This window comes from Babylonia areolata, chromosome 2 (assembly GCF_041734735.1).
Source record: "Babylonia areolata isolate BAREFJ2019XMU chromosome 2, ASM4173473v1, whole genome shotgun sequence".
NCBI classification, from domain to species: domain Eukaryota; kingdom Metazoa; phylum Mollusca; class Gastropoda; order Neogastropoda; family Buccinidae; genus Babylonia; species Babylonia areolata.
The window spans coordinates 40,639,603-40,783,781 of NC_134877.1; the positions used below are offsets into that span (position 1 = coordinate 40,639,603).

At 38.7% G+C, this 144,179-nt stretch overlaps 5 protein-coding genes across 5 annotated transcripts; all 5 read left to right on the top strand.

The window, feature by feature from the left end:
• The first annotated feature begins 6,141 nt into the window (after nucleotides 1-6,141).
• LOC143301313 (uncharacterized) lies at nucleotides 6,142-22,437 on the top strand. Its single transcript, XM_076615523.1, has 6 exons — nucleotides 6,142-6,270; nucleotides 10,296-10,882; nucleotides 11,948-12,769; nucleotides 14,388-14,857; nucleotides 16,739-16,965; nucleotides 18,077-22,437. Exons 2-6 carry the CDS (start codon nucleotides 10,345-10,347, stop codon nucleotides 18,231-18,233), a joined length of 2,214 nt encoding a protein of 737 aa, XP_076471638.1. The 5' UTR covers nucleotides 6,142-6,270; nucleotides 10,296-10,344; the 3' UTR covers nucleotides 18,234-22,437.
• A 16,217-nt stretch (nucleotides 22,438-38,654) lies between these two features.
• On the top strand, nucleotides 38,655-85,137 carry LOC143277429 (uncharacterized). The gene is made up of 16 exons (XM_076582242.1): nucleotides 38,655-38,694; nucleotides 49,930-50,501; nucleotides 52,170-52,568; nucleotides 53,692-53,747; nucleotides 58,869-59,087; nucleotides 62,522-62,773; nucleotides 65,220-65,277; nucleotides 66,168-66,263; nucleotides 66,715-66,864; nucleotides 71,504-71,680; nucleotides 74,204-74,292; nucleotides 77,287-77,404; nucleotides 79,679-79,719; nucleotides 83,084-84,062; nucleotides 84,597-84,992; nucleotides 85,133-85,137. Exons 2-16 carry the CDS (start codon nucleotides 50,012-50,014, stop codon nucleotides 85,135-85,137), a joined length of 3,525 nt encoding a protein of 1,174 aa, XP_076438357.1. The 5' UTR covers nucleotides 38,655-38,694; nucleotides 49,930-50,011.
• LOC143301322 (putative E3 ubiquitin-protein ligase DTX3) lies at nucleotides 85,013-99,049 on the top strand. Its single transcript, XM_076615536.1, has 4 exons — nucleotides 85,013-85,418; nucleotides 87,028-87,503; nucleotides 89,637-89,869; nucleotides 90,898-99,049. Exons 1-4 carry the CDS (start codon nucleotides 85,175-85,177, stop codon nucleotides 91,046-91,048), a joined length of 1,104 nt encoding a protein of 367 aa, XP_076471651.1. The 5' UTR covers nucleotides 85,013-85,174; the 3' UTR covers nucleotides 91,049-99,049.
• A 4,582-nt stretch (nucleotides 99,050-103,631) lies between these two features.
• Nucleotides 103,632-120,622, top strand: LOC143301328 (uncharacterized). The gene is made up of 6 exons (XM_076615546.1): nucleotides 103,632-103,745; nucleotides 107,776-108,362; nucleotides 109,239-110,045; nucleotides 111,654-112,123; nucleotides 115,281-115,513; nucleotides 116,539-120,622. Exons 2-6 carry the CDS (start codon nucleotides 107,825-107,827, stop codon nucleotides 116,687-116,689), a joined length of 2,199 nt encoding a protein of 732 aa, XP_076471661.1. The 5' UTR covers nucleotides 103,632-103,745; nucleotides 107,776-107,824; the 3' UTR covers nucleotides 116,690-120,622.
• An 8,441-nt stretch (nucleotides 120,623-129,063) lies between these two features.
• LOC143277437 (uncharacterized) lies at nucleotides 129,064-143,557 on the top strand. Its single transcript, XM_076582253.1, has 8 exons — nucleotides 129,064-129,296; nucleotides 133,321-133,907; nucleotides 134,976-135,797; nucleotides 137,414-137,883; nucleotides 140,203-140,429; nucleotides 141,543-141,597; nucleotides 142,695-142,821; nucleotides 143,547-143,557. Exons 2-8 carry the CDS (start codon nucleotides 133,370-133,372, stop codon nucleotides 143,555-143,557), a joined length of 2,250 nt encoding a protein of 749 aa, XP_076438368.1. The 5' UTR covers nucleotides 129,064-129,296; nucleotides 133,321-133,369.
• Nucleotides 143,558-144,179: the final 622 nt, after the last annotated feature.

The window sequence follows — 144,179 nt, forward strand, 5'->3', positions numbered from 1 at the left end:
TTCATATTTGATATTCATTCCAACAGAAGTTGTTTTCCATTAAATGACTGCTGCATAACTTAGAAAATTAGCTGTATATTGTACTCATTAATAAATGAAATCAGTATAAGTCCGGTAACTTCCATCCTCCTTCCACAAGTCTGCAATGTAGCAAGCATTTTCAGGTATCCATCCATTTTGCCCGAGTAAAAACTCTAAAGTAAATTTATCATTAAAACCAGTGGCACTGCCAACAATTCCACTGCATGATTTGGTTTAATGTTGTTAAAGAACAATTCATTTGCTTGAAATGAGTCTTTCCAAAAGAGTTTGTCTTCATATGCACTTAGCATGGAGTCTTTTCGAAAAGACTTCAGTTTTGTATATCTGGATGTGTTAATGAATGACACTTTTTTTTTTTTTTTTTTTTTATTGCTGTTAATGTTTATATCTGGAAAATGTTTGATTCCAAAAATAAACATTCCCCCATGAAGACAACTTTGTGCATGAAGTTATTGAAACTGCACTTTATGGGCACTAAGATCATGGAAAATGTGGCAGGAAGTTGTCAGAAATTTTGATCGTGCACACATTTCATTTGACATATATTTTATTTTGTACATCACTTGTAAACAGTAAATTGTATATTGGCTTCATCAACAGAGTTTAATTCCTGTGGAGAACATTACAGCAGACTGATCCTTGAATATTTATGAATATGATTGATTTTTACTATTGATTTGGGGTAATTCTGGCACATTGATTGAATCGCTTCAGTATTTGCTCTTTAGTTCACAATTTAAAATTAATCATTAGCTTATTTGGCTGAAAAAATAGTTATTTGTAGTTTCTTTCTGTTTTAAATAATTGTGTGTTCTGCAATAAATGAACAAAAAATCAAAAGCTTGAATTTTGTGTTGCACATGCTTGCATTAATGCAGACTGGTGTGTTAGTAGTGCATGCATTCTTGTGGGTGCGAGTTCAATTTGAAAGAGCTGTTTCGGGCGTGCCCTTGGTTACTTTTTTTTTTTTTTTTTTTTTTTTTTAGCTCACTTATATATGGATGATTGTATATTAATGTACAATTTCAAGCAAGTGAGCATGCAAATTAGGGATAAAAAAAAAGTAGTCCTGAGCAATCTGAATAATTGTTGTGTATCATGCGTAACAAATGTCAGATTTATTCTTTATCCCCTCCCACCTTTTTTGTGTTTGTTTTGCTACACTGGGATTAGTTTCTGACAGGCATCAGCTTCACTCTGCTCTTTCCAAATGAAGATTGTCATCCAATAACTGAATGTAGCTTTCACTATTAACCTTGGCTCTATCAGTGTCAATAAAATGAATGTTTGTTTTTTCTTTCCAGGATACTCCAGCAGAAACCATTATCTCTTTTGAAAATCTAGAAGTCTCATGATAGAGGCGAGATGGCTAAATTTCTAGTTTCCGTTTCCCATAAACGCGATCGTTTTGGCGATTTTTAGCTTTCTCTAACGTAAAGTTTTTCTCGTCTGTGAAAATGATCCTTTTCACATCAGTGGCCGAATAACGGTCATTCAAGTTACGGCAGCGAGTTTTTCTTTTCCCTCTAACATTTTGGTCCCTCCTTGATACCCGTATCCTCTTGGAGGGCTTCAGCTCCATTTCTTTCGCCATTCTTAGCACAGAAGACTTGCTCACTTGTAAATCGCTTGCAATTTCTCTAAGAGATTGTGGATCCCTGGGTTCCCCTTCTGGGTTGAATCAGTTCCTCAACACGGTCCTTGTTCTCCTCCGAACATGCAGTCTTGGGTCTCCCACTTCCAGTTATACGTGCTACTGACCCAGCAGTGCGTATTTTAGAGATAAGTCTATATACAGTGACATGACTCCACCCCTTGCCTGGAAATTCTTTTACAATCCTTCTTCCACCTCAGCCTTTTTCCTTGAAATAGTTTTCAATTATAGCCTTACCACTTTTATTCAAGGGCATGGTTGAACCTTCCAAACTGAAACTTTGGACAGAACTGATTTTGGATACAGACGACATTAAAAAAAAAAAAAAAAAAAGAAAAAAAAGATCAATAGACTTGACACCTAAACAGGCTATTTTTAGACTGACACTGATTGACAGATGCCAACACCTGGCACCTGGCATGAACATGATGAAGGTCACATTACACAGCTCTGTTATTGGATTTTTTTACCTGCTGTTTTGAATTTGACAATACTCTCATAAATTGTGTCCGAACTTTTAGATATTTTGCAGACTTGTCAATGATACCCTAAGGTTACTGTGTGAAAATTGTCAATAAATTCGGTTCTCTATCACTGAGAAAATACTTGTCAAAAAGCAGTTCACTTTTTGGGGGACGCCCGATATGTATCCTTTTATGCATACTACATGAACAGTTTGTGTATGCCTAAGGTGTTTGTATACATGCGCAGTTGTGTGTGTGTGTGTGTGCGTGCGTGTGTGCGTGCGTGCGTGCATGCATGCTTTTTACTGGGTTTGCGTGCGTGTGTGTGTTCATACATGGACGCATATTTGTGCGTGTCATGTGTGTGTGTGTGTGTGTGTGTGTGCGCGCGCGCGCGCTACCTGCTGGTAGATGTGATAGAGCATTGTCTTTATTTCTTAGTGCCAGATTTTCATTGTAATGTTGTTACACATCCGGTGGACATGCTTGAAGAAAAGGCAAAGACAACATTTCCAGCACAGAGTATTAAAGAAACAAGTGAAAGATTTTGTGCACTTTCGTGCTTCTGAATTTCAAATGTTTGCAGTAACTTGAATGAGGAGGGGGGGAGACAGAGAAAATTAAAGAAAACACAAAGAAGAATAACACTAATAGGGGTATCTTTTATGCTGTATTGTTAGACTGTTGTTTTCTTTCAAACTTTATACTTCATCACTGATGGATACGGACTATGCAGTAGTTCAGCTGGGTGTCTGTACTTTAGAACTGGTACGATAAGCTATGCTGATTAATAATTAATCATTTGTATTTGTATTTGTATTTCTTTTTATCACAACAGATTTCTCTGTGTGAACTTCGGGCTGCTCTCCGGGGAGAGCGCGTCACTACACTACAGTGCCACCCACTTTTTTGTATTTTTACCTGCCTCCAGTTTTATTTGTTTTTCCTATCGAAGTGGATTTTTCTACAGAATTTTGCCAGGAACAAAAGGGTTGTTGCCGTGGGTTCTTTTACGTGTGCTAAGTGCATGCTGCACATGGGACCTCGGTTTATTGTCTCATCCGAATGACTAGCGTCCAGACCACCACTCAAGGTCTAGTGGAGGGGGAAAAAATATTGGCGGCTGAGCCGTGATTCGAACCAGCGCACTCAGATTCTCTCACTTCCTAGGCGGACGCGTTACCTCTAGGCCATCACTCCACATGAAGTATAAACAAGAATACGATTATATAAAGTGATGCATGTATATTGATTTTGACTTCATGTGGGGAAAAAACCCTGAAAATTATCTAAAAGGATAATCATTTTTAGCATCAATGGAGCATGTTATCCCTGACCGTTTTGAATAAAGCATTAAAAAAAAAAAAATCATATCAAATGCTGTTGTTTACCAAGATTTATTATTAACATTTGCTGCCTTGTAAGTCTACAATCTTTCCTGAACCTGAAAATTTTTTTAATGTTTTATGCAGATGCATTATTCTTTTTGTAGTTTCACTCATTTCAGTAACGCTACTATCAGAACTACAGAATCGGACATGCAGAAAATAAGCCTTTTCCCCAGAATTCATGACACTGGCATTCAGCCAATAACATTAACAACCAACTGAAAAAACATCGGAGGTATTATGTGTACTATATGGATCATATATGAAGAGTTTTGACTATGAGAATGTATTTGTTGCAATTCTACAAGGGTTCCAAGATGTCATTTTGTGAGGTTCGATAAAATCGCCTTTTTTTAAAAATTAAAAAACAATGAGATATTGCTCCAAAACAATGAGATATGAGGCTTCTGCTATGAATTAAAAAAATTGGCTGAATCTACCTACTAAGAGACAAGGCCACAGTGTTGACAATGACAATGAGTTTATTCCCATTTACTCTTTTGAGTTATAGAGAAACAAGGAAACATGACAATAACGGGATGACGGCCACAGAGGAAGAGCGAAGATATTCTTAAACAAAAGAAACAAAAGGGGAGATAATACAAATGGTGAAAAAATAAAATGAAATAAAATAAAAGGCCAAATGTTATCATCAGTCTGATACAATGCAATAAGAATATGGACGTGTTCTGTATTACCTAGGTAAATACCGATTGCGGAGATTTTGAAGTGCAGGGCATTCCATGACAAAATGGTATTCGTCTCCCACTCGATTTGTAATAATAATAATAATGGATACTTATATATATATAGCACACTATCCAGAAATCTGCTCTAGGTGCTTTACAAAAACACATTTGTTAACATAAAACATTACATCTGTGTTACATACACACACCAAAATGTGACTACACATACACACACACACACACACACACACACACACTGCATACATACATTTTAACATACATGTGTATCTAGCAGCTACCCTAACACATACGCACACATAGGCAGGCACAAACTTACATAAACACACGCACACATAATACACATTCATATACATGCATGTAGTTATGTACACATACATATGTATACACACATTGTCAAGCACAGCTAACGCAAAGGAAGTGGACCTGCCACAATTGAACTTATTGCTGAGGAAAAAGGTGAGTTCTGAGATGAGATTTAAAAGATGTGAGGGAATCAGAATGACGAAGGTTATCAGGGAGCTTGTTCCACGTCTTTGGCGATTGAAAAGAAAACAATCTGTGTCCATAGGTCTTACTTCTGATGTGAGGTATCCTGAGAAGTCGAGTATCAGAGGAAGAACGGAGTTGGCGAGACGGGGTATAGATATGGAGGAGTTCAGAAAGATATTTGAGGCCAGATCCATTGACTGCAGAAAAGGTCAGAGTGGATAGCTTATTGTCTATTCGATCAGAAACAGGCAACCAGTGGAGAGACTGAAGGAGAGGAGAAACATGGTCAAATTTAGAAGCTCTGCATATGAGTCTGGCAGCGTTATTCTGAATTCGTTGGAGTCTAACAGATATTTGGGAGGGCCGGCCAAGAGAGAGTTGCAGTAATCCAATCTTGAGTGAACCAGAGAACATACAAGTGTCTTGGTTGCATCGGTTGAGAGACAGTGGCGGATAGAGCTGATTCTATGCAGTTCCAAACAGGCAACTTTACAGATATTCGAAATGTGCTGTTGGAAGGAAAGAGACTGGTCTAGGATTACACCAAGACTGTGAACAGAAGGAGAAAGTGAAACAGGTGTGCTATTGATGAGAACAGAGTCAAGAAAGGAAGGATGTTGATGAAACTTCTTTGGACAGGTTATCATAAATCCAGTCTTATCATCATTTAGTTGCAGTTTGTTGAGAGTCATCCAGTCCTTTAGGCCAGCAATGCACTCCTGTGTTTGAGTCACCAGTGCATCAAATTCAGCTATGGAAGCTGACACAATCTTGCTTCTTGTGGTATGTTCATGTGTCCACCTTTCTTAGTTTGTGATTACTTGTTCTGAGTTTCAACATTGGGATGCAAAAGCACAATGGCAAAAGATAATCATCAAAATGCTATCTGGCTCCAAAATAAACTGTAGTTATTGGATTTTTTTTTGTAGAGTTACTACAAGTTTCTACCCCCCCCCCCCCCCCCCCCCCCACGTTTTATTATTTTTTTAAAATTTTTATTTATTTATAACTATCTCTAAGCCTTTTGGGTCAGATTTGTTTGTCAGTTTCAATTTCAGTTCCAATGCAAGAGAGACAACTTGTGTTAATCCACCGGAATTACCTCCCTTCTTCTATCAGCATTCCCTTCTCAAACTTTATCGTTTTACCAGAACCACCCTTTATGGATAACACATAAAAAATAAATAACACCTTTTTGAGATCCTCCTATAGCGAGTAAAAGCATTGAATAGAGACCAATGTAACAAATGATTTTTTGGGTCTGTGTATTGAAAAAGATGAAAGTTTTTTTTATATATCTTGTATTATATATCTGTATAAAGTTAGTTTAAACAAGTTTCCTGTTCATGGAAAAAAAACCGGAAGTTTAGACTTCGAATCTCCCTGGTCCTGATCACGGCACATTTTTTAGGTCATTAAACTCCAGTCTATCGAATCTGCGAGGCCAAAGCCACGAACAGCTTGACCTTTTTTCCATTTCATCTTTTTCACTGTTCAGACTGAGGCTGTCATCTCTGACTGAGGTGAGTAGAATTATTCATTTTTGTTCTGTGTGCCTGCTTTCAAGGGACATGTAAATGTACTGTGTGGTTAACCGGTGTTTCATGCCACAGAGTCTAGTTTTGAACTGATCTTTGTCATCCAATGTACTGTGTTGTCAACATCTGTACATGTCTTTCGTGCCATACAGTCGGATTCTTTGTTGCCCCTGTGTGGTGAACTTGTGGCAATGATCATGATGTTCTTTGTGAAGGTTGAGAACATGTGTTTCCCTACCACATGGTTTTAGATGGGCCTTTGTTTTTCTTGTAGTTCTGTTTTACATGGTTTGGGACCAAAGACCCACATTTTGAGTTTGATTCATGTTTTCTTTTCATCAGTGGTATTTTTTACTAATGATGTAATAGTAGTAGTAGTAGTGGTGGTGGTGGTGTAGGGACTGGTATTTGACTGCCTAGGCCTCTTGGCCATTTTTTTATGTCCCCTTCAATATCGGTATCCTTTTATTTGTGCGATACATATGTTTTCTTTTACATGTTCTGTAAATCACTCATCAAAGTCAGTAAATTTTTCTTTTAAATTGATGTTCATGTCAAGGAGATTTTTGAACACATTAGTATTTTGTGCAAGTTTATTTTCGATTGGTAGTGCATTCCATATTTGTGTAATTCTATTAGCTAATGAATTTTTCCTTAGGTTAGTATTACAGGGCTCTTTACAAATTTTCATCGTTGAATTTCTTGTACTCTCATAATCTGACATTCTAAAAATATTAATTATTATTCACATTGACTTCATTATAATAGCAATTTAACATTTTGTATGTTTCTGTTAAATCCCCTCTTAGCCTTCTTCCCATTAATGAATGCATATTAAGTATATAACATTATAAGTCTCTGTTGATAGCTCATAGATTTGCATTCTTTTAATATTTTAGTTGCTCTTCTTTGTACCCTTTCTATGGCTATAGATTGTCTCTTGAGGTATGGGTGCCACACAATATTGCCATATTCCACTTGTGATCAAACTAATGTTTTATACAGTTTAAGAAATATATCTATCTAAATAGGTAAATGTTTTCTTAATTATTCCTATCATCTGGTTGGCTTTATTTATTATATTCTGTATATGCATGTCAAAAGATAGTTTATTATCAAAAATTATGCCAAGGTCTTTCTCACTTTGACATTTTTCAATGTCCTGTGTGGTGTCTTCTATTATATGGTAATGTAGTTATCTTGTACTATCTGTTGATAGGCATTCTGCATATATAACATTTGAAACTTTAAAATGGGAAAGGGAAATCCATCTGGTTTGGAAGAGTTAAACTTAAAGAAGCTGTGATTTCTGTATTTGAAATCTCACCTGCTTTGTGTATTCCGGAGCAATGACAATGGCGTGTCATTGGGTGTAGCCATACACTTTAAATAAATTGGTTTGTGAACTGGAGAAATTCCATAAGTAGTAGTAGTAATAGTATAGGGACTGGCAGTCATCTGTCTCGACCTCTCTGCCTTTTTATGTCCCCATCAAATCTTCATCTTCACTTCTTCCATTTTTTTTAAATTCATTTATTTTCCTCTTTTGTTTGTTGTTGTTGGGTGGTGTACACAAGTACACTTCTGCAAAAAACTTTGTTTTATTTATCATAGTCATTTTTTTTTTTCTTTTAAGATGGTGTTGGGGTCAAGGAGATTTTTTAATGTGTTAGTATTTTGTGCAAGTTTAACTTCGGTTGGTAGTGCATTCCATGTTTGTGCAATTCGGTTAGCCAATGAATTTTTTCTAATATTGGTGTTGCAGTGTTTTAAACAAATTTTCTTTACTGCGTTCCTTGTGGTTGTACTATCATAGTCCGACATTCTAAAGATATGTCTTGCATTTACATCATTTATGTTATTTAATATCTTATAAGTTTCAGTCAAATCTCCTCTTACTCTTCTATATTTTAGTGAATGTAGATTTAAATATGTAAGTCTTTGTTGGTAACTCATACTCTTGCATTCTTTTAATAATTTTGTTGCTCTTCTTTGGACCCTTTCTAATGCTATAGATTGTCTCTTGAGGTATGGGTACCACACAATATTACCATACTCTACATGCAACCTAACTAAATAATGCTTTGTATAAATTGAGAAATATATCTTTGTCTAAGCAATTGAAGGCTCTCTTAATTACACCAGTCATTTGATTGGGTTTATTTATAATATTATCAATATGTGTATCAAAGGAAAGTTTATTGTCAAACGTTATTCCAAGGTCTTTCTCACTATGGCATTTCTCAATATTCTGCGTTGTTTTCTATTTTCATATGGTAATTGTTATTTAGATTCTTTTCCCTATGTGCATTACTTTACACTTTGAAACGTTAAAATAAAGGTTTCATTGGTTAGACCGTTCTTGTAGTGTATATAAATTAGTTTGTAATGTGAGATTTTTGCGTGCATCACCATAAATATTAGTGTCATCTGGGAAAATTTTACACATATTTTGTATACAATCAGGAAGGTCGTTTATATATATTGTAAAAAGTACTGGTCCAAGAATACTGCCCTGTGGAATACCACTGATTACGTTTGCGCAAGTTGACTTTTCTTCTCCTATCATAACTAATTGTGTTCTACCTGTAAAGCAGCTTCTTGTCCAGTTCAGTAAGTTACCAATAATACCATGCGACTACGAGGCTAATTTTAATAACAGTCTTTCGTGTGGGACAGAATCAAATGCTTTTTTGAAGTCTAAATAAATTATGTCAATAGATTTACCGCTGTCTGTCATTTTAGTCAGATCTTCAATTACTTCTAATAGTTGCGTTATGCATGATCTATTCTGTCTTAAGCTATGCACAAAGGTTAATTATTTTCATATGTGAAATCATTGCATCTCTAATAAATTAATAAAAGATTCTAAAATCTTACACACTATACATGTCAGGCTCACTAGTCTATAATTACCTGGTTCTTGTTTTGACCCTTTCTTGTAAATAGCTGTTACCTCAGCCATCTTCCAGTCGTTTGGTATGGAAGCACTTTCAAGTGACTTATTATATATGATGCTCAGTGGAATAGCCAACTCTTTGCTCAACTCTTTTAAGAGCCATGAAGGTATTTGGTCTGGTCCTTGTGCTTTATATGGGTCTAAAGCTTTTAATTTATTTTCCACTGCCATAAGGGCGACCCTTAGATCACATACAATGATACATGGATATTTCCTGATCTGGAGCTTTCTCCAAGGTTAAGTAAATTTGTAACAGTCTCTTTTGTAAAAAAAAAAAAAAAACCACTTGCAAAGAAATTATTTAAAGTTTCTGCTTTTTCCCTATCTGTTTCTGCTAAACTACCATCTTCTTTTTTCAGTACTCCTATTTTCGTTCTTAGTTTAGTTCTTTCCTGTACATACTTCCAAAACATTCTTGGGCTATATTTACAGTTTTTTTTGCTATGTTTTTTTGTGGGTTTTTTTGGTACTCTTTTTCAGCTTTTTTTTTTTTTTTTTTTTTTTTTTTTAATGAACTTACACTAGTTACAGCACTTATTCTTTTCTTTTACATAACATAAATAGGGGTAACCTGTTTTTGTTAGTAAGAAACGCTTATATAGTTGACAGAAACAGAAAGACTGCACATATCTATTATTATCCGGTTCTGCTGCATGACCTAGATCCAAGTGAGAACGCAGCATACCTGACCACACCATCTAGTATTGATTATATGGTTCTAACTTTTACTGTTTTTTTGTTAGCGGAAATTCACACATTCAGTCTCTTAATTTCAGGCTTTTTGTCTGTAAATTAATTATATAGTTAACCGTAAGAAAGTACTGAGTTATGGAAAATATATAGCTAAAAAACCATTTTTTTTCAATTTCTCCCCTATCTCTTTCTTTCAGTCTGTCTGCACATATTTCGCTCATTCTGTCTGTGCCTTACTGTGTATGTGAGGATGTGTGTGTTATTGTGTGCGTGTGTGTGTGTGTGCACGCGTGTGTACAAGTTTCCATGTAAATTTGCACATGCCTAATCAGGAACACACAATATTTAATGCTTACAGATCTTACAGCTGTGGGTTCCAGAAAAATTTAGAAGAGTAGATCCAAAAGATGGATCAGTCTTTTGTGAAGACAGGAGTGGTCCAAACCACAACCAGACACAGGAGAAGGTTTGATGATGGTGGACGGTCAGGACAGATGGTGAACTATGCTCCATACACACACCAGGCCTGGCATCAGCAAACTAGTCCACTTGAACTGACCACAACTGTTGGCCGGATTAAAGTGTCTGTGTACAGGACTGACATCACCAAGCTGCCTGTAGATGCCATTGTGAATGCTGCCAACGAGCACCTTGCTCATGGAGGTGGTGTGGCCTATGCCATTGCTCGTGCTGCTGGCTTTTCTCTGGAATCGGATGGAAATGAGTACATAAGAAAGTTTGGTCCACTGAAAGTGACCCAGGTTGTGGCCACAACAGGCGGTGCCCTGCCTTGCAGGAAGGTTCTCCATGCTGTGGGACCTCGCTGGACTGACTACAAGGACAAAACACAGTGTTACCAACACCTAAGTGATACAGTTTACAACTGTTTTTCACTGGCCTCGATGAATGGGTTCACTTCTCTTGCTGTCTCCTCCATTAGCTCAGGTGAGCCTCAGTTCGTATGGAAAAAGGGTGAATATAATTTTTTTCAAATCAAAGGGCAGAATGACATCAGAATGTTTTATTTTCCAAAAAGGATGATGTAAAAATGTAGTCTTTTTTTTTTTTTTTTTTCAATTCTGTAACTCACATCCCCTCCAGGGCTCCTGCCCCCCCCCCCCCCCCCCCCCCCCCCCCCCCCTCCCCAAAAAAAAGAAAAAAGAAAAAAAGAAAGAAAAAGAACAAATGACACAAAACAACAACAACAAAAAACAACATAGGGAGAGTGAGAGAGATTGATTGATTGCACAAGGTTTTTAATGGATTTTTTTCTTTGACATTAAGCCCTTTTTCTGAAGAGTTGACATGCACTTCAAATGACCTGCGGGTGCTGGTGCTGTGTTAATTTGCACTGTACATCCAAATACCTTTTTTTTTCTTCTTTTGTTTTTTGTTTTTTGCTCTGCATTGCAGAAAAGTTGACACATAGGCAAGAATTCACTCCCTCGATATATCTGGGTGTGTGATGGTGGTGAAGGGTGTGTGGGTGTGTGACAGTGAAAGGGGTGAGGGTGTATTGTGACCAGTTTTCTGTGTGTGTAGTGAATGAATTGATGGGAACATGATTTGATCAATGTGTGTGTGTGTCTGTGTCAGTTGCATTGCACAGATATTTCTGAGAGTGCTAATGGTATAAAAAGGGCCTGTTCACTAAAGAATAAAGTACTGTTATGAACACTTACTACTTTTTTATGGGTATTTAGGAATGGTGATCTATTATTTATATTCATTTAGGAATATGCTATTGAACCAAGAATTCTTACATTTTTTTTTTCAGTATACACCATAGAAAAAGGTGTAAGATTTATATTTTCACACACACACACACAACCACACACACACACACACACACACACACACATCTATCTATCTGTCTGTCTATATATATATATATATATATATATATATATATATATATACAGAGAGAGAGAGAGAGAGATGTATAAGAAATATGAAATACCAAGTCCTGTAATGAAACGCTGTGATGATTTTCTCAATATCTGATTGCAGCAATATTTGGTGTTCCTCAGCAGACCTGCTCAGAATGTTACCTGGCTGCAGTGCAGAGGTTTGATGTAGAATGGGGACACAGGACCAGCCTCCAGCACATCTACTTTGTTGATGTCAACGACACCATGGTCTTTGTTATACAAAACACTTTCTGGAACTTCTGGAACACTCCAGTCACAGTCCAGCATGGGGGGTCACAGTTTGCATCTGCATTGCGAGACAGTGCTCCCGTCAGTGAGTCAAGAGGGTGGAAACGTCGTTGGCCAGAGCCCACAAGTGTAGGGCCAACAGGGCCACAGCCGACAGGGCCACAGCCCACAAGGCCACAACCCACAAGGCCAGAGCCCACAAGTCCTGATGTCCAGCCTTCCCAACTGAGCTCACATCAAGCTGGAGGTGACCAGATACTGGAAAATCATTGGAGCAGACACCATCCTGGAGACAGTACTGCAGTTGTTGACTGTCACGGCATCCGTGTTCTGTTCCAGTGTAAAGATGACATCAATGTCAGCACAGATGCCATTGTTCTTTGGCAGTTTGAGGGTCACAGTTTTGAAGATACATTGTCAAGGAAATTTATGTCTGTGAACAGTAAATTTTCCAGTGAGTTTGTTCCTAATTATGGAATGAAAGTACATCACAGAGGGGACATTGATATCACAGAGTCAGACAGCAGAATGGTGCTGTTGCCTGTGGTTGGCCTGTACCACAGAGACAGTCAACAGGAAATCCATGCAGCTGCACAGAAAGTCCTCATCGAAGTGAACCAGGCCAGAAGGAGAACTGTTGCCTTCCCAGGATATCCATATAGAAGACATCATAGTAAGACACTTTTAGTAACATTCTTTTTTTTTAGCTTTTTGTTTGTTTGTTTGCTGTCTTGCATCTTTTATTTCACAAACACTGAAGAATATCAACATTATTTGTCTTTTGTTTTTAACGTGAGATTGCATTTAGAAATGCACTTTACAATAGTTGTAACACTTTATACTGATGATAGTTTATTTTCCTTTTTCAGGAAATGTGTTCTTGTCACTTCTGTGTGAGTGTGAATTATTTATTTGACATCATGCTCTGATGGTGTCAAACTGGTTTGGCATGTTGGCCATTTTTTGTGTGACTGATGTAGTATTAAGACACCCCCAGGCCTATTTATAGCTCAGCCAATCAGTGCAATTTATTCCCATGTAGCATAACACTTCCACTGTTTCACATTATGTGGTCAGCAGTGGACCGAACGTCATGTAGATTTATGCTCTGTCTTTCTTGAAGTCTTTTGTTTATGTACTTGGCACTTCATTTTGTTTTGTCTGTGGCTCTTTTTCCCTTTTCCACTCTTGGTTTCTTCTATCCATTGTTTTTCACAATTTATATATTTCTTCTGTTCTTGTCTCAACTTGAGACTCAAGTTGCTTGTTGAAGCCACATTGGTTTTGTGTTTCATCACATGCCATGTCTTGCTCTGCCATTGGCAAACAGCAGACTTGAGGGGTGTAATGTCGGTGTGTTCTTGACCAGCCTTCCACTTGGGGACCCCCTTTATGTTTGTGGGTTTGAGTTATTCTCTGTACCTGTTGGTGATAATAATGATCCCATGGATTATCAAGGATGGCACAGATGTTTCTATTTGGACAATTGTTCCACACTGCAAGACTGGCAAGGGTAAAAGGGTCACTGACAGTTGTCACCTATCCCAGCTTCAGATGCAGGGGTCAGTCAGTACAGACAGTCATCCAACCATTCTAACTCCCAATGTGTCTCGAAACCATTGGAGGCCCAGGTGGGTTTGGTTTCTCCCTGGAACCCAGCAGGGGACATATTTGTTGTGTTGTTGCTCGGACAGCTAAGATCAGATACATCTTGCGTGCTACGAAAAACAGATTTAATAAAAAGTGAAATAAACAAACAGAAACCGGACTGTGATCTGCTGTGGCCCTGACCATTGTTGTTCATCTGGTGCCCTCTATTTTCTCTTACCATCAAGAAAGATAATTCTAATGTTAATAACTTTCACCTAACAATATCATTCATGTCCTCTGTTGCTGTGATCCTGTTCCGTGCCCCAATCACAGGATAGGTGACAGCACCTTCACATTAAATGAAGTGGTGTGGTCCTCCCACTACAACCACACCTCCCCAGAATCCATCTAGATCTGTGTGATTGTGCCCATCACTGAACAGGGGTTACCATGGGCTGTGTATGATCCATCATCTTGGCCCCACATTCTGCTCCCCCTCCTACATCTCTCCATCATGTTAAATTGTTTCAGAATCCTCATTTGCAAGTTTTACTTGCAAAGATAGGGGAACTGTGCCATGAAATATTGTGAAAATGATTGATGTAACGTTCATACACACGTTAGCAGAATGTGAACAAGTTGGAAAGTAATTGCTCTTTTTGTTATATATTAAAATTGATATGAATTCTTATATTTTGCAGATTCAGATCAGGAGCTAGAAGCATTTGCTGTGGCTTTGTACCAGGCAGTGAAAAACGTCAGCACCATGCCAGTTGTAGAAATAACAGAAATTTACATTGTCCACCCTGAAGAAAAGAGCATACAAACATTGAAAGAATGCTTCGAAAGGGCTGTTGACAACACTGACAAAGCCAAACCAGACAGGAGGCAGAATTCAAGGCACAGCACCACACCTGTCTGCTCAGTGTGCCGGAACGAGAAGCAGTGCAAGACCCTGGATACATGTGGACACCATCTCTGTGATGACTGTTCTAAACAATTGAGGGAGCCAAAGTGTCCTGATTGTGGGGCAGCATGGGGTGAAATACATGGTGACCAGCCAAAGGGAACAATGAAAGTCAAGTATGACAAAACACAGCAGCTACCAGGGTTTCCTCCAGGGACATTTGTCATTTTATACAAATTCCCAGGCGGGAAACACAGTGAGCAAGTAAGTTGCACTTTATGATTTCATTGTTTTTAAGTTTTGAGTGTCACATTTTACGACAAAGCTTGGGTGTAGCTTTGGTTATCTGTCCATCAGCTGTGATTTATGTGAGTATAAATTTGACTAGGATATATTGTCATAAAATCTCACACATTTATGTAGCACTGTTACATTTGCATGTAACAACGTTAAGAAATTCTCCTTTGGGTTTGTAATTGGAGAAAAAAGTTGAAACCTATTAAACAAAACACACAATCATTCTATCGTAACAGTGGATCACATTAAAATTTTACACCAATATGAAAAATCATTCACATGATATATGGCAGGGAAGGGGTTGGGGAGAAGATGCAGGAGGGGAGGAAGGATGTCTCACAAACACCAGCAAGTTATTCTTGTTACAACAGTGTGACATGTACTGTAAAACACCAAATCTGATGTGCAAATATACATTTGTTAAAAAAAAGTCTTATTTTAATTTAATACAACTGTATGATGGAAAATGTTTACACTCACACTTACACTCACACTCACTCACATACGCTCAATCCAGCAACACAGGTTTGAAAACAAATAAGCCACAGTCAGACAGTGTTCAGGCTTCATCTTAAACACACACACCCCTTGCCCCCCCCCCCCCCCCCCTCAAAAAAAAAAAAAAAAAAAAAAATCTGTGATTAAATCATCCATCTTGATCAACAGCAAAAGTCACAGAAAACAATGTCTCAGAATCACTGGATGCCAGAACAAATCTGTTTATCAGGTGTTTAACATCCTTTGCACACAAAACAATTGCAGCATCGCCGGCGAACATTTTTCTGAGTATGTGGCTAACTTACTTGTGTGGTAGCTTTGTGGTAACACGGACATGCAAGAAGCCAGAGAATCTGAGGGCATGGGATTAATTCCATGTTCAGCAGTATTTCCTCCCCATCCACTAGACTTTAAGTGGTCATCTGGACACTAGTCATTCAGATGAGACAAATGATAAACCGAGGTCCTGTGTGTAGTTTGCACTTAGTGCATGGAAAAGAACCCATACCAACAAAAGGGTTGTCCCTGGCAAAATTCTGTAGAAAAATCCAGTGTGATAGGAAAACAAATACACTTACAGGTTGAAAAAAAAGAAAGGAAGAAAGTGGCTCTGCACTGTAGTGATGAGCTGTCTTGAATTTCACACAAAAAAATCTGTTGTGACAAAGATTGATGTAATATGATAATATATGATATGATATGATGTAATATAATGTATTATATATTATAATATGATACAATATAGTATGATATAATGTTCTAATTCTATTTTTTTTAAAAAGAAGAAAAAAAAGAGAAGGAACAGGTGGTAGGAATTGCCATTCAAGCATCTTTTTTGTAGGGTTTACCTCCACTGGGTTGGAGGGGGGATATGGGGGTGAGAAGATTTAACAAGGAAAAGGTTTGGAGAGAAGAACAGGCAGGAAGAAGGTTGTGGATTATGTGTGAACCAGCCCAGACTTCATACTTATTATGCATACAAGGAACATAAATTACCAAACAGTAAAATAAAATTGGGGGGGGGGGGTGCGGGGGAATAACACACACACACACACACACACAAAAAAAAAAAAAAAAAAAAAAAGAAAGAAAGAAAAGAAGAAAAGATCAAGTTAACTTGTCCACTTAAATTGCATTTTCTTGTTAACTGTTGATCATTTGCTCAGCATTCACAGATCACTACTACTTCTGGTTTTTTTCCCTGTCAACTTTTTCCTGAATCACATCTCTCAGTTATGCTTGTTTGCCTGCTTTTGCTTGCACAAGCTGATATTGGCAGTGAGTTACAGTATTTGACAAAATGAAGAACTGGAATTGCTGCAAAGTAAACAGACTTGTTCCAAATTTCAGGCTAGGCAGTATGCAGGAGAAAGATACCGTGGAAAAGAACAAACTGCCTATCTTCCTGATGTACCTGAGGGCCGAAAAGTTCTGATGCTCCTGAAGATAGCATTTGATCGACGCCTGCTTTTCCGACTGGTTGAGATCCAGGGATCCTGTCACTCTCATGGAAGACCAAAATATCGTATAACCTTGAATGGCATTGAACACAAGACAGCCAAAAAGCAAGCTGGCAGGTATGTAGCATTTTGATTGGATGGCAGGATGGTTTTGCAGGTTCTTCCACAGTTGTTATGGAGATCATTGTTTTCATATTCCGTAGGCTATTGTTGCTGTTGCCCTATAGTCAGCCAGTTTAATTATGGTTTTGTGCATCAGAAGAGACCTTTAAACCCTTATTTTTTATTTTTGTATCTTATGTCTCTTGGATGGATGTGATATTTGTTTTTATGTTCACAATAGTTTGTGAAATCTCTTGCCTAGGACTGATTGGTTAGTTTACCTGTAGTCTGGTCACACAAGTTGGTCACTTGGTGATTTCACACTCAAGATTAAATGAACATAAAATATATGAATTTATGTTCGTCAGAACAGTTTTAACAGATGAGGGAAATTTAGATTTTGAAATAAGGGGGAAGGGGGAAAAAAAGGAAAACAAACAAAAAAGAAACAACAACAACAACAACAACAACAAAAAAACCATGAGGGAATGGGGGGTGAGAAGATGAAACATACATGTATACAGTGGTTGAAACAAAGAAAGTTGTGTGGTGTTTACAGAAAATTTCCATACAGACTGTGTAACATGTAAATGGTTAGTTTCAGAAGGGACAATTTTAACAGTGAAACAATCTCCAGAAAAGAGAAATAGTTTCAACTGTTTAATGTTCCTTAAATAAATTTTTTGCTTTTTTACCAACACTTAATCAATGAGAAATCAAGCAAAAGCTGAAGCATTACACTTTTAACATTCTTGCTTAAAATGCATACATTCAACAGATTAAGATACCCATGGACAGGACTTAAAAAGGTTAAATGAGTTCCTTTTCCATGATATCACACATTTCTGAGGATAGCAGGAAGCAAGGGTTCCATCAGTGTTAGTTGCTCCACATTTCACAAGGCGATCAGCATGTTAGTTATAAAGAAATCCACAATGTGAATGTATCCAGCAAAAGTCGGACCATTCCTTTCATCTGAATACAATGAATTTACCTTATTTCAGAAATGATATTTCCCTTTATCTGATTCTGACTTGATATGAAGGGTTGCAAAACAGATTTAGAATATACACAAAGCAAAATGTGGAGAAAAAAAAAATAAAGGGTTAATTGTACTGCGTTACAGATACAGCTTCCCAGACGATGGCTACTTGAATCGTGTGCAGCAACAGTTGGCAGCAGTGGGTGTGTTTGCAAGTGACCTCACTGAGCAGCAGATAACAGGGTTTGAATTTAACAGTTTTTTTGGAATGTCAGTCGAGCACTCTGGACAAAACATTTGAGTGCCCAATTGTGGTTTTGGGTGCCAGCATAATAAAATGAAGTGCATCACATTGTCATTGAAATTAGCAGTTTTTGTTTGCTATTTACATGTAGAGTTAGGATTCATTCCTGACTTGTGTCAGTAGAAGGGACCCCAGGGTCTGTGGCTTGTAATCCAACATTGGAGGCTGAAGCGTGTTCTTCATGAATTACTTGATATGCTGATGTCAAAGATTTTAACACTTTACAATCTGATTGTAGTCTTCCCACTGAGGTTATTAATATACATGTTTGCTTTCTTGATTGAAGTTCTTTATTATGAACTGCAGTTGGTGTGTGTGTGGCAGTGTGTCTGTGTCTTATCTGTGTCTTGTTTTGAGTGCTTAGATTTTAGACTTGTACAGTTGTTTTAAAACATACTTTAACAACCCAGAGGTGTCTTTTGTCATTGGCTGTCTTGTGAAAAATCCTGATTTGATTTGACCATTGAGAATGGCATGACTGGTTATCATTGCAGTGTGAATAAGTTACATGTGTGATTTCCATGAAGTACTATTGATGAACCTTTGGTTGTGTTAAAAGAAATGGTCTTTATGGTGTTGCTGTGTCATCAAACTTCATATTGGCTCGCATGGTATTGTTAAAAAATAATGTATCACTGGGTCTAGTATTTCTTGTTTGTCTGTGTGATGCTTTAACTGTGTTGTAATCAGTTGACTAAACCCCAAATGATTGATTGATACTCTATGGTGACTTGAGACATACTTGCTTAAGTAGTTTGATCAGAATCCAAAGGATAATTTGCTTGATATTTATGGTAACTCGAGACATACACATGTGAATGTTAACTTGACAGAAACCCAAATAACTCACATGACACACATCTTGAGACGCAAGCCAGCCACAATGTTTTCAAACATTAATTTTTGTTTTGTGGAATTTCATTTCTTCTGGGTTTGTCAGTTCATGGACAGTGTACTATATAATGTCATGTGTGAAGCAACATCATTGACAGCCGTTTGACCTGCAGACTTCACTGCAGCAGGGGAACTCCCTGAGAACACATCATTACAGATCCATGCTTTGTGTATGTCTTGTTGAACTGACAGTGCACATGCTGAGGAATTATGCTGAGACACCAAGTGTGATGTGTGTGGCTTTTTTGTTGTTGCTGTTGTTGTTGTTTTTAGATACTGTTAGAGGAAATCTTTGTGGACATCTTTGTGGACATTTTGTGTGCGTGTGTGTTAAAAAAAAAAGTTAAAAAATTTTAGAGGATGCATTGCCATTTTATATTTCTTATTGTGTTGATGATATATTTGAATGTTAGTGAAAGACTGTGATGTATGTGCCAGTAAGAAAAAGGATGCATGGTGAGATAATCCTTGTGGCATTGCAAACAGTTGAAATTGTACGTGCTGTGTGTGCACAAATTAGAATTGTGGTGAAAAAGAGTTGTGTAACATGTACAGTGTGTAACATATAAAGAGTGACAATGTAACATTGCAAGTCTCTGATGTAGAATTTGTACTGCAGTGAAGTGGACATTACTTTCACAGTACAAAGATGATTATGAGAGCATATTTCCATATCAAATAAGGAAGAAAAGTAAATGCAAGACAGATGAATGACATCACAGCTAACTGTCCCAAAGGTTTTTGTTTTTTGTCAATGTAATGAAAACATTTTCAGTTTCTGAAACCATTCTGTAAGCAGTCCGTATTTGTATGATCTGTTAATGCATTTACCTTGTATGTTTAAAAATATAAATGAAAAATGATCTATTGGCTTTTTTCATTGAAGGTTTTTTTTCCCCATTTATTTGTACCAATAATGTGTTTGATGTGCCTTAAAGTATGTTTTTCAGATGTGTTCTGAGCATCCATAAGTAGTTCTTCTTCTGTAAATGGTGTGTTTGCTTGCCTTCATATGATGTGGTTGAGTGAAGTCATAATGTGTACTTTTATTGATTCAGTTTTTTTTTTGTTTTCATCTTTGTTGCAATTTTTCACTGTATATTATATCCTCCAGTCGAACATGATTTACTCCATAAAAGATCATCAGTTGACTTTGACGGTGGGGTTCATGTATGCAGTGTATGCATATTTCAGTTAAATGTCCTATTGGTTTTTGTTTTCTGTGAATGTAATGAAAACATTTTCAGTTTCTGAAACCATTCTGTAAGCAGTTCATATTTGTATGATCTGTTAATGCATTGACCATGTACGTTTAAAAATGTGAATGAAAGATGATCTATTGGCTTTTTTTATTGAAGATTTTTTCCATTTATTTGTACCAATAATGTGTTTGATGTGCCTAAAAGTATTCTTTTCAGATGTGTTCAAAGCACTCATAAGTAGTTCTTCTTCAGTGCATAATGTGTTTGCTTCCATATGATGTGGCTGAATAAAATTGTAATGTGTACTTTTGTTGATTAGATTTATTTTGTAATGTGGACAGGGGTATATGTGTTTATATCACTGTGAAGGTTTTGAGTGTTGTGCACTTTGTCAGAATGTACATCAGGAAATACATATATCATATATCTTACAGAGCCGTTTTCTTTAACACGGATCATTCATCACTCTGCTTTTTACAGATTTGAACACACTTTAATTATGGTGGTGTTGCAGGAATAAGAAACATTTTCTGTACCTATTTCCTAAAAAAAAAAGGATTAAAAATCCAGTCTGGAGTAGTAGATGTTTTATGTTTGAGCAACCATTTTTACCTGATACCAGTAAAGATGTTGGTGTTTTAATTGAAAGAAGTCATTAGTTGGTTTAGAAATATTGTGTGTACTCATTAGCAATATATCTGTGAACTATTAGTGCTCAGTATTATGGGTGGGATTGCTGTCAGTTGCTTGCTGTGTTACACATATTTTCTGCATATTGAAGAAGGGTAGTTTGTCATTGAATGGTTTCTTGTTGAATTTTCAGCTTGCAGTTTTACTTTGTAGGAAATACATCTCAGTTGCTATAAGAGTCCCCTCTACACCCTCCCCCCCACCCTCTCTACATCCCTTTCCCCTTCTTCTTCTTCTTCTGCGTTTGTGGGCTGCAACTCCCACGTTCACTTGTATGCACACGAATGGGCTCTTACGTGTATGACCGTTTTTACCCTGCCATGTAGGCAGCCATACTCCGTTTTCGGGGGTGTGCATGCTGGGTATGTTCTTGTTTCCATAACCCACCGAACACTGACATGGATTATAGGATCTTTAACGTGCGTATTTGATCTTCTGCTTGCATATACACATGAAGGGGGTTCAGACACTAGCAGGTCTGCACATATGTTGACCTGGGAGATTGTAAAAATCTCCACCCTTCACCCGCCAGGCGCCGTCACCGTGATTCGAACCCCGGATTGACAGTCCAACGTTTTAACCACTCGGCTATTGTGCCCGTCCCTTTCCCCTTCAAGTCTTTGAATTCTGTTTCTGAAAAGCTGGTCTGTATGAAAATTTTACCCAAGGTTGTTTACATGTGGTTGTGGTACACTGCTTTTATTGTCCATGTTTTTGTTGTTTGTTAATTAACTTATCCTGATGGTTTTGAAAGACTGTTGAAGTTTTGCTTGAAACTCCCTTGAGGAGGACCAATTGCCCAATGTCTCAGCCTTACTCAGTGGTTTTAGTGTGACATGAGAACAGCGGCATCTAACACACTTTGGCGTTTAATGTGTGCATGGTGGCCTGCTAGTCTTTCTACTGACAATGCTACATTGACTTTTGACGTTTAATGTGTGCATGGTGGCCTGGTAGTCTTTCTACTGACAATGTTACATTGACTTTTGACGTTTAATGTGTGCATGGTGGCCTGCTAGTCTTTCTACTGACAATGTTACATTGACTTTTGACGTTTAATGTGTGCATGGTGGCCTGGTAGTCTTTCTACTGATCATGTGACATTGACTTTTGACGTTTAATGTGTGCATGGTGGCCTGGTAGTCTTTCTACTGATCATGTGACATTGACTTTTGACTCTGTGTCTGTGTCTCCCCCTTCGTCTCTTCTTTCCTACTGCCCCTCTCTCTCCTTCTCTCTCTCCCCCCCTGTTTGGCAGGGTATTCAATTTCCTCATTCTTTCTGTTTCTCAGTCTCTGTTTGAGAAACTTTCTGGTACTCTCTGTGCATACTAGTGGTTCAGTATCAAAGTTGCATGTAAAACTCAAATAAATAAATGAATAATTGAATTCATTAATATTATATAAATAGATGGATAAATATAAATAATAATAGTAAATTAACAAATACAAATCACAGAGTTAGGTGGCAAATTGTAACTAGGTGCTCCGATGTGTGTGTGTGTGTGTGTGTGTGCAAGGAAGCAACCAGCCAACCAGATTACAGATAGCCTAACCAGTCAAGAAGTAGCTGAACAGCCCATCAAATCTACCCAAATGACTAATCAATGCTGGCAAAGAAGCAAACTAATCAACCACTCAAGTAAGTGGCTTAATCAAAAAATAAATTTTTTTGTAAAACAGTTCCTTGTTTTTTTTGGGGGGGTTTTGTTGTTGTTTTTTTTATAATAATTATCTTTTACTGAAAAATGGTTTCTTTTTTCTGAATTCAATTACAAGCTCTTTTGTTTTGCCAACATTCACTCCAAGGTAACTTTCATCACACTGGTACACTAATCTGTGAATATCTCTTAGGCAGTCAACATCATTGTCCCCATTGGTAATTAGTCCTGTCAGTTTGGAATCATCTACAAATTAGACTAGTGGGCACAAAGTGGTCAAGCTTCTGCATTCAGCTGTGTACAGGGTGAACAGAAACACTGTGCGCTACTAAGTGCAAAGCAGCTTCCCCAACAACATAGTTGTTTATCATTTAATATTGTGTGGTGCACACCCTGTTCAGGGTGAAGACTGGGTGAAAAAGCATCACACCAGTGCCTGTCTGTTGTCTGAAAAAATAACAATGTTTATTTTGTCTAGTCTTGTCTCCTGTGTGTGTGTGTGTGTGCTGTTATTTGTACGGACCAAGCATTCTCTCATCATCAAGATAATACCCACATACCCCCCCACCCCCCTCTCACACACAAAATCAAAAAAGTCAAAGAAAAAAAGCACACAACTTTATTTGAAATATAAATGAGTCGAGCTAAAATAATTTTCCAAACACACAACTTTATTTGGAATTAAAGGAGTCAAGAAAGCATACATCTTAATTTGGAACTGGAGCCAAGTCAGTGTATAATTATATAGGCCTATATATGTATGTGTGTATGTGTACGAAGCAGTTCTATCAAGGAGTGTTTATACCTGACACTGCCAGTAGCCATCAGCAAGACAGCAAAATCTGACACCAAATACTAGTAACCCGACACAATCAGCTAGATACATAAATGTCTTCATGTTATCACTCCACAAACAAGATAAACTTGCTAAGGTCTATCCAGTACATCCCAAATAAGAAAATTAAACATTCTGGAAAGAGTGTTTTTGTGTCTTTGATCCTATTTGTCAAGATTTTTTCTATTGCTGTCCCATTCAACAAAGCAGCTACTGTCAGCACTTTGGTGACAGTGATATTTCTACAGGGTGACTGGAAACAGTGATAAAAAATTGTTCATAAGTTCAGCTCCTTTGAGTTGACCAGACAGTCAACAAAAGCTGTGTGGCATCCTGGGTAGAGCTGACAGTGTGTGGTGTGAATGTCTTTTCCTATCATGTGGGGTGGTGGCTTCGTGGTAATGCACCCGTTCAGGAAGCACGTAGGAACATATCCCACACTTGCCAATATTTTCTCCTGCTCCACTATCCTTTAGTGGTGGTATGGATGCTAGTTATTCAGATGAGACAATATATTAAGATCCCATGTGCAGCATGCATGCAGCACACATAAAAGAAACCATGGCAACAAAAGGACTGTCCCTTGTAAAATTATGTAGAAAAATCCACTTTGAAATGAAAACAATTACATTTTCAGGCAGAAAAAATATGGTGGCACTACCCTGTAACATGCTGTCCCTCGAGAGAGCAGCTCTAATATCACACACACAAATCTGTGGTGAAAAAAAAGTAATGCAATACAATGCAATGCAATCTCTCATGACTGGAAGGAGGGATTTGCTGTGTTTGTATCTTCAGCCAGCAACTGGTTGAACTCTGTGCAAAAATGAACTCACCCTCAGTGTGAAGATCAAATTCTTTTAGTTTGCTAATGCCACCTTTGTTCTCCTGAATGATGGCAAAAGCGCGACTCCTGACCACACAATGAAAAATCCAGGCCTTTTGAGCACATAATATCAGAGGAACAACCTTCCCACCAGCATCTCATGAAGAGAACACAAGACAAAAATCATTTTTAAAAGAGGAGAAAAAAAGGTATCTTTACTCACCAATTATGATACATGAACAGAAATACTAGACAGCTGAGTGTCTGATCCTAGAGGGTCTTCAGCTGGCAGGACAGACCGTAGACTTTAATAGCTGGGGTTGTTAGAGTCTGGACAGACCAACAATAAAGATGAACAAAGCAAAGGCTAAATCTGCAACACTGTGTCGGTCACACATCTCCATGTGACATTTCAATGGAGAAAGGATGCTAACCACATGTCTATGTCAATATGTTGTTTTCATGTTCATGTCTTTATGATTGGTGAGTTCCTTTTCATGAGTACATTCCCAAATTTAAAAAAAAAAATCATTTTAGTCCTCAGCTGTGCTAAAAATTTCCATTTTTCATGTTTATCGCCCAGTTGAGAGTGGAGACCATAATATGCTGAAAGCACATCAGAAACAAAACCTTCCACAAGCCAAAACTGAAAGCCCAAAACATGCATTCCATGTTCCCAAGCATCTCATGTAAACAATTATATGAGGCTGCACCCACGAAGGTCTTCAACATAGGTGAGACAGAAAGTATTGTTTATTATCACCTTCTGATAAAAAGTATAAAATACTATTAACAAAAAGAAAAAAAAGACCCCCCTCCCCCCCCCCCCTAAACCCCCCCCAAAAAAACCAAACAAACCCTGCAATTAAAAAAAACAAACCCAAAAAACACCATTGCAAATGAGAAGGTGCCAAAAGACAGCATGCTAATGTTATACTGTTGCAACAGTTTGGGTTGCAGTTCTTAAAACATGGAGAAAACATTATTCAGTAAAATAACTATTAGTAGGTCTATATTACGAAATCTAAGTAGATGTAAGCAAAGTAACTGTTACAATTCAGTGTTTATATATATATATATATATGTGTGTGTGTTATAGTGTGTCAGGCGCCTATGGTGGAAGCATGGGATTTTCTCAGACACACTGCTCACTGATGGACCCCTCCTTCCTACCTCCCTACTCTTCTCCTCCCCCCCCCCCCCCCCACATTCCATGGCATCTATCCCCACCAACACCCCTCCCCATATCCTCTCTCCCTCCCCCCCCCCCCTTCCCTTGGCCAAGTGCAGAGGGAGCAAGTTATCAAGAAATACTAAGTAAAGATGGATCTCCTCTGACCATTCTCTTCCTATACACTCCCCTGCCCTTTTCCCTTCCACTTTCATCACCCTCAACCCTGTCCTCCCCCCCACCCCCACCCCCACCCCCCCTCCTTACCCCCCATGTCGATCTCTGGCAGGATGGCATCTGCCTCAATGGTCACCACATGGTGTGGTGTGTTTATCATGAGCTGTTTAGAACAGAATCAGGGCTGGGCGATCTTTCCTCCTCCTTCCCTTCCTCTTTTCATCACCCCCCTCCCCTTCTCCTTGACAATGCTGGGTTCTGTGAGGAAAGTGCTGATGTGCAAGTCTAGCACTGTCAGTCCCAGATTGGTCTGTTAACTTCAGCCAATTGGAAACGTTCTGGGTTGGAAGATAGTTTGCATACAGCGCCAGCTTGTGAAGAGGATAAAATGAATAGGCAAGTGGGATTTCTTTCTTTTCCTTGCTTGGAGCAGGCCAGGAGAGCCAGACGGTCAAGACAATACCAGGGGGCTGTGTGCTGTTAAGTTAGAGAAATAAACACCTCAATTCATCTTTCTAAAAGACCCTGCTGTGGTACGAGGAGAGAGTGGATTGTGCACCTATCCTCTGCTGTTATCCTACTCTACCTCTTCACCTTCTACACCTACCCGTACAACCACTCAACCCCTACCCCCACCACTACTACCCCCCTTTTAACAACTTGGCGTCGCCGACAGGATCAGCAGGTGAGGTGTCTCTTAGCCTTAGCAGCACACAGCCCAACCCAGCCCGAGGATGACCATGCCTACTACCACAGCACAGCAGTCCCCCATGCAGTGGTGTGTGGCACCCACACTGCCAGTGTTCACTGGTGAGCCAGGTGAGACGTCGGCTGAGGACTTTCGTCACTGAGGCGGAGAGGGTCCTGGCCGCATACCCCATGGGAGACGAGATGGCTGCATACTTCATCTACAGCCATCTGCAGGGAACCGCATGCAGGGAGCTGATGCTGCGGGACCTGGAGGACACCAACACCCCAGAGAAGGTGACCGGCATTCTGCTGGGGGTGTTCGGTGACGGACGGCGTGTCACCACACTACTGTCCATACTTTTCAGCAGGGTACAGCAGCCGGAGGAGTCCATCATGGACTACTCTCATGCTCTGCGCAGCATGGAGAGAACCATCCAGATGAAGACGACTGGGGCCCTCACTGCTGACATGCTGAGGGACCACTTCATTAGTGGCCTCTGGAACGCCTTGTTGAAAAGGGAGCTGCGCCAGGCAGTGAGGCGAGAGCCTCAAACCACCTTCATCCAGGCAAGAGATGAAGCCCTGAGGCTGCAGAGAGAGCTGGAAGAGGACCAACAACAGCAGCAGGCCAGGGAACAGATGGCACAACTGGGGGACAAACTGTTGTTGTTAGAGGGAAAAGTCAGGTCCATGCAGGGGCTAGTGTCAGGTCTAGTTGGTCAGAGAGATGAGGTTTTAGTTAAGAACAGGGCTGTGGGCAAAAAGAAAAAGGAGAAAGTCAGGAAAGGAAAAATCCAGTCGTCAGTGGGGAATAGGATTTCCCCAAACCACAACAAGGGTAAGGATTTTCCCAAAGTAAAGAGCAAGGTTTCCCACAATGAAATACACAGACACTTCCACAATGGTCTCAAGGGGCGGGATCACAAACTGGAAGAAAGGATTTCAGATAAACTGATGAAGAGCCATTCAGTAGGTGACTGCAATGGTGATGATCCATGCCGGGATGAATGGGTGCTGCTGCCCATGCCACCTGATCCAGGGATTCCTGGTCAATGTTGGAAGAGGGAGAATGACGTAGACTGCCAAGCTGCAGTCAAGACTCCCAGACCATCACACAAATCAGTGTGCACTGGTTTGTGTGAGACTAGCACCAGGTTTCATCTGAAGCCTGAAATGCACATGACTTGTGGCTCAAAAGATGCTAGAATGTCGGCTCAAATGGATAGGAACTGACATGGGAGACTGACAGGGTCAATACTCCCAAAATGTAGTGCTATGTACAAGACTAATGCGAACCGCCTTTCAGTGAGTAGACTTGCTGCTGTAGCCTGCTAGTGGATCTGGTATTTTGCGTACAGGGTGGTGTTTTAGCTGGAAGTTCAATGCTGCTTTTCATGTTTTATGGTTATTCAGTCGGTTGAAGTTACAATTTCTATACTGGCCTTTCTTGTTTGAAGGTTTTTAGGTATTGCTTTTTTGTTGCTGACAATGTTCTGCATTTATTTGCAATATGTAAGGGTGACATACATCAGATAATGTATGATGACAGGGATTCCTGTAAGATCCTTATGTATTAATGTTTTGCTAATACTCTTTGTTGGAGAATTTGTCTCACCATTTGCATGAAGCAATTGATTGGTATGCGATCTGCAGCAATGAGGACATTGCTTTCAAAAACAAGGGGTGGATGTTATAGTGTGTCAGGCGCCTATGGTGGAAGCATGGGATTTTCTCAGACACACTGCTCACTGATGGACCCCTCCTTCCTACCTCCCTACTCTTCTCCTCCCCCCCCCCCCCCGCCCCCCCCCACATTCCATGGCATCTATCCCCACCAACATCCCTCCCCATATCCTCTCTCCCTCCCCCCCCCCACCCCCCCTTCCCTTGGCCAAGTGCAGAGGGAGCAAGTTATCAAGAAATACTAAGTAAAGATGGATCTCCTCTGACCATTCTCTTCCTATACACTCCCCTGCCCTTTTCCCTTCCACTTTAATCACCCTCAGCCCTGTCCTCCCCCCCACCCCCACCCCCAACCCCCCTCCTTACCCCCCATGTCGATCTCTGGCAGGATGGCATCTGCCTCAATGGTCACCACATGGTGTGGTGTGTTTATCATGAGCTGTTTAGAACAGAATCAGGGCTGGGCGATCTTTCCTCCTCCTTCCCTTCCTCTTTTCATCACCCACCCCCCCCCTCCTCCCCTTCTCCTTGACAATGCTGGGTTCTGTGAGGAAAGTGCTGATGTGCAAGTCTAGCACTGTCGGTCCCAGATTGGTCTGTTAACTTCAGCCAATTGGAAACGTTCTGGGTTGGAAGATAGTTTGCATACAGCGCCAGCTTGTGAAGAGGATAAAATGAATAGGCAAGTGGGATTTCTTTCTTTTCCTTGCTTGGAGCAGGCCAGGAGAGCCAGACGGTCAAGACAATACCAGGGGGCTGTGTTAAGTTAGAGAAATAAACACCTCAATTCATCTTTCTAAAAGACCCTGCTGTGGTACGAGGAGAGAGTGGATTGTGCACCTATCCTCTGCTGTTATCCTACCCTTCTACACCTACCCGTACAACCACTCAACCCCTACCCCCACCACTACTACCCCCCTTTTAACACACACACACACACACACACACACACACACACATATATATATATATATATATCTTTTTTTAAGTAGAAGGTCCAATATAGCCTTTTACTGCCTTCAGGTCAGTGAATTTATATCCACTGGGATATACGGCTAGGTCAAATCCTCTCCTTGAGTAAATAACTAGGGCAAGCAATGAGAAGGTGCCAAAAGACAGCATGCTAATGTTATACTGTTGCAACAGTTTGGGTTGCAGTTCTTAAAACATGGAGAAAACATTCAGTAAAATAACTATTAGTAGGTCTATACTACAAAATCTAAGTAGATGTAAGCAAAGTAACTGTTACAATTCAGTCTATATATATATATATATTTTTTTTTTTTAAGTAGAAGGTCCAATATAGCCTTTTACTGCCTTCAGGTCAGTGAATTTATATCCACTGGGATATACGGCTAGGTCAAATCCTCCTTCCACTCTTCTAACCTTCCCAAACATAAGTCAGATACCCATTCACACCTGGGTGGAGTGAGAAAATCAGAGTAAAGTGCCTTTTCCAAGGGCACAACACCATGTTGAAATGGAGCCTCGTACCTGATCACTGGTGAAAACTTTATCAAAAGTCCAACACCAAACCTAGTCTGACATGGTGCCTCCTGATATTTATGTATCATATTAGTGAAAAGAGAGGCATGGCCTTCAAGACTCACTTGTTAAAAAAAAAAAAAAAAAAAAAAAAAATCCAAGCTTTTTATGTATTGAGTATAATTTTAAAATGTAATGTTTAAGATGAGAAAGATCAGTTTAAAGCAAATTAAGTCCCCTAGCATTAATTACAAAGTAATTTCCCTTTTTTACTATCTGCACCAAAACGTTTGCAAAATAAATAAAACTTCCATGCTGAGCAAAAGAAGTTCCTGTTTGAACAAAAAATGATAATAATGACTGCTCTTGTTGTTGGGTCAGAATATCAGATCAAAGTGCCAAGTTTAGAGAATACAAAAAATATAAATATAACAGTAAATGCAGTTTGCATATAATTAGGCTTCATTATTTATTTTTTTGTGCCCATCCCAGAGGGGCAATATTGTTTTAAATAAGATGACAGAAAGAACTGAATGTTTCCTATTTTTATGCCTAATTTGGTGTCAACTGACAAAGTATTTGCAGAGAAAATGGCAATGTTAAAGTTTACCACACACACACACACACCGCGAACACACACACACACTCTCTCTCTCTCTCTCTCTCTCTCTCTCTCTGTCACTCACTCTCTCACTCTCTTTCTCGCTCGCTTTCTCTCTGGGGAAAAAAAAAGAAATGATCGAAGAAGAAGAAAAACACAGCATGCAGTGCCAGCCCTGTTCATTCTATTCTTCGGAAAATGAAGACACCACTGACTTCTACTGCTAGCACTGTTGTTGTTGCTGTTGCTGCTGCTGCTGCTGCTGCTACTACTACTGATATCAACATATAAAAAGAATGACTACAACAAATGAAAAAAATACTCACCGTGCCAAAATCACGTACCATATTGCGTCGTGCTACCAAGCTAGAATGCCAGACAGCAAACACTGTCTCAGGCCAACACATGAGGAAAAAACAAAACAAAACAAACAAAAAACAACCCAAAACGAAAAAAAACAGAAAAAAAACACGAAAAAACAATTAAAAAAAACCAAAACAATAAAAAACACACACACACGCACGCATGCACTCACGCTATTTTGTAAACAGAGCCATGTGCGCCGTATGCTATTTATAGCTGATACATGCGAAACAATCACGTGATAAATGGGAACACTTGCAGTTGGCGAATGATTGTTGAGTTCGTTTTACACACTTTACAGTGGGTGTCATGGTTCAAACGAAAGTTATTTTATTTTGCATACACTTCATGCCTGCTTTGCAAGAAACACGAAAAGTGCCGTAGCTCCAGGACGCGAAAATAAACCTGTGGTCACATAATTATTTGATGATGATGTTTGTCACAGACGAGAACATTCATGAGCTCTCATCCATTGTTCTAAAAAATAGGTGGAAAGCACATCCCACTGATCTAAAGATATTTAGATCAATGGCCCCCATCGGCCATGCCCCCATCCCCGTGCAGACCCTGTTGTCTGTTTGGCCTTTTCACACCAGTGCCAATTTGTTTGGTTTTGTGTGTGTGTGTGTGTGTGTGTGTGTGTGTGTGTGTGTGTGCAATTAATAATCCGTCCCCATTTCCATTTTATTCGGACTTAAACGGCACGAATTTCATTTGCTGAATCTCAATACAAGATAAAAGGAGGTGTTTGTATTATACTCCATGTTTGGCGATACATATACTTACCATGTCAAACTGATGCAATCTAGGCCTATCGGTTTGCTCTGTTTGGCCAAACTTCGCGCAGCTAACAGTGAAAAGACGACCCGTCTTGCAGGATCCGCTCTTAGCCAATCAAACGCCTCAGATTAATTGCATTTTGGGCGTTAACCTGTCTCCAAAGACAAGCAATGCCCATCGCACACAGAGCGTCGAAGCAGCAAGTTTCACGCGACAAACAGTAAAAACGTGCGGCGCCCCGTGTGCGAGGTATTCAGGCAGCAGGAGTCGCGCTGCCAAGCAGCAAGATCGCCGTTGCCGCGCGTCAAATCCTAAATCACCCTAAGCCCATCTCTTCCACTCTTCTCTAGTAGCAGAAGGCCTGGGTCATAATTGTTTTCCTCTACATTTGGGAGAAAGGCATATTGACGAGGACGGATGCGTCTCACAAAGCACAACGAACCGTCCATTAGGCACAGGGGTGTACCTTTCTGCCCACTCATACCAGCACGGCAGATGCCGCATTCAAGCACATCAGTTCGCCTCATCACCTTGCTTGAACACAGATCCAGCATCAACGTCTCAAACAATTGGCATTTGAAAGCACTTTCTGCACTTGGTCTTCCCTGCCCGATCCTTTCAACCTCTACACACAACCACTGCTGTGGTTATAGATGGGCATTCCTCCTCAAGCACTGTCTTTCCAATGAGACACTTCCAGGGGTTTTAGCCTGGGCAGGCTATCCCATCATGGAGCCCCAGTCTTCAGTCAAGGGCCTGTCAGAGGATGACTTTGTTGTTACTTCGGAAGCAAGCACCATGTCTTTCAGACACACGGTCGCACCACAAGACCCGGTCAACTCTTTCCGGCTTCCTTACATTGCAACAAAACCTGCATGGTGAACACCTTCGTCCCTGAAGCACACAGCAGCTGTTTTCTGATTTACCCATGCTGATTGGTGTCCTCCTAGGAACAATATATGATAATCAGTTGTGTGCGACAGTCACCATCAGAACAGCAGAGGAGGCAACTGCTGTCCAGACTATTTGGGCTGGAATTCGATGATACAATTTATAGTAGAGAGTGTTTTGCCCAAGTTGCATCCCTGGTCCCTCGATCAAGAGGGCCTTAGGACTCATCATTGGGACGGTTCCCAAAGGCTACTTAGGCCCAAGGCTACAGCACTAAGTCCCAGTGCAATTTGACTTCTAGTCTGAGAGACATAGTCATTCATGAAAGACTAAGCTGCAAATAATTTCCCTTTGCAATTAAGAAACCACTGATAATACAGCTCTCACCTTGCAGTTGGCCATACTAAAAAACGTATGTCAGATCAGTGCTTTGATGTCAATAGCCAGTACAACACATCTTGAGCAACTTACCTCCCTGCCCCGCCCCGCTCCATCCCAGACTCAGTGCGCACCACACACAGCCAGAGGCCGGTCATGGTTCCAGTCCCCTTTCTCACTAAAGAACTTTCAGCAAAAATTTTCCCCATGGAAACCCTCTTCCATTTGGGAATTCCACCACAGAATGAGACTCGGTGACCTGTGGGCACATGAAATGCACTTCCACAACCTGATCCAACCCAGCCATCGACTGCAGACAACTTTCTGCAGGTCGCTCCAACATGCCACACTCAGGTACAGAAGCCACCAAGCCTTCTGTATGCCCCTTCATGATGGTACCTACCAGGGCAATTACACAACCCTGTCCCAGAGACACCAGGGACATCAAGTCTTTTGTTGCCAAATGTCTGCCATTCTATGCATAGGCAACATACCAGTGCTGTCATTTTTTGGCAAGGACAAAAAAAAAAAAAAAAAAAAAAGGGGGGGGGGGGGGGGGGGGGGAAGTGCCCATCGCCTGTCAGCTCGCATGGAGGAGCTCTACAGATCTGGCTTTCATGCCTATGGCAAGCCCAACACGGCGACCTACCTCTGTCTCGTGCCACAGTTTCCTTCAAACACAAAATCACTTCCACTATCGACCCACATCCGTTGTGGAATCATCAGATCAAACAACATGCGCACCTCCTTGCATTGACGCTCAACCACGCTCAAATGAGACAACCTTATAAGGGTACGTGTTTCCTTCCCTTCCTTTGATTCGAAGGGCTCTCAGTAAAGTGTGGATTCAACCCACCGACCCGATTTTCCTTGCGCTACATTTATCAGCACAGCTGTGGTCCACAGACCTCCCCCACAATACAGCTGTGGACCTCTGTCTTCTTTGCCCGCACCAATATCCTTAGGCGACACAGTACACTCTACTTTCGTCGAATTCTACTTGAGGGACACCTGTCGCTTTAGGGTTGATGGCTCGTCGACTTCTACCAGAGAGACGCCGCACGCCTGCGGGATGATGGCGCAAGAGGTATGGCTTCTGTGGTAGTTGCACAACAGGCCATCACAGCACGCAGACAGTAGAACAGGCGAGCCCTCCACCTTGTCGCGCTATTCTGCACTAGTTGGGTCACAGTTAAGTGGTGGTGTGTCCATCGAGATCGATGATGACCATCATTGTCATCCAGCTGGGGGATGGGGGGAGGGTGGTGGTGGGGTGGGGGGGAGGATGCTCATGAATCTATCTGTGAATGCGCAGATGGCTGAATAGTCCAATCTGCGTACGAAATGTTCGCTGACAGTTGGGGCAGACAAAGTCAGGCATACCATTGTCAGGGAGCTTGTTTGCCCGTGACTTTCTGGCCTGCCTCTTCTGAACAGCTGCAGCAGTCCTGTTGGCCTCGCACAACGTGGCGCCTTTGTGCACAGCAGCGCGCCATTTGTCACGGTCTACTGCAGATTCCTCCCAGGAGTCAGGGTTGATATCAAACGCTTTCAGAGAGACTTTCAGAGTGTCTCTGAAGCGCTTCTTCTGACCTCCGTGTGATCTCTTCCCTTGTTGCAGCTCGCCATAGAAGAGCCTTTTGGGCAGCCGATGGTCTGGCATGCGCGCCACGTGTTCAGCCCAGCGAAGCTGGGACTGCATCAGGATGGTGAAGATGCTGGGAAGGGTGGCTTCTGCGAGCACCTCTGTGTCTGGGGTCCTGTCTTGCCACTTGATGTTCAGTAGCTTCCTGAGGCATGTTGTGTGGAAGTGGTTCAGCTTCTTGGCATGTCGTTGGTACACTGTCCAAGTTTCGTAGGCATACAGTAGTGTGGGGAGAACTACTGCTCTGTAGACCTTTAGCTTGGTCTCAAGACTAATGCCTCTTCTGTTCCAGACATTTGCATTGAGTCTACCAAAAGTTGTGCTTGCTCTTGCAATCCTGACGTTCACTTCATCGTCGATGGTCGCATTTCGTGACAGTGTGCTGCCAAGGTATGTGAACTGCTCCACCGCACTGAGTCTCTGACCGTTGACTGTGATGTTGGGCTCAACGTAGGGTTTCCCTGGGGCTGGCTGATGGAGAACTTCAGTTTTCCTCGTGCTGATGGTACGGCCGAAGTTCCTGCTGGCAGTGGCAAACTTGTCGACGCTGAGTTGCATGTCAGCTTCAGATCCAGCGTTGAGGGCACAATCATCAGCAAACAAAAAGTCTCTGATGATGTCTGTCATGACCTTCGTTTTTGCTTGAAGCCTCCTGAGGTTAAACAACTTGCCATCTGTTCGGTACTTTAGGCCGATTCCAACATCGCCATCTCTGAAGGCATCAGTAAGCATTGCAGAGAACATGAGGCTGAACAGTGTAGGAGCCAGGACGCAGCCTTGGTTGACACCATTTGTGACAGCAAAAGGAGCAGATGTTTCGCCATTGTCCTGGACTCGAGCCTGCATGCCTTCATGGAATTGGCTGACCAAGGAAATAAATTTCCGAGGGCATCCGTACTTGGCCATGATCTTCCACAGTCCCTCTCTACTCATGGTGTCGAAGGCCTTAGTGAGGTCGGCATAGGTGGAGAACAGATCACTTCTGTGGTAGTTGCACAACAGGCCATCACAGCACACAGACAGTAGAACAGGCGAGCCCTCCACCTTGTTGCGCTATTCTGCACTAGTTGGGTCACGGTTAAGTATGTGTAATTAAAAGGAAATTTTCTATCTAAAATTACTTTTAAATAACATACTTACCGTGACCCAAATTTAAGACCCTCCCGTCCTTCCCGCTTCCTGTTCTCCCTGCTCACTGTGCTGGTGATGGCATATTGCCATCAAAAGAGGGCGCTAGCCAGCGGGACAAAGGGGAGGTTACCTACTTCCGGGAGGTTATCGGCCGTAGTTTCGTTTTCTCCGCATAGGCAGATAGTAGTTTGCACAGGACAGGAATGTCAGACCCCTGCCGGAGTCTGCACTAGTTGGGTCACGGTAAGTATGTTATTTAAATGTAATTTTAGATAGAAAATTTCCTTTTCTCCTTCATGGTCTGAATGCAGTTGTAATTTCTTTTCTTCCTTTTCAAATCATAGTTTGGTAACTGAAAAATGTTGGAATCTGATTGCATCTGCAGTTATATCAGGCACAGTTTATTGATATGAAGCTGTGCCACTGATGTGGAGAAGATAAAGAACTGTCACAACTGCATGTACAGGATTCTCACACATCAACACTAATGTAAATGAAAGATGCAACAACCTGAAATTGTAAGGATGACTGGATTTCCAAATATCTTTTAGAGCAATACACACTTCTACTTTATTTTCACCCACACATTATGTTCAAGCACACACACACACACACACACACACACACACACACACACACACCACACCACACACAAAAATACTACTGAACACTCACACAAACACTACTGAACACACACACACACACACACACACACACACACACCACACCACACACAAAAATACTACAGAACACTCACAGTCACACAAACACTACTGAACACACACACACACACAAACCACACTACCCACTCACACAAACACTACTGCACACACACACACACACACACACACAAACAAACAAAAACACACACACACACACACACACACACACACACACACACACACACACACACAAACCACACTACCCACTCACACAAACACTACTGCACACACACACATGCACACACAAACAAAAAAAACCACACACACACACACACACACACACACACACCACACCACATCACACACAAAAGCACTACTGAACATTCACACAAACACTACTGAACATACACTACTGAACACACACTACTGAACACTCTCACACACACTACTGAAAACACACACACACACACACACACACACACACACACACACACACACACACAGATTCATTCCTTCATGTTCTCCTTCATCCACATGCTCACTGTATACAAATATCATGGGATTAATGCAGACTGCAGCTAAGTGTGACTATTTTCTCATCCAAATCACAAAATTTATATTAACAGTATGATTGGTGTTTGGAAAGCAACTGATTTCAGATAGCATTTTAACTTCCCTACCTATCATACTTATCTGTCTTATTTCAGCTTCAGCTGAAATAAACATTTCCCAGCAGTTTGTTCTTACAGTTTGCCAAATGACTTGTAATTATGTATATCAGTGTTTTAATAACACTGTTTGCTAACTTACACACCATTGTATAATATCAGTGTGTTTTGATGTTTTCAATTGTAACTTGTGTTACTTCCTATTGGAGAACTGTTGGTTCAACACAAATACATGCTTACATAATTGATTTATCCTTCATGGTCTGATTGCAATTGTAATTTCTTATCTTTCTTTTCATATAATTTTGTTTGGAACTGTAAAATGTTGGAATCTGATTGTATCTGCAGTTATAACAGGCACAGTTTATTTTATGAAGCTGTGCAACTGATATGGAGAAGAAAAGAATTGTCACAATTGCATGTACAGGATTCTCACACATCAACACTAATGTAAATGAAAGATGCAACAACCAGGTTTGGTTCCAATGTAAAATTCTTCTTAAATAAATTATTACATTTTCTTATATATAGTATATATACACTTTTTGTATCTGATTGTAAACATCAACACATAGAGGACACACACACACACACACACACACACATATATATATACATATATACTCACACATATTCTCTCTCACTCTCCAGTCAAAAGATCAGTCCACCAACTCTGTGTGTCTCTCTCTGTCTCTCTCTCTCTATATATATATATATATGTGTGTGTGTGTGTGTGTGTGTGTGTGTGTGTGTGTGTGTGTGTTTAAAACTAGATTTGTTTATATGTGATTCTGCACACTATGGCTGTGTCTGGTCACCAAGACAGAAAAATACTGTAGCCTAGTGTCTTTTGCATACCATGTAATGTTTTTGTTATTTCTAGTGTGATAGGAAAAGAATCTTAAAATAAATAAACGAGTTTAAAAAAGAAAGATGAAATAAATGAACAATCAGTCAAGAGTATAAATTGAATTATGATAAATTTATCCAGTTTATCTAATTGCATGAATGAATAGACAAGCAAAATGGCATGCTAAACAACACATATTTTATTTCATTACATTGTTTGAGACAGTTAACAGATGAGAGATCATTTGATTATGTAACAATTAATATAGTGACTGGTGAGTGACTGAATGATTGATCAAATGAAAGTGACGGAATAATAACTAATAAACAGATATACTGGACAGGGTGTGTGATGAATAAATTCAAGGAAACGTGGTGATGTGTTTGAAAAAAACGTCAAAAGAAAATAAAGAAACAAACAGTATAAAACAACAAAAACATGTTATATCTAAATGTTGCCCCATTTCAAATGTAAAAAAACAACAACAAAAAACCAACAAAAAAACAACAAGAAATAACAACAACATCATCAAAACAACAACAAAAAACGAAGTTTTTTGTTTTCTTTCTCGGAAAAAGTGGGGGGGGGGGGTATTTACATGGCAACAGTCAACCATAATTTCCTCTTCAGTATCGACAATAAATTATCGTCAGGGCGACACTGACAGCACGTGACTTTCCACATATGGAGCGTGATGCATGATGCTGGGGAGATTTGTTGCGCGTGTGAGAGCGACACGCCTCGCTGCAAGTTTCAGGCGTCGGCGTGACAATGTAGCGAGGCATCAAGAAATGATGCGCGGCTGTCGCTGACGCCCCGTGGGCGACGGGCCTTACACGACCAATCGACTTGCCGATGACTCTGTCGTGGAAAAGATGACCCCGGAAGACACAAGTGATTCCTCACAACACACGGAAGATATTTTCACAGAACACGTCAGTTGGTTTGTTTCATGCTCTTGAGTAAAAATATATAGAAATGCTAACAAGACAGTATGATAGATGCAGCTCGAGTGGTTGTTTTTCCTATGTTTGATCAAAAAAATATATCGTTTCGGGTGTGTTCTTGAAAGACTGCAATGCGATTGGTCACCAAGCAATATGATGTCATGAACAGAAGTTTCGGTTTCGGTTTCGATCAACACGGCTTCCATGTTTGGTTTGACAAGTTGAGGAGGTGAAATATTTAAGTGTCGAATAGACAGTATTCTTATTCAATTTCATTTTCAAAAAAGATTTGAAACACGTTCAAAGTTAATAATATCGCATTTTAGTAATTAGAATTTAGGATGCTAAAGTGTAGTAGTAGCATTTGACTGCCTATGCCTTCAATATGGGTCTCCTTTTATTTGTGGGATACATATATGTTCTTTTACACGTACTGTAAATCACTCGGCAAAGTCAATAAATTTTTCTTTTAAATTGATGTTCAAAACAATAAACCAATGGATGTAATTTATCTGGACTTACAGAAGGCGTTCGATAAAGTTCCACATAATAGGTTAATTGCTAAATTGCAAGGGTACGGTATTTGTGGTAAATTGTTGGAATGGATAAAAGATTTCTTTGATGAGAGAACACAGTACGTATCAGTAGGGACTGAGTCATCGTGTCCTGTTAAGGTGAGTAGTGGTGTTCCCCAAGGCAGTGTCTTGGGGCCCACACTCTTTGTATATTATATAAATGACATGCCTGACATACTAGACTGTTTTGTGAAAATCTTTGCAGACGATACAAAGGTCTATGAGGAAGTAGATTCTGATGTCGGTAGATTGAAATTACAAGTTAGTATTGATAATTTAGTACACTGGACTGATAGATGGCAAATTAAATTTAATAACAATAAATGTAAAGTTTTACACGTAGGCAGAAATAATCCACATTATAAGTATTATATGAATGGTACGGACTTGCAGGAGACTTCATCGGAGAGAGATCTTGGAGTCATTGTTGACTCTGGTCTCTCTTTTGATGTTCATATTAATGAAACCATTAAAAAAGCCAATAGATTGACCGGAATGCTAGTTGGAAACATACAGTGTAAAAGTAAAGACATAATGGTGCCATTATTTAAGTCATTAGTCAGGCCAGTCTTAGAATATGGGAATGTTGTTTGGAATACGGGTTTAGTGAAACATACAGACAGTATTGAAAATGTTCAACGAAGATTCACGAAAAGAATCATTGGCTTTGCTGATATGGACTATGAAAGTAGGTTGCAAGCACTTAAGTTACCTAGTTTAGAATATAGAAGACTGCGTGGTGATTTAATAGAGATGTATAAAATGACACATGGATTATATGACAGCAGAACCATAAACTCTTTGTTTACATTGAATGAGAACAGTACCACGAGGCCATTCATACAAACTATTAAAAGTTTCAGTTAAAACTTCCAGATTTGCACATTTCTTTACTAACAGAGTAACAAATGTTTGGAACAATTTGTCACAAGATGTTGTTTCCGCAGGAACAGTGAATACATTTAAAAATTATCTTGATATTCATTTGAAAAATTTAAATTACAAAACTCATTTACATATTTATTGATTTTTCAAGCATTGCGCACTCACTGTTGAAAAATGCATCAGACATATGTGGGGACTCTCTTTTTCTTCCCCACATCAAGTGGGCAAAAGGCCTCGTCAGGCCTGCACGCCTTGATATGATATGATATGATATGATATGTCAAGGAGATTTTTTAACACATTAGTATTTTGTGCAAGTTTAGTTTCGATAGGTAGTGCATTCCATATAATGTGCAATTCTATTAGCTAATGAATTTTTCCTTAGGTTAGTATTACACTAGTGCTCTTTACAAATTTTCATCATTGAATTTCTTGTACTCTCATAATCTGACATTCTAAAAATATTATTCACATTGACTTCATTATAGCAATTTAACATTTTGTATGTTTCTGTTAAATCCCCTCTTAGCCTTCTACCCTTTAATGAATACAGATTTAAGTGTATAAGTCTCTGTTCGTAGATTTGCATTCTTTTAATAACTTATGTAGCCGGGTTGGCTACAGTCTTCGTTGGGCCAGCTTAGCAGACGACTTTTGTGATTCGCCGAAGGTTACTAAGGAAGTTCTAAATCGGTCACAAGTTATCTCCCTTTACAGGGAACCGAATGATGATTTTCATCAATTTGTTAAATTATAAACACTTCCTTATAGATGAGAGTATAGTTTTATGTTATGGGACTTCAGAAAGATCATACTTCTCAACTATAATGATATCATTTGGCCAGAAAGCCTATAACTCTTTTAAACTAATATTTATGTGAATGAGTTTTTGCGCGATCTTCGAAATCCACTCAGTTGAAGCATACAAAATACCTTCGTTTTCTATAAATCGATATAGTTGCCGTGGAATTTAGATTGTGCATTAAAATGTAAATGATTAAGCTTCTTCTCGTGTACTGCTTTCCGTGTACACCTAAGTTATAGGCATGCGATGGTACGAAATGTCTGACGGCATTTCGGCGCCATAAAACTATCTCTTCTTCCAGCCATTGGAATTCGTCAGTGCCGATTTGAGCAAAATACGTTTTACAATACCTAGACATTTTTATAGCGTGTCTTGCAGATGTTTGCATTTCTGTTATCAATCTGATTCGTATCATACATGTATAGCAGTGTTGTAATTGGTTTAAACGAAGTATTTCATTGTCGATCACAAGTGCCAAAAGCACCGCCAAGCGGTGCCGACACGGGAGCTGTCCGTTGAGTTTTCTCTTGAATTTTTACATAAAAAAACCTTTACCCTAGAAGCAGATTCTATAGATGATTTTTATATAGTTGGAAATTCAGGATTTTCAGTCACTTAATTGTTGCAATAATATTACATATCGCGACATATTAATTGTTGTAATGTACAAAAATGATACATGAACTCGTTAAAAGCTCGTTCATTCAGTGACTCTTTTTGTTTACAGTTTTTAACTACATTATTTTTGTAGAAAATGGTTTAGCTTAAGAAAATGCTCGTCTCTTGTAGTTTTGTGTGATATATAATATGTCTATGTTAGTTTCCCGAGCCGAAAGTCAGAAGCCGCTAAATTTGGTCAAACAAACACAAGCTTGGCCCCTCAAGGCTCGCGGAGGGCCGGTTTCGTGAGTCGCTTCGCGGCGCTGGCTTTGCGGTTCGGCGGAACAGAATATAAGGAGTGAGCGAGTGCCAGACAAACAGAGAACTCTCCTGGTCTGGAAGAATGAAAGAAGAAAAGAAGAAAAACCGGCGCATCGCCTTCCCGAGTCTACCTTGCCTGGCTGCAGCTCTCTTCTGCAAACACACCTTCTACCTGTCTTCACCTTCTCTAACACCACCTTACCACCCCGTCACACTTAGTTACTCATCTTTGTACCCTTTCTGTAGCTATAGATTGTCTCTTGAAGTATGGGTGCCACACAATATCACCACATTCCACTTGTGATCTAACCAGTGCTTCATACAGTTTAAGAAATATATCTTTATCAAAATAGGTAAATGTTCTCTTAAATATTCCTATCATCTGGTTGGCTTTATTTATTATATACTGTATATGTATGTCAAATGATAGTTTATTATAAAAAAAAAATATGCCAAGGTCTTTCTCACTTTGACATTTTTCAATGTCCTGTGTGGTGTCTTCTATTATCATATGGGTTTTTTTTCTGGATTTTTTCTTCCCATGGGACGGAATGTTAATGTCACCACTTAAGCATCCAAAATTCCTGATTCTAAAGTGCAATTATACCGTAAATCTGCAACTTTTGTGTTCTTTTTGTGAAAGGCAGTACTGGAAGCACAATATTTGTCCCCGCAGACGAAATTTGTATTGCGGAAAATGCCAGCCTCAATTCATTTTGCCAAAATGGCAGACATTGAATTCTATGTTATAAGCTCAGAAAAATCCATTTGCGGTTTAGCTCGCAGATGAGTAGCTGTCTTGTTTTTTGTTTTTTTTAAAGACAGCCATTGCTGCAGAGAGTATCACAAATAAGCCCCAAAATTAAGAATGAATCTGAAACAATATTTTTCAGTCCCACCCTATTAAAAAAGAATAATTATATTTTTTAAATAGCAATATCACGCGTTCCTGCATTTATATGGCACAGTATTTGGATCAGTTCTATTTCAATAGCTGCCTGCAAGACCACCCAGACACTGGACTGTCTGATATTAGTACTGGGCTGTAGGATCAGTAGGAAAGAATCAGTCAAGTTAAAAGGTGAACTTGTTTGTGGCAGTCTCCTTTTTGTTGTCAGAACTTCAAATATGAATTATTGTATTATATGAAGTATATCCCAGAATGGATGGGATTGTGAAGGGGTGGAAAGGATTGCTTCTGTGGCTGGTGCTGTACTCACTTTTTGGGTTGGACAATTTTTCTCAACTCCTGTAAATTTCGGAGTGTGCATTTTTCTTAATGGCAGTCTAGTTCTCCTCTCCATTCGCTTGGTTTTATGTTGTATAGTTGTACTTCAGCAATTTTTTAATCTTCATTATACTTTTTTCATTTAACAAATGATTTATATGTTGTGGACCTGATCAGTACAGTTGTTAATTTCAGGCACCCAGTAATCCAGAAACCATGAACACCTTTTATATTTGTCCTTTCATTAATTTGTATGCTGAATTCAGTGCTAATTATACATGACTTAGAAGGCTTTGCCTCTCTTGTTTTTTCCCCTGTAATTTAATTGTTGGTTTTTGCAAATAATAGATGTGGAGGTCATCCATCTCATGGTACAACTTTCGTGATGTTTGTTATTGCACAGCCTGAGAATTGTTGTTTACATTTTATTATATGTAACAAAGCATTTAAAGCACAACTGAACTGAATGCCACTTGACTATGTTCCAGTTTTGTTGTGTCTTTGTTTTCCGATTGAGTCTGTTGTTTAAAATGAGGCAGGGGCCATTAAAAAAAAAAGTCTTTCCCCTTCCCAGCTTCCCAATCTGCTGCCTAAATGAGCTTTTAGTGAAAATTTGTTGCTGAGATGAATGTTGAGAGGAGAATGTCTCTTACGGTCTCCAGCATCTTTAAAGTGGTGTTATTTATTCATCATTTCATATGAAAAAACAACAAAACAACTATATCCAGAAATGCCAACTGTTATGATTTGCCTGTATTTTGTTATGCTCAATTACAGTTTGTTCCAGCATTACGCCAACATAAAAATTGTTCTGACAAGTTCATTTTCAACTTATAGCATGGTCATTTGCTTTCCTGTGGTAACATTATCCAGACACTGTAGACCTATCGATCATAAGACCAGGATAGTCACTACTAATCTTAGTCTCACATCACTGATGATGCTCAGCTAATCACGTGCATGTTTACATTAAAACAGCATTGAGTGAACCAATCATCTTAATTGTTTACCTGAACAAGAGAGAACATGGCTGAATCAAGTTGCGCCTCGGTCAAACTGTGTCTAAACCCAGTGGATTAAACTAAAATGTATGTTTGCTGATGTAGCTTAGAGTCAAAGTGTTCATACCAAATTCAAAATTTTCCTACTAAATTTCCTGATTGTTCCTACAAACACTACACAGTGATTGGCATCTCTTTATATCTGGCCATTCTGGGTCAAAGTTTGAATTAGAAATTATAAGCTTTACTTTACTCAGCAGTGCATCTGGGCATCATAAACTGATTAAGCCCCATGTTTGATTTTTTACAATCTATCTATCTATCTGTCTGTCTGTATCTATCTATTATATTGATACATTTTCTGCTTGTGTGTGTGTGTGTGTGTGTGTGTGTGTGTGTGTAACAGTGAGGGTAGGTTATACCTGATGGAATTTGATGGCTATTTTTGTTACTTTTTCTTCTTTTCTCTTTTGATTCCAGCCATCATTATGAGCATTCATAATGGAAGATCGCATTTGGAACCAAAATACAGCAGATTTCAGTGGCACACAGCGTTTTGAATTGGGTGCATTCAATAAAACACATGCAGAAGATTTTCAATCACCAAAGGATAACTCTTCATCTGAGAGTGGAAATGAGGGCACAGATTTCCAGAGTCTTTCAGTCAAACCAGACCTGCGTGAAGAGGGTCACCACACTGCAAATATAGATTCCACTGGCAAGTTTCAGTTTGTAACTGTATTAAATATTGTTGAGCATGAATCTGGAGACTATGTTATTGTTGACAGTGAGATCCAGTCAAATGAGACACATGTGAGACAAGTATCTGGTCAAGGAGCAGACATTTTGGAAGCCTGGACATTAGATCTTGAACAAGAAACAGAGAATGATGCAGGTGAAACTAGCACAGGTGATTTTAATGCAGAATGCCCTCAAATAAGCAAGGAAATAATGGGATGTGCCAACTGTCTTATCTGTATCTTGTGTGTATGTATGCGTGGATGGTTGGTGTTGTTATCATGTGCTACCATTCAAATTGCACAGACACTTGGTAATAGTTACACCGGTTTAATCCACCATCTTGATCCAGATATGTCGTCACGCTTCCTGTGACCTTTGACTCTTTATAGTAATTATTTCCCTTGTATTACTATCTAGGTACAGACACGACATCCCTCCCTTACTTTAATTTAAAATCAGTTTAAAATTACCCAACAGATCTCAAACAGAATTAGTAATTGTTTTAGGTATGAAATACTATCTTCCTATGTAAAAATACTCAACTTAATCAATTGGAAACTCTTTACATTGTGATTCACTCTCATAATGTCTGAATTTGTTTTGTGTTTCAAAAACATAAACATTAAAGAAATTAATTACAAACAAATTTATGTTCACCCATATTCATTCAAAACTTTTGACAAACTAAATACAACAATTAAGAAATGAAAGCATTGTCTCTTGAGTTTTCAATCTTAAACTCTTTCTAAATACAACAATTAAAAAATGAAAGCATTGTCTCTTGAGTTTCAATCTTAAACTCTTTCAATGTCTGTTTTTCTTACGCAATCTCACATTCGTTCAAAGTTTGTCCTTCTCTCTCCTTCTTTCTCTCCCTTTTCTTAAAATAAATCAATGTCCAACATTCAGTGGGAGTATTATCACTGTAGTAAATGAAATTAAAATAAAGCACATTGAATGAACTATCTGTTCTACTAATCCAAATACACACGCATTCATTCCCAGTCTCTCTCACTCTCAGCTTGTCACATAATCCTCAAGCTTTCTGGGTCTTGTCTTTGTGTGCTCCGATTTTCGGACTGGGGTTGCAGTACAGGTTTTGGGGGGTGATGGGGTAGGGTGTCTGGAATTGAGTGGGGCCTCTGCTAGGGGTTGGGGATGGGGTGGGTTTTCACTGTCAGCTGTTGGAAGGTCGGTGAACTGGGTTGCCTCCCGTGGACTGCTGGGCTCATCACTACTTGGGCTGTGAAACTTCTTTACATGGGATGAGTTGCGGGAGATTTTCACACCGCTTGGAGACTGGACTGTCACTTTGCTGCCTGATTTCTCGATGACTTCATATGGTTCTGGCAGGAAGGTTGTGTCCAGCTTCCCTTGTTTCTGGTCTTTTTTCAGCAGGACGGTGTCTCCGGGCATGATGTTGCACTCAGTCGCTCCTCGTTTCTGGTCAGCATTCAACTTTGAAAGTCCTTTCCTTTCAGCGTCACGGTCTTGGACTTCTTGGTCAATGTAGTCGCTGGGCAACTGGGGAATCTTTGTTCGGATTTTGCGTCCAAACAGTAATTCTCCTGGGCTCTTTCCAGTTGAAGGATGTGGAGATGCTCTGTATACTTGCAAGTATTTCAGAATTTCATCCTTCCAGTCTTTTCCCTCTGCTTGTGCGATCTTCATTCTCTTCAGAAGCGATTCATTTTGGCGTTCCAACTTCACCGTTTGCTTGCGGCCATCTTGGTGTAACTCTGATGTGTTTGGCTCCAATGTCTTTCATGTAGTCTGCGAAGACTTCAGATTTGAACTGCAGCCCATTGTCAGAGTGTATTGTGAGCGGCATTCCATGTCTGGCGAATATTGTCTTTAACACTGCCACAGTCTTTTCAGCTGTTATAGATTTCATGATGGCAATCTCGTAGTACCGGCTGTAGTAATCAATGACTACAAGTACTGAGTGTCCTGATGGCAGCGGTCCTAGGAAGTCCATGGCTAGGTCTTCCCATGGTGCGTTTGGTAGTTTGGTGCTCTTCACTGGTTCAGGCGGGTTAGCTCGGCTTACCAGTTGGCAGCCATGGCAGGTCTTGCAGTATTTCTCGGCTTGTTTCTCCATGCCGGGCCACCAAACTTTGGTTCTTAGGTTCTGTTTTGTTCCAACTATACCCATATGTCCTTCATGGGCTAGTGTCAGAATGCGAGGTCTCAATGTTTTGGGGATCACAATGCGGGAACCTCTCAGCACTATGTTGCCAACAGTACACAGTTCATGGCTCACAGCGGCATACAGCTTGTCACAATTGTGCCACTGTCCTGTCTCTATGCATTGTCTGACTGTCTCCAGCTCGTCGTCTTCAGCTGATGCTTTTTCAATTTTAGCCGTTGTCACAGCACATGGCGTTGCGTTGTTTGTGACGAATCTGACGTGTTCTTCAGCTTCTTCAGAAACGTTTGAGAATGGTGGAGGGGTCTGGGTAGGCAAGAGTCTGGACAATGGATCAGCAATGTTGGCTTTTCCTGGGATGTACACGACTTGGAATTGGCAGGCTTGGAGTCGAAGTACCCATCTCTCGATCCGAGCACTTGGTTTCGAGTGGGGGCCATAGATGGTCTGGAGAGGTTTGTGGTCTGTGAGAAGATCAAAGTTCAGTCCGTATATGTAGGGATGAAATTTCTCGCATCCCCAGACGATTGCAAGAGCCTCTTTTTCTGTCTGCGAATATCTCTTCTCTACAGCGGTCAGACTTCGACTTGCATAGCTGATGACTCTGGCTCCTTCTTTCTGTCTCTGGACTAGAACTGCACCTAATCCAACTGGCGAAGCATCACAGATGATTTGAGTTGGCGCCTTGGGATCATAGTAGCCTAATGTCTTTGCACTACCTAGGGCTTCTTTCAGTGACTTGAATGCTTCTTTCTGCTCTGGGCCAAAATGAAACTTTTCAGCTTTTCTGGTCAGCCTGCGTAGGGGCTCAGTCAATGTCGCGAAGTTTGGGATAAAACGTGCGCAGTAGTTTGCTAGCCCAAGGAAACTCCTCACTTCACTGATGTTCTGTGGCTCACGGGCGTTGATCACAGCTTCAACCTTATCCTTTGCAGGGTCAAGGCCTTTGGCAGTCAGCTTGTGTCCGAGGAACTCAATCTCGTCTTTTCTGAAATGGCACTTGTCCGGATTCAGTGTTAAACCTGCATCTTGGAGTCTGTGGAGTGTCTGCTGCAGTCGCTCATCATGCTGCTTTCTGTCTGGCGCATGTATGATGATGTCATCTGAGAGATTGGCCACACCAGGGATGCCTTGTAACACCTGTGCTATTTCATGTTGGTATATCTCACTTGCTGCATTGATGCCCATCACCAATCGCTTTTACCTGTAAAGTCCACAGTGTGTAACGAAGGTAGTGATGTCTCGTGAGTCTGGGTGTAGCTCCAGCTGGTGGTAGCCCATCTTCAGATCCAGTTTTGTGAAGACTCTACTTTCAGCCATGTCTTGCAGTAGCTCTTCAACTGTTGGTATTGGATGGCGTTCTCTCTGAACGGCCTCATTGACACGTCGCATGTCCACACACATACGGATGTCATTGTTGGCTTTCGGCACGATCACTACCGGGCTTACCCAGGGAGTAGGCTTCTCCACGGGCTCGATGATGTCACTGTTGAGAAGTTCTTTGATCTTGGCCTCTACCTTGGTTCTGAGTCCAAATGGTGTTCGTCGTACTGGTTGTGCGACTGGCTTTATCTTGGGGTCTACAGTGAGCTCGACTTGGCGTCCTTGCAGCTTTCCAAACCCTGTGAACAGTGGTTTGAACTTAGTCTTGATGTCTTCGTTCTCATCTGCTGACACGTTCTGAACATTCAGTCTGATATGAAGTACATTTAGCTCCATGCTAGTTTTTCTGCTAAGCAGCGGGTCTGCATCTTCTCTGATCACAATGAAGTCGGCTATAGCTTTATTTTCACCAGCACACACTTCTGCTTCAAAACAACATACTGTCTGTAGTGGTGTAGTTGATGTGTAGGGGTACAGCTTTTTGGTGCATTTCTTGATTTTGTGTTCTATGTTCTTTGACTTCAGTTTTGACCACAGTTTTTCACTGATGATGTTGATGTCGCATCCGGAATCAACAATACAGTCAACAGGCACACCTCCTACTTGGATAGTGAGTTTACGGTCTCTGACGGTAGTCTCCCTAGTCATGAATACATGGACCGTCTCTTCATCGCTTTCTGATTCTGAGTTTTCTGCGTCAAGCTGATTCACTCGATTTCTGTTTCCTCTACTTTGCTGTCTACCTTCCTCTTGGTTCTTATTTTTCCGTGGTCTAGCATCTCGATGATCTGTCCTTTCTCTCTTAGATCTAGAATGGCACATTTTTTGGAAGTGATTTGCTCCACCACATTTGCGACATATTTTGCCTCTGGCAGGGCAACTTGGGTTACTGCCATAGTGATCAGTATTACCACATCTATAGCACTCACCTTTGCTTGACTTGTTTTTGTGACTGTTCGTTTTACTGTTAGTGTGTATTCTGGCCACTGCTCCATTTCCACCCGAATGATCTTGTTTCATCTGTCTAGCTTGTTCATCTATGGCTTCATGTGTTGCTGCAATCTTGAGAGTCTTTGCTAAATCTAGTTCATCTCCCTGTTCTAGCAGTTTGCGTCGCAATCTGTCAGATTTCACTGTTTGCACAACTTGATCTTTGATCTGGTCTTCTATATTATCGAACTCACAACCATCTGCGTTCAGTCTCAGTCTACCCACGAATTGAGCAACAGTTTCCGTGTCATTCTGGGTTAGTTTTCTGAACTGGTGTCGCTGAAATGTCTTGTTTGGTTTCACTCTGAAGTGTGTTGTCAGCGCCGTCACTGCTTCATCATATTCTGTTGCTGTTCCTTTGTCTGGAAGATTTGCAAAAATGTCTCTCACCTCCTTGCCTGCCGTATATAGCAAGAGTGCTCTACGTTGTTGCCTCACGTTGTCTGTACTGTCCTCGTTGACAAATAAACCAACACTGTCTGCATAGGCTTCGAACTCTTCTATCCACGAAGTCCACTTGATGCTAAGAGTTTGTGCGTCACCTACCGCTTCAAACGCTTGTGGTCGTCCTAGAAGGTTTATACTCATCGCCATTGTCTTATCTGTATCTTGTGTGTATGTATGCGTGGATGGTTGGTGTTGTTATCATGTGCTACCATTCAAATTGCACAGACACTTGGTAATAGTTACACCGGTTTAATCCACCATCTTGATCCAGATATGTCGTCACGCTTCCTGTGACCTTTGACTCTTTATAGTAATTATTTCCCTTGTATTACTATCTAGGTACAGACACGACACCAACTACAAGAAGGCTGATAACTTTCAAAATCAAGGACAACAAACATCATTGCTGAAGGACCATGAAATGGCATTTGAACGACAGAACAACCTTTCCAGGCAGAGGAGAAATACTGAAGAAATTGATCTGCCAGAGAGTATGATAACTTTCTTCAAATGCCATTTCCACATAATTGAGAATGAGATCCCAGGTGTAGAAATCCCACAAAGAAACAATGGAACAGAATTTCTCCAGGTCACATCTGTACAATCTCAACATGACCTCTTTGGGCTGCTTTCAAGATTTTTCTCTTGTCAGATTCCTGTGGATGCTGCTCATACCTCGTATTTAGACAGTCCTGAAGGCTATGAAGCAATGAAAAGGATTGAGAAGAGAAATGAGTGTGTCATAAAGACACACCCACCTTCCATTCTGTTGACAGCCACATCTTCTTGTGGTCACACAGTGTGTGTACATGAGGGGAGAATTGAAAACAACAACTGTCAAGTACTTGTGCTGCCGCTTTGTGCTGAGCGGAGTGTGTGGTCACCCCAGATACAGCACATTCTCAGGAGAGGTTGGTTTTTTGTGTGTTTTACTGTCCACTCTTTCTTTATACATGAGCAGACACACACACACACACACACACACACACACACACACATACACACACACACACACACAATGTACACACGCACATGTGCATGCATTTGCATAGATGCAAACATGTACACTGATACACATACTTGGGTACATGAACACACATGCTTATGCATAAACATGCACACACATTACATTTTCTTTGAACAAGTTTTTATTTTATAATACAGCTATATATGGCTGTTATTTCTTTTCAATGTAATGTCCTTGAGTAGTTCATAGTAATGGTAACTGCAACAGCAGATGCTTTCTATGTATTGAAAATTTAAGACAATGAAAAGAGAGTTAAAGAAAGGAAAACAAGAGACCCATGATTGTAAAGAAACCAGAAAAGATTTATGTACTTAATACATTAACAGTACAGCATTCATTCTGGAAGCCATATTTGATATTAGGAGGATAAAGCAATGTTTATCTTTTATTGGAAAAAAAAATTCTTTACACTTTACAGTTCCCCAAAAAATATTCTTTACATTTTACAGTTCATAATATGACAGGTTTAACCATGAAATGGTTGCTGATGATAATTTTTTTAATGAAAGGCTTCTTATGCCCTCAGGCATCCAGGACAGCAACACAGATCTGCCACTTTTTGTCAGATTTTGGTACTTAGATTAAAGATACAGAATTACATTTATACATATTGTTTAACGTGTGTTATGTTTTTAACAGCTACATTAAACTGTGAAAAGTGAAGGAAATAGGAATAGGAAATTTTATAAAATTTTATTAAAAGCCAATATTTTGGTAAATGGAATGTTAACTTGTTTGAGATATGACAAGCTCTATATTTGATTTTGTTTTCAAATATAAACCTGAAAAAAAATATGTGCAACATATGTCAAAAGTTCAAGAGCAGTTATTTTGAGGTATTTACACAGTTTGAATTTTTTTCCAGTATTAGTGAATGCTTGCCCAAGTATGAGGTGAACTGACACAGCATTGTCAATATCAGTATGCAAGTGAGATAGGTACATGTACACATTTAAGGAGACTTAAACATTTATGTTGGATATCTTGATATTATGTTTGAATAAATTTTAAACAAGTAGTGTGCATTATTCACAGATACAGACACACACAGACACACACAGACACACACACACACACACACACAGTGATGGAGGCAGGCAGTGTGTGGTTAGATCAAACAGATTACACATGACACCTCTTCTTGGTTGCAGAAAGTTCAAGAAAATATATTTTGTTTTTGCAAATAAACAGAGAAAAAAAAATCATATATGCACATATGCATATGTATGCATATATTGGAATGTGTGGTGATACATGTGGGAATGCAAACTGAGTGGTAAAGTAAAACTATAAGTGTTTAGGATTTTCATATATAAAAGATTCAGCATTCCATGTATTTCCTAGATAGTCATAATGATAATAGTGATATTGATGTGAAGAGAACTGTGATTTGTCCATGATTTTACTGAAGAAAGGAAAGAATCTTGCTTTGAATTAAAAAACAAAAAAACAAAAAAACCGAAACAAAACAACAAATTATTTGGAAAGATGAACTTCCTTTAAAATTATGTACTGACATTTCTTCTTTTTTTTTTCTTCTTTTTTTCAACAGATATATTGACATGGATTGAGGAAGATTACACCAGATGGGTTGGACCATCCCCAAAAGCAGGAGGTCTATTTCTGAGGTGTCCATTAGACAGAACACGTTCTGTGGTGGTAATACATGTACCTCAGACCATCGGCGGTAAGGAAGCAGACTACATCAGAGGAACACTGAAAAATGTTATGAAAAAAGCTGCAGAAAGAAGGGAGAGTGTTGCAATTCCTTATGATTTGTTCATCAAAAGTGGCCTGAGGAAGGAAATCATTTTTCAAAGCATTGTGGATGTTTTCAGTGGAAACACCCCAGCCTCGTTATTGAAGCTGTATCTTGATGCAGGCAACTCCGAGACATCAGTGCTACGGGAGAACATCAGCACATTTTTGGAGTACAGGGAATGGTCATGTGGTAACTATATTTTTGCTGTTTGTATTTCAGATAGTGAATTGATGAAGTGCTTCTGATCTTGAGAATTAGAGAGAAAGATTCAAGCCAGCCAACATAATACCAAAATCACGGGTATCTTGCAAAACCTTCATCACCATGATCATCACCATTAAACACAGTCTGTAAATCACAAAGTTGGTTTTTTGGTGGGTTAATATTTTAAAGCAGATCCGTACTGATAGTGTGTTATTAAAAGAAGAAGAAAATAATATAAACATGTTTTCATTTTGTGTTGAGTGAAGCAGAATGTTTGCTTAGCTGATTCAGTGCCCGGTGTTGACAATGTATTTTGTCAGTTTTTCTTTGCAGAAAGGAAGAAACTATGAGTTGTTTGAAGCAGAAATTTCAGATTTAAGCAAGTCATATCAACTAAGAAGGGGTTTTGTTTTACACTTGAAATCCTGTTTGAGATGAAGTCTGTGTACAGGATAGAGGCTTCTGTTTTGAAGATATCTGCCAGTTTTGATGTTCACCTTTTTCTGTTGAAAAAGGCTTTAAGGTATAAAGGTATTGTTGGAGAGAACATTTAACTGTAAGTCACTATAACAATAGAAGACCCCATGTTGCACCAATATTGATCTAATAAAAACGTTTTATGAAAATGAATTGAACCATTCCTGTTTTTGTTTTTTATATATTTTTTTTTCTATTGATTTTCATGTTAGGTGAGCTTTCAGGGTGTCTTGTTAGGTAATGGATTGGAAAACATTAAGTTTTATCATTTACTTTTCCTGGTAGGTTGGTTTCTTTGTGTATTGGGGTCTGGTGGGGTGGATGCTTTGAGTTTTAGCATAGTGCCATAAAATCATTCAGCTAATGTCAAAACTCCTGCTCATTGTTGACATTTCATTCTAATAAGGATAGTGATCAATCTGTTGGTTGGATGCAATGCATATATTGCTGTGTGTGATATACAAGAAGGCATACTGGACTGCTCAAGCAAACCTTAAAGAAGACAGACAGTACAGATGTTGCTTACCTGGTGCTTTAATGTCGTTTGAATGACAGTGAATGTAAAAGATAATGTTGTCACATGTCTGGAGCACATTGTTCAGTTTCTAATTTGTGTGGGTTTTTTCTTCAGACTTTGCAGGAGGTCGTTCAGTAAGGATGCATGTTGGAGACGTCCTGGATCTTAAGGTAAAGACATGAAATCAGGTGATAATTTTCCCATTAAAAAAACAACATGGTTGGTTAATATAAGTGTTGATTTAGGTCATTGTGGTAACTGTATATGCATGAACACATGCTTTCAGGCACACACACAATCATTATAAACTACTTGTAAGATAAATTATTTTTTTATGGACAAGATATAAAAACTGTATTGAATCAAATATTCTAAATGAAACACAATGGGAGAAAAATATGAATACATGAAATGATACAGAATTAACATTTACTAACAAAACATAGACTTATGAAACCATTTAGAATTAACATTTATTTGATAAAGTTCTTATTGTTGTTCAACCCTTCCTCTCTCTTTCTCTCCCTCCCTGCCCTGAAGAAGTGGATGATTTGAGGTCAACTCTTGGTCAGCCACAGAGCTATACTCGACCTCCTGCTCTGCTTTCTCTCCTTTATTGGCTACATCTAGCTCTTCAACTACCCCTGCCCTCCCTCATCTCTGCAAATCATTATTCTAACTTTCAGTCATGCCAAACACGCCATCTGACAAGATTTTGCCACACCTAGCACTCAGTTTATTATTGTCAGTGACTTGTAAAGCTTCTGCAGCATCTTGGATATCAAAATCTAAATTTTTTGTCATTATACACTGCTGTTTCAAGCTACTAGGGTAATGTTGTGGTTTGTCATCTGCCATTTGAAAGCATAGTAAGGAGGGGTATTTGATTTGTTGCTTCTCATGGATAATTAAGATAGACATGTCAAGCTTTTGGACTGGTGGCCATTGGGACACATCAAATTTAAAATATCTGTGAAAAATTGTGAAATGACGCTGACATGTGTGTGTGTGTGTATATATATATATGTTGAAGGGGGTAGTAGTGGTGGGGGTAGGGGTTGAGTAGGGGTAGGTGTAGAAGGTGAAGAGGTAGAGTAGAATAACAGGCAGAGGATAGGTGCACAATCCACTCTCTCCTCGTACCACAGCAGGGTCTTTTAGAAAGATGAACTGAGGTGTTTATTTCTCTAACTTAACAGCACACCTGGAACACACACAATATTAAAACCCAGGTTAAATCAATACCAAAACATATGCTAGACATAATTGCACTGATGTAACAGAAACATCATTATGTTGTCTGGACAAGTAAACAATTCCACAGATAACCTTTCTCCATTCTGACAATGTCTAGCTGTACACTCTCTTCTCAAAGAGATCTATGTAAAAATGTCAAACAAACTTCATATAGCTTACCATCAACAATCAGTGGCACATAAGTTAATGTGCAACCAAATATATGACTAACAAATACTAACTCCCAGTTTTTAACTGCTGTTAAACCACCATAGAATAATAACTGTTGCACCAAGTATGTGGCAGACAATTACAAACTCCTAGTGTTTAACTCCAGTTAAATCACCATACAATAATAGCTGTTTCCATTAAGACTGAACAAATCTGTACTTTGTCTCTGCAAAGTATCTCATTGGTAAAATTTTTACATGGGAATCATATAGTTACCAAGTAATTTGGTAAATATATATATATATATATATATATATATATATATATATATATATATATATATATATATATATGTGTGTGTGCACCAACATAGGACTGCCTCTCAGTGGTCTCAAATCTTATTGAACACATACAGCTATGTGTTACCCCACTGGCATATAACACATGACTACAGCACATAGTAATCACAACTACCAAGTCACACATGTTCCCCATGTTGCATTATCACCCATGTGCACACACATGGAAAAGCATGAACATACAGTTAGCCTGTAGATTTGTTCACCTTGAATATAACCATCACCACCTAACATACAAAATAAGTATGTCATACCTCAAAATAACTCCAACTGTTGCAACCAAAACATTCTACACAGATGCAACACACACATAATCTGTGTTTCTTTGTGACTGAATGCTTACATTGTTCCCACAGTATGTCAACAATTGACACACCACTGACATATTACTGAACATTATCATTTGTGTAAGCCAAGATGCACAACCTGTAAACCCAAACATGATGTCCAAGCATCATACCACAATATCAACCTGTAGGAAACAGGAAAGGGGGGTGGGGGGGGGGGGGGGTGATACCCAAATACCCTAAACCAGTACTCCCTTTAGTCATGTACTGACTACATTGTGTATTTTAACCACTTTTCCCTCAGTCACTAGCCTCAAATACATTTAAGCCATATACATGCTGGCTATGCTCTCTCACAAGTCATGGTATCTGCATCAACATATTCCAGTTACATTAACTGTGAAATACCACATCAGCCAAAAGTGTCATAATGTTCTTGTGACACAACATCACAATTCTACAAACTCCAAACTGTTTCCAAAAACCAGAAAGTAAATTGCCAACAAACCAAATTACCAGTACAAGCATTACTCACAGCCCCCAACGTTTCAGGGTTCACTTTATATTCATGTAGCAGAACACAATCCCACTGAGCCAGTGTGTTAGTCACAGAATCCAAGTATACCATAAATCAAGCATTCAACTAAATCCGAAAAATAGATGCTAGTTTGACACTCACAGCCCCCATGGTACTGTCTTGACCGTCTGGCTCTCCTGGCCTGCTTCAAGGAAGGAAAAGAAAGAAACTCCACTTGCCTATTCATTTTATCCTCTTCATAAGCTGGCGCCATATGCAAACTATCTTCCGACCCAGAACGTTTCCAATTGGCTGAAGTTAACAGACCAATCTGGGACCAACTGTGCTAGACTTGCGCATCCAACACTTTTCTCACAGAACCCAGCATTGTCAAGGAGAAGGGAAGGGGAGTGGGGGGGGGGGGGGGGATGAAAAGAGGAAGGGAAGGAGGAGGAAAGATTGCCCAGCCCTGATTCTGTTCTAAACAGCTCATGATAAACACACCACACCATGTGGTGACCATTGAGGCAGATGCCATCCTGCCAGAGATCGACATGGGCGGTAAGGAGGGGCGTTGGGGGTGGGGGGGGGCGGGAGGGGGGGGGAAGGACAGGGTTGAGGGTGATGGAAGTGGGAGGGAAAAGGGCAGGGGAGTGTATAGGAAGAGAATGGTCAGAGGAGATACCATCTTTACTTAGTATTTCTTGATAACTTGCTCCCTCTGCACTTGGCCAAGGGAAGGGGGGGGGGGAGGGAGAGAGGGTATGGGGAGGAGTGTTGGTGGGGATAGATGCCATGGAATGTGTTGGGGGCAGGGGGGTGGGGGGGGAGAAGAGTAGGGAGGTAGGAAGGAGGGGTCCATCAGTGCGCAGTGTGTCTGAGAAAATCCCATGCTTCCACCATAGGCGCCTGACACACTATAACATATATATATATATGTATCAGCATAACTGATTTAAGTAGTATGTGGAGTAAGACATACAAAAATGCCTAAAGGCAATATATGTATACAAGCTGTTATTTTATTTATAAAGCAACATGGAAGTGGGAAAAAACAAGCGCAAGGAAGCAGCTAGTCTTTCATACAACGACTTTACATATAGCCTTTATGTATTCAAAGGAGGAAACAGAGGTAGAGGGGAGAAAATTGTGGGAAAAGGGTGGAGGGGAGATTGGTGATGGGGCTTAAACCCTTCAAAGACAGCAACTGCTAAGCCATTTCTCAGAAAGGGAGAGAGCCATTTGTTGTACCAGAGTATTACTTGAGTATCAGCATTGACAGTGAAGAATCCTATGATGGAGTCTCCCATCAGACCAACGGATGAGTAGGCAGGCAGGCTTATTTGTCGGTGTGTGTCCTCATATGGGAGAAGAGGCTGATTCTGGATTCGCAGCACTTCCCACAGGTGTTGCAAGGGAAAACGTCTCCAGAAGTTGAGCCCTGCTTCCTTCGCTCATGCTTCTCCTTAATGGCTAGCATTCTCTTGTTTTCAAACGTCTTCATGCCACTAGAGCACAGCGTCCTCCAGCGAGAGCGGTCAAGGGCATCAGTTTCCCAGGAAGTGATGTTTATGTCACAGGCTTTGAGGTTTGTCTTCAAGGTGTCCTTGAAGCACTTGCAGGGTCTTCCAAGTTCGCGGTGGCCTTCTTTCAGCTGGCCACACAGTAGCATCTTCGGGATCCTGCTGTCTGTCATGCGGACAACGTGTCCTGTCCAGTGTAGCTGGCGCTGGATCAGCAGGCTTTCGATGCTGGGCAGGCTGCTCCTCTCTAGGACCTGGAGGTTGGAGACCCTGTCTTGCCGCCACTTTATGCCGAGGATCTTTCATAGGCATCTCTGGTGAAACTGCTCAAGTTGTTGAAGTGACGGCGATATGTCATCCATGTTTCACAGCAGTACAACAAGGTGGTCAGCACAACAGCTTTGTCTTGCATCAGTATTGACAGTGAAGAATCCTATGGTATATGATAAATAGGCATATATTATAATTAAGTTGTGTTCCTTTTCTCTGCAGGACAAATACAATTGGAAGAAACTCTGAGGTTGTCTGATGTCTGAAGGATGATAGCTGTCATTTTTTATTAGCTAACCATATGTATGAAGGGATATTAAAAACCAATTTACACACATGACACGTCCGATAATTGCACAAAGTCAAATGTTAGTTTTTAAGCATGCATGCATTTATTCACACATACACACACAGAGACTCTTTCTCTCTCTCTCTGTGTCTCTCTCACTCTGTCTGTCTGTCTGTCTGTCACACACACACACACACACACACACACACACACACACACACACACACACACACACACACAGTGCCATTTTTAATGTTGTAATGAAGTGGTGAAGTAATCTTCAGAAATGAATGAATAAAAAAATATTGCAATTTAAGAGTTAATGAAATATTTTATGATGCTGTCTCAAAGGGTTGGTCTTAGTTCTATACTGCATTTATAATTCCCCATTATCCTTAAGAAATATGCAATGGAACAGACACTATTCACCTGTTTATTACATTTCCATTCATGTAATGTCACTTATATTAAAGAGTTGTTTCACTTACAGTAAGATATATCAAAGAACAAATTTGTATTGAAAAATCCTGCAGTAAAATACTAGTTTCTGGGGATTGAACTCTCAGCCTCCCAGTCATCAGTTTGTGATGTTAACCATCACCCATGGTGGTTGGTCAGTTTTTGTTTGTCTTATTTCAGGCAGATGTCATTGTCAACTCATCACACAAGATGTTAGATATGACCCATGGGCAGCTGTCTCAAGTATTACTGAAAGCAGCCGGCCCAGAACTGTCCAAGCAGTGCAAGGCACGTTATCCTAAAGGAATTGATGATCACGTGGTGGCTGTTACTGACTGTTTTCAGTTGAAAGCATTCCAGAAGATTTTCCATATTTTGCTGCCAAGCATGAATGCAAAGGTAAACCCCATCTTCTCTCTGTGTCACCATTCCTCTTTCAGCCTTTTCTTGCATAGGTTTAGAAATTGTCTTTGGATGGTTCAAAAGGTTTGGTTTTGTGTGTATGCACAGAAGCAGAATTTGTACATGCAGATTATACCTATGCATTAAACATTTGCCTTCACACTTGTACATATTTGTACACATTGACGCAAACAGATAACACACATTCACATTTGTTGCCACAGAGCAAACTGTGATTCAAATCAGTCTAAGACTGTTCTGTGGGATACTGGGATCATGGTTCATGCCAGGTGATTTGGGTGTGACAGGGTGGTAAGGTGGTGTCAGAGAAGGTGAAGACAGGTAGAAGGTGTTGTGCAGAAGAGAGCTGCAGCCAGGCAAGGTAGACTCGGGGAGGCAGTGCACTGGTTTTCTTCTTTTATTTTCTCAATCTTCCAGGCCAGGAGAGTTCTGAATTTGTCTGGCACTCACTCACTCCTTATATTCAGTTCCGCCGAACTGCAAATCCAGCGCCGCGAAGCGACTCACGAAACCGGCCCTCCGCAAGCCTTGAGGGGCCAAGCTTGTGTTTGTTTGACCAAATTTAGCGGCTTCTGACTTTCGGCTCGGGGAACTAACATAGACATATTATATATCACACAAAACTACAAGAGACGAGCATTTTCTTAAGCTGAACCATTTTCTACAAAAATAATGTAGTTAAAAACTGTAAATAAAAAGAGTCACTGAATGAACGAGCTTTTAACGAGTTCATGTATCATTTTTGTACATTACAACAATTAATACGTCGCGATATGTAATATAATTGTAACAATTAAGTAACTGAATATCCTGAATTTCCAACTATATAAAAATCATCTATAAAATCTGCTTCTAGAGTAAAAATATTTTACATAAAAATTCAAGAGAAAACTCAGCGGATAGCTCCCGTGTCGGCACCGCTTGGCGGTGCTTTTGGCACTTGTGATCGACAATGAAATACTTCGTTTAAACCAACTACAACACAATTATACATGCACGATACTAATCAGATTGATAACAGAAATGCAAACATCTGCAAGACACGATATAAAAATATCTAGGTATTGTAAAAACGTATTTTGCTCAAATCGGCACTGACGAATTCCAGTGGCTTGAAGAAGAGATAGTTTTGTGGCGCCGAAATGCCGTCAGACATTTGGTACCATCGCATGCCTATAACTTAGGTGTACACGGAAAGCAGTACATGAGAAGAAGCTTAATCATTTACATTTTAATGCACAATCTAAATTCCACGGCAACTATATCGATTTATAGAAAACGAAGGTATTTTGTATGCTTCAACTGAGTGGATTTCGAAGATCGCGCCAAAACTCATTCACATAAATATTAGTTTAAAAAAGTTATAGGCTTTCTGGCCAAATGATATCCTTACATTTGAGAAGTATGATCGTTCTGAAGTCCCATAACATAAAAACTATAATCTTATCTACAAGGAAGTGTTTATGATTTAACAAATTGATGAAAATCATAATACGGTTCCCTGTAAAGGGAGATGACTTGTCACCGATTTACAACTTCCTTAGTGACCTTCGGCGAGTCACAAACGTCGTCTGCTAAGCTGGCCCAATGAAGATCGTAGCCAAGCCGGCTACATGGGGATCCTGCTTTGTTGTAAAGATAGCAGTGAAAGATTGAATCCTTTGACCCTGACACATCCTGAATTGTCTTGGTTATTCAGAAGTTCTGCTGTTGTTTTTTTTCTCTTTTATCAACCTCCTTTTCCATGTGCATATGTATGTTTGTATGTGCGTGCTTATGAACGCATGCGTGTGTGTGTGGGGGGGGGGGGGGGGCATTTTCACGTGTGTTGTCATAAATAAAACATAACTATTGTAAAGTAAGAGTGTCAGAGGATTGGACACACAGTTTCTTTAAGCCCATACCAAAACCAGGGAAAGATTGTTGTCAGGTAAACGGCTACCGAATCCTAACAGTGCAAAATATAGCTGGAAAGCTGATGGAACACACAATAGCAAGGAAACTGGCAAGAGGTAACAGTGGCACATTACTTACTTCAAATCAATGTGGGTATAGAACAGGTAAGTGTACATGGGAAAATATGGCTGCTTTTGCAGCTTTTCAAAGAATTTCAAAGAAAAGAAGTAGCAACAGACTTGGAAGATGCATACAATTAAGTCCAGTTTACACATCACATGGAGCTGCAGCTAAAGTATGGAGTACGTTTTACACTGAAAAGATGAATAGCAGCAGCACTTCAGGAAATAACTATCCTATGTCCAGGAGATTGGATGCCCGCACCCTACAAACTTTCCATCAGACTGTTACAAGGATCTCCACTTTTCCCTGTCCTGTACAACATTTATACAAAAGAACTGAACAATAGTGGAGAAGACCTTGAGTTTACATGAGTGGCCTATGACCTAGTCTTCAAAATTTTGAAAGGTGCAGAAGAAAGAACTGCATCATCTAGAAACAACTGAACAATACTGCCCAGTGGTGTCAGGATACAGGATCTTCCATCAGTCCAGCGAAAGCTGTGCACTGACAACAAAACTGTGGGCAGATCATCACTAGCTCTCATTTGGTGGAATTCAGATCAAGAAAACAAATAGTCCATGCTATTTAGGAATACAGTCTTACAGGCTGACATTCATTAAACATTGAAGGCATTGTTCTGAAATGCCAAGAGGGTCTTTCATTCTTGAAGGCAATGGAAGCCAAAGGCATTGAACAGTGCCACCTCTTCTGGCACAGTTTACTATGGACTAGGGCTAACAACACTTTCTAGAAGCAGCCTCTTGAAGGAATGAATTCAAAATGAAAGCAATGAGACTGATCCTGGGAACAATTTAAGACATGCCGGCTGTCACCATGCAATACCTTCTTGACCTTCCTTCAGCGCAGGCCAGGCCAGTTCGAACTGTTTAAGGCTTATTTCAGAGGACTAGAAAACCATCAAAACCCACTGCATGATGCAGTGAAGCAATGAAAAGGCAGCTGTCTGGGACATGGAAGATCATGGATGGGACAAACAGAAGACACTTTTCAGCTTGTATGCTGGCTACAATATCTGAAACAAACAAAAGAATTGGAGGAATACCTAGAACACCTCAAGCACCTCTTCAACACAATCATTTCACCCATTCTGGGAAGACATTGTTGGGGATGGCCAGAGAGCAGAACTGATGCAGAGAAGCAGCTATAGCTGCGGTAAGTACATGAGGAAAGGACGATAAATTCAGGTCTAGTAGCTTCACTGAAAGTGTGATGAAGAGGCTTTCATAGTTTTTTCATTTGACAGATTGAAAGTGAAGCTCCTTATCTTTCTGTGTGTGTGTGTGTGTGTGTGTGTGTGTGTGTTGTCATTGACACTGTCTTCATATCTTTGTTGAAGAAGTAAAAAAAATTTGTTATGACTTCTGATTCAGGTTCAAGACATCCGCTACCCTCACCTGGAATGGATAAGGACTCGCACACAGGCCTGCCTCGCCCTTGCCAGTGCTATGGGATACAAAAGCATTGTGTTTCCCACGCTGGGTGTTGGACCTCTTTTCTATTTACCCCAGGAAGTTGCAGAGACAATGTTCACTACCTTCAGGGAGTTCTTCAATGAGATGCCGCATTCTTCTCTGCATGATGTCACTGTTGTTTGTTTCCCCAAAAACACTGCTGTGTTTCAGGTAAATATTTAGAGCACAATAATCAAAATACACTATTTGCAGACATATTTACAATATACATTGGAGATTTTTTTTGCATTTGACTTTGACCAAATATAATTGTTCTGAAGCAAAGTAATCATTGTGAGTAAAGTTTTGATTTATTATTTTTTGATAGAATTGGAAACTGATTGAGGGAAATAGAGGCATATCAAACAACAAACAAGAGAGACAAGTGCTATTACCAGTTTCAAGCTTTGGTGTTGTGTGCCCTAGAGTGACAGTACCTGTTTGTTGTTTGGTGTTGAAAATTTTCATTGATGATGAATTTGATTGATGCTTTTGAGTGAGGTGGCAAACATATTTCTGAGAGAATGTCTCACTGATGATGAACATTATGATTACACCCCTGCCATCCACTATGTTTTGAGGTTAGTACGATATGCTGACCTTCAGAAGGCTACACAATTTGTACACGCCATGTAAAAATGCTATTATGTAGAAGTAAAAATCAAGCAATGATTTGAATTAAAAGTAAGATTTTCAGAAAATCAGTACAGAGAGCAAACTGAACTTTATGAAATGGGGAAGGGAAAATTCAGTCTGTGGCATTAATAGCATGTAATTGTTAGTTTTGTTGCTCATTATCAGCGTAAGTCAATTAAAGCTCAGTTTATCTGTTCTCCCACTTCCATTCTATAGAATACTGTTACTAAATATGCTCCATCTCACTCTTCTCTGATTTAAAAAGTCAATGATAATAAAAACATTGAAGTGACATCAGCAGCAATGACCAGAAATGACCAGTTTCACAAAGTTAGCGCAAAGCTTTCAGCAAAGAATATACTTTTGCATTTAGCCTTTGTCTATGAGCCCAACAGACTATGTATTTTGTGCTGTGTCTCAACTTGACATAAATCGTTTCTGAGTAGAATTCACGATTTGATTCTTCTTCTTTGCTTTAAGCAGGCAACAAGGCTGAAGAATCTTAGTGGAGTTTAGGGAAAGGTTGACTTGTAAAATATGTTAGACACTTTGAATACAGGAAAAAAACCCACTGTCATTTTCTTTTTCTTTTTTTTCTTTTTTTGTTCTTTGGGAGTGCCAGTGTGACTTCAACTGATCACTAGTGCAGGTTTTCTTCATGAATTTTCTCATTGAACACAACAGTGCTCTTTCACCTGATGATTTTGTTGAAATGGAGGCCAAAATAGTAAAGAAAACAAGACCAAAAAAAAACAAAAAAAACAACAAAAAACAAAAAAAAAACAACCAACTTTAAACTGAAAGACTTTCATTCAGGAATCACCATTACATCTGGTACGAAAACATTAGTATCTGAATGATTTGGCCATTTTCAAAAGCATTTTAAATGCCATCCACAATAAAGAGAAATGATATGTCAGATATTTTTTAATATTGAGTATTCGTGCTGCTACTGTCAGACACAGTTTTGGTGCTTTCAGCAGTTGAAAGTGCTACTCTCAAGTCTGGTTAAGGGATTTGTAGCTGTGCTTGTTACACTATTTTTGTTTTCTTCCCCATTGCCCTGTTTCTTCATATTTTCAGCCAGGTTTTACAAGGATCTCAGTAGTTGTTCTTCAGTTTAATGTGCATGCCGCCATGACAAAATCGGTAAGTGCAGAACTTCTGATTCAGTGTTCACCAGTGATCAGGGTTCAAGGCCCTGTTTTGGCATGGTGTTGTGTCCTTTTAATACTCTACCACAGAAAACGGAGTATGGCTGCCTACATGATGGGGTAGACATGGTCGTACACGTAAAAGCCCACTCGTGTAAATACAAGTGAACATGGGAGTTGCGGACCACGAATGAAGAAGAAGAAGAAGAGAAGAAGTAATACTTTGATTTGCCTCACTCGGCCCAGGTGTGAATGGGTATCTAACATCAGTTCATAAAGGTAAAAACGAAAGGACTGGGCTCCACATTCCTATGCAGAGCCCAAGAGAGTGGATATGAATTCACTGCCCTGATGGCCATAAAAGGCTATGGGACCTTTAACCTTTTGAACAGTGTGTCAAGCAAGGTATTAATGGAACCTTCAACATTTTTCTCAAATGTGGCAAGCAAGGTGCTAATTCATCATTGTTGACAGGCTGTAACTACAGACCTGTTGTAAATGAGTGCTTGAGTATCTTGATTGGCTGGCTGTACAGGGCTATGCCTGTTATTTATATATATTTTTTCTATTCTAGTGTTTGAATGTATGTATTAGACATGAGTATCTATATTGTACAGTGCAGCTGAACATGTTTTACATGGAAAGATGCTTTATAAATCATATTATTGTTAGCATTTCCTCTATCTTTTTGATATTTGCAGAATCAGAAATAATTTTGCTTTTCAAGAAATAAAACTTAATATTTGATGCAAGAGAATGTTTCTGACAAATGTATGTAAAGAAAATGAAAGATAAGATGACATAAACAGTTATTATCTTTTTTTCAGCATTTCAAGATGGCAGAAATCAAATTTGCTCTACAGGAGGATATGAACAGCATCTCAGGTTGGGTGTGATTTCATACTATTAAAAACAAAACAAAACAAAAAACAACACATAGATTTGTGAGTAAAAATGAAATGGTATCTCTGAGGCTCTTGAGCATGAGTTTGCTTGTTTAAAAGAGTTGGGATGGGGTAGGAGGAACTTGACAGAAAGGGATCAGACCTCTGAAGTGACTCAGCAGCAGTGCAAGGTCCCTTCTGCTATGGCCCCTTGGTGACCTAACACAGATAGCTCCATGTGGACTGCTAACTCTGCAACTGCAGCCGACTGCCATTGAAATGACAATGACAATCACAATCACAGCTTTATAGACATAATTTATTCTTTTGAAATACCTGGATGTTAAAGTCAGAGAGCTGGTGAGTACTTTATGTTTGAACATTTTTATCCACTTTCAACAGACTGGATGGAAATAGAAATAGAAATACTGTTTTGAAAGTGTGTGTGTGTGTGTGTGTGTGTGTGTGTCTTTTACAAGTCAAAATCGTACATTATCTGCAGGTATTTCAAGGGAATACAAGTACTTCTGTGTTTGTAAATCAAGAAACAGGAAGAAATAGATTGTCATGCTTGAGCTTAGAATTGTAGCTCACAGTGGAATTCAAATTGAAAATAATTAATTTGCCCTTTAAATTCTGCTTCGTTTTTTCTTTTTTTTCTTTTTTTTGTTACCGCTAAGTAATGCTTTCTGAACATTTAAGTTTTTTTTACAGTTTTTAATGCCTTAACAGAGAGAATATTTATGTGACTTTTCTACACTTGGATGTATTATAATTATGTTTCAGTTATTGGTAATTCTTCAAAGTATTGTGACACTCAGTTGTAAAAGTCTAAAATTTAACTTTTTATATATTTTTATTTATTTGTTTATTTTATTTTATTTTTTACAGAAGTGGTGATGGAAGTGAAAGGAGTCCAGATACAGATCATACAGGGTGATGTTCAACAGCATACCTGTGCAGCTGGTGTTGTTATTGTTGCAAAAGGTGTGTTAAAATGTAATCAATTTGTCTATCTGTCACCAGTAATATGCATGGGAGCATGCTTTGGTTTATTTATAATTTTTCTTTGAGGGTTGTGTTTGTGGTGTGCGTGTGTGTGTGTGTGTGTGTGTGTTTCAGAGGGAAGGAGTGCGTCATGGTGTTTTTGCTAAGAATTCATCATAGTTCACTTATGTTCTTGTTATTTTATTTAGCACAAGTTTGCCATTTGTCAGTCAGTTTCTAATTCACTGTCACCATTGGATTTGTTTCATAGATTCAAGAAAAAAAAAAGAGGGTTGGGTTGAGTAATCTTAGTTAAAATGAATATATTTGTCTTGATTTATTATTTACACTGTGACTAGAAATCTTTGAAGGAAGAAATATGGCAAGAATATTTAGTGGCTGTATTGGTTTACATTGTTGCTAATATATGTATTCTTGCTAATGCTTTCAGGAGCTGAGCATACGGTCATGAGTGATGGGTTAAAACCTGAGATATATTCAGTATGCCAGGAGAAATTTGACAAAGATTTCAGATGGATACTTTCCTCGGTTGAAAAAAGGCTGCTTCCGTTTTGCCTGCAGATCAATCTGGAGACATTTAGTGAGTATTTTTATATAATTAATAAACGTGTTGAGAGTTCATTTCTGTGTACAGATAGGTTAATTTCTACCTTACTAAATAAGTAGTCATGGGATGAGCCACCATGATGAAGTGGTTAGTATTGCTATCTGGGAGGAGCAGGTTTGAGTCCTTAGCAAAGGTGGGATTTATCCACTTGTGGCTGGCTCCTACCCAGAACTGAATTTGCTGTAGGTTCAAATGGGGAGACTTGGACCACACAAGCAAGGATCATCTATTTCACAGATATATCTTTGGGAGTGTTGCTTGAATTTCCAGACCATCCCTGCAGGTGTCTGTATCTCTTTGGCCTGGTTGGTGCCAGGATGTATTTTTAAAGGAAGGACAGAGTACATCCTTGTCACGTGGTCCCAAAGTCTAGAATGGACCTCCACAGCATACATCATCACTATGAAATTAATTGCCCCAGATTCTGTGGTCTTTCTTACCTGTTCTCGTGATGACCTCATTTTTCAGTCACCCCCCACTTCCATGCTTGGTATGAGTTCCTTTGGTGTCTACTCTGGAGGAGACACTCACTCAGTCTGGCTAAGTGACAAAGCTATTATTGTTGTCAGTAGGAGGCTTTGTAGGTAGTGTACGCATATGTTGGATTAGAATAGGCAATACTGAACACTACCAAAGTGACTGGGCAGCAGTGCAAGGTCTCCTCTGGTATGTGGCCTCTTTGCGACCTAACATCAACAGTCAGCTCTGAGACTTTGGCAGATGAACCCAGGTGTAGGTGCATATAAGGGGCTCAGGATGAGCAGTCTAGGAGTAATGCCACTGAAATGATGCAGATGATGGGGCAGTCCCCCAAAAAGTTTTCTTGGAAATGAGCCTCTGATTACACCATACACAATTAGAAGAAATCTTCTTTGTAAGGCTGAATGTAGGGATGTTTTGTTTTCCAATAGTTGATAAGAAAGTATTAGTTAAAATCAGCTGCTCCAGTTTTAATATCTGTTTATGCAGTTTCCAAATTTAATTTTTTAAATACATCAGCTAAGGTTTAATGAAGAGGATAAGTGAGCTGATGAGAAACTGGCTTAATAAATGATTCTTTCTGACATATACAGGCTAAATAAATTGTCTCTGCATGCACGCACCACAGAATAAGAAATTGTGTTATTCACACATTTGTATTGCAGAGCCTTTCACCAATTGTCTTAATCAAATGCTTGCATTGAACAATCCAATGCTACTATGTCACAAGAAAGGGTCCTGAAATAGGTGAAGTTAGACTGTTCTTATGCACATTTGAATTCTCTAGCTATTGTCCATGATGCCATCTCCATTGTGGCTACATTTTTGACTAATGATATAGATGCATGAAAGTTTCAGACTCTCCTTCATTATTGAAACTTTTCTTTCTCCAAGTAATGGCGGAAGTTGACCATTGTTTGAATACTTGAAAAACATTAATATGCGTATGCACAGTGTGACTGGAGATTAACTGACAGAGTATGGGTGTTCAGTGCTGGCACTTTAGTTCGCCCAGCGAAAGTTCGTGAACCCAGGAAGTAGGGCATGGATATAAATAAACGCGGCTGACAAACAGGCCGCGCCAGCGGCACTCGCTGTACGCTTGTTCAGCAGTAAATCTGCTTTGTTTCTTTCGCGCATCATCTCCTCGGATGGATCGGAAATAACGACTAAAGAAGTAGTTTTCTAAAAAGAACACAAAATAAGCTTTCCATTGACTCCAAACACAATATGTTTCCTTACATAGCGGTTGTTGTGGCAACGGCTGAAACATAAATGGAGAAAGAGAAGAGAAGGATAAGCAGAAACATGATCACAAAAATCGTTAAGTTTAAATCCCTCTCTAAGAAAACAGGCGCTTATCACAATAACATCGTAAATTCACACAGAACATTTAGCATGCCTGCATGCAGATCAGCTTAACTTTTGAGTTGTGCGATTTTTCTTGGCAGCACAACAAGTGTTTAAATGAACACACTGTAGCATGGCGAGAGTGAGCAGCAGGGGGATGGAGAGTGGGGTGAGTGTCTGTCGACTTATGGCACTGCCGTGCCCTTCATTCCACAACAAAGACGAAGATTTTTAAGGTAAAAAAAAAAAAAAAATGAAACGATGATGTTGATAAAATAATGAAATTGTGTAAATCAAATCAAACTGCACTCCAATAATACAAGCAGGAATAGCAATAATTCAGCTTTCTGTAATCGCTGCAGGAAATGTGTGGATGCTGTGAAAATGTGGGAAAAGTGGGGCGGGGGCTGCGGGGCCGAGTGAAACAAAGAAGGCAGTGTCCCAGTTTGGCGCGCGGGGCCAGAAATACCGTGGGAATGCGCCGGTCAGTGCAGTGTGCGGTGGGAAAGTCTGGCATTAAAAAAATTTTGACCCAAGACATTAGACGCTGCTCAGCCAACTAAAGAGCCGGATTTTGTGCTCGGCTGAGCAGCCGTGAGAGGTGCTGAGTTGGCCTGTAATTTAGATTTGTTCGCCTTTGATGGTTGTTTGGGGACCTACTGCAGTAATTGATGAGGCCTGTGCACCAATCTTTTTCTGAATAAAAATTTATCAGCCTTCTACACCCTCTTTCAATAATATGTTATTGCAATTTATCAGTTGAATGCATGATTCCAACAGTGACAAGACTTCAGGCAAGATGGCTGCCTTTGACTGAAATTGTCAAAATGTCAGTTCTGATTAATTCACTACCCTCATTCAAATAATATTTGTTTGCAGTAAAGATGTTGATGATGTAGTTAGTGTCATTCTTGTGTGTTATGTTCAGAATTTGTTTTCTTTTAACTGTGGAGAAGAAATAAAATGCCATGCTGTCTTCAAACCCAAAACAAATGTTCTAGCAATGCACCTAATGAGACCTTGTGGATCCAGAGGCTGAATGGAATAAACTGTTCACCATATAGAAATACAACTTAATCCAGAAGATTTACAACCAGTCATTGGAATGATTGTAAAGGTGTTTTTTTTCCTTATGTCTCGTCCAAAATTTTTTTTGATGGACAAAGTATTTCCAGAGAAAATGAATTTGTTAGTTTACCATGGACACAATAACCCCCCCCCCCTCCACCCCCCACCACACCCCCTGTCCCCCCATACACACACAAACAGACACACAGATAACCTAAACACTGTGTTGTGTGAAAACACACATGTGAGCCAAATGCAATAATTTATACATATACAGAAAATAGATGAACAACAATATGATAGTGAAGGAGGCAGGCAAATAATTAAAAAGGTCCTCCCCCCCCCCCCCACCCCCAATGGGGATGCCAGGGGTCTTTCAGTATAAATGGCATCCCCGCCTTCTGGAAATTCTGTGCTAGAAATTTCTTTTTTAAGCAAGCCTTGACACTTTTTTTGTTTTCTGCAGTCTGTGATGTACTATCTGTGCTGTTTTGCTCTGGCGATAGGTAGTGAGATGTAAACACTGGGATGGGCACTAGCTGCCCATTTTGCAGTGTTATTTACCTATCTGGCCTTTTTCATGTATTTTTTGTTTGGTTTTGAAGTATTTTTTTTTCTCTTTTTTTTTAAGGATTTTTTGTAATCTGGGCAAATTAAGTGGAATGGCCAAATCTTGTTTGCCCATAGGAGCTAAATGGTTAGGATTATGTGTCATGAACTGTGTGAGGTGTGTGTTTATCTTGATTTTTTGTGTGTGTGTGTGTATGTAACAGTTTAGTGTTGATGCGGTTTAGCATTTGTATGGTTTGACAGTCCTGATATGGCCCTGTGCAGTCAGCTGGACTATGAACAACAATAAACCAGTAAAAAAAAGTTCTTTTATATTTTTTAAGGTGAGATCTTTATATATATATATATATATTTATTTATTTTAAGAAGGTGAGAGTGATGTTAACCCTTTGAAGACAGAACTTGTGGCCACTTGAATTTTCTGAAATGGAGAGAGTTGTTTGTTGTGCCTGATATGACTGCAGTCAAATCCCTCGAAGATTTGTCAGATATCGCTGCAGTGGCAGTGAACTATTTTTCCTATAGCACATGACTGCTTTAAAAATTTGGAACACAAAGAGTGGGTGTATGGGTGACAGTGATGTATACCCTTTCAAGACAGCAGCTTGGGTAATTTAAATTATCTGTAATGGATAGAACCAGTTGTGATGCAAAGAAATAAATGACACTTCAGCAGTTTACTGCATCAGTGGCCACAACCCATCAACCCTGTCCATAGTTTAATCAGCCCGCCCAGATCAAGGAGTGAATGTGAAGGGATAGCATTGAAAGAAATTGCTTGAATCTTTTTCTTTTCTTTAATTAAAAAAAAATTTGTTTATAGAAAGCTGAAGTGTGGTCATAGGGAACCAGTTGACTGTTGTCCACAGTGATTGTGGTCAAACATTGTGGAGGACCTGGGGATTTCTTTTGGTTTTTCTTTGCCTGTCTTTTCTTAGACTTTCAGTTTTCTGACGAAAAACAAACCATTTTCTTTCATGCTACCTTTTCACTTTTATCCTTGGTTTTGACTGGCTGAAGTGATAAGGGGAAGGAGTTGATGGCTGGTGGGATTCACCATATAAGCTATGACCTGGACAAGTTCAGGATTATAGATATGTCTGCATTTTTCAGTGTGAATGAGTATAGATTTTGCATCTAACAGAACGCAGGTACTATCAAGATGTGGTTGCTGCTGTGGTGAAGTGTCTGCGTGAAGCAAAGAACTTGAAGGTTGTGACGTTTGTGGTGCTGACACCTAAAGAGCACCAGGAAGTGCGTGAGGCTTTTGAGAAGGCCTCTCAAAGGTCTTTCCCTGCCCCACAACATGCTATGGCTCCAGGTAAGGTTCAGTTTATCAGACCAAGCACTTGTTCACAGCTAGAAAGCAGTTACCTTTGTTTACTTCTCTAAGTATTTTAGATAAATTTACCCCAAAATAACAGCAGAATAGAGTACACAAAATGTTTGCATTGGAAAGATTATACAATGCATTAGAATGTAACGTTTTTCCGGTTTAGTGCCTATAAGACAACAGCTGATGTCCTGCAAAAAGTGTTGCCTTTGTGCCTATAAGACGTCCACTGATATTCTGCATATATTCCGATTTTTCCTTTATTGGAGTTTGGTTCAGTGCACATAAACAGACTGTGAATGGTTAGTTTAATGTGTCTGAGTTATAAAAGATACTATTTAAATGAGCATATGTCAGGTAGAAGACCCCTTTCTTTTCAGTAATGATTTATTAACTGGACCACCTAGAACATGCGTGGCAAGGGTTTTGCTTCATTTGCAAAAAATATTCGTTGAAAACCTTGTCCAGTGAAGGCAGTGGTCTCAGTCAACAGATTTACACAATTTTTTAAGCTGTACTCATGATTATGGACAGTTCTGACGATGGAGAAGGATCTCCCTTGTCTGATGATTGGTTTGAACACGAAGGTGAATGACAATGACAGTGATGAAACTGACAGCCCATTAGATGGTAATTCAGTCTATCTATCCAGTCAGACAGGGTTTTTGAGCAGGTGACTTTGACTGTCAGAATACATGCAGCAAGCGTTGGAAGAAGGGGAGGGGAGGGAGAGGAATGATGTAAGATGATAGGCTGAATGCCAGCCAGAGGATGTGAAAGAGGACGTGGCAGTTTGACATCAGTGAATGGTTATTCTACTGCCAGAAATCAACAACCGCCAGTGCTCCGCGGTTTTCTTTTCATGAAACGCAGGGTTGAAAGTGTACTGGATGTGAAACACTGAATTAGTTTTAACGCTTTTTATCACTGAATCAGATGGTTGACTTGTTTGAAGAGAAGGAAAGCTGGATGTACAGCAGACATTTTATACAGCCCAGGTACAACCTGGAGGGAGTGAGTGTCATCAAAGAACTTCACTCTCCAACTTGGGAAAGCTTTTAGCTGTCAAAAAGCTTGCCTGTTCAGTTTCAGAGAACATGATTAACTTCTTGTATTGACTGTACCCATGTTTTTCATTGTTGGGACAGTTATTCACCTACCTGTCTACATGAGTTGTGGTTTGTTTTTATAAACTTATAATCTTTTTAATTTCTTCTATGGGTATAATCTGACGATAGGCATACTATTTCCAGCTGTATTTAAAAAATATTTTTATTTTTTATGGATGCCATTCTGTGCAGGTGGAAATAGTTTTTTGTTGCACAAAATTTATCTTCACTTTAAATGCCTGAACAGTCATCTATAGTCAAACTAACTGGGAAAAAAAGTGCAGACTCAGAATCTGCATGCATTTTCCTTTACAAAAATATTTACTTTATTTCTGTATCTCTCATGGTTTATGTACATTTTTGTTTTTATTACCCTCCAATCCTCAAAAAATTCTGGCAAGGGGAGAGCACTCAAGAAAATATACAAAATTCTTTGGCACTGAATTGGTTAATTCCTTTGTATTGTGTGATGCCTGGAAAATGTTATGTTTAATTTGTTCTAGGTGATTTATAATGATTGTTTGTCTTACTGTCAGTGCAGTCCAGTTGCATGTGAAGCAGAATTCTGCAAGGCCCATTGTCAATGGTCATTGGTCCAGGGAATACACAGTGTGAATGTCTGCCAAAAATTGTGTGTCATTTTGGACTTGGGCTCATAAAGGTCTAGGGAACTAATATCATTGCCATTGTTTTTGAAAGTTTGGTTTTACTTCCCATAATTCCCTGGGGATTCTGGATCACATGAGAGACAGTTTGTGGATTTGTCATTCTTGTACAAATTTTTTCAGGGCATGTGGGGTCACAGTGTGTAGCAGTAGCAGTGTGTAGCATAACTGGTCACTGTGTATCACAAATAAACAAAGACAGCAAAAGCAACATGCAGAAAACAGCAACATGCAGAACTGATCACAGATCATGTTTTCAGGTTTTCTGTCAATGCATCTTTAAAGTATGGCCTGTGGCTACTTTATCATTGGGAAAAAACAATGTGTAGACAATCAAGGCAGAATCCTGTGCTGTCAGTTAATCCTTGATGGCTCAGAGTGTAAACACTCAATATGTGGACATACTGCTGTTTCCATAACAGTAGTGGGCTGGTGTGAAAGGAAGGGGATGGGTCCTATGAAAATGTGTCTGGCAGTGACCACGTACAGTACATATTTTTATGTGATCAGTAATATAACTGGTTTAGGAGAATTAGCAGGATTTAACATCTGGATCCCACTCAATCATTACAAGAGCAAAATAAGTTAATTGTTGGGAAAATGGAAAGGAAAAAAAAACAACAAACAAAAAAACAAAACAAAACAAAAACACAATAAAACCACAGCTGAGAAGAATTTGTTATATAAACTCAAGTCAAGAGTTTTGTTTTAAAACGACTTTCTTTTTCTAACTGCAGGTCAGAAAAAAGCTCCCAACACAGCTTCGCCTGCAGGAAAAGTTCACATATGTGGGGAACTACGGTTTGTTGAAAATGCAACAGAAGAGGTGAGATTTTTTGTTTTTTTGTTTTTTGTTTTTTTTTTTGTTTGATTGTTCATTTTCCAGAGGAAAGAATAAAGTAAGGAGGAAAAGGTCACAAGACCATAGAGAAAAAGAGAAAACTACCAGTAATTGATCAGAATGTATTAATCTTTTCTGATTCATGTGTTATGAGCAAACAAACACACAAGATAAATTTCTAAGACCTTGCTTTTCATGCAAAATTACAATACTACCTTGATTTTAACGCAAAATTACATTTTTAGACTTCAGTCATGAGGATCTGCTGTGGCACGATCAGAGCTGCTGAGCTTGTGATCAGCTCTGTAAATGCACCTGTTTTGGAGGTTGAAAGTGCAGTTTTTTACTTGTGCTACTTTCTCTGCCTCGGCATGCTTTTACTGATATCTTCAGTTTTATTTTCTTGGACCAAGGTTAAGATAGTGTAATATCTCTCTCAAAACAGGTGTAGTTTTTTTATTTGTATTTTTGTTTTTGTTTGTTTTTTGCCAGCTTGGGCTATTCATGACGTAATTCCGAGTACTGTTACTAAAGGGAACAAAATCAGCAGTTCCTTTTGAAACACAGAAATATGCATTATTTTCATGCATTTTCTTATGATGGTTGCTGACACATTATACTTTCAGAAGAATATAATCATTTGAATTTCAAGGTATGATTATTGTTTTCTGTCACTGTGCAATATTTCTTATAAGATTGCATGAATAGGATAACCATTTTACAGATAGTATGAATGTCCCACAAACAAACAACAAAAGCTCAAGTGAAGCAGAAGTACATTCCGCATAACAGAAAATCACAGACCCAGAAGACAAATATGAATGGGTAATTCCTGTAACACCTGTGATAAAACAGTTTCGGCAAGGAGGGACAGCTCCCACAGTAGAAGTTAAGATTCCTCACATTCTGGAATATTTCTTTCTGTGAGTCTTGTGTGGAAGTGATAAAACAGATAGAGGGATGCAGTCCACCCTCACACTTTGAGAGCACACACACACACACACACACACACACACACACACACACACACACACACACACACACACACACATATATATATGTGACGGGGTGGTAAGGTGGTGTTAGAGAAGGTGAAGACAGGTAGAAGGTGTTAGCAGCAGCCAGGCAAGGTAGACTCGGGAAGGCAGTTCGCTGCGCTGGTTTTCTTCTTTTATTTTCTCATTCTTCCAGACCAGGAGAGTTCTCTGTTTGTCTGGCACTCGCTCACTCCTTATATTCTGTTCTGCTGAACCGCAAAGCCAGTGCCGCGAAGCGACTCACAAAACCAGCCCTCCACGAGCCTTGAGGGGCCAAGCTTGTGTTTGTTTGACCAAATTTAGCGGCTTCTGACTTTCAGCTCGGGGAACTAACATAGACATATTATATATCACACTAAACTACAAGAGACAAGCATTTTTTTAAGCTAAACCATTTTCTACAAAAATAATGTTAAAAACTAAACAAAAAGAGTCAGTGAATGAACGAGCTTTTAACGAGTTCATGCATCATTTCTGTACATTACAACAATTAATACGTCGCTATATGCAATATAATTGTAACAGTTAAGTAATTGAAAATCCTGAATTTCCAACTATATAAAAATCATCTATAGAATCTGCTTCTAGAGTAAAGATTTTTTATGTCAAAATTCAAGAGAAAACTCAACGGACAGCTCCTGTGTCGGCACCGCTTGGTGGTGTTTTTGGCACTTGTGATCAACAATGAAATACTTTGTTTAAACCAACTATAACACAACTATACATGTATGATACAAATCAGATTGATAACAGAAATGCAAACATCTGCAAGACACGCTGTGAAAATGTCTAGGTATTGTAAAAACGTATTTTGCTTTTTACAAAGAGATAGTTTTGTGGGGCCGAAATGCTGTCAGACATTTCGTACCATCGCATGCCTATAACTTAGGTGTACACGGAAAGCAGTACACGAGAAGAAAGCTTAATCATTTACATTTTAATGCACAGTCTAAATTCCACGGTAACTATATCGATTTATAGAAAATGAAGGTATTTTGTATGTTTCAACTGAGTGGATTTCGAAGATCATGCCAAAATTCACTCACATAAATATCAATTTAAAAGAGTTATAGGCTTTCTGGCCAAATGATATCATTGCAGTTGAGAAGTATGACCGTTCTGAAGTCCAGTAACATAAAAACTATAATTTCATCTATAAGAAAGTGTTTATAATTTAACAAAATTGATGAAAAATCATACGGCTCTTTGTAAAGGGAGATAACTTGCGACTGATTTACCAACTTTATCAGTAACCTTCGGTGAGTCACAAAAGTCGTCTGCTAAGCAGGCCTAATGAAGATTGTAGCCAACCCGGCTACATATATATATATATATATATATATATATATATATATATATATATACAGATACACAGACACATGCATGCATGCATGCACGCACACATGGTTTGAATTTGGAGACAGAAAATACTGCCTTTTTAAAAAACAAAACAAAAACATTTTGACATCTTTGAATTGGACTTCATGAGCTAAAGGGTCCTTGGAAAGACTACATATATCTATCATTATTCGGTTCTGCTGCATGACCTAGATTCAAGTGAGAATACAGCATACCTGACTAGACCTTCTATTATTTATTATATGGTTCTAACTTTAGCTGTGTTTTTGTTGGCAGAGATTCACTCATTTATTCTCTTAATTTCAGGCTTTTTGTCTGTAAATTCATTACAGTTAACCGTAAGAAAGTACTGAGTTATGGAAAATATATAGCTAAAAAGCAGCATTTTTCAGTCTCTCCCCTCTCTTTTTCTTTCAGTCTGTCTGCACAGATTCTCTCATTCTGTATGTGCCTTAATGTGTATATGAGTATGTGTGTGTGGTAGTGTGTGTGTGTGTGTGTGTGTGTGTGTGTGTGTGTGTACTAGCTTCCATGTAAATTTGCATGTGCCTAAGCATGAACACACATTATTTGATGCTTACAGATCTTACAGCTGCAGATTCCTGAAAAGTTCCAGGCAGAAGAGGAGATTCAAAAGATGGATCAGTCTTTTGTGGAATCATCAGTTGATGGAAAAGAATTTCAGCAAGGCAGGCAGGATGGTATGAGAATTGCTTTACTCATTTTGCATTATGATGAAATGTGATATTAGCTCTGTAAAGTCAGACAGGGGCAGAAACAAGCAGATGTTTCCTGATTTATGCAAATATAAGAAGAGAAAAAACCTTATCAGCACATCCTGATGCAGTCATTCTCACAGCTGTCAGCTCCACCTTAGAGTCTTGTCAGCCAGCTCAAATCAGTGAATTAAAGGTGAGATGGTGTAATATGAAAAAAAAAAAAAAAAAAGAAAAGAGAGAAAAAAAAAATGACTCGCCTTGTGGAGGGGGAACACAAGATGTAAAGTGCATCTTATTTTTCTTATAGTCCAGTCGACCACACAGGGGCATATCAGTACTGAAAAACTGAATCCATTGAATATCAATCTCATCGTTTCAAGGGAAAAAAATAAGGAAAAAAAAATTTAAACGCAGGCACAGTCATATTCATACACATAAACCTAGGACATGCTCCGTTGAGCATTCCATCAATTTTTCACCTGAGGATTAGAAAAAATCAACCTGAACGTAAACATGATAATATATATCATACAAAATTTTATGAAATAACAGACATACAAAACCACTGTCAACAGACATCTCACACGTCACCAAGCTGTAAAAAGAATACAACATAGCAAGAATGCCCAATTATTAAGCCCCAAAAAGTACAAAGAATATTGAAGGCTTTCTAGATATAACAAAATATAGATGAATGGGCCAGCAAGGTAGAAAATAAGAAAGGAAAGAATGACAGAAACAGAAATAGCCAGAAACAAAGAGCGATAGAAAAGAGAAAATATCTAGCACAGACCTTCCAGAAGGTGGGGATACTATTTATAATGATGGAGCTGACATCCCACAGGGGAAAGGTCCAACAAAAAAAGGTTACAAGGCAATGACAGTGACATGTTTCAACCCAAGGGTCTTCTGCAGGCAACACATAACATTCGGATAAACTGAGACTGAGAAATATGGAGAGAAAGGGGTACTAAACTCATTCTACTCCAGGTACAAGTTAACTCTTACCATCATTACTTCCCCTGTGGAACAGGTATGAGTATTCTTGTAACAACACACATTTAAAGACCTGTTAATGGTTTTTAGGGAAAAAAGTCCTTTTGCTCTGACTTACTTGCAAGCTTTATTTCTGTTTGTTTTTTAAAAATTTTTTTTAAAAATCTTCATTGATTGTCATGTATTTTGACATAGACAGATGTTGTGAAGGCTGTAATAAAAGAGTTTTCATAGGGGGGAGATATATTAGAATAACCATGGATACTTTTTGTGCTTTGTTGCTTCAGTTGTGTTTGGTTTTTGTTGTTTTTGATCATTCACTAGCCGTTATTTTTCTTCAGTTAAAAAAGTACTGTAATTTTTGGCTTCCAAGATACTTCAGTGCATAGGGTGTACCTCATGAATTCAAAGAAAAATGGTATTTTGAACACATATAAGGCGCACACATCTGATAAGCCACATATGCCATAAAGTGAAAGTCCTCCATTATGGCTCTGCTGTCAGGGGATGTTGTTAGTAAAGTTATCTTTGGAAAACTTAACTGGAATCTATCTTGTTGTTGTCTGCTTGTTGACTCGGCTCTGTTACTTCATTTGTCTGCTCTGTTATCTGTTGCCTTTTTTTAAAACTTTTTTTTTTCAACAATTTTGCTCCAATTGTCAAATGCACACTGTTGTAAAGTCCTAGTTCAATAATTTGTTCAGTTAGAATCCAGTCTGCTAGCTCTGATTTCAGTCCTGTCTGCCATTTTGTTTTGCGTTCTGCCTTTGAATAATAATCAGTTCATTTCTGATTTCTCTACTTTCACAGCAAAAATTTATCCCCAGCTCAGACACAGCTCTCTTTTCATGGCCCAAAGGTGAACTGTGATCATGTTCATTTGAAATTTGGTGTAATAAGCAGTTTAGTTTCAAGTATGAAGGTGAACATAAACCATGTTGAATTGAACATGGTAGGACTGAAGTGTTGCTGTCCAGTGTGATTGTGAGCATTTATTGTGATCAACAATGTTGTCTTATTATATGGAGTTTGTTGTGACAGGTGGTACTGAGAGGCTGTCAGAATGTACTTTTTGGACACAGATAGGGTGCATACAGCCTATAAGACGCAAGGATCAGATTTGAGCAACAACAACAAAAAAAAAGCAATGCCTTATAGGCTGAAAATTTTGGTAGGCTACAGTATGTAAACAGCTGCAATGTACATGATTACAAAAATGCAATAAAAAGATGCTGTATAACTTGATCTGTTTATGTGCAGGTGGTGACATCAGCATAGTGCAAAAACGCAGTGAAGTGGAGGTTTGCGCTGACATTTTGGTGATTTTGTTTTATATGGATTTGTTGTAGCTTGTAGTTATTAGAAATAAGTGCAAATCAGCTCACGCACTTTGCTTTCTGCGCCCATGTCCAGTTTATGTTAATGTTGTTATGAAACATAGCATTCATGTATTGTTGTTTTTTTAATTCAGATTCAAGTTTAACCAGCCACTGTGGCAAAGTGGTTAGGGTCATGGACTGACAATTGGGACGATATAGATATGAATCCTATTGGAGGCATATTATGGGAATTTTCAGCTCATGGCTGGCTCTGCCCAAAGTGCAGTCAAATGTTGCTCCAATTTCCTGTCCAGCATTGCATGTGTTTGTATCCCTCAAGCCTGGTTAACTCATTCTATACTACCCGATGACTTCATTCATGATCTATACTGGCCATTTGTTTCTGTTACAAGAAAAATATCTGAAAAAGGATGCAAGTACATACAGCTCTGAAATTTTGTGTTGATATAAAGAATAGAATGGACTAACATTTGGCAAAGTTTCAGAGCACTCACTTTATTATTGTCTGATTTATCATATTTTGAAAAAAATCCATGTTTTTCATAACTGACATAAAGGGGGTGAGTTTTTCAAATATAACAAATTTTACAAATGTGATCTTTTATAACCATAGACTTCCTAATTGTAGCAATTGAATGGGCAAATGTGTATGTACAGTAGATATCCACTATAGAATCAGTTCACATTGAACTTTGAGCCACAGTACTTGCCGAAGTTGGAGACGCCATCTTGTTGAGCGAGCGAGTGAGAAGGCAGAGTTGGGTGACTGTACACTCACATGTATTGTACTTAAACAAAGGCATTCTCAGCCACAATAAAAGTACAGGTGCACTTTTTGGTGACTGTAGAACAGAGCTGTGCCATTTAGTTTCGCACAAGACTGTTAACCTATGAACTACGAATTCAAAAACTTGCGGTACGCTATGTCATACCACAGTAACAAAGCATTGTGCACAAGAGGTACACAATGGTACCTTAGTATAGAAAGAGTTAACCCCAGGATATTCAGCAAGAAAGGAAATGTTAGCCTTGTTGCCTGGTCCCAAACCTAAATGGATCTCCAAAGCTGCATTGTCATCCTCTATCATCCTTGTCCTTATCCATTATCAGCCAAAACAAAAAAGACAAACAAACAAACAAAAAAAAACAATCCCAAATGCTGTGACCTTTCATGCCCTGTTCTTATAATGGCCTCAGTTTCATTTTCTCACCACTGCAATGTGGTGAGTTTGTGTCAGAGTCCTGAGTGTCTCTAAGTGTCTTGTAGATTCATGGGGATTGTCACTATGAAAACTTGGTGGTGGTCTCCATTCAGATGGGGTGCTCACAGTCTGGCTCTGCAATAAAGCAGTTATTTTCATCGGTAGGGGACCGGTATCTTGCATATGCTGAATCATAACAGGCACTACTGAATCACCAAAGTGACACCACTGACCAGCAATGCAAGGTCTTCTCTGGTGTTTGGCCTCAGTGTAACCTACCATTGATATTTCTCTATATGGACTGCTGGCACTGGGACAGGGGTAATGCCATGAAATGGCACAAAAGATAGAGCATCACAAAAAAAGAGTTGAGATATTTCATTATGATAATGTTTGGGAGGTTTCAGAGAATGTAAGTGTTTGTGCAGGTTTGTTTATGTAGGGGAGGGGTAATGGTGATTGTGTGTGTGTGTGTGCATGTGTGTGTGTGTGTGTACGTGAGTGTGTGTGTTTTGCATTAGTTGTCTGGTACAAACTCCAGCACACCCAATTTTTTTTCAATAGAATACAATTTGATATCTGTCCCTTAGTCAGTCTAGGTTCAATGGCATATATGTCACTCTTTCCACATCAGTCAGGAGCCTCGGTGTTGTCCTTGACAATACACTGTCCATGCAAAAATTTATCAGTCAGACATGTCAGTCCTGCTACTGTCAACTGCGGCGTATCAGTGCTGTCCGGAAATATCTGTCCACTGACGCAACATCTAGACTTGTCGTTTCTCTCCTCCTCTCTCGCCTTGACTACTGTAACTCTCTATTGTCTGGTCTGCCTGCTTCATCCATTCAGTCCCTTCAGCGCATACAAAACTTTGCTGCCCGACTCGTCCTCGGAAAGAAAAGATCTGAGCACATCACTCCTCTTTTGCAACATCTCCACTGGCTCCCTGTCTCACACCGAATAAAGTACAAGATCAGCACTCTGTGTTATAGATGCATTCACAAAACTGCCCCTTCCTGTCTCTGCAGCTGCCTTCACCTCTACACTCCATCTCGCTCACTATGATCGGCTTCGGATCCACTCTGTTTACGCATACCCAGATTCAAACACTCAACTGTTGGCCGCCATTCTTTCTCTGTCTCTGGACCTTGCTATTGGAATGAACTTCCTCTTTCGCTTCATCAAGTCTCCACACTCAGCTCTTTCAAGTCTGGCCTTAAAACGCACCTCTTCCCAAAATAGCCTCCCTTGCCTGCCCTTCCTTGTCTTTAGTTTCTACAGTTTTAGAGTTATGCATGCGTGTGAATGACTGGTGCGAAAGCGCTTTGATTTGTCTCTGCACAAGATCCAGCGCTATATAAATACCATTATTATTATTATTATTCTCTATTCCAACAGTCAGTACATGTCTGCTCTTTTTTTCAAGCACTTTTTTTCCTTGTGTGTGTGGGGTTTTTTCCCCTTAAATTCCTCTTCTCTCATCCATCTATTCCACAATTCCTGCATTCATACATAAACATCTTTGTTTTGAGGTCTTTATACAGTTACCTGGGAATGGGCAGGAAATTAGAAAATTGTCATGGAGACACCATGCAACAAACAAGCACTTTGCATTAACACTAGGCAAAGTTTGCCTCTTGTCCACAAATCATACACATACATTCACATTTACATGCATGCAGACACACATGGACAAGAAATGGTGAAGGTGATAGCTATCAGGCTTAAGTCAGTTGTTTCGCTTGTCAGTTTAATGACTTCTCTTTTACGAAGTCCTTTAAGTAATTTCCTGTAATTGTATTTAGATATTTTTTTCAAATTTCACCCTCATTTCACCCTCATTTGCCCAGTTTCCCCCAACCCTTCATTCATTCCCATCTCCCACCCCTCCTAACTGATAATACTCAAATGTATTCTTAAATACTTTAACAAAATGTCTTCAATCACCGATATGTGTGACGGGACATTAAACAAAATTTGTCCCTAAAAAGCTGTGTACTGTAGTTCTAAAAGTATGTAGTGACAGACAAGTTTGCTAAAACTGTGTAAGCAGTTATTTGTTGAATACATTCAGAAGAATATGATTTCATAAAGAGAAAAGCAAATGGTTGATTTTCCCCCAGGTTGCTGATGAAGCCTGTGAAGATGGCAGAAGGAGAACTCACTATCAACACCATGATGTTGGAAGAAATGAAACTGCTGATAACCATTTGTCTGGCACAGCATCTACCCACAGCAGCAAGCCAAGTGTTTGGTCAAAGGAAATTGATGTTTTGGAGCACGAAGCACTTCGGTTTTTGCTTGGACAGACTTTCCTGGACAACTTTGATTCACATCAGACAGCTGGAGACAGGATTCTTATCAAAGCAAAGACTGCAAATTCTCCTAAGGAAACGATTGAAAAGATTGATGTTATTCGACGAGAAGACGTGCAGGCAGATAATGTCAGTGGGACGCTGACCTTTGACCCAGCGGGAGAGGGTATGGAAGCGTACATCAAAGTTTTACCCCCTCAAGGCAAAGTGGCTGTGTTTTGCTTTGATTATACCACAATGACAAAAGCCAAGCACTTTGTCCAGGTGAAGACAGGAGTGGTCAAAACCACAACCAGACACAGGAGAAGGTTTGATGATGGCGGACGGTCAGGACAGAGGGAAGACAATGCCCCATACACACACCAGGCCTGGCATCAGCAAACTAGCTCACTTGAACTGACCACAACTGTTGGCCGGATTAAAGTGTCTGTGTACAGGACTGACATCACCAAGCTGCCTGTAGATGCCATTGTGAACGCTGCCAACGAGCACCTTGCTCATGGAGGTGGTGTGGCCTATGCCATTGCTCGTGCTGCTGGCTTTTCTCTGGAATCGGATGGAGACGAGTACATAAGAAAGTTTGGTCCACTGAAAGTGACCCAGGTTGTGGCCACAACAGGCGGTGCCCTGCCTTGCAGGAAGGTTCTCCATGCTGTGGGACCTCGCTGGACTGACTACAAGGACAAAACACAGTATTGCCAACATCTAAGTGATACAGTTTACAACTGTTTTTCACTGGCCTCGGAGAATGGGTTCACTTCTCTTGCTGTCTCCTCCATTAGCTCAGGTGAGCCTCAGTTTGTATGGAAAAAGGGTGAATATAATTTCAAATCAAAGGGAAGGGCAGAATGAGATCAGAATGTTTTTTTTATAATTTTTTTTTATAAAAGGATGATGTAAAAATGTACTCTTTTTTTTAAAATTCTGTATCTCACCCCCTTCCTGCCCCAATGTGGGTGTGAATGGTGGTGCTGGGTGTGTTGATGTGTGACAGTGAAAGGGGTGAGGGTGTTTTGTGACCAGTTTTCTGTGTGTGTAGTGAATAAATTGATAGGAGCATGATTTGATCAATGCATGTCTGTGTCCGTGTCAGATGCATTGCACATATTTATATTCGGTTAGGAATATACTATAGAACAAAAAATTTTTTATAGAATTTTTTTTCAGTATGCACCATAGAAATATGTGTAAGATAGATTTTGAATTTTCACACACACACACACACACACACACACACACACATATATATAATATATAAGAAATATGAAATGCAAAGTCCTGTAACGAAACGCTGTGATGATTTTCTAATATCTGATTGCAGTCATATTTGGTGTTCCTCAGCAGACCTGCTCAGAGTGTTACCTGGCTGCAGTGCAGAGGTTTGATGAAGAATGGGGACACAGGACCAGCCTACAGCACATCCATTTTGTTGATGTCAACGACACCATGGTCTCTGTTATACAAAACACTTTCAGAAACTCTTGGAACACTCCAGTCACAATCCAGCTTGCGAGGTCGCAGTCCGAGTCCCCAGCGGGAGACAGTGCTCCCGTCAGTGAATCAAGAGGGCAGAGACGTCGTAGGCCAGAGCCCACAAAGGTAGGGCCAGCAAGGCCACAGCCGACAGGGTCACAACCCACAAGGCCAGAGCCCACAAGGCCAGAGCCCACAAGTCCCGATGTCCAGCCTTCCCAGCTGAGCTCACATCAAGCTGGAGGTGACCAGACACTGGAAAATCGTCGGAGCAGACACCATCCTGGAGACAGTACTGCAGTTGTTGACTGTCACAGCATCCGTGTTCTGTTCCAGTGTAAAGATGACATCAGTGTCAGCACAGATGCCATTGTTCTTTGGCAGGTTGAGGGTCAAAGTTTCGAAGATACATTTTCAAGGAAATTTATGTCTGCGAACAGTAAATTTTCCGCTGAGTTTGTTCCTAATTATGGCATGAAAGTACATCACAGAGGGGACATTGATATCACAGAGTCAAACAGCAGAATGGTGCTGTTGCCTGTGGTTGGCCTGTACCACAGAGACAGCCAACAGGAAATCCATGCAGCTGCACAGAAAGTCCTCATCAAAGTGAGCCAGGCCAGAAGGAGAACTGTTGCCTTCCCAGGATATCCATATGGAAAACATCATAGTAAGACACTTTTAGTAACATTCTTTTTTAGCTTTTTGTTTGTTTGTTTGTTGTCTTGCATCTTTTATTTCACAAGCACTGAAGAATATCAGCATTATTTGTCTTTTGTTTTTGATGCATTTTGGAAACACACTTTACAATAGTTGTAACACTTTATACTGATGATAGTTTATTTTCCTTTATCAAGAAATGTGTTCTTGTCACTTCTGTGTGAGTGTGAATTATTTATTTGACATCATGCCCTGATGGTGTCAAACTGGTTTGGCCAGTTGGCCATTTTCTTGTGTGTGACTGATGCGGTATTAAGACACCCCCAGGCCTATTTATAGTTCAGCCAATAAGTGCAATTTTCTCCCCTCAGAGCATAGAAATTCACCGTTTCACATTATGTGGCCAACAGCGGACTGAACGTCACTCAGATTTATGCTCTTTGTTTCCTGAAGTCTTTTGTTTATGTACTTGGCACTTTATTTTGTTTATTCTGTGGCTCTCTTTACCTTTTCCACTCTTGGTTCCTTCTGTCCATTGTTTTTCACAATTTATATATTTCTTCTGTCCTTGTCTCAACTTGAGAATGAAGTTGTTCATTGAAGCCACATTGGTTTTGTGTTCAATCACATGCCATGTCTTGCTCTGCCATTGGCAAACAGCAGACTTGAGGGGTGTAACGTCGGTGTGTTCTTGACCAGCCTTCCACTTGGGGACCCCCTTTATGTTTGTGGGTTTGAGTTATTCTCTGTACCTGTTGGTGATAATAATGATCCCATGGATTGTCAAGGATGGCACAGATATTTCTATTTGGACAATTGTTCCACCCTGCAAGACTGGCTAGGGTAAAAGGGCCACTGACAGTTGTCACCTATCCCAGCTTCAGATGCAGGGGTCAGTCAGTACAGACAGTCATCCAACCATTCTAACTCCCAATGTGTCTCGAAACCATTGGAGGCCCAGGTGGGTTTGGTTTCTCCCTGGAACCCAGCAGGGGACATATTTGTTGTGTTGTTGCTCAGACAGCTAAGATCAGATACATCTTTCGTGCTATGAAGAACAGATTTAATAAAAAGTGAAATAAACAAACAGAAACTGGACTGTGATCTGCTGTGGCCCTGACCATTGTTGTTCATCTGGTGCCCTCTATTTTCTCTTAGCATCAAGAAAGATAATTCTAATGTTAATAACTTTCACCTCAACAATATCATCCATGTCCTCTATTGCTGTGATCCTGTTCCGTGCCCCAGTCACAGGATAGGTGACAGCACCTTCACATTAAATGAAGTGGTGTGGTCCTCCCACTACAATCACACCTCCCCAGAATCCATCTAGATCTGTGTGATTGTGCCCATCACTGAACAGGGGTTACCATGGGCTGTGTATGATCCATCCTGGCCCTACATTCTGCTCCCCCTCCTACATCTCTCCATCATGTTAAATTGTTTCAGAATCCTCATTTGCAAGTTTTACTTGCAAATATAGGGGAACTGTGCCATGAAATATTGTGAAAATGATTGATGTAACATTCATATACACTTTAACAGAATGTGGTCAAGTTTGAAAGTAATTGCTCTTTTTGTTATATATTAAAATTAATATGAATTCTTATATTTTACAGATTCAGATCAGGCGCTAGAAGCATTTGCTGTGGCTTTGTACCAGGCAGTGAAAAACGTCAGCACCATGCCAGATGTAGCAATACATGTAACAGAAATTTACATTGTCCACCCTGAAGAAAAGAGCATACAAACATTGAAAGAATGCTTCGAAAGGGCTGTTGACAACACTGACAAAGCCAAACCAGACAGGAGGCAGAATTCAAGGCACAGCACCACACCTGTCTGCTCAGTGTGCTGGAACGAGAAGCAGTGCAAGACCCTGGATACATGTGGACACCATCTCTGTGATGACTGTTCTAAAGAATTAAGGGAGCCAAAGTGTCCTGATTGTGGGACAGCATGGGGTGAAATACATGGTGACCAGCCAAAGGGAACAATGAAAGTCAAGTATGACAAAACACAGCAGCTACCAGGGTTTCCTCCAGGGACATTTGTCATTTTATACAAATTCCCAGGCGGGAAACACAGTGAGCAAGTAAGTTGCACTTTATGATTTCATTGTTTTTAAGTTTTGAGTGTCACATTTTAGGACAAAGCTCATGTGTAGCTTTTATTATCTATACATCAGTTGTGATTTGTGTGAGCGAAAACTGAATTTGACGAAGGTATTTTACATCATCAGATCTCACACATTTTATGTGCACTACCTATTACGTTTGCATATCTAAAGATTAACTGGATACTTAAAAAAACATAATAAAATTCCAGTCACCTTTTTAACAGATTTTTGTGATAATGTCATCTTGAAATCATCATAAAAAACAGATTTGTCAAACTGGAAGTTTTACAGTTGTATGGAAGGGGGAACCATGGGTTCAGGAATAAACTCACCTCAGTGAAGTGTTAACACCATCTTATTAACCTTTTGTTTCACATGGAACAGTGTTCAGTGACCATTATAAAACCAGTGAGGAACTTTAAATAGGGAAACAGAATTGAGCAGGGTGATAATGACATGTGTTGGAATATGGATTGTTACAGGTTTGGGTTAATCTCTGTACCTGTTCAGTGATCTATCACTTTATTGCCTGATCACAGTGTACAGAAATTTGCCTTCAGGTTTGTTCTTGGAGAGAAAAAATTGAAACGTACTTAACAAAACACACAGTTATTCCATCACATGCATTAGTCACAGGCATTAGTTCATAGCCCTATTTCTACATTCCTTGAATGTACTTCAGAATTTTGTTAATGGTTTCTGATTATTATTATCATTATTGAATTGTTACTGTTAAATGTAATTGCATGTTAGTTACAGATTTTTTGGTAGATTTTTACCTTTTCTGTTTTCCTGTTCCCTCACCCCTTCCCTGTGCCCCCCTTCCCCCCCGCCCCCCCTCCACACACACACCCCCACCTCCCCACTTTCTTTTTTTTGTATCATCTAATGTCACTGATAGTGAAAAGATGCTCAACTAAAGAACGAACTCAATGCAGCAATACAGGTTTGAAAGAAATAAGCCACAGTGTCAAGACTACTTCTTAAAAAACAACAACAAAAAACCCAACAAAAAACCACACCTCTGTGAATGAATCATTCATCTTGATCAACAGCAAAAGTCACAGAAAGCAATGTCTCAGAATCACTTCATGCCATAACAAGTCTGTCAGGTGTTTAACGTCCTTTGTACACAAAACAATTGCAGCATTGCCGGCGAACATTTTTCTGATGAGTGTGTGGCTAACTTACTTGTGTGGTGTGGTAGCCTTGTGGTAACACGGACATGCAAGAAGCCAGAGAATCTGAGGGCATGAGATCTGATTCCACATTCATCAGTATTCTCTCCCCATCCACTAGACCTTAAGTGGTCATCTGGACACTAGTCATTCAGATGAGATGATAAACTGAGGTCCCGTGTGTAGCGTGCACTTAGTGCATGGAAAAGAACCCATACCAACAAAAGGGTTGTCCGTGGCAAAATTCTGTAGAAAAATCCATTGTGATAGGAAAACAAATATACTTACAGGTTGAAAAAAGAAAGGAAAAAAAGTGGCTCTGCACTGTAGTGATGAGCTCTCCTGAATTTCACACAAAGAAATCTGTTGTGACAAAGATTGATGTAATGATATGATATGATGTAATGTAATATAATGTATTATGTATTATAGTATGAATATAGTATGATATAATGTTTTAATTCTTAAAAAACAACAACAAGGAACAGGTGGTAGAAATTGCCATTTGCATCTTTTACGTTGGGTTTACCTCCACTGGGTGGGGGGTGGGTGGGGGGGGGTATGGGGTTGAGAGGATTTAGCAAGGCAGAGGTTTGGGTAGAAGGATAGGGGAGGAAATGGGGGTTGGCGGGGTTGGCAGAACAGATAAACACACACACACACACAGAGAAAAAGAGAAGAAGAAAATAACATGTTAACTGTTGTCCACCTAAATTACATTTTCATGTTAACTATTGATCATTTGCTTAGCATTCACAGATCACTACTACTACTTTTATTTCCCCGTCAGCTGTTTCCTGAATCACATCTTTCAATATTGCTTGTTTGCCAACATTGCTTGCATAAGCATATATTGCCAATGAGCTATATTATTTGACAAAATGAAGAATTGTAATTGCTGCAGAGTAAACAGACTTGTTCCAAATTTCAGGCTAAGCAGTATGCAGAAGAAAAATACCTTGGAAAAGAAGAAACTGCCTATCTTCCTGATGTACCTGAAGGCCGAAAAGTTCTGATGCTCCTGAAGATAGCGTTTGATCGAGGCTTGCTTTTCAGACTGGGTGAGATCCAGAGATCCAGTTGGGTTCACTCTCAACGAACACCAGAATATGGTATAACCTGGAGTGGCATTGAACACAAGACAGCCAAAAAGCAAGCTGCCAGGTATGTAGTATTTTGATTGGATGACAGGATGGTTTTACAGGTTCTTCCACAGTTGTTATGGAGATCATTGTTTTAATATTGCGTAGGTTGTTGCTGCCGTTGCCCTACAGTCAGCCAGTTTTATCTTATGTCTGTTAGATGGACCTGATCTTTGTTTTTAAGTTCACAGTAGTTTGTGAAATCTCTTGCTCAAGGTTGATTGGTAGTTTACCTGTAGTCTGGTCACACAAGTTGGTGATTTCAGACTCAAGATTAATGAAATAAAATAAAAATTCACATTTGTCAGAACGGTTTTAACAGTTGAAGGAAATTTAGAATGAGGGGGAGGGAGAGAAGAAAAAGGAAAAAAAAGGGGGATGGGGGAATGGGGGGGGGGGATGAAACAAACATACATGTATACAGTGGTTGAAAGAAAGGTGGTGGTGCTTACAGTAAATTTCCTTCTGGACTGTGTAACATGTGACTGGCTGGTTTCAGAAGAGACAAATTTTAACAGTGAAACAATATCTCCCCCCCCCACCCTCCCCCCCTCACCCCTCCAAAAAGAATAGTGTCAACTGTTAGATGTTCATTACATAAACAGTTTGCTTTTTTACCAACACTTTCTTGGGAATCAAGCAAAAGTTAAAGCATTATGCTTTTAACATTATTGCTGAAAATGTACACATTCAACAGATTAAAATACCCATGGACAGGACTTCAGAAAGATTAAAACAGTTCCTTTTCCATGATATCACACATTTCTGAGGATAGCAAGACGCAAGGAATTCCATCATCATTAGTTGCTCCACATTTCACAAGGCGATCAGCATGTTAGTTATAAAGAAATCCACAATGTGAATGTATCCAGCAAAAGTCGGACCATTCCTATCATCTGAATACAATGAATTTACTTTATTTCAGAAATGATATTTCCCTTTATCTGATTCTGACTTGATATGAAGGGTTGCAAAACAGATTTAGAATATACACAAAGCAAAATGTGGAGAAAAAAAAATAAATAAAGGGTTAATTGTACTGTGTTACAGATACAGCTTCCCAGACGATGGCTACTTGAATCGTGTGCAGCAACAGTTGGCAGTAGTGGGTGTGTTTGCAAGTGACCTCACTGAGCAGCAGAAAACATTCATTCGTGTGTCAAGTGAACATGTCAAATCGGCTCTGTCCTCACTGTTCTGAGATCATCATTGCAAGATATGTTCTTACCTGCCATACTTTTACCTATGTGCAAGGCGACGGGAAATACAGAGAGCAGCAGTGACCTGAAGTTGTTTGACTCAGTATCTAGTTGAAGAGTGTTTGACCCTGTATCTTGTTGGGGAGTGAAAAGTCTCTGAACTTGTTTGTTGTAATCAGTCACTGTGTACGCTTAATGACTTGAATGATGCTTGAGTGAGGGCTGAATTTAGTTGGTTTTTTTGTTTGTTTGTTTTGTTTTCATACAATTTTGGGTGTACTTGGATTTGAAAGGAATGGACAACTATCTGCCCATCAGTGTGTGTGTGTGTGTGTGTGTGTGTGTGCACGCACGCACGCATGTGTGCTTGTGTGATTGCTATTGTTTTAGTTTTGTTGGATGAGTAGTTGAAAAATCTATCCTTGTATTTTGCTAAGATTCTGTTTGAGACGGTGAGTAAAGTTCACGTTGGTGTGTACATTGTGTAAATACTATGTTAGAATTCAATTTTATGACATTTATTCTTTCTTTGTGTATGTTTTCTACATGGATGCAGTTTGTTGAAACCTTTGTGACATCACTTGTTCATTTTGTGAAGTACAGAAGGCTGACATTTTCAAATAAATTCAAGGGTTATATTTATAAATTATTATGACTTGAAATTCTCTGCATGTCTTAAATGATTGATTGTAAAATCTGGTATAAGCAAATGGCTTGTGATTTTGTTATTTCATTTTGAATTGTGCGGTTTTTGCGAATTTTGATTTTTTTTTTCAAGCTCTTTCTGTCAGTTTATATCAGTACGTGTATGTGTTAATTGATAAGAATGCACAGTAGCTTCCCCTTTCACCAAGGTAACATCAAAGTAGCTGGAAAGTCATGTTGCGTGCAGTGTACATGTAATGAAACAACTCCAAATCCACCATGCAGAGTAAAAGACAGAGGCATGGACGGTGGGAGGAGGTAAAACACATGAACTTAGTGGTGTTGGAAAATTGTGATGCCAGGTGCTCTGTCAAACTGCACAGTGTTTTAGTGCTTTATAAAAACGCCATAAAATCAACCAGACATACTGATTTTCAATGAACTAAATTGTAACTTTTTTTAAATCATGTACTCAGATTTGTTGGATCAATTTTTGGCAAACTCTGTAACCCACAGAGACAGTCACAGGAAAGAACAGAATTATTTGGATGGGGCGATAAACCAAGGCTCCATGTGCAGCTTGCACTTAGCGCACATGAAAGAAACTACAGCAACAAATGGGTTGTCCCTGGCAAAATTCAGTAGAAAAATTCATTTTTATAATAAAAGAAACACACTTGCAGACAGAAAAAAAGAACAAGAGTAGCATAGTGACACACTCTCCCCAGAGAGAGCAGCTTGAATCTCGCACAGAAAAATATGTTGTGACAAAAAGTAATAAGGAATACAATAGAGTTAGAGTGTTGGACTTTCAATCTGAGGGTCTTGGGTTCGAATCACGGTGACGGCGCCTGGTGGATAAAGGATGTAGATTTTTCCAATCTCCCAGATCAGCGTATGTGCAGACCTGCTAGTGCCTGAACCTTCTTCGTGTGTGTACGCAAACAGAAGATCAAATACGCACGTTTAAGATCCTATAATCCATGTCAGCGTTCGGTGGGTTATGGAAACACAAGAACATACCCAGCATGCACATCCTCGAAAGTAGAGTATGGCTGCCTACATGGCGGGGTGAAAACAGTCATACATGTAAAATCCCACTCATGTACATAGGAGTGAACTTTGGAGTTGCAGCCCACAAACAAAGAAGAAGTAGTTTGCTATAGACATGTAGAGTTAGAATTCATCCCTGACTTGTGTCAGTTTTTGAATTTTACAACACAAGTGTGGTCTTTTCTCTTCCCACTGAGATTATTGATATAATAATTTATATACGTTTGCTTTCATGATTGAAGTTTTTGATTATGAACTGTAGTTGGTGTGTGTGTGGCAGTGTGTCTGTGTCTTGTCTGTGTCTTCTTTCTAGTGTTTAGATTTGTACAGTCGTTTTAAAATTTACTTTAGCAGCCCAGAGGTGTCCCTTGTCATCCGCATCCTTGTGAAAAATCCTGATTTGATTTGACCATTGAGAATGGCATGACTGGTTATCATTGCAGTGTGAATCTGTTACATGTGTGATTTTCTTGAAGTACTGTTGATGAACCTTTGGGTGTGTTACAAGAAATGGTCTTTATGGTGTTGTTGTGTCATCAAACTTCATATTGGCTCGCATTGTTAAAAAGTAATGTATCACTGGGTCTAGTATTTCTTGTTTGTCTGTGTGATGATTTAACTGCATTGTAATGAGTTGACTAAAACCCAAATGATTGCTTGTTTGATACTCCATGATGATTTGAGACATACTTGCTTAAAACTTGACCAGAACCCAAATGCTTCATACTTGTGGACTCTTGAGACATGCACATGTGAATGATAGCTTGACAGAAACACAAATAACTCACGATACACATCTTGAGACGTACAGATGTTTTGAATCAGTTTACTGTATATTTGCCAGTCAGCCACAATGTTTTCAAACATTAATTTTTGTTTTGTGGAATTTCATTTCTTCTGGGTTTTTCAGTTCACGGACAGTGTACTATATAATGTGTGAAGCAACATCGTTGACAGCCCTTTGACCTGCAGGCTTCACTGCAGCAGGGGAACTCACTGAGAACACATCATTACGGATCCATGCTTTGTGTGTCTTGTTGAACTGACAGTGCACATGCTGATGAATTATGCTGAGACTGCATGTGTGATGTGTGTGGGGGGTTTTTTGTTTGTTTGTTTTTTTGTTTGTTTGTTGTTGTTTTTTAGAGCTTGTCAAAGGAAATCTTTGTGGACGTTGTGTGTGTGTGTTAAAAAAAAGTTTTTAAATTTTAGAGGATGCATTGCCTTTTTATATTTCTTATTGTGTTGATGATATATTTGAATGTTAATGAAAGACTGTGATGTATGTGCCAGTAAGAAAAAGGATGCATGGTGAGATAATCCTTGTGTCATTGCAACCAGTTGAAATTGTATGTGCTGTGTGTGCACAAATTAGAATTGTGGCAAAGAGTTGTGTAACATGAAGAGTGTGTAATATATAAAGAGTGATAATGTAACGCTGCAAGTCTCTGACGTAGAATGTTCAGTGTATGTACTGCAGTGAAGTGGACATTATTTTCACAGTACAAAGATGAATATGAGAGCATATATCCGTATCAAATAAGGAAGAAAAGTTGATGCAAGACAGATGAATGATATCACAACTGACTATCCCACAGGTTTTTGTTTTTTGTGAATGTAATGAAAACATTCTCAGTTTCTGAAACCATTCTGTAAGCAGTTCATATTTGTATAGTCTGTTAATGCATTGACCTTGTATGTTTAAAATGTAAATGGAAACTAGAAAAAGGAAAAATGATCCATTGGTTAACTGGCGTTTTTCATTGAAGGTTTTTTTCCATTTATTCATACCAATAATGCGTTTGATGTGCCTAAAAGTATTCTTTTGAGATGTGCTCTAAGAAATTCATAAGTATTTCTTCTGTAAATGGTATGCATGCTTGCCTTCATCTGATGTGGTTGAGTAAAATTGTAATGTGAAATTTTGTTGATTCAGTTTGTTTTCATTTTTGTTGTAAGTATTAACTTTGTATTATAGCCTCCAGCTGAATGTGATTTACATAATTAAAGATTACCAGTTGCCTCTGAAGAGGACATGCCATACATGGTGGTTTATGCCTGTGTATTCACAGGGGAAACATGTCTGTTTCAGTCTGTAAGTCAAGGTTGTTCTGAGCTATAACTCACAGCACTGTGACAGTGGAGAAGTGTGACTTGCAACAGTTTATCTGCAGTCAAGGATATAATGGAAGACCACTGTTTGTACAGAAATCTACTGGATGATTTTCATTTAAGTGATGAAACATAATGATGATAATTGATTTTCTTTCCTCTTTTTCTTGTGTGTATGTGTGTGTGGGGGGTGGGGGGGAGGTAGGTGGTGGTGGGGGGATCTGGGGTGCTCATGTATGCATGAGTCAGTTGAAATATTGTTACTGACTTTACAGCATCCAAGTTTTGTGGTAGTGATTCAGAATGTCTAATTTTTATTCTGGCATAACAGCTAGTTGGATTCACTGGTTGTGGAGGGATATCCACCTGACACAGTATCCCGTTTTCTTGGAGTTTTCCTTTTTATTTTATTTTATTTTATTTTTGTCTGTAAATATGTATGTGGATCATGTTGAGATTTTGTAGGTCTGTTTGTCGTCAGAGATGTACATAATTAGGCCAGAGAGATGATATATATATATATATATATATATATATATATATCAGGGCCTCTTGAAATCATTACCCAAGAAATTTTCTCTTTGCAATCACAGTTTTTGTTTCTGCCTTTTTTTCTGTTTTGAATTTTCTTGCTGCCATCTCTGCCTTCTTGGTCCTCCAACCCCAGTGAATAATGCTGGAAACATTTACCCCCCCCCCCCCCCCCCCCCGCCTCCCCGGCCCCCCCACAATGGAGTATGGTTGCCTACATAGTGGAGTAAAAATGGCCATGCATGTAAAAGCCCACTAGCAAATATGAATGGATGTAGGGGTTGCAGCTCATGAACATCAGAATAAGATGACTGCAATGTAGGGTTGGTGAGACTGGTGACTATGGGTTGGGTAATGTTTCCCAGGGAAACAAATGCTGGAAAACTGTAAAAACAAAAAAACAAACTCAGAGAGAGTGAAACTAGGTATATATAATGTTACTATACTCATGTTGAAAATAAATTGATTTGAAAAATATTTTTAAAAAACGAAAGAAAACAAAATGAAAAACTAAAGAAATATTAACAAAAGAAAGAAAACTAACAAACGGACTCATATTTTCTAAATGCTGCTTCCTTTGAAACAGAGGTATTATATGTTTGTTAATAATCATCCAGTCTGAGCTATTAATAAAGCAGAAATTTACAGTGAGCAACAAAATATGAAGCTGTCTGCTTTTGCCCAGTTATTTAGGGTATAAATATATTAGGCGTTGTGTTAAAATGCTTTAGATGGGATTAATTCATATAAAACATACAAACACTCTATGCCATAAACTTTTGTACTTGATAAATATCACACAATGTTGTATACTGTGTTTTGTTGGGTTTTTTTGTTGGTTTTGCTTTTACATGGATAGTGTCAATGTAGTTGAATATTTATCAGCCATAACATGTTGTCGGTTACTGCTTAACTGCCTATGAAATAATCCATTCTTGTGCAAATGATGATAATGGTGATCAGTGTTGCTCATGAGCACAGAACATAAACCAGTACCTTGAAATGTTGAGCACTAAACGGATGTCTTGAATTTTGCAGGCTGTAAAGCCAGTGAGATGGGATCATTTGACAGAGAAAGTATATACAACTATTTCTAGACTTAGCAAAGCAATTGACTGGGAGACAGTTTAACTGAGTGCCCCAGGATGGAAATTTCCATCTCCTCGTGTGCAAAAAAAGTGTCTGGGGACAGAAATTTCTGTCTCTCTGGTGTGCAAAAAAGTGCCCCACGACAGAAATTTTCATCTCCTGGTGTGCAGAAAAGTGTTCCAGGACAGATATTTCCATCTTCTGGTGTGCAGAACACCTATTCTTTTTAAATAAACGTTAAGCAATACATGCACATGTATCAGATATATATCCATCATGATGTACACAACCCATTCTTTTTTCTTCCATGATGGCATGGATCTTGTTTTGTTTTTTGGACAGGATAATGATTTTTGAATTTTCTTCAGCTTCAATTTTTCCTTGTAGTAATGCCAGTCTGTGTGGAATTCAACAGAATTTACGTAAACAAAAGCAGTATATTTTTCTGTTTCATGTCTGTTTTTCAATAACTTACTAAATTCATTGAATTAAGGTATTTTTTATTTTGCATTTATCGGTATAGAATTTTGCAAGAAGCAAAACAAAGTCCAATATTTTATCATATTTTAAATGAGTATTCAGGGAGAAAGATCAAATGTTTTTGCATTTGTTACTGATTGCTTGTTCCAGCTGCTTCCAATAGACTGTTGCACGTCCCATTGTAGCAAAAAGAGTGTCTGTTGTTAGGTTTAACTGTGCAACAGAACATTTGTTGTCAAAATTTAGTGTATTATTCTTATCAGACATCAATTTGATTTCCGCAATATTCTGAATCATTATGAAAGTCTTTATCCAGTTTATATTTATTTTTTGTTTTTTTTGTTTTTTTGTTTTTTGTGTGCAAAATTTTCCTTTAAATTATCCTTCACAACAATGTCATACTACAAGCTTGTTCCTTTCTTCACTGAGCGGATGTAATATTCTGGAATAATTTGATTTACAATTGTTATCAAAATTCATATTTGATATTCATTCCAACAGAAGTTGTTTTCCATTAAATGACTGCTGCATAACTTAGAAAATTAGCTGGTATATTGTACTCATTAATAAATGAAATCAGTATAAGTCCGGTAACTTCCATCCTCCTTCCACAAGTCTGCAATGTAGCAAGCATTTTCAGGTATCCATCCATTTTGCCCGAGTAAAAACTCTAAAGTAAATTTATCATTAAAACCAGTGGCACTGCCAACAATTCCACTGCATGATTTGGTTTAATGTTGTTAAAGAACAATTCATTTGCTTGAAATGAGTCTTTCCAAAAGAGTTTGTCTTCATATGCACTTAGCATGGAGTCTTTTCGAAAAGACTTCAGTTTTGTATATCTGGATGTGTTAATGAATGACACTTTTTTTTTTTTTTTTTTTTTTTATTGCTGTTAATGTTTATATCTGGAAAATGTTTGATTCCAAAAATAAACATTCCCCCATGAAGACAACTTTGTGCATGAAGTTATTGAAACTGCACTTTATGGGCACTAAGATCATGGAAAATGTGGCAGGAAGTTGTCAGAAATTTTGATCGTGCACACATTTCATTTGACATATATTTTATTTTGTACATCACTTGTAAACAGTAAATTGTATATTGGCTTCATCAACAGAGTTTAATTCCTGTGGAGAACATTACAGCAGACTGATCCTTGAATATTTATGAATATGATTGATTTTTACTATTGATTTGGGGTAATTCTGGCACATTGATTGAATCGCTTCAGTATTTGCTCTTTAGTTCACAATTTAAAATTAATCATTAGCTTATTTGGCTGAAAAAATAGTTATTTGTAGTTTCTTTCTGTTTTAAATAATTGTGTGTTCTGCAATAAATGAACAAAAAAATCAAAAGCTTGAATTTTGTGTTGCACATGCTTGCATTAATGCAGACTGGTGTGTTAGTGCATGCATTCTTGTGGGTGCGAGTTCAATTTGAAAGAGCTGTTTCGGGCGTGCCCTTGGTTACTTTTTTTTTTTTTTTTTTTTTTTTTTTAGCTCACTTATATATGGATGATTGTATATTAATGTACACTCTCAAGCAAGTGAGCATGCAAATTAGGGATAAAAAAAAAGTAGTCCTGAGCAATCTGAATAATTGTTGTGTATCATGTGTAACAAATGTCAGATTTATTCTTTATCCCCTCCCACCTTTTTTGTGTTTGTTTTGCTACACTGGGATTAGTTTCTGACAGGCATCAGCTTCACTCTGCTCTTTCCAAATGAAGATTGTCATCCAATAACTGAATGTAGCTTTCACTATTAACCTTGGCTCTATCAGTGTCAATAAAATGAATGTTTGTTTTTCCTTTCCAGGATACTCCAGCAGAAACCATTATCTCTTTTGAAAATCTAGAAGTCTCATGATAGAGGCGAGATGGCTAAATTTCTAGTTTCCGTTTCCCATAAACGCGATCGTTTTGGCGATTTTTAGCTTTCTCTAACGTAAAGTTTTTCTCGTCTGTGAAAATGATCCTTTTCACATCAGTGGCCGAATAACGGTCATTCAAGTTACGGCAGCGAGTTTTTCTTTTCCCTCTAACATTTTGGTCCCTCCTTGATACCCGTATCCTCTTGGAGGGCTTCAGCTCCATTTCTTTCACCATTCTTAGCACAGAAGACTTGCTCACTTGAAAATCGCTTGCAATTTCTCTAAGAGATTGTGGATCCCTGGGTTCCCCTTCTGGGGTTGAATCAGTTCCTCAACACGGTCCTTGTTCTCCTCCGAACATGCTGTCTTGGGTCTCCCACTTCCAGTTATACGTGCTACTGACCCAGCAGTGCATATTTTAGAGATAAGTCTATATACAGTGACATGACTCCACCCCTTGCCTGGAAATTCTTTTACAATCCTTCTTCCACCTCAGCCTTTTTCCTTGAAATAGTTTTCAATTATAGCCTTATCACTTTTATTCAAGGGCATGGTTGAACCTTCCAAACTGAAACTTTGGACAGAACTGATTTTGGATACAGACGACAATATAAAAAAAAAAAAAAAAAAAAAAAAAAAAAGATAGACTTGACACCTAAACAGGCTATTTTTAGACTGACACTGATTGACAGATGCCAACACCTGGCACCTGGCATGAACATGATGAAGGTCACATTACACAGCTCTGTTATTGGATTTTTTGACCTGCTGTTTTGAATTTGACAATACTCTCATAAATTGTGTCCGAACTTTTAGATATTTTGCATGCAGACTTGTCAATGATACCCTAAGGTTACTGTGTGAAAATTGTCAAAAAATTCGGTTCTCTATCACTGAGAAAATACTTGTCAAAAAGCGGTTCACTTTTTGGGGGACACCCGATATGTATCCTTTTATGCATACTACATGAACAGTTTGTGTATGCCTAAAGGTGTTTGTATACATGCGCAGTTGTGTGTGTGTGTGTGTGTGTGCGTGCGTGTGTGCATGCGTGCGTGCATGCATGCTTTTTACTGGGTTTGTGTGCGTGTGTGTGTTCATACATGGACGCATATTTGTGCGTGTCATGTGTGTGTGTACGTGCATGTGTGTGTGTGTGTGTGTGCATGCATGCGTGTGTGTGTGTGTGTGTGTGTGTGTGTGCGCACGCTACCTGCTGGTAGATGTGATAGAGCATTGTCTTTATTTCTTAGTGCCAGATTTTCATTGTAATGTTGTTACACATCCGGTGGACATGCTTGAAGAAAAGGCAAAGACAACATTTCCACCACAGAGTATTAAAGAAACAAGTGAAAGATTTTGTGCACTTTCGTGCTTCTGAATTTCAAATGTTTGCAGTAACTTGAATGAGGAGAGGGGGAGACAGAGAAAATTAAAGAAAAACACAAAGAAGAATAACACTAATAGGGGTATCTTTTATGCTGTATTGTTAGACTGTTGTTTTCTTTCAAACTTTATACTTCATCACTGATGGATACGGACCATGCAGTAGTTCAGCTGGGTGTCTGTACTTTAGAACTGGTACGATAAGCTATGCTGATTAATAATTAATCATTTGTATTTGTATTTGTATTTCTTTTTATCACAACAGATTTCTCTGTGTGAACTTCGGGCTGCTCTCCCGGGGAGAGCGCGTCGCTACACTACAGCGCCACCCACTTTTTTGTATTTTTTCCTGCCTGCAGTTTTATTTGTTTTTCCTATCGAAGTGGATTTTTCTGCAGAATTTTGCCAGGAACAAAAGGGTTGTTTCCGTGGGTTCTTTTATGTGTGCTAAGTGCATGCTGCACATGGGACCTTGGTTTCTTGTCTCATCCGAATGACTAGCATCCAGACCACCACTCAAGGTCTAGTGGAGGGGGAAAAAATATTGGCGGCTGAGCCGTGATTCGAACCAGCGCACTCAGATTCTCTCACTTCCTAGGCGGACGCGTTACCTCTAGGCCATCACTCCACATGAAGTATAAACAAGAATACGATTATATAAAGTGATGCATGTATATTGATTTTGACTTCATGTGGGGAAAAAACCCTGAAAATTATCTAAAAGGATAATCATTTTTAGCATCAATGGAGCATGTTATCCCTGACCGTTTTGAATAAAGCATTAAAAAAAAAAATCATATCAAAAGCTGTTGTTTACCAAGATTTATTATTAACATTTGCTGCCTTGTAAGTCTACAATCTTTCCTGAACCTGAAAATTTTTTTAATGTTTTATGCAGATGCATTATTTTTTTTTGTAGTTTCACTCATTTCAGTAACACTACTATCAGAACTACAGAATCGGACATGCAGAAAATAAGCCTTTTCCCCAGAATTCATGACACTGGCATTCAGCCAATAACATTAACAACCAACTGAAAAAACATCGGAGGTATTCTGTGTACTATATGGATCATATATGAAGAGTTTTGGCTATGAGAATGTATTTGTTGCAATTCTACAAGGGTTCCAAGATGTCATTTTGTGAGGTTCGATAAAATCGCCATTTTTTTTTTAAATTAAAAAACAATGAGATATTGCTCCAAAACAATGAGATATGAGGCTTCTGCTATGAATTAAAAAATTTGGCTGAATCTACCTACTAAGAGACAAGGCCACAGTGTTGACAATGACAATGAGTTTATTCCCATTTACTCTTTTGAGTTATAGAGAAACAAGGAAACATGACAATAATGGGATGACGGCCACAGAGGAAGAGCGAAGATATTCTTAAACAAAAGAAACAAAAGGGGAGATAATACAAATGGTGAAAAAATAAAATGAAATAAAATAAAAGGCCAAATGTTATCATCAGTCTGATACAATGCAATAAGAATATGGACGTGTTCTGTATTACCTAGGTAAATACCGATTGCGGAGATTTTGAAGTGCAGGACATTCCATGACAAAATGGTATTCGTCTCCCACTCGATTTGTAATAATAATAATAATGGATACTTATATATATATAGCACACTATCCAGAAATCTGCTCTAGGTGCTTTACAAAAACACATTTGTTAACATTAAACATTACATCTATGTTACATACACACACCAAAATGTGACTACACACACACACACACACACACACACACACTGCATACATACATTTTAACATACATGTGTATCTAACAGCTACCCTAACACATACGCACACATAGGCAGGCACAAACTTACATAAACACACGCACACATAATACACATTCATATACATGCATGTAGTTATGTACACATACGTATGTATACACACATTGTCAAGCACAGCTAATGCAAAGGAAGTGGACCTGCCACAATTGAACTTATTGCTGAGGGAAAAGGTGAGTTCTGAGATGAGATTTAAAAGATGTGAGGGAATCAGAATGACGAAGGTTATCAGGGAGCTTGTTCCACGTCTTTGGCGATTGAAAAGAAAACAATCTGTGTCCATAGGTCTTACTTCTGATGTGAGGTATCCTGAGAAGTCGAGTATCAGAGGAAGAACGGAGCTGGCGAGACGGGGTATAGATATGGAGGAGTTCAGAAAGATACTTGAGGCCAGATCCATTGACTGCAGAAAAGGTCAGAGTGGATAGCTTATTGTCTATTCGATCAGAAACAGGCAACCAGTGGAGAGACTGAAGGAGAGGAGAAACATGGTCAAATTTAGAAGCTCTGCATATGAGTCTGGCAGCGTTATTCTGAATTCGTTGGAGTCTAACAGATATTTGGGAAGGCCGGCCAAGAGAGAGTTGCAGTAATCCAATCTTGAGAGAACCAGAGAGCATACAAGTGTCTTGGTTGCATCGGTTGAGAGACAGTGGCGGATAGAGCTGATTCTACGCAGTTCCAAACAGGCAACTTTACAGATATTCGAAATGTGCTGTTGGAAGGAAAGAGACTGGTCTAGGATTACACCAAGACTGTGAACAGAAGGAGAAAGTGAAACAGGTGTGCTATTGATGAGAACAGAGTCAAGAAAGGAAGGATGTTGATGAAACTTCTTTGGACAGGTTATCATAAATCCAGTCTTATCATCATTTAGTTGCAGTTTGTTGAGAGTCATCCAGTCCTTTAGGCCAGCAATGCACTCCTGTGTTTGAGTCACCAGTGCATCAAATTCAGCTATGGAAGCTGACACAATCTTGCTTCTTGTGGTATGTTCATGTGTCCACCTTTCTTAGTTTGTGATTACTTGTTCTGAGTTTCAACACTGGGATGCAAAAGCACAATGGCAAAAGATAATCTTCAAAATGCTATCTGGCTCCAAAATAAACTGTAGTTATTGGATTTTTTTTTTTGTAGAGTTACTACAAGTTTCTACCCCCCCCCCCCCCACTTTTTTATTATTTTTTAAAATTTTTATTTATTTATAACTATCTCTAAGCCTTTGGGTCAGATTTGTTTGTCAGTTTCAATTTCAGTTCCAATGCAAGAGAGACAACTTGTGTTAATCCACCGGAATTACCTCCCTTCTTCTATCAGCATTCCCTTCTCAAACTTTATCGTTTTACCAGAACCACTCTTTATGGATAACACATAAAAAATAAATAACACCTTTTTGAGATCCTCCTATAGCGAGTAAAAGCATTGAATAGAGACCAATGTAACAAATGATTTTTTGGGTCTGTGTATTGAAAAAGATGAAAGTTTTTTTTATATATCTTGTATTATATATCTGTATAAAGTTAATTTAAACAAGTTTCCTGTTCATGGAAAAAAAACCGGAAGTTTAGACTTCGAATCTCCCTGGTCCTGATCACGGCACATTTTTTAGGTCATTAAACTCCAGTCTATCGAATCTGCGAGGCCAAAGCCACGAACAGCTTGACCTTTTTTCCATTTCATCTTTTTCACTGTTCAGACTGAGGCTGTCATCTCTGACTGAGGTGAGTAGAATTATTCATTTTTGTTCTGTGTGCCTGCTTTCAAGGGACATGTAAATGTACTGTGTGGTTAACCCGTGTTTCATGCCACAGAGTCTAGTTTTGAACTGATCTTTGTCATCCAATGCACTGTGTTGTCAACATCTGTACATGTCTTTCGTGCCATACAGTCGGATTCTTTGTTGCCCCTGTGTGGTGAACTTGTGGCAATGATCATGATGTTCTTTGTGAAGGTTGAGAACATGTGTTTCCCTACCACATGGTTTTAGATGGGCCTTTGTTTTTCTTGTAGTTCTGTTTTACATGGTTTGGGACCAAAGACCCACATTTTGAGTTTGATTCATGTTTTCTTTTCATCAGTGGTATTTTTTACTAATGATGTAATACTAATAGTAGTAGTAGTAGTAGTGGTGGTGGTGTAGGGACTGGTATTTGACTGCCTAGGCCTCTTGGCCATTTTTTTTATGTCCCCTTCAATATCGGTATCCTTTTATTTGTGCGATACATATGTTTTCTTTTACATGTTCTGTAAATCACTCATCAAAGTCAGTAAATTTTTCTTTTAAATTGATGTTCATGTCAAGGAGATTTTTGAACACATTAGTATTTTGTGCAAGTTTATTTTCGATTGGTAGTGCATTCCATATTTGTGTAATTCTATTAGCTAATGAATTTTTCCTTAGGTTAGTATTACAGGGCTCTTTACAAATTTTCATCGTTGAATTTCTTGTACTCTCATAATCTGACATTCTAAAAATATTAATTATTATTCACATTGACTTCATTATAATAGCAATTTAACATTTTGTATGTTTCTGTTAAATCCCCTCTTAGCCTTCTTCCCATTAATGAATGCATATTAAGTATATAACATTATAAGTCTCTGTTGATAGCTCATAGATTTGCATTCTTTTAATATTTTAGTTGCTCTTCTTTGTACCCTTTCTATGGCTATAGATTGTCTCTTGAGGTATGGGTGCCACACAATATTGCCATATTCCACTTGTGATCAAACTAATGTTTTATACAGTTTAAGAAATATATCTATCTAAATAGGTAAATGTTTTCTTAATTATTCCTATCATCTGGTTGGCTTTATTTATTATATTCTGTATATGCATGTCAAAAGATAGTTTATTATCAAAAATTATGCCAAGGTCTTTCTCACTTTGACATTTTTCAATGTCCTGTGTGGTGTCTTCTGTTATATGGTAATGTAGTTATCTTGTACTATCTGTTGATAGGCATTCTGCATATATAACATTTGAAACTTTAAAATGGGAAAGGGAAATCCATCTGGGTTTGGAAGAGTTAAACTTAAAGAAGCTGTGATTTCTGTATTTGAAATCTCACCTGCTTTGTGTATTCCGGAGCAATGACAATGGCGTGTCATTGGGTGTAGCCATACACTTTAAATAAATTGGTTTGTGAACTGGAGAAATTCCATAAGTAGTAGTAGTAATAGTATAGGGACTGGCAGTCATCTGTCTCGACCTCTCTGCCTTTTTATGTCCCCATCAAATCTTCATCTTCACTTCTTCCATTTTTTTTTTAATTCATTTATTTTCCTCTTTTGTTTGTTGTTGTTGGGTGGTGTACACAAGTACACTTCTGCAAAAAACTTTGTTTTATTTATCATAGTCATTTTTTTTTCTTTTAAGATGGTGTTGGGGTCAAGGAGATTTTTTAATGTGTTAGTATTTTGTGCAAGTTTAACTTCGGTTGGTAGTGCATTCCATGTTTGTGCAATTCGGTTAGCCAATGAATTTTTTCTAATATTGGTGTTGCAGTGTTTTAAACAAATTTTCTTTACTGCGTTCCTTGTGGTTGTACTATCATAGTCCGACATTCTAAAGATATGTCTTGCATTTACATCATTTATGTTATTTAATATCTTATAAGTTTCAGTCAAATCTCCTCTTACTCTTCTATATTTTAGTGAATGTAGATTTAAATATGTAAGTCTTTGTTGGTAACTCATACTCTTGCATTCTTTTAATAATTTTGTTGCTCTTCTTTGGACCCTTTCTAATGCTATAGATTGTCTCTTGAGGTATGGGTACCACACAATATTACCATACTCTACATGCAACCTAACTAAATAATGCTTTGTATAAATTGAGAAATATATCTTTGTCTAAGTAATTGAAGGCTCTCTTAATTACACCAGTCATTTGATTGGGTTTATTTATAATATTATCAATATGTGTATCAAAGGAAAGTTTATTGTCAAACGTTATTCCAAGGTCTTTCTCACTATGGCATTTCTCAATATTCTGCGTTGTTTTCTATTTTCATATGGTAATTGTTATTTAGATTCTTTTCCCTATGTGCATTACTTTACACTTTGAAACGTTAAAATAAAGGTTTCATTGGTTAGACCGTTCTTGTAGTGTATATAAATTAGTTTGTAATGTGAGATTTTTGCGTGCATCACCATAAATATTAGTGTCATCTGGGAAAATTTTACACATATTTTGTATACAATCAGGAAGGTCGTTTATATATATTGTAAAAAGTACTGGTCCAAGAATACTGCCCTGTGGAATACCACTGATTACGTTTGCGCAAGTTGACTTTTCTTCTCCTATCATAACTAATTGTGTTCTACCTGTAAAGAAGCTTCTTGTCCAGTTCAGTAAGTTACCAATAATACCATATGACTACGAGGCTAATTTTAATAACAGTCTTTCGTGTGGGACAGAATCAAATGCTTTTTTGAAGTCTAAATAAATTATGTCAATAGATTTACCGCTGTCTGTCATTTTAGTCAGATCTTCAATTACTTCTAATAGTTGCGTTATGCATGATCTATTCTGTCTTAAGCTATGCACAAAGGTTAATTATTTTCATATGTGAAATCATTGCATCTCTAATAAATTAATAAAAGATTCTAAAATCTTACACACTATACATGTCAGGCTCACTAGTCTATAATTACCTGGTTCTTGTTTTGACCCTTTCTTGTAAATAGCTGTTACCTCAGCCATCTTCCAGTCGTTTGGTATGGAAGCACTTTCAAGTGACTTATTATATATGATGCTCAGTGGAATAGCCAACTCTTTGCTCAACTCTTTTAAGAGCCATGAAGGTATTTGGTCTGGTCCTTGTGCTTTATATGGGTCTAAAGCTTTTAATTTATTTTCCACTGCCATAAGGGCGACCCTTAGATCACATACAATGATACATGGATATTTCCTGATCTGGAGCTTTCTCCAAGGTTAAGTAAATTTGTAACAGTCTCTTTTGTAAAAAAAAAACAAAAAAAAAACCACTTGCAAAGAAATTATTTAAAGTTTCTGCTTTTTCCCTATCTGTTTCTGCTAAACTACCATCTTCTTTTTTCAGTACTCCTATTTTCGTTCTTAGTTTAGTTCTTTCCTGTACATACTTCCAAAACATTCTTGGGCTATATTTACAGTTTTTTTGCTATGTTTTTTTGTTTTTTTTTTGGTACTCTTTTTCAGCTTTTTTTTTTTTTTAATTTTTTTAATGAACTTACACTAGTTACAGCACTTATTCCTTTCTGTTACATAACATAAATAGGGGTAACCTGTTTTTGTTAGTAAGAAACGCTTATATAGTTGACAGAAACAGAAAGACTGCACATATCTATTATTATCCGGTTCTGCTGCATGACCTAGATCCAAGTGAGAACGCAGCATACCTGACCAGACCATCTAGTATTGATTATATGGTTCTAACTTTTACTGTTTTTTTGTTAGCGGAAATTCACACATTCAGTCTCTTAATTTCAGGCTTTTTGTCTGTAAATTAATTATATAGTTAACCGTAAGAAAGTACTGAGTTATGGAAAATATATAGCTAAAAAACCATTTTTTTTCAATTTCTCCCCTATCTCTTTCTTTCAGTCTGTCTGCACATATTTCACTCATTCTGTCTGTGCCTTACTGTGTATGTGAGGATGTGTGTGTTATTGTGTGTGTGTGTGTGTGTGTGCACGCGTGTGTACAAGTTTCCATGTAAATTTGCACGTGCCTAATCAGGAACACACATTATTTAATGCTTACAGATCTTACAGCTGTGGGTTCCAGAAAAATTTAGAAGAGTAGATCCAAAAGATGGATCAGTCTTTTGTGAAGACAGGAGTGGTCCAAACCACAACCAGACACAGGAGAAGGTTTGATGATGGTGGACGGTCAGGACAGATGGTGAACTATGCTCCATACACACACCAGGCCTGGCATCAGCAAACTAGTCCACTTGAACTGACCACAACTGTTGGCCGGATTAAAGTGTCTGTGTACAGGACTGACATCACCAAGCTGCCTGTAGATGCCATTGTGAACGCTGCCAACGAGCACCTTGCTCATGGAGGTGGTGTGGCCTATGCCATTGCTCGTGCTGCTGGCTTTTCTCTGGAATCGGATGGAGACGAGTACATAAGAAAGTTTGGTCCACTGAAAGTGACCCAGGTTGTGGCCACAACAGGCGGTGCCCTGCCTTGCAGGAAGGTTCTCCATGCTGTGGGACCTCGCTGGACTGACTACAAGGACAAAACACAGTGTTGCCAACATCTAAGTGATACAGTTTACAACTGTTTTTCACTGGCCTCGGAGAATGGGTTCACTTCTCTTGCTGTCTCCTCCATTAGCTCAGGTGAGCCTCAGTTTGTATGGAAAAAGGGTGAATGTAATTTCAAATCAAAGGGCAGAATGAAATCAGAATGTTTTATTTTAAAAAAAAAAAAAAAGGATGATGTAAAAATGTACTTTTTATTTTTTTTTAAATTCTGTAACTCACATCCCCTCCTGCCCCTCCCATGCCCCCCCCCCCCTAACCCTCTAAAAAAAACAAAAACAAAAACACGAAAAACATCAAAACAAAAACAAAACAAAAAAACAACAAGAAATAAAGGGAGAGAGAGAGAGATTGATTGCACAAGGTTTTTAATGGATTTTTTTCTTTGACGTTAAGCCCTTTACTGAAGAGTTGACATGCACTTCAAATGACCTGCAGGTGCTTGTGCTGTGTAAACATGCACTGTACATCCAAATACCTTTTTTTGTTTTGCTCAGCATTGCAGAAAAGTTGACATTTAGGCAAGAGTTCACTCCCTTGATATATGTGGGTGTGAATGGTGGTGCTGGGTGTGTTGATGTGTGACAGTGAAAGGGGTGAGGGTGTTTTGTGACCAGTTTTCTGTGTGTGTAGTGAATAAATTGATAGGAGCATGATTTGATCAATGCATGTCTGTCCATGTCAGATGCATTGCATATATATTATTTATATTCGGTTGGGAATATACTATCGAACCAAAAATGTTTCTAGAATTTTTTTTCAGTATGCACCATAGAAAAATGTGTATGATAGATTTTGAATTTTCACACACACACACACATATATTGATCTATATATGTATATGTGTATATATATATATATATATATATATATATATATATATATATATAAGAAATATGAAATACCAAGTCCTGTAACGAAACGCTGTGATGATTTTCTAATATCTGATTGCAGCCATATTTGGTGTTCCTCAGCAGACCTGCTCAGAGTGTTACCTGGCTGCAGTGCAGAGGTTTGATGAAGAATGGGGACACAGGACCAGCCTACAGCACATCCATTTTGTTGATGTCAACGACACCATGGTCTCTGTTATGCAAAACACTTTCAGAAACTCTTGGAACACTCCAGTCACAATCCAGCTTGCGAGGTCGCAGTCCGAGTCCCCAGCGGGAGACAGTGCTCCCGTCAGTGAGTCAAGAGGACGGAGACGTCGTAGGCCAGAGCCCGCAAATGTAGGGCCAGCAAGGCCACAGTCGACAGGGTCACAACCCACAAGGCCAGAGCCCACAAATCCCGATGTCCAGCCTTCCCAACTGAGGTCACATCAAGCTGGAGGTGACCAGACACTGGAAAATCGTCGGAGCAGACACCATCCTGGAGACAGTACTGCAGTTGTTGACTGTCACGGCATCCGTGTTCTGTTCCAGTGTAAAGATGACATCAGTGTCAGCACAGATGCCATTGTTCTTTGGCAGGTTGAGGGTCAAAGTTTCAAAGATACATTTTCAAGGAAATTTATGTCTGCGAACAGTAAATTTTCCGCTGAGTTTGTTCCTAATTATGGCATAAAAGTACATCACAGAGGGGACATTGATATCACAGAGTCAAACAGCAGAATGGTGCTGTTGCCTGTGGTTGGCCTGTACCACAGAGACAGCCAACAGGAAATCCATGCAGGTGCACAGAAAGTCCTCATCAAAGTGAGCCAGGCCAGAAGGAGAACTGTTGCCTTCCCAGGATATCCATATGGAAAACATCATAGTAAGACACTTTTAGTAACATTCTTTTTTAGCTTTTTGTTTGTTTGTTTGTTGTCTTGCATCTTTTATTTCACAAGCACTGAAGAATATCAACATTATTTGTCTTTTGTTTTTGATGCATTTTGGAAACACACTTTACAATAGTTGTAACACTTTATACTGATGATAGTTTATTTTCCTTTATCAAGAAATGTGTTCTTGTCACTTCTGTGTGAGTGTGAATTATTTATTTGACATCATGCCCTGATGGTGTCAAACTGGTTTGGCCAGTTGGCCATTTTCTTGTGTGTGACTGATGCGGTATTAAGACACCCCCAGGCCTATTTATAGTTCAGCCAATAAGTGCAATTTTCTCCCCTCAGAGCATAGAAATTCACCGTTTCACATTATGTGGCCAACAGCGGACTGAACGTCACTCAGATTTATGCTCTTTGTTTCATGAAGTCTTTTGTTTATGTACTTGGCACTTTATTTTGTTTATTCTGTGGCTCTCTTTACCTTTTCCACTCTTGGTTCCTTCTGTCCATTGTTTTTCACAATTTATATATTTCTTCTGTCCTTGTCTCAACTTGAGAATGAAGTTGTTCATTGAAGCCACATTGGTTTTGTGTTCAATCACATGCCATGTCTTGCTCTGCCATTGGCAAACAGCAGACTTGAGGGGTGTAACGTCGGTGTGTTCTTGACCAGCCTTCCACTTGGGGACCCCCTTTATGTTTGTGGGTTTGAGTTATTCTCTGTACCTGTTGGTGATAATAATGATCCCATGGATTGTCAAGGATGGCACAGATATTTCTATTTGGACAATTGTTCCACCCTGCAAGACTGGCTAGGGTAAAAGGGCCACTGACAGTTGTCACCTATCCCAGCTTCAGATGCAGGGGTCAGTAAGTACAGACAGTCATCCAACCATTCTAACTCCCGATGTGTCTAGAAACCATTGGAGGCCCAGGTGGGTTTGTTTCTCCCTGGAACCCAGCAGGGGACATATTTGTTGTGTTGTTGCTCAGACAGCTAAGATCAGATACATCTTTCGTGCTATGAAGAACAGATTTAATAAAAAGTGAAATAAACAAACAGAAACTGGACTGTGATCTGCTGTGGCCCTGACCATTGTTGTTCATCTGGTGCCCTCTATTTTCTCTTAGCATCAAGAAAGATAATTCAAATGTTAATAACTTTCACCTCAACAATATCATCCATGTCCTCTGTTGCTGTGATCCTGTTCCGTGCCCCAATCACAGGATAGGTGACAGCACCTTCACATTAAATGAAGTGGTGTGGTCCTCCCACTACAATCACACCTCCCCAGAATCCATCTAGATCTATGTGATTGTGCCCATCACTGAACAGGGGTTACCATGGGCTGTGTATGATCCATCCTGGTCCTACATTCTGCTCCCCCTCCTACATCTCTCCATCATGTTAAATTGTTTCAGAATCCTCGTTTGCAAGTTTTATTTGCAAAGATAGGGGAACTGTGCCATGAAATATTGTGAAAATGATTGATGTAACATTCATACACACTTTAACAGAATGTGGTCAAGTTGCAAAGTAATTGCTCTTTTTGTTATATATTAAAATTGATATGAATTCTTATATTTTACAGATTCAGATCAGGCGCTAGAAGCATTTGCTGTGGCTTTGTACCAGGCAGTGAAAAACGTCAGCACCATGCCAGATGTAGCAATAACAGAAATTTACATTGTCCACCCTGAAGAAAAGAGCATACAAACATTGAAAGAATGCTTCGAAAGGGCTGTTGACAACACTGACAAAGCCAAACCAGACAGGAGGCAGAATTCAAGGCACAGCACCACACCTGTCTGCTCACTGTGTCGGAACGAGAAGCAGTGCAAGACCCTGGATACATGTGGACACAATCTCTGTGATGACTGTTCTAAACAATTGATGGAGCCAAAGTGTCCTGATTGTGGGACAGCATGGGGTGAAATACATGGTGACCAGCCAAAGGGAACAATGAAAGTCAAGTATGACAAAACACAGCAGCTACCAGGGTTTCCTCCAGGGACATTTGTCATTTCATACAAATTCCCAGGCGGGAAACACAGTGAGCAAGTAAGTTGCACTTTATGATTTCATTGTTTTTAAGTTTTGAGTGTCACATTTTAGGACAAAGCTCATGTGTAGCTTTTATTATCTATACATCAGTTGTGATTTGTGTGAGCGAAAACTGAATTTGACGAAGGTATTTTACATCATCAGATCTCACACATTTTATGTGCACTACCTATTACGTTTGCATATCTAAAGATTAACTGGATACTTAAAAAAACATAATAAAATTCCAGTCACCTTTTTAACAGATTTTTGTGATAATGTCATCTTGAAATCATCATAAAAAAACAGATTTGTCAAACTGGAAGTTTTACAGTTGTATGGAAGGGGGAACCATGGGTTCAGGAATAAACTCACCTCAGTGAAGTGTTAACACCATCTTTTTAACCTTTTGTTTCACATGGAACAGTGTTCAGTGACCATTATAAAACCAGTGAGGAACTTTAAATAGGGAAACAGAATTGAGCAGGGTGATAATGACATGTGTTGGAATATGGATTGTTACAGGTTTGGGTTAATCTCTGTACCTGTTCAGTGATCTATCACTTTATTGCCTGATCACAGTGTACAGAAATTTGCCTTCAGGTTTGTTCTTGGAGAGAAAAAATTGAAACGTACTTAACAAAACACACAGTCATTCCATCATAACAGTGGATCACATTTATACCAAATTAAAAAATATTCATGGTACATGGCAGGGTAGAGTTCGGGAGAAGGTGTAGTAGGGAAGGAGGGATGTCTCACAACCACCATCAAGTAAATCTTGTTACAACAGTGTGATATGTACTGTAAGACACCAAAGTTTGATATACAAATACATTTGTGAAAAAGTCTTATTTTAAGACTGAACCATATGATGGAAAATGTTTACACACACACTCACTCACACACACTCAATGCAGAAAAATATCAGAATTATCTCCATATATTTACAGACGGATCTGTTCTTGATGATAAAAATGCTGGTGCGGTTTTCTTTCTTCCTGCCTTTAAAGTTGAAAAATATTACTTTATTGGAAAACATCTTTCCATATTCACAGCTAATTGCTACTATACAAACTCTGAACTACTTAGTGAGCCATCAAATGGTTTTCTCGAAAATAGCATGCTTTGTTGATTCCAAATCAGTACTTGATGCTCTACATTTATTTAGCCTTGAAACAAGACCTGACTTAGTTATTGAGGCAAATCATTTGGTACATTGTTTGAGGATTAAAGGGACTGAGGTCAGTTTTTGTTGGGTGCCTTCTCATGTGGGCATCCATGGCAATGAAACTGCTGATAAAGCAGCAAAAAGAGGAGCACAAGATTCAGAAAAATCGACAAAAATACATGTCCATCTTTCCGTAAAAGAGACATACGCTTTATTAGAAAAATCAGTATGGGGTCGATTTCATAACCGATGGAAGGAAAACTTTTTAAAACATAAAGGAGATCATTCCCCGAGAATATTATTAAAGAAAAGATACTGAATCCATCAGCTTGCTGAACAAGATTGATAACCTCTACTTTCTTCCATATAAAACTTGATGCGCTGAAGACAAAGTAGAGTAAAAATGTTACATGCATCTGTGGTAAGCAGTTCAGCTTGCATCATTGTTTGTTTCACTGTCAGCAGTTACATACCTTCTTGCCAAGTATTTCAAAGAGAATAACTATTCTGCATTATTTCATAGCCCTATTTCTACATTCCTTGAATGTACTTCAGAATTTTGTAAATGGTTTCTGATTATTATTATCATTAATGAATTGTTACTGTTAAATGTAATTGCATGTTAGTTACAGATTTTTTGGTAGATTTCTACCTTTTCTGTTTTCCTCTTCCCTCACCCCTTCCCTGTGCCCCCCTTCCACCCTCCCCCCCCCCCTCCACACCCCCCCCCCCCCCACCTCCCCACTTTCTTTTTTTTGTATCATCTAATATCACTGATAGTGAAAAGACGCTTAACTAAAGAAAGAACTCAATGCAGCAGTACAGGTTTGAAAGAAATAAGCCACAGTGTTGACTACTTCTTTTAAAAAAACAAAAACAAAAAACGAAAAAAACCACCTCTGTGAATGAATCATTCATCTTGATCAACAGCAAAAGTCACAGAAAACAATTACAATGTCTCAGAATCACTGCATGCCATAACAAGTCTGTCTGTCAGGTGTTTAACGTCCTTTGTACACAAAACAATTGCAGCATCGCCGGCGAACATTTTTCTGATGAGTGTGTGGCTAACTTACTTGTGTGGTGTGGTAGCCTTGTGGTAACACGGACATGCAAGAAGCCAGAGAATCTGAGGGCATGAGATCTGATTCCACATTCATCAGTATTCTCTCCCCATCCACTAGACCTTAAGTGGTCATCTGGACACTAGTCATTCAGATGAGATGATAAACTGAGGTCCCGTGTGTAGCGTGCACTTAGTGCATGGAAAAGAACCCATACCAACAAAAGGGTTGTCCCTGGCAAAATTCTGTAGAAAAATCCATTGTGATAGGAAAACAAATATACTTACAGGTTGAAAAAAGAAAGGAAAAAAAGTGGCTCTGCACTGTAGTGATGAGCTGTCTTGAATTTCACACAAAGAAACCTGTTGTGACAAAGATTGATGTAATGATATGATATGATGTAATGTAATATAATGTATTATGTATTATAGTATGAATATAGTATGATATAATGTTTTAATTCTTAAAAAAAAAAAAAATAATAATACAAGGAACAGGTGGTAGAAATTGCCATTTGCATCTTTTACATTGGGTTTACCTCCACTGGGTTGGAGGGGGAGGGGGGGGGGTATGGGGTTGAGAGGATTTAGCAAGGCAGAGGTTTGGGTAGAAGGATAGGGGAGGAAATGGGGGTTGGCGGGGTTGGCAGAACAGATAAACACACACACACACACAGAGAAAAAGAGAAGAAGAAAATAACATGTTAACTGTTGTCCACCTAAATTACATTTTCATGTTAACTATTGATCATTTGCTTAGCATTCACAGATCACTACTACTACTTTTATTTCCCCGTCAGCTGTTTCCTGAATCACATCTTTCAATATTGCTTGTTTGCCAACATTGCTTGCATAAGCATATATTGCCAATGAGCTATATTATTTGACAAAATGAAGAATTGCAATTGCTGCAGAGTAAACAGACTTGTTCCAAATTTCAGGCTAGGCAGTATGCAGAAGAAAAATACCTTGGAAAAGAAGAAACTGCCTATCTTCCTGATGTACCTGAAGGCCGAGAAGTTCTGATGCTCCTGAAGATAGCGTTTGATCGAGGCTTGCTTTTCACACTGGGTGAGATCCAGAGATCCAGTCGGTTTCACTCTCAACGAACACCAGAATATGGTATAACCTGGAGTGGCATTGAACACAAGACAGCCAAAAAGCAAGCTGCCAGGTATGTAGTATTTTGATTGGATGACAGGATGGTTTTACAGGTTCTTCCACAGTTGTTATGGAGATCATTGTTTTAATATTGCGTAGGTTGTTGCTGCCGTTGCCCTACAGTCAGCCAGTTTTATCTTATGTCTGTTAGATGGACCTGATCTTTGTTTTTAAGTTCACAGTAGTTTGTGAAATCTCTTGCTTAAGGTTGATTGGTAGTTTACCTGTAGTCTGGTCACACAAGTTGGTGATTTCAGACTCAAGATTAATGAAATAAAAAAAAAATTCACATTTGTCAGAACGGTTTTAACAGTTGAAGGAAATTTAGAATGAGGGGGAGGGAGAGAAGAAAAAGGAAAAGAAAGGGGGATGGGGGTGGGGGGGGATGAAACAAACATACATGTATACAGTGGTTGAAAGAAAGGTGGTGGTGCTTACAGTAAATTTCCTTCTGGACTGTGTAACATGTGACTGGCTGGTTTCAGAAGAGACAAATTTTAACAGTGAAACAATATCTCCCCCCCCCCCCACCCTCCCCCCCCCCACACCCCTCCAAAAAGAATAGTGTCAACTGCTAGATGTTCATTGCATAAACAGTTTGCTTTTTTACCAACACTTTCTTGGGAATCAAGCAAAAGTTGAAGCATTATGCTTTTAACATTATTGCTGAAAATGTATACATTCAACAGATTAAAATACCCTTGGACAGGACTTCAGAAAGATTAAAACAGTTCCTTTTCCATGATATCACACATTTCTGAGGATAGCAAGACGCAAGGAATTCCATCATCAATAGTTGCTCCACATTTCGTAAGGCGATCAGCATGTTAGTTATAAAGAAATCCACAATGTGAATGTATCCAGCAAAAGTCAGACCATTCCTTTCATCTGAATACAATGAATTTACTTTATTTCAGAAATGATATTTCCCTTTATCTGATTCTGACTTAATATGAAGGGTTGCAAAACAGATTTAGAATATACATAAGCAAAATGTTTAGATAAAAAAAATAGGGGGTCAGTGATACTGTGTTACAGATACAGCTTCCCAGACGATGGCTACTTGAATCGTGTGCAGCAACAGTTGGCAGTAGTGGGTGTGTTTGCAAGTGACCTCACTGAGCAGCAGAAAACATTCATTCGTGTGTCAAGTGAACCTGTCAAATCGGCTCTGTCCTCACTGTTCTGAGATCATCATTGCAAGATATGTTCTTACCTGCCATACTTTTACCTATGTGCAAGGCGACGGGAAATACAGAGAGCAGCAGTGACCTGAAGTTGTTTGATTCAGTATCCAGTTGAGGAGTGTTTGACCCTGTATCTTGTTGGGGAGTGAAAAGTCTCTGAACTTGTTTGTTGTAATCAGTCACTGTGTACGCTTAATGACTTGAGTGATGCTTGGATGAGGGCTGAATTTAGTTGGTTTTTTTGTTTGTTTGTTTTGTTTTCATACAATTTTGGGGGTACTTGGATTTGAAAGGAATGGACAACTATCTGCCCATCAGTGTGTGTGTGTGTGTGTGTGTGTGTGTGTGTGCACGCACGCATGTGTGCTTGTGTGATTGCGATTGTTTTAGTTTTGTTGGATGAGTAGTTGAAAAATCTATCCTTGTATTTTGCTAAGATTCTGTTTGAGACGGTGAGTAAAGTTCACGTTGGTGTGTACATTGTGTAAATACTATGTTAGAATTCAATTTTATGACATTTATTCTTTTTTTGTGTATGTTTTCTACATAGATGCAGTTTGTTGAAACCTTTGTGACATCACTTGTTCATTTTGTGAAGTACAGAAGGCTGACATTTTCAAATAAATTCAAGGGTTATATTTATAAATTATTATGACTTGAAATTCTCTGCATGTCTTAAATGATTGATTGTAAAATCTGGTATAAGCAAATGGCTTGTGATTTTGTTATTTCATTTTGAATTGTGCGGTTTTTGCGAATTTTGATTTTTTTTTTCAAGCTCTTTCTGTCAGTTTATATCAGTACGTGTATGTGTTAATTGATAAGAATGCACAGTAGCTTCCCCTTTCACCAAGGTAACATCAAAGTAGCTGGAAAGTCATGGTGCGTGCAGTGTACATGTAATGAAACACCTCCAAATCCACCATGCAGAGTAAAAGACAGAGGCATGGATGGTGGGAGGAGGTAAAACACATGAACTTAGTGGAGTTGGAAAATTGTGATGCCAGGTTCTCTGTCAAACTGCACAGTGTTTTAGTGCTTTATAAAAACGCCATAAAATCAACCAGACATACTGATTTTCAATGAACTAAATTGTAACTTTTTTTAAATCATGTACTCAGATTTGTTGGATCAATTTTTGGCAAACTCTGTAACCCACAGAGACAGTCACAGGAAAGAACAGAATTATTTGGATGGGGCGATAAACCAAGGCTCCATGTGCAGCTTGCACTTAGCGCACATGAAAGAAACCACAGCAACAAATGGGTTGTCCCTGGCAAAATTCAGTAGAAAAATTCATTTTTATAATAAAAGAAACACACTTGCAGACAGAAAAAAAGAACAAGAGTAGCATAGTGACACACTCTCCCCAGAGAGAGCAGCTTGAATCTCGCACAGAAAAATATGTTGTGACAAAAAGTAATAAGGAATACAATAGAGTTAGAGTGTTGGACTTTCAATCTGAGGGTCTTGGGTTCGAATCACGGTGACGGCGCCTGGTGGATAAAGGATGTAGATTTTTCCAATCTCCCAGATCAGCGTATGTGCAGACCTGCTAGTGCCTGAACCTTCTTCGTGTGTGTACGCAAACAGAAGATCAAATACGCACGTTTAAGATCCTATAATCCATGTCAGCGTTCGGTGGGTTATGGAAACACAAGAACATACCCAGCATGCACATCCTCGAAAGTAGAGTATGGCTGCCTACATGGCGGGGTGAAAACAGTCATACACGTAAAATCCCACTCATGTACATAGGAGTGAACTTTGGAGTTGCAGCCCACAAACAAAGAAGAAGTAGTTTGCTATAGACATGTAGAGTTAGAATTCATCCCTGACTTGTGTCAGTTTTTGAATTTTACAACACAAGTGTGGTCTTTTCTCTTCCCACTGAGATTATTGATATAATAATTTATATACGTTTGCTTTCATGATTGAAGTTTTTGATTATGAACTGTAGTTGGTGTGTGTGTGGCAGTGTGTCTGTGTCTTGTCTGTGTCTTCTTTCTAGTGTTTAGATTTGTACAGTCGTTTTAAAATTTACTTTAGCAGCCCAGAGGTGTCCCTTGTCATCCGCATCCTTGTGAAAAATCCTGATTTGATTTGACCATTGAGAATGGCATGACTGGTTATCATTGCAGTGTGAATCTGTTACATGTGTGATTTTCTTGAAGTACTGTTGATGAACCTTTGGGTGTGTTACAAGAAATGGTCTTTATGGTGTTGTTGTGTCATCAAACTTCATATTGGCTCGCATTGTTAAAAAGTAATGTATCACTGGGTCTAGTATTTCTTGTTTGTCTGTGTGATGATTTAACTGCATTGTAATGAGTTGACTAAAACCCAAATGATTGCTTGTTTGATACTCCATGATGATTTGAGACATACTTGCTTAAAACTTGACCAGAACCCAAATGCTTCATACTTGTGGACTCTTGAGACATGCACATGTGAATGATAGCTTGACAGAAACACAAATAACTCACGATACACATCTTGAGACGTACAGATGTTTTGAATCAGTTTACTGTATATTTGCCAGTCAGCCACAATGTTTTCAAACATTAATTTTTGTTTTGTGGAATTTCATTTCTTCTGGGTTTTTCAGTTCACGGACAGTGTACTATATAATGTGTGAAGCAACATCGTTGACAGCCCTTTGACCTGCAGGCTTCACTGCAGCAGGGGAACTCACTGAGAACACATCATTACGGATCCATGCTTTGTGTGTCTTGTTGAACTGACAGTGCACATGCTGATGAATTATGCTGAGACTGCATGTGTGATGTGTGTGGGGGGTTTTTTGTTTGTTTGTTTTTTTGTTTGTTTGTTGTTGTTTTTTAGAGCTTGTCAAAGGAAATCTTTGTGGACGTTGTGTGTGTGTGTTAAAAAAAAGTTTTTAAATTTTAGAGGATGCATTGCCTTTTTATATTTCTTATTGTGTTGATGATATATTTGAATGTTAATGAAAGACTGTGATGTATGTGCCAGTAAGAAAAAGGATGCATGGTGAGATAATCCTTGTGTCATTGCAACCAGTTGAAATTGTATGTGCTGTGTGTGCACAAATTAGAATTGTGGCAAAGAGTTGTGTAACATGAAGAGTGTGTAATATATAAAGAGTGATAATGTAACGCTGCAAGTCTCTGACGTAGAATGTTCAGTGTATGTACTGCAGTGAAGTGGACATTATTTTCACAGTACAAAGATGAATATGAGAGCATATATCCATATCAAATAAGGAAGAAAAGTTGATGCAAGACAGATGAATGATATCACAACTGACTATCCCACAGGTTTTTGTTTTTTGTGAATGTAATGAAAACATTCTCAGTTTCTGAAACCATTCTGTAAGCAGTTCATATTTGTATAGTCTGTTAATGCATTGACCTTGTATGTTTAAAATGTAAATGGAAACTAGAAAAAGGAAAAATGATCCATTGGTTAACTGGCGTTTTTCATTGAAGGTTTTTTTCCATTTATTCATACCAATAATGCGTTTGATGTGCCTAAAAGTATTCTTTTGAGATGTGCTCTAAGAATTCATAAGTATTTCTTCTGTAAATGGTATGCTTGCTTGCCTTCATCTGATGTGGTTGAGTAAAATTGTAATGTGAAATTTTGTTGATTCAGTTTGTTTTCATTTTTCTTGTAAGTATTAACTTTGTATTATAGCCTCCAGCTGAATGTGATTTACATAATTAAAGATTACCAGTTGCCTCTGAAGAGGACATGCCATACATGGTGGTTTATGCCTGTGTATTCACAGGGGAAACATGTCTGTTTCAGTCTGTAAGTCAAGGTTGTTCTGAGCTATAACTCACAGCACTGTGACAGTGGAGAAGTGTGACTTGCAACAGTTTATCTGCAGTCAAGGATATAATGGAAGACCACTGTTTGTACAGAAATCTACTGGATGATTTTCATTTAAGTGATGAAACATGATGATGATAATTGATTTTCTTTCCTCTTTTTCTTGTGTGTATGTGTGTGTGGGGGGTGGGGGGGAGGTAGGTGGTGGTGGGGGGATCTGGGGTGCTCATGTATGCATGAGTCAGTTGAAATATTGTTACTGACTTTACAGCATCCAAGTTTTGTGGTAGTGATTCAGAATGTCTAATTTTTATTCTGGCATAACAGCTAGTTGGATTCACTGGTTGTGGAGGGATATCCACCTGACACAGTATCCCGTTTTCTTGGAGTTTTCCTTTTTATTTTATTTTATTTTATTTTTGTCTGTAAATATGTATGTGGATCATGTTGAGATTTTGTAGGTCTGTTTGTCGTCAGAGATGTACATAATTAGGCCAGAGAGATGATATATATATATATATATATATATATATATATATATATCAGGGCCTCTTGAAATCATTACCCAAGAAATTTTCTCTTTGCAATCACAGTTTTTGTTTCTGCCTTTTTTTCTGTTTTGAATTTTCTTGCTGCCATCTCTGCCTTCTTGGTCCTCCAACCCCAGTGAATAATGCTGGAAACATTTACCCCCCCCCCCCCCCCCGCCTCCCCGGCCCCCCCACAATGGAGTATGGTTGCCTACATAGTGGAGTAAAAATGGCCATGCATGTAAAAGCCCACTAGCAAATATGAATGGATGTAGGGGTTGCAGCTCATGAACATCAGAATAAGATGACTGCAATGTAGGGTTGGTGAGACTGGTGACTATGGGTTGGGTAATGTTTCCCAGGGAAACAAATGCTGGAAAACTGTAAAAACAAAAAAACAAACTCAGAGAGAGTGAAACTAGGTATATATAATGTTACTATACTCATGTTGAAAATAAATTGATTTGAAAAATATTTTTAAAAAACGAAAGAAAACAAAATGAAAAACTAAAGAAATATTAACAAAAGAAAGAAAACTAACAAACGGACTCATATTTTCTAAATGCTGCTTCCTTTGAAACAGAGGTATTATATGTTTGTTAATAATCATCCAGTCTGAGCTATTAATAAAGCAGAAATTTACAGTGAGCAACAAAATATGAAGCTGTCTGCTTTTGCCCAGTTATTTAGGGTATAAATATATTAGGCGTTGTGTTAAAATGCTTTAGATGGGATTAATTCATATAAAACATACAAACACTCTATGCCATAAACTTTTGTACTTGATAAATATCACACAATGTTGTATACTGTGTTTTGTTGGGTTTTTTTGTTGGTTTTGCTTTTACATGGATAGTGTCAATGTAGTTGAATATTTATCAGCCATAACATGTTGTCGGTTACTGCTTAACTGCCTATGAAATAATCCATTCTTGTGCAAATGATGATAATGGTGATCAGTGTTGCTCATGAGCACAGAACATAAACCAGTACCTTGAAATGTTGAGCACTAAACGGATGTCTTGAATTTTGCAGGCTGTAAAGCCAGTGAGATGGGATCATTTGACAGAGAAAGTATATACAACTATTTCTAGACTTAGCAAAGCAATTGACTGGGAGACAGTTTAACTGAGTGCCCCAGGATGGAAATTTCCATCTCCTCGTGTGCAAAAAAAGTGTCTGGGGACAGAAATTTCTGTCTCTCTGGTGTGCAAAAAAGTGCCCCAGGACAGAAATTTTCATCTCCTGGTGTGCAGAAAAGTGTTCCAGGACAGATATTTCCATCTTCTGGTGTGCAGAACACCTATTCTTTTTAAATAAACGTTAAGCAATACATGCACATGTATCAGATATATATCCATCATGATGTACACAACCCATTCTTTTTTCTTCCATGATGGCATGGATCTTGTTTTGTTTTTTGGACAGGATAATGATTTTTGAATTTTCTTCAGCTTCAATTTTTCCTTGTAGTAATGCCAGTCTGTGTGGAATTCAACAGAATTTACGTAAACAAAAGCAGTATATTTTTCTGTTTCATGTCTGTTTTTCAATAACTTACTAAATTCATTGAATTAAGGTATTTTTTATTTTGCATTTATCGGTATAGAATTTTGCAAGAAGCAAAACAAAGTCCAATATTTTATCATATTTTAAATGAGTATTCAGGGAGAAAGATCAAATGTTTTTGCATTTGTTACTGATTGCTTGTTCCAGCTGCTTCCAATAGACTGTTGCACGTCCCATTGTAGCAAAAAGAGTGTCTGTTGTTAGGTTTAACTGTGCAACAGAACATTTGTTGTCAAAATTTAGTGTATTATTCTTATCAGACATCAATTTGATTTCCGCAATATTCTGAATCATTATGAAAGTCTTTATCCAGTTTATATTTATTTTTTGTTTTTTTTGTTTTTTTGTTTTTTGTGTGCAAAATTTTCCTTTAAATTATCCTTCACAACAATGTCATACTACAAGCTTGTTCCTTTCTTCACTGAGCGGATGTAATATTCTGGAATAATTTGATTTACAATTGTTATCAAAATTCATATTTGATATTCATTCCAACAGAAGTTGTTTTCCATTAAATGACTGCTGCATAACTTAGAAAATTAGCTGGTATATTGTACTCATTAATAAATGAAATCAGTATAAGTCCGGTAACTTCCATCCTCCTTCCACAAGTCTGCAATGTAGCAAGCATTTTCAGGTATCCATCCATTTTGCCCGAGTAAAAACTCTAAAGTAAATTTATCATTAAAACCAGTGGCACTGCCAACAATTCCACTGCATGATTTGGTTTAATGTTGTTAAAGAACAATTCATTTGCTTGAAATGAGTCTTTCCAAAAGAGTTTGTCTTCATATGCACTTAGCATGGAGTCTTTTCGAAAAGACTTCAGTTTTGTATATCTGGATGTGTTAATGAATGACACTTTTTTTTTATTTATTTTTTTTATTGCTGTTAATGTTTATATCTGGAAAATGTTTGATTCCAAAAATAAACATTCCCCCATGAAGACAACTTTGTGCATGAAGTTATTGAAACTGCACTTTATGGGCACTAAGATCATGGAAAATGTGGCAGGAAGTTGTCAGAAATTTTGATCGTGCACACATTTCATTTGACATATATTTTATTTTGTACATCACTTGTAAACAGTAAATTGTATATTGGCTTCATCAACAGAGTTTAATTCCTGTGGAGAACATTACAGCAGACTGATCCTTGAATATTTATGAATATGATTGATTTTTACTATTGATTTGGGGTAATTCTGGCACATTGATTGAATCGCTTCAGTATTTGCTCTTTAGTTCACAATTTAAAATTAATCATTAGCTTATTTGGCTGAAAAAATAGTTATTTGTAGTTTCTTTCTGTTTTAAATAATTGTGTGTTCTGCAATAAATGAACAAAAAAATCAAAAGCTTGAATTTTGTGTTGCACATGCTTGCATTAATGCAGACTGGTGTGTTAGTGCATGCATTCTTGTGGGTGCGAGTTCAATTTGAAAGAGCTGTTTCGGGCGTGCCCTTGGTTACTTTTTTTTTTTTTTTTTTTTTTTTTTAGCTCACTTATATATGGATGATTGTATATTAATGTACACTCTCAAGCAAGTGAGCATGCAAATTAGGGATAAAAAAAAAGTAGTCCTGAGCAATCTGAATAATTGTTGTGTATCATGTGTAACAAATGTCAGATTTATTCTTTATCCCCTCCCACCTTTTTTGTGTTTGTTTTGCTACACTGGGATTAGTTTCTGACAGGCATCAGCTTCACTCTGCTCTTTCCAAATGAAGATTGTCATCCAATAACTGAATGTAGCTTTCACTATTAACCTTGGCTCTATCAGTGTCAATAAAATGAATGTTTGTTTTTCCTTTCCAGGATACTCCAGCAGAAACCATTATCTCTTTTGAAAATCTAGAAGTCTCATGATAGAGGCGAGATGGCTAAATTTCTAGTTTCCGTTTCCCATAAACGCGATCGTTTTGGCGATTTTTAGCTTTCTCTAACGTAAAGTTTTTCTCGTCTGTGAAAATGATCCTTTTCACATCAGTGGCCGAATAACGGTCATTCAAGTTACGGCAGCGAGTTTTTCTTTTCCCTCTAACATTTTGGTCCCTCCTTGATACCCGTATCCTCTTGGAGGGCTTCAGCTCCATTTCTTTCGCCATTCTTAGCACAGAAGACTTGCTCACTTGTAAATCGCTTGCAATTTCTCTAAGAGATTGTGGATCCCTGGGTTCCCCTTCTGGGGTTGAATCAGTTCCTCAACACGGTCCTTGTTCTCCTCCGAACATGCAGTCTTGGGTCTCCCACTTCCAGTTATACGTGCTACTGACCCAGCAGTGCGTATTTTAGAGATAAGTCTATATACAGTGACATGACTCCACCCCTTGCCTGGAAATTCTTTTACAATCCTTCTTCCACCTCAGCCTTTTTCCTTGAAATAGTTTTCAATTATAGCCTTACCACTTTTATTCAAGGGCATGGTTGAACCTTCCAAACTGAAACTTTGGACAGAACTGATTTTGGATACAGAAGATCAATAGACTTGACACCTAAACAGGCTATTTTTAGACTGACACTGATTGACAGATGCCAACACCTGGCACCTGGCATGAACATGATGAAGGTCACATTACACAGCTCTGTTATTGGATTTTTTTACCTGCTGTTTTGAATTTGACAATACTCTCATAAATTGTGTCCGAACTTTTAGATATTTTGCAGACTTGTCAATGATACCCTAAGGTTACTGTGTGAAAATTGTCAATAAATTCGGTTCTCTATCACTGAGAAAATACTTGTCAAAAAGCAGTTCACTTTTTGGGGGACGCCCGATATGTATCCTTTTATGCATACTACATGAACAGTTTGTGTATGCCTAAAGGTGTTTGTATACATGCGCAGTTGTGTGTGTGTGTGTGTGCGTGCGTGTGTGCGTGCGTGCGTGCATGCATGCTTTTTACTGGGTTTGCGTGCGTGTGTGTGTTCATACATGGACGCATATTTGTGCGTGTCATGTGTGTGTGTGTGTGTGTGTGCGCGCGCGCGCTACCTGCTGGTAGATGTGATAGAGCATTGTCTTTATTTCTTAGTGCCAGATTTTCATTGTAATGTTGTTACACATCCGGTGGACATGCTTGAAGAAAAGGCAAAGACAACATTTCCAGCACAGAGTATTAAAGAAACAAGTGAAAGATTTTGTGCACTTTCGTGCTTCTGAATTTCAAATGTTTGCAGTAACTTGAATGAGGAGAGGGGGAGACAGAGAAAATTAAAGAAAAACACAAAGAAGAATAACACTAATAGGGGTATCTTTTATGCTGTATTGTTAGACTGTTGTTTTCTTTCAAACTTTATACTTCATCACTGATGGATACGGACCATGCAGTAGTTCAGCTGGGTGTCTGTACTTTAGAACTGGTACGATAAGCTATGCTGATTAATAATTAATCATTTGTATTTGTATTTCTTTTTATCACAACAGATTTCTCTGTGTGAACTTCGGGCTGCTCTCCCGGGGAGAGCGCGTCGCTACACTACAGTGCCACCCACTTTTTTGTATTTTTACCTGCCTCCAGTTTTATTTGTTTTTCCTATCGAAGTGGATTTTTCTACAGAATTTTGCCAGGAACAAAAGGGTTGTTGCCGTGGGTTCTTTTACGTGTGCTAAGTGCATGCTGCACATGGGACCTCGGTTTATTGTCTCATCCGAATGACTAGCGTCCAGACCACCACTCAAGGTCTAGTGGAGGGGGAAAAAATATTGGCGGCTGAGCCGTGATTCGAACCAGCGCACTCAGATTCTCTCACTTCCTAGGCGGACGCGTTACCTCTAGGCCATCACTCCACATGAAGTATAAACAAGAATACGATTATATAAAGTGATGCATGTATATTGATTTTGACTTCATGTGGGGAAAAAACCCTGAAAATTATCTAAAAGGATAATCATTTTTAGCATCAATGGAGCATGTTATCCCTGACCGTTTTGAATAAAGCATTAAAAAAAAAAAATCATATCAAATGCTGTTGTTTACCAAGATTTATTATTAACATTTGCTGCCTTGTAAGTCTACAATCTTTCCTGAACCTGAAAATTTTTTTAATGTTTTATGCAGATGCATTATTCTTTTTGTAGTTTCACTCATTTCAGTAACGCTACTATCAGAACTACAGAATCGGACATGCAGAAAATAAGCCTTTTCCCCAGAATTCATGACACTGGCATTCAGCCAATAACATTAACAACCAACTGAAAAAACATCGGAGGTATTCTGTGTACTATATGGATCATATATGAAGAGTTTTGACTATGAGAATGTATTTGTTGCAATTCTACAAGGGTTCCAAGATGTCATTTTGTGAGGTTCGATAAAATCGCCTTTTTTAAAAAATTAAAAAACAATGAGATATTGCTCCAAAACAATGAGATATGAGGCTTCTGCTATGAATTAAAAAATTTGGCTGAATCTACCTACTAAGAGACAAGGCCACAGTGTTGACAATGACAATGAGTTTATTCCCATTTACTCTTTTGAGTTATAGAGAAACAAGGAAACATGACAATAACGGGATGATGGCCACAGAGGAAGAGCGAAGATATTCTTAAACAAAAGAAACAAAAGGGGAGATAATACAAATGGTGAAAAAATAAAATGAAATAAAATAAAAGGCCAAATGTTATCATCAGTCTGATACAATGCAATAAGAATATGGACGTGTTCTGTATTACCTAGGTAAATACCGATTGCGGAGATTTTGAAGTGCAGGGCATTCCATGACAAAATGGTATTCGTCTCCCACTCGATTTGTAATAATAATAATAATGGATACTTATATATATATAGCACACTATCCAGAAATCTGCTCTAGGTGCTTTACAAAAACACATTTGTTAACATAAAACATTACATCTGTGTTACATACACACACCAAAATGTGACTACACATACACACACACACACACACACACACACACACACACTGCATACATACATTTTAACATACATGTGTATCTAGCAGCTACCCTAACACATACGCACACATAGGCAGGCACAAACTTACATAAACACGCACACATAATACACATTCATATACATGCATGTAGTTATGTACACATACATATGTATACACACATTGTCAAGCACAGCTAACGCAAAGGAAGTGGACCTGCCACAATTGAACTTATTGCTGAGGAAAAAGGTGAGTTCTGAGATGAGATTTAAAAGATGTGAGGGAATCAGAATGACGAAGGTTATCAGGGAGCTTGTTCCACGTCTTTGGCGATTGAAAAGAAAACAATCTGTGTCCATAGGTCTTACTTCTGATGTGAGGTATCCTGAGAAGTCGAGTATCAGAGGAAGAACGGAGTTGGCGAGACGGGGTATAGATATGGAGGAGTTCAGAAAGATATTTGAGGCCAGATCCATTGACTGCAGAAAAGGTCAGAGTGGATAGCTTATTGTCTATTCGATCAGAAACAGGCAACCAGTGGAGAGACTGAAGGAGAGGAGAAACATGGTCAAATTTAGAAGCTCTGCATATGAGTCTGGCAGCGTTATTCTGAATTCGTTGGAGTCTAACAGATATTTGGGAAGGCCGGCCAAGAGAGAGTTGCAGTAATCCAATCTTGAGTGAACCAGAGAGCATACAAGTGTCTTGGTTGCATCGGTTGAGAGACAGTGGCGGATAGAGCTGATTCTATGCAGTTCCAAACAGGCAACTTTACAGATATTCGAAATGTGCTGTTGGAAGGAAAGAGACTGGTCTAGGATTACACCAAGACTGTGAACAGAAGGAGAAAGTGAAACAGGTGTGCTGTTGATGAGAACAGAGTCAAGAAAGGAAGGATGTTGATGAAACTTCTTTGGACAGGTTATCATAAATCCAGTCTTATCATCATTTAGTTGCAGTTTGTTGAGAGTCATCCAGTCCTTTAGGCCAGCAATGCACTCCTGTGTTTGAGTCACCAGTGCATCAAATTCAGCTATGGAAGCTGACACAATCTTGCTTCTTGTGGTATGTTCATGTGTCCACCTTTCTTAGTTTGTGATTACTTGTTCTGAGTTTCAACATTGGGATGCAAAAGCACAATGGCAAAAGATAATCTTCAAAATGCTATCTGGCTCCAAAATAAACTGTAGTTATTGGATTTTTTTTTGTAGAGTTACTACAAGTTTCTACCCCCCCCCCCCCCCTCCCACGTTTTATTATTTTTTTTAAATTTTTATTTATTTATAACTATCTCTAAGCCTTTTGGGTCAGATTTGTTTGTCAGTTTCAATTTCAGTTCCAATGCAAGAGAGACAACTTGTGTTAATCCACCGGAATTACCTCCCTTCTTCTATCAGCATTCCCTTCTCAAACTTTATCGTTTTACCAGAACCACCCTTTATGGATAACACATAAAAAATAAATAACACCTTTTTGAGATCCTCCTATAGCGAGTAAAAGCATTGAATAGAGACCAATGTAACAAATGATTTTTTGGGTCTGTGTATTGAAAAAGATGAAAGGTTTTTTTATATATCTTGTATTATATATCTGTATAAAGTTAGTTTAAACAAGTTTCCTGTTCATGGAAAAAAAACCGGAAGTTTAGACTTCGAATCTCCCTGGTCCTGATCACGGCACATTTTTTAGGTCATTAAACTCCAGTCTATCGAATCTGCGAGGCCAAAGCCACGAACAGCTTGACCTTTTTTCCATTTCATCTTTTTCACTGTTCAGACTGAGGCTGTCATCTCTGACTGAGGTGAGTAGAATTATTCATTTTTGTTCTGTGTGCCTGCTTTCAAGGGACATGTAAATGTACTGTGTGGTTAACCCGTGTTTCATGCCACAGAGTCTAGTTTTGAACTGATCTTTGTCATCCAATGCACTGTGTTGTCAACATCTGTACATGTCTTTCGTGCCATACAGTCGGATTCTTTGTTGCCCCTGTGTGGTGAACTTGTGGCAATGATCATGATGTTCTTTGTGAAGGTTGAGAACATGTGTTTCCCTACCACATGGTTTTAGATGGGCCTTTGTTTTTCTTGTAGTTCTGTTTTACATGGTTTGGGACCAAAGACCCACATTTTGAGTTTGATTCATGTTTTCTTTTCATCAGTGGTATTTTTTACTAATGATGTAATAGTAGTAGTAGTAGTGGTGGTGGTGGTGTAGGGACTGGTATTTGACTGCCTAGGCCTCTTGGCCATTTTTTTATGTCCCCTTCAATATCGGTATCCTTTTATTTGTGCGATACATATGTTTTCTTTTACATGTTCTGTAAATCACTCATCAAAGTCAGTAAATTTTTCTTTTAAATTGATGTTCATGTCAAGGAGATTTTTGAACACATTAGTATTTTGTGCAAGTTTATTTTCGATTGGTAGTGCATTCCATATTTGTGTAATTCTATTAGCTAATGAATTTTTCCTTAGGTTAGTATTACAGGGCTCTTTACAAATTTTCATCGTTGAATTTCTTGTACTCTCATAATCTGACATTCTAAAAATATTAATTATTATTCACATTGACTTCATTATAATAGCAATTTAACATTTTGTATGTTTCTGTTAAATCCCCTCTTAGCCTTCTTCCCATTAATGAATGCATATTAAGTATATAACATTATAAGTCTCTGTTGATAGCTCATAGATTTGCATTCTTTTAATATTTTAGTTGCTCTTCTTTGTACCCTTTCTATGGCTATAGATTGTCTCTTGAGGTATGGGTGCCACACAATATTGCCATATTCCACTTGTGATCAAACTAATGTTTTATACAGTTTAAGAAATATATCTATCTAAATAGGTAAATGTTTTCTTAATTATTCCTATCATCTGGTTGGCTTTATTTATTATATTCTGTATATGCATGTCAAAAGATAGTTTATTATCAAAAATTATGCCAAGGTCTTTCTCACTTTGACATTTTTCAATGTCCTGTGTGGTGTCTTCTATTATATGGTAATGTAGTTATCTTGTACTATCTGTTGATAGGCATTCTGCATATATAACATTTGAAACTTTAAAATGGGAAAGGGAAATCCATCTGGGTTTGGAAGAGTTAAACTTAAAGAAGCTGTGATTTCTGTATTTGAAATCTCACCTGCTTTGTGTATTCCGGAGCAATGACAATGGCGTGTCATTGGGTGTAGCCATACACTTTAAATAAATTGGTTTGTGAACTGGAGAAATTCCATAAGTAGTAGTAGTAATAGTATAGGGACTGGCAGTCATCTGTCTCGACCTCTCTGCCTTTTTATGTCCCCATCAAATCTTCATCTTCACTTCTTCCATTTTTTTTTAATTCATTTATTTTCCTCTTTTGTTTGTTGTTGTTGGGTGGTGTACACAAGTACACTTCTGCAAAAAACTTTGTTTTATTTATCATAGTCATTTTTTTTTTCTTTTAAGATGGTGTTGGGGTCAAGGAGATTTTTTAATGTGTTAGTATTTTGTGCAAGTTTAACTTCGGTTGGTAGTGCATTCCATGTTTGTGCAATTCGGTTAGCCAATGAATTTTTTCTAATATTGGTGTTGCAGTGTTTTAAACAAATTTTCTTTACTGCGTTCCTTGTGGTTGTACTATCATAGTCCGACATTCTAAAGATATGTCTTGCATTTACATCATTTATGTTATTTAATATCTTATAAGTTTCAGTCAAATCTCCTCTTACTCTTCTATATTTTAGTGAATGTAGATTTAAATATGTAAGTCTTTGTTGGTAACTCATACTCTTGCATTCTTTTAATAATTTTGTTGCTCTTCTTTGGACCCTTTCTAATGCTATAGATTGTCTCTTGAGGTATGGGTACCACACAATATTACCATACTCTACATGCAACCTAACTAAATAATGCTTTGTATAAATTGAGAAATATATCTTTGTCTAAGCAATTGAAGGCTCTCTTAATTACACCAGTCATTTGATTGGGTTTATTTATAATATTATCAATATGTGTATCAAAGGAAAGTTTATTGTCAAACGTTATTCCAAGGTCTTTCTCACTATGGCATTTCTCAATATTCTGCGTTGTTTTCTATTTTCATATGGTAATTGTTATTTAGATTCTTTTCCCTATGTGCATTACTTTACACTTTGAAACGTTAAAATAAAGGTTTCATTGGTTAGACCGTTCTTGTAGTGTATATAAATTAGTTTGTAATGTGAGATTTTTGCGTGCATCACCATAAATATTAGTGTCATCTGGGAAAATTTTACACATATTTTGTATACAATCAGGAAGGTCGTTTATATATATTGTAAAAAGTACTGGTCCAAGAATACTGCCCTGTGGAATACCACTGATTACGTTTGCGCAAGTTGACTTTTCTTCTCCTATCATAACTAATTGTGTTCTACCTGTAAAGAAGCTTCTTGTCCAGTTCAGTAAGTTACCAATAATACCATGCGACTACGAGGCTAATTTTAATAACAGTCTTTCGTGTGGGACAGAATCAAATGCTTTTTTGAAGTCTAAATAAATTATGTCAATAGATTTACCGCTGTCTGTCATTTTAGTCAGATCTTCAATTACTTCTAATAGTTGCGTTATGCATGATCTATTCTGTCTTAAGCTATGCACAAAGGTTAATTATTTTCATATGTGAAATCATTGCATCTCTAATAAATTAATAAAAGATTCTAAAATCTTACACACTATACATGTCAGGCTCACTAGTCTATAATTACCTGGTTCTTGTTTTGACCCTTTCTTGTAAATAGCTGTTACCTCAGCCATCTTCCAGTCGTTTGGTATGGAAGCACTTTCAAGTGACTTATTATATATGATGCTCAGTGGAATAGCCAACTCTTTGCTCAACTCTTTTAAGAGCCATGAAGGTATTTGGTCTGGTCCTTGTGCTTTATATGGGTCTAAAGCTTTTAATTTATTTTCCACTGCCATAAGGGCGACCCTTAGATCACATACAATGATACATGGATATTTCCTGATCTGGAGCTTTCTCCAAGGTTAAGTAAATTTGTAACAGTCTCTTTTGTAAAAAAAAAAAAAAAAAAACACTTGCAAAGAAATTATTTAAAGTTTCTGCTTTTTCCCTATCTGTTTCTGCTAAACTACCATCTTCTTTTTTCAGTACTCCTATTTTCGTTCTTAGTTTAGTTCTTTCCTGTACATACTTCCAAAACATTCTTGGGCTATATTTACAGTTTTTTTGCTATGTTTTTTTGTGGGTTTTTTTGGTACTCTTTTTCAGCTTTTTTTTTTTTTTTTTTTTTTTTTTAATGAACTTACACTAGTTACAGCACTTATTCCTTTCTTTTACATAACATAAATAGGGGTAACCTGTTTTTGTTAGTAAGAAACGCTTATATAGTTGACAGAAACAGAAAGACTGCACATATCTATTATTATCCGGTTCTGCTGCATGACCTAGATCCAAGTGAGAACGCAGCATACCTGACCAGACCATCTAGTATTGATTATATGGTTCTAACTTTTACTGTTTTTTTGTTAGCGGAAATTCACACATTCAGTCTCTTAATTTCAGGCTTTTTGTCTGTAAATTAATTATATAGTTAACCGTAAGAAAGTACTGAGTTATGGAAAATATATAGCTAAAAAACCATTTTTTTTCAATTTCTCCCCTATCTCTTTCTTTCAGTCTGTCTGCACATATTTCGCTCATTCTGTCTGTGCCTTACTGTGTATGTGAGGATGTGTGTGTTATTGTGTGCGTGTGTGTGTGTGTGCACGCGTGTGTACAAGTTTCCATGTAAATTTGCACATGCCTAATCAGGAACACACAATATTTAATGCTTACAGATCTTACAGCTGTGGGTTCCAGAAAAATTTAGAAGAGTAGATCCAAAAGATGGATCAGTCTTTTGTGAAGACAGGAGTGGTCCAAACCACAACCAGACACAGGAGAAGGTTTGATGATGGTGGACGGTCAGGACAGATGGTGAACTATGCTCCATACACACACCAGGCCTGGCATCAGCAAACTAGTCCACTTGAACTGACCACAACTGTTGGCCGGATTAAAGTGTCTGTGTACAGGACTGACATCACCAAGCTGCCTGTAGATGCCATTGTGAATGCTGCCAACGAGCACCTTGCTCATGGAGGTGGTGTGGCCTATGCCATTGCTCGTGCTGCTGGCTTTTCTCTGGAATCGGATGGAGACGAGTACATAAGAAAGTTTGGTCCGCTGAAAGTGACCCAGGTTGTGGCCACAACAGGCGGTGCCCTGCCTTGCAGGAAGGTTCTCCATGCTGTGGGACCTCGCTGGACTGACTACAAGGACAAAACACAGTGTTACCAACACCTAAGTGATACAGTTTACAACTGTTTTTCACTGGCCTCGATGAATGGGTTCACTTCTCTTGCTGTCTCCTCCATTAGCTCAGGTGAGCCTCAGTTCGTATGGAAAAAGGGTGAATATAATTTTTTTCAAATCAAAGGGCAGAATGACATCAGAATGTTTTATTTTCCAAAAAGGATGATGTAAAAATGTAGTCTTTTTTTTTTTTTTTTTTTTTTCAATTCTGTAACTCACATCCCCTCCAGGGCTCCTGCCCCCCCCCCCCCCCCCCCGCACCCCCCCCCTCCCAAAAAAAAAGAAAAAAGAAAAAAAGAAAGAAAAAGAACAAATGACACAAAACAACAACAACAAAAAACAACATAGGGAGAGTGAGAGAGATTGATTGATTGCACAAGGTTTTTAATGGATTTTTTTCTTTGACATTAAGCCCTTTTTCTGAAGAGTTGACATGCACTTCAAATGACCTGCGGGTGCTGGTGCTGTGTTAATTTGCACTGTACATCCAAATACCTTTTTTTTTCTTCTTTTGTTTTTTGTTTTTTGCTCTGCATTGCAGAAAAGTTGACACATAGGCAAGAATTCACTCCCTCGATATATCTGGGTGTGTGATGGTGGTGAAGGGTGTGTGGGTGTGTGACAGTGAAAGGGGTGAGGGTGTATTGTGACCAGTTTTCTGTGTGTGTAGTGAATGAATTGATGGGAACATGATTTGATCAATGTGTGTGTGTGTCTGTGTCAGTTGCATTGCACAGATATTTCTGAGAGTGTTAATGGTATAAAAAGGGCCTGTTCACTAAAGAATAAAGTACTGTTATGAACACTTACTACTTTTTTATGGGTATTTAGGAATGGTGATCTATTATTTATATTCATTTAGGAATATGCTATTGAACCAAGAATTCTTACATTTTTTTTTTCAGTATACACCATAGAAAAAGGTGTAAGATTTATATTTTCACACACACACACACAACCACACACACACACACACACACACACACACACACATCTATCTATCTGTCTGTCTATATATATATATATATATATATATATATATATATACAGAGAGAGAGAGAGAGAGATGTATAAGAAATATGAAATACCAAGTCCTGTAATGAAACGCTGTGATGATTTTCTCAATATCTGATTGCAGCAATATTTGGTGTTCCTCAGCAGACCTGCTCAGAATGTTACCTGGCTGCAGTGCAGAGGTTTGATGTAGAATGGGGACACAGGACCAGCCTCCAGCACATCTACTTTGTTGATGTCAACGACACCATGGTCTTTGTTATACAAAACACTTTCTGGAACTTCTGGAACACTCCAGTCACAGTCCAGCATGGGGGGTCACAGTTTGCATCTGCATTGCGAGACAGTGCTCCCGTCAGTGAGTCAAGAGGGTGGAAACGTCGTTGGCCAGAGCCCACAAGTGTAGGGCCAACAGGGCCACAGCCGACAGGGCCACAGCCCACAAGGCCACAACCCACAAGGCCAGAGCCCACAAGTCCTGATGTCCAGCCTTCCCAACTGAGCTCACATCAAGCTGGAGGTGACCAGATACTGGAAAATCATTGGAGCAGACACCATCCTGGAGACAGTACTGCAGTTGTTGACTGTCACGGCATCCGTGTTCTGTTCCAGTGTAAAGATGACATCAGTGTCAGCACAGATGCCATTGTTCTTTGGCAGTTTGAGGGTCACAGTTTTGAAGATACATTGTCAAGGAAATTTATGTCTGTGAACAGTAAATTTTCCAGTGAGTTTGTTCCTAATTATGGAATGAAAGTACATCACAGAGGGGACATTGATATCACAGAGTCAGACAGCAGAATGGTGCTGTTGCCTGTGGTTGGCCTGTACCACAGAGACAGTCAACAGGAAATCCATGCAGCTGCACAGAAAGTCCTCATCGAAGTGAACCAGGCCAGAAGGAGAACTGTTGCCTTCCCAGGATATCCATATAGAAGACATCATAGTAAGACACTTTTAGTAACATTCTTTTTTTTTAGCTTTTTGTTTGTTTGTTTGCTGTCTTGCATCTTTTATTTCACAAACACTGAAGAATATCAACATTATTTGTCTTTTGTTTTTAACGTGAGATTGCATTTAGAAACGCACTTTACAATAGTTGTAACACTTTATACTGATGATAGTTTATTTTCCTTTATCAGGAAATGTGTTCTTGTCACTTCTGTGTGAGTGTGAATTATTTATTTGACATCATGCTCTGATGGTGTCAAACTGGTTTGGCATGTTGGCCATTTTTTGTGTGACTGATGTAGTATTAAGACACCCCCAGGCCTATTTATAGCTCAGCCAATCAGTGCAATTTATTCCCATGTAGCATAACACTTCCACTGTTTCACATTATGTGGTCAGCAGTGGACCGAACGTCATGTAGATTTATGCTCTGTCTTTCTTGAAGTCTTTTGTTTATGTACTTGGCACTTCATTTTGTTTTGTCTGTGGCTCTTTTTCCCTTTTCCACTCTTGGTTTCTTCTATCCATTGTTTTTCACAATTTATATATTTCTTCTGTTCTTGTCTCAACTTGAGACTCAAGTTGCTTGTTGAAGCCACATTGGTTTTGTGTTTCATCACATGCCATGTCTTGCTCTGCCATTGGCAAACAGCAGACTTGAGGGGTGTAATGTCAGTGTGTTCTTGACCAGCCTTCCACTTGGGGACCCCCTTTATGTTTGTGGGTTTGAATTATTCTCTGTACCTGTTGGTGATAATAATGATCCCATGGATTGTCAAGGATGGCACAGATGTTTCTATTTGGACAATTGTTCCACACTGCAAGACTGGCTAGGGTAAAAGGGTCACTGACAGTTGTCACCTATCCCAGCTTCAGATGCAGGGGTCAGTCAGTACAGACAGTCATCCAACCATTCTAACTCCCAATGTGTCTCGAAACCATTGGAGGCCCAGGTGGGTTTGGTTTCTCCCTGGAACCCAGCAGGGGACATATTTGTTGTGTTGTTGCTCGGACAGCTAAGATCAGATACATCTTGCGTGCTACGAAAAACAGATTTAATAAAAAGTGAAATAAACAAACAGAAACCGGACTGTGATCTGCTGTGGCCCTGACCATTGTTGTTCATCTGGTGCCCTCTATTTTCTCTTAGCATCAAGAAAGATAATTCTAATGTTAATAACTTTCACCTCAACAATATCATCCATGTCCTCTGTTGCTGTGATCCTGTTCCGTGCCCCAATCACAGGATAGGTGACAGCACCTTCACATTAAATGAAGTGGTGCGGTCCTCCCACTACAATCACACCTCCCCAGAATCCATCTAGATCTGTGTGATTGTGCCCATCACTGAACAGGGGTTACCATGGGCTGTGTATGATCCATCCTGGCCCTACATTCTGCTCCCCCTCCTACATCTCTCCATCATGTTAAATTGTTTCAGAATCCTCATTTGCAAGTTTTACTTGCAAAGATAGGGGAACTGTGCCATGAAATATTGTGAAAATGATTGATGTAACATTCATACACACGTTAGCAGAATGTGAACAAGTTGGAAAGTAATTGCTCTTTTTGTTATATATTAAAATTGATATGAATTCTTATATTTTGCAGATTCAGATCAGGCGCTAGAAGCATTTGCTGTGGCTTTGTACCAGGCAGTGAAAAACGTCAGCACCATGCCAGTTGTAGAAATAACAGAAATTTACATTGTCCACCCTGAAGAAAAGAGCATACAAACATTGAAAGAATGCTTCGAAAGGGCTGTTGACAACACTGACAAAGCCAAACCAGACAGGAGGCAGAATTCAAGGCACAGCACCACACCTGTCTGCTCAGTGTGCCGGAACGAGAAGCAGTGCAAGACCCTGGATACATGTGGACACTATCTCTGTGATGACTGTTCTAAACAATTGATGGAGCCAAAGTGTCCTGATTGTGGGGCAGCATGGGGTGAAATACATGGTGACCAGCCAAAGGGAACAATGAAAGTCAAGTATGACAAAACACAGCAGCTACCAGGGTTTCCTCCAGGGACATTTGTCATTTTATACAAATTCCCAGGTGGGAAACACAGTCAGCAAGTAAGTTGCACTTTATGATTTCATTGTTTTTAAGTTTTGAGTGTCACATTTTACGACAAAGCTTGGGTGTAGCTTTGGTTATCTGTCCATCAGCTGTGATTTATGTGAGTATAAATTTGACTAGGATATATTGTCATAAAATCTCACACATTTATGTAGCACTGTTACATTTGCATGTCTAAACATCAACTAAATACTTTAAAAACAAATTAAAAATTCCAATGACGTTTTTTTCTTCTTTTTAATTACAGGTTGTTGTTTTCTTTATACTTTTATACAGAGTATTGTGATGATATCATTTTGAAATCTTCATGAAAAGTTTTGTTATGTTGAGAGTCTTGAGTTAATTGGAAGGGGGAACTGTAGATTTGGAACTAAACTCACCTCAGTGAAGTGTTAACACCATCTTTTTAACCTTCTGTTTCACAAGGAACTGTTCTCAAACCTGTGTTCAGTTTTATCATTATAAAACCAGTTGGGAACTTTAAATAACAAAACGGTTTTGAGCAAATGGATAATGACGTGTTGGAATATGGATTGTTCCAGGTTTGGGTTATTCTCTGTACATGTTCATTGATTTACATGTATCACTTTATTTTCTGATCACAACGTTAAGAAATTCTCCTTTGGGTTTGTAATTGGAGAAAAAAGTTGAAACCTATTAAACAAAACACACAATCATTCTATCGTAACAGTGGATCACATTAAAATTTTACACCAATATGAAAAATCATTCACATGATATATGGCAGGGAAGGGGTTGGGGAGAAGATGCAGGAGGGGAGGAAGGATGTCTCACAAACACCAGCAAGTTATTCTTGTTACAACAGTGTGACATGTACTGTAAAACACCAAATCTGATGTGCAAATATACATTTGTTAAAAAAAAGTCTTATTTTAATTTAAGACAACTGTATGATGGAAAATGTTTACACTCACACTTACACTCACTCACATACGCTCAATCCAGCAATACAGGTTTGAAAACAAATAAGCCACAGTCAGACAGTGTTCAAGCTTCATCTTAAACACACACACCCCTTGCCCCCCCCCCCCCCCCCCCCCCCCCCCCCCCCCCCCCCAAAAAAAAAAATCTGTGATTAAATCATCCATCTTGATCAACAGCAAAAGTCACAGAAAACAATGTCTCAGAATCACTGGATGCCAGAACAAATCTGTTTATCAGGTGTTTAACATCCTTTGCACACAAAACAATTGCAGCATCGCCGGCGAACATTTTTCTGAGTATGTGGCTAACTTACTTGTGTGGTAGCTTTGTGGTAACACGGACATGCAAGAAGCCAGAGAATCTGAGGGCATGGGATTAATTCCATGTTCAGCAGTATTTCCTCCCCATCCACTAGACTTTAAGTGGTCATCTGGACACTAGTCATTCAGATGAGACAAATGATAAACCGAGGTCCTGTGTGTAGTTTGCACTTAGTGCATGGAAAAGAACCCATACCAACAAAAGGGTTGTCCCTGGCAAAATTCTGTAGAAAAATCCAGTGTGATAGGAAAACAAATACACTTACAGGTTGAAAAAAAAGAAAGGAAGAAAGTGGCCGTGCACTGTAGTGATGAGCTGTCTTGAATTTCACACAAAAAAATCTGTTGTGACAAAGATTGATGTAATATGATAATATATGATATGATATGATGTAATATAATGTATTATATATTATAATATGATACAATATAGTATGATATAATGTTCTAATTCTATTTTTTTTAAAAAGAAGAAAAAAAAGAGAAGGAACAGGTGGTAGGAATTGCCATTCAAGCATCTTTTTTGTAGGGTTTACCTCCACTGGGTTGGAGGGGGGATATGGGGGTGAGAAGATTTAACAAGGAAAAGGTTTGGAGAGAAGAACAGGCAGGAAGAAGGTTGTGGATTATGTGTGAACCAGCCCAGACTTCATACTTATTATGCATACAAGGAACATAAATTACCAAACAGTAAAATAAAATTGGAGGGGTGGGGGGGGGGGGGTGCGGGGGAATAACACACACACACACACACACACACACACACACACACACAAAAAAAAAAGAAAGAAAGAAAAGAAGAAAAGATCAAGTTAACTTGTCCACTTAAATTGCATTTTCTTGTTAACTGTTGATCATTTGCTCAGCATTCACAGATCACTACTACTTCTGGGTTTTTTCCCTGTCAACTTTTTCCTGAATCACATCTCTCAGTTATGCTTGTTTGCCTGCTTTTGCTTGCACAAGCTGATATTGGCAGTGAGTTACAGTATTTGACAAAATGAAGAACTGGAATTGCTGCAAAGTAAACAGACTTGTTCCAAATTTCAGGCTAGGCAGTATGCAGGAGAAAGATACCGTGGAAAAGAACAAACTGCCTATCTTCCTGATGTACCTGAGGGCCGAAAAGTTCTGATGCTCCTGAAGATAGCATTTGATCGACGCCTGCTTTTCCGACTGGTTGAGATCCAGGGATCCTGTCACTCTCATGGAAGACCAAAATATCGTATAACCTTGAATGGCATTGAACACAAGACAGCCAAAAAGCAAGCTGGCAGGTATGTAGCATTTTGATTGGATGGCAGGATGGTTTTGCAGGTTCTTCCACAGTTGTTATGGAGATCATTGTTTTCATATTCCGTAGGCTATTGTTGCTGTTGCCCTATAGTCAGCCAGTTTAATTATGGTTTTGTGCATCAGAAGAGACCTTTAAACCCTTATTTTTTATTTTTGTATCTTATGTCTCTTGGATGGATGTGATATTTGTTTTTATGTTCACAATAGTTTGTGAAATCTCTTGCCTAGGACTGATTGGTTAGTTTACCTGTAGTCTGGTCACACAAGTTGGTCACTTGGTGATTTCACACTCAAGATTAAATGAACATAAAATATATGAATTTATGTTCGTCAGAACAGTTTTAACAGATGAGGGAAATTTAGATTTTGAAATAAGGGGGAAGGGGAAAAAAAAGGAAAACAAACAAAAAAGAAACAACAACAACAACAACAACAAAAAAAAAAAAACATGAGGGAATGGGGGGTGAGAAGATGAAACATACATGTATACAGTGGTTGAAACAAAGAAAGTTGTGTGGTGTTTACAGAAAATTTCCATACAGACTGTGTAACATGTAAATGGTTAGTTTCAGAAGGGACAATTTTAACAGTGAAACAATCTCCAGAAAAGAGAAATAGTTTCAACTGTTTAATGTTCCTTAAATAAATTTTTTGCTTTTTTACCAACACTTAATCAATGAGAAATCAAGCAAAAGCTGAAGCATTACACTTTTAACATTCTTGCTTAAAATGCATACATTCAACAGATTAAGATACCCATGGACAGGACTTAAAAAGGTTAAATGAGTTCCTTTTCCATGATATCACACATTTCTGAGGATAGCAGGAAGCAAGGGTTCCATCAGTGTTAGTTGCTCCACATTTCACAAGGCGATCAGCATGTTAGTTATAAAGAAATCCACAATGTGAATGTATCCAGCAAAAGTCGGACCATTCCTTTCATCTGAATACAATGAATTTACCTTATTTCAGAAATGATATTTCCCTTTATCTGATTCTGACTTGATATGAAGGGTTGCAAAACAGATTTAGAATATACACAAAGCAAAATGTGGAGAAAAAAAAAATAAAGGGTTAATTGTACTGCGTTACAGATACAGCTTCCCAGACGATGGCTACTTGAATCGTGTGCAGCAACAGTTGGCAGCAGTGGGTGTGTTTGCAAGTGACCTCACTGAGCAGCAGATAACAGGGTTTGAATTTAACAGTTTTTTTGGAATGTCAGTCGAGCACTCTGGACAAAACATTTGAGTGCCCAATTGTGGTTTTGGGTGCCAGCATAATAAAATGAAGTGCATCACATTGTCATTGAAATTAGCAGTTTTTGTTTGCTATTTACATGTAGAGTTAGGATTCATTCCTGACTTGTGTCAGTAGAAGGGACCCCAGGGTCTGTGGCTTGTAATCCAACATTGGAGGCTGAAGCGTGTTCTTCATGAATTACTTGATATGCTGATGTCAAAGATTTTAACACTTTACAATCTGATTGTAGTCTTCCCACTGAGGTTATTAATATACATGTTTGCTTTCTTGATTGAAGTTCTTTATTATGAACTGCAGTTGGTGTGTGTGTGGCAGTGTGTCTGTGTCTTATCTGTGTCTTGTTTTGAGTGCTTAGATTTTAGACTTGTACAGTTGTTTTAAAACATACTTTAACAACCCAGAGGTGTCTTTTGTCATTGGCTGTCTTGTGAAAAATCCTGATTTGATTTGACCATTGAGAATGGCATGACTGGTTATCATTGCAGTGTGAATAAGTTACATGTGTGATTTCCATGAAGTACTATTGATGAACCTTTGGTTGTGTTAAAAGAAATGGTCTTTATGGTGTTGCTGTGTCATCAAACTTCATATTGGCTCGCATGGTATTGTTAAAAAATAATGTATCACTGGGTCTAGTATTTCTTGTTTGTCTGTGTGATGCTTTAACTGTGTTGTAATCAGTTGACTAAACCCCAAATGATTGATTGATACTCTATGGTGACTTGAGACATACTTGCTTAAGTAGTTTGATCAGAATCCAAAGGATAATTTGCTTGATATTTATGGTAACTCGAGACATACACATGTGAATGTTAACTTGACAGAAACCCAAATAACTCACATGACACACATCTTGAGACGCAAGCCAGCCACAATGTTTTCAAACATTAATTTTTGTTTTGTGGAATTTCATTTCTTCTGGGTTTGTCAGTTCATGGACAGTGTACTATATAATGTCATGTGTGAAGCAACATCATTGACAGCCGTTTGACCTGCAGACTTCACTGCAGCAGGGGAACTCCCTGAGAACACATCATTACAGATCCATGCTTTGTGTATGTCTTGTTGAACTGACAGTGCACATGCTGAGGAATTATGCTGAGACACCAAGTGTGATGTGTGTGGCTTTTTTGTTGTTGCTGTTGTTGTTGTTTTTAGATACTGTTAGAGGAAATCTTTGTGGACATCTTTGTGGACATTTTGTGTGCGTGTGTGTTAAAAAAAAAAGTTAAAAAATTTTAGAGGATGCATTGCCATTTTATATTTCTTATTGTGTTGATGATATATTTGAATGTTAGTGAAAGACTGTGATGTATGTGCCAGTAAGAAAAAGGATGCATGGTGAGATAATCCTTGTGGCATTGCAAACAGTTGAAATTGTACGTGCTGTGTGTGCACAAATTAGAATTGTGGTGAAAAAGAGTTGTGTAACATGTACAGTGTGTAACATATAAAGAGTGACAATGTAACATTGCAAGTCTCTGATGTAGAATTTGTACTGCAGTGAAGTGGACATTACTTTCACAGTACAAAGATGATTATGAGAGCATATTTCCATATCAAATAAGGAAGAAAAGTAAATGCAAGACAGATGAATGACATCACAGCTAACTGTCCCAAAGGTTTTTGTTTTTTGTCAATGTAATGAAAACATTTTCAGTTTCTGAAACCATTCTGTAAGCAGTCCGTATTTGTATGATCTGTTAATGCATTTACCTTGTATGTTTAAAAATATAAATGAAAAATGATCTATTGGCTTTTTTCATTGAAGGTTTTTTTTCCCCATTTATTTGTACCAATAATGTGTTTGATGTGCCTTAAAGTATGTTTTTCAGATGTGTTCTGAGCATCCATAAGTAGTTCTTCTGTAAATGGTGTGTTTGCTTGCCTTCATATGATGTGGTTGAGTGAAGTCATAATGTGTACTTTTATTGATTCAGTTTTTTTTTTTGTTTTCATCTTTGTTGCAATTTTTCACTGTATATTATATCCTCCAGTCGAACATGATTTACTCCATAAAAGATCATCAGTTGACTTTGACGGTGGGGTTCATGTATGCAGTGTATGCATATTTCAGTTAAATGTCCTATTGGTTTTTGTTTTCTGTGAATGTAATGAAAACATTTTCAGTTTCTGAAACCATTCTGTAAGCAGTTCATATTTGTATGATCTGTTAATGCATTGACCATGTACGTTTAAAAATGTGAATGAAAGATGATCTATTGGCTTTTTTTATTGAAGATTTTTTCCATTTATTTGTACCAATAATGTGTTTGATGTGCCTAAAAGTATTCTTTTCAGATGTGTTCAAAGCACTCATAAGTAGTTCTTCTTCAGTGCATAATGTGTTTGCTTCCATATGATGTGGCTGAATAAAATTGTAATGTGTACTTTTGTTGATTAGATTTATTTTGTAATGTGGACAGGGGTATATGTGTTTATATCACTGTGAAGGTTTTGAGTGTTGT

What these genes read in the sequence shown, in the direction of transcription:
- LOC143277429 (XM_076582242.1), top strand. Translation starts at nt 50,012, where the DNA reads ATGGCATTTGAACGACAGAACAACCTTTCCAGGCAGAGGAGAAATACT. An exon ending in AAAACACTGCTGTGTTTCAG is followed by an intron (nt 62,774 to 65,219) that starts GTAAATATTTAG and finishes TCTTTTTTTCAG; the next exon opens with CATTTCAAGATGGCAGAAAT. An exon ending in AAAAACGCAGTGAAGTGGAG is followed by an intron (nt 79,720 to 83,083) that starts GTTTGCGCTGAC and finishes ATTTTCCCCCAG; the next exon opens with GTTGCTGATGAAGCCTGTGA.
- LOC143301328 (XM_076615546.1), top strand. Translation starts at nt 107,825, where the DNA reads ATGGATCAGTCTTTTGTGAAGACAGGAGTGGTCCAAACCACAACCAGA. An exon ending in TGTCTCCTCCATTAGCTCAG is followed by an intron (nt 108,363 to 109,238) that starts GTGAGCCTCAGT and finishes ATCTGATTGCAG; the next exon opens with CCATATTTGGTGTTCCTCAG. An exon ending in GCGGGAAACACAGTGAGCAA is followed by an intron (nt 112,124 to 115,280) that starts GTAAGTTGCACT and finishes TCCAAATTTCAG; the next exon opens with GCTAGGCAGTATGCAGAAGA.
- LOC143277437 (XM_076582253.1), top strand. Translation starts at nt 133,370, where the DNA reads ATGGATCAGTCTTTTGTGAAGACAGGAGTGGTCCAAACCACAACCAGA. An exon ending in TGTCTCCTCCATTAGCTCAG is followed by an intron (nt 133,908 to 134,975) that starts GTGAGCCTCAGT and finishes ATCTGATTGCAG; the next exon opens with CAATATTTGGTGTTCCTCAG. An exon ending in TCCATATAGAAGACATCATA is followed by an intron (nt 135,798 to 137,413) that starts GTAAGACACTTT and finishes TATATTTTGCAG; the next exon opens with ATTCAGATCAGGCGCTAGAA.
- LOC143301322 (XM_076615536.1), top strand. Translation starts at nt 85,175, where the DNA reads ATGTCTGCGAACAGTAAATTTTCCGCTGAGTTTGTTCCTAATTATGGC. An exon ending in TCCATATGGAAAACATCATA is followed by an intron (nt 85,419 to 87,027) that starts GTAAGACACTTT and finishes TATATTTTACAG; the next exon opens with ATTCAGATCAGGCGCTAGAA. An exon ending in GCCAAAAAGCAAGCTGCCAG is followed by an intron (nt 89,870 to 90,897) that starts GTATGTAGTATT and finishes ACTGTGTTACAG; the next exon opens with ATACAGCTTCCCAGACGATG.
- LOC143301313 (XM_076615523.1), top strand. Translation starts at nt 10,345, where the DNA reads ATGGATCAGTCTTTTGTGAAGACAGGAGTGGTCCAAACCACAACCAGA. An exon ending in GCGGGAAACACAGTGAGCAA is followed by an intron (nt 14,858 to 16,738) that starts GTAAGTTGCACT and finishes TCCAAATTTCAG; the next exon opens with GCTAGGCAGTATGCAGGAGA. An exon ending in GCCAAAAAGCAAGCTGGCAG is followed by an intron (nt 16,966 to 18,076) that starts GTATGTAGCATT and finishes ACTGCGTTACAG; the next exon opens with ATACAGCTTCCCAGACGATG.